Below are 103,794 nucleotides of genomic sequence, written 5' to 3'. Positions count from 1 at the left end.
AGACCCAGGTTCAGTTCCACCCTCAGCCACCAAAACTCACTGGGCCCTCTTCTCTCAGCTCAGCCTACCTCACAGAGCTGTTGCTGACATTAACCTTAAACTGCTGTGGACCATGTTGTTGGTAGGATGGCGTTTATCCTATTCGCCTGGAACAGAGACTGATACCCTCCTGAAAGAGCTTTTAAGAGAGATATTTTCCATGGAGGTATCTTAACAGGTGGAGCAAGTGATCTCTTGCTCTGTCAGGCTGTATCACTACCAGTTTCTTAAAAAACCGTAGTGACCTATCAATTCCCCCCCCCCCCGCCACCAAGTCTTTCTCCTAATGAGGCTTTAGTGGTCTTTTCTGGATATTAGCTGTAACCAAGCCTAATTCTGAGAGCCAGTTTGGTATCGTGGTTAAAGCACCAGCCTAGAAACCATGAGTTTGTGAGTTCTAGTCCCACCTCAGACACAAAGCCAGCTGCGTGACCTTGGGCCAGTCACTCTCAGTCCTAGAAAGCAGGCAAGGACAAGCCACTTCTGAAAATGCTGCCAAGAAAACTGCAGGGACTTTTCTAGGCAGTTGCCAGAAGTCAACACTGACTGGAAGGTACCAAAAAAAAAAAAAAAAAAGCCTTATTTTAGTAGTCCGATATAGTGATAATGTTTTAACTAGTGGTGATTGTAAACCTTATTCATACTTTATGTGTTGTAGGCTTTACTGTTGTTTAATAAATGCTTTTTTATTGTCATCCACTAGGGAAGTTTTTGCCCTAAAAAAAAAAAGTTGTAGAATTATTTTAAATAAGAAAATAGTAGAAGTTGAATTCCTGCTGTTCTTAAAACAGTTGGAGATATGTAGAAAGACAGTAGAAACCAGTGATATTTACCAGTCAGAGATGAAAATTGCTTCAGAACAGTCTAGCTCAGTGTTTTTCAAACATGGCAACTCTGGGAGTTGAAGTCTGCACAATTAACATTGCCAAGTTTGAAAAACACTGAGCTAGCTGAATGGAAATGCAGGATTCGGAGGGGGGGGGGGGAGTTTCCCAGCTATCCTAGAGTTTCAACCAGGAAGGTTCAAGGTCACTGTTAGCCTACCACACAGGATTGTTGTGGGGAAAAATTGGAGGAAAGTCTGCTGTGTATGCTGCCTTGAGCTCCTGAAGGAAAGGTGGGGTATAAATCAGCAAACAAACAAATATTTATGATATGCATATTCTGCCCCTCCCTGCCACCCCAGCTCCATAACAAGTCCTATTACCTTACCTCTGAACCAAACACAATGAGTGATTTGGAACAGAACAGAAATATTTAATTCTGGTATTATCACTTGGGACAAAAAGGCTACTGTTTCTTTGGGGGGGGGGGTCCTTTCTTTACAGAGAGAAGGCACCAGATGCTGGGAGACAGGAATGTTAGCAGAGGCCAGATTTTGCACAGCATAGAGTTGTCTTACGGTAGGCGGCTGCCTTTAGGCATCTTGAGGGAGGCTGCCCTTTCATTAGCAGCGAACCCAGGTTCAATTGCCAATCCGGTCAGCTTTCGTACAGGGGATGGGGGCGTGTCTGCTATCTTGCCATTCATCTCAAGCAGAAAAATGCCTTGGCTGGATTGTGGATTTGTCATTAAGGTTGGAACTATGCTTCAGAATGGACCCAATTAGATGGCAAGAATGATTTATTCTGAATTATTTAATTCCAGGCATCAGTTCAGCTCTAGCAGAAAATCTCAAGTTGCATTCACTCTAATCAGACTAAAATTGGCCCTTGGTCTTCCCTCTTTTGCAGGAATGTTAGAAACAATGCATGGACCTGATTCAGCAAAGTACAGCAATCAAGCACATGTTTTAATGGGCCTTTCTATTAATAGTCCCATTGTATATAGTGTTTTAAATCTGGCACATGCTTCAGAACTTTTTTGACCTGGTGCCTGTTTATTGTCTAAAATGTCCTAAAAATTAAGAAACTTCCCAAATAATTCAGAAAATGAGTTTTCATTATCCAAAAGACAGGATAATGCCCTAAATCATCACCTTCTTAAATAGTATGAAAGCAAAAAGCCCCTAATTTTCTGCCAAAAAAGACATGTTGTCTTTACTTAAACAAAAATAAACTAAAAAACATCCTCTTGAGAAATGTCCCACTTTTTAATATTTTCTTTCCGTTCTTTTTTCATAACAGGAAAAGGATTGCTGTTCCTTTGTTGAATTTGAAATACCACCAGCTTTATCCCCCTTTTTATAATTTTAACAGCAAAATACTACATGCCAAGGCATATGCTAGGAAGTTTCTGTTTATTTAAAACACATTTATAAGCAAGTAAACACAAACAATTGTTTCTCGTACCCAAATAAGCCCCTCTTATGGTAAAAGATTTGTTAAGCATTCTGTCATAACTTCACATCATCATTTCAAAGATTTCCCTTGCTTGAGCCATCCACCTCTAACTTCTGAGTAATCTTCATTTTCATAATTGTAAACGATTTAACATTCCTCTTTATTTATAAGACATTTTTAGGTAATGAAAATACTTCCATTGCCTACTGGGAAAAACACACTCAAGTGCACCCAGTTCTTTTGAAGAAAGTGCAGCACCTATTTCAACTGGGAGCTGGCACACTTTATAACGTCTGTGGAACTGAGTATGTGTCAAGGCCTTTCCTGCAGCTAAGATGCAGGTTTCATATACTTCCATTATTAATTAGTGAAATTTCATTGATCTAGAATCAAACCAACACAATTTTGATTGCTATGAACATTTGGCTATCTCTGATGATACTGTTTAACCTGAGTTTGGGATGAGGCTCCATCAGTTCCCAGAACTGCTTTGCTGAGCAAGACGAAAAATGAATCCGTATTCTAATAGATAATGAAAATTAAGGGTGAATCTCCTAACATGCCAGTTCACTCAAGGTGCTTTTCAGGGGAGGGAGTGGGTTGCAAATTTCTGTTCCCCAAAATACTGATATAAGAATATTAGATTAAAATAGTTTGATAAATGAGTATTGAATACTCTTCAACTAGATTTTCAAGTGTCCTTTAATATCAGTTTCTTTCCCATTCTTTAGGAAAGAAACTTCTGGTTTTAAAGTTAGGAAAACTCCTAAAACATATAACTTGATTTCCACATGAGGCATCTGCTTCACTACTGTGGGAAACAGAATGCTGGAATGAATAGTGAATTCTGGACTTTTCTTACGCTTCTTATCCCAGAAAGGTCTATTAGTTGGCTTCACAGCCGAGTCCATGTTGGTTGTTTTTGCTTCCTTCTATATCTAAGAGCAGAATAATACAATTGTGATCAAGATCTAAACTTTTTTTCTGTGCTCACAGCAGCCTTCCTTAATCTGATGTGCTCCAGATGTGCTGGACTATGAACTTTCAGAATGTCCACTTAAAACTCTTATTAGCTGAAAATTTGGGGAACCATAGTCCTATGCATTTGGAAGGCACCAAGTTGGACAAGGAGGATGAGGGCTATGCATCAAATCTTATTTCCAGCATATTGTAGCTAAACAAATAAAGCGGTGTTAAACATCCTCTGAATATTTGAAGGTCATGCTTTAGATTAATGAAATTTTACTGAATGGGGTGGTCTTATTTCCTACCATTTTGAAACAGGGAGAGTAAGGCAAAAGAAAATTCAATATCCTGGTTAACAACCAGCCTTCAGTTGCTACAAAAAGAATCTCAGAATCTTATATAGAAAGACCTTAAGTTTTTAAAATATTTTATATGTCACCTATCATAGCAGTGGGAGAGGTAGAGTAGGAGAAAACATGATTCTTATGTCTTGCATCATAATCTGCTTTGTCTCAAATGCTAAACACATCCCTGTGTTCCCAAGTTTGTTTGTCACCTATCTCTGCTTATTTTTATTGAAGGAAATGACTGGGACAGCAAATGTTAGGATATGACATTTTAAATCTATTTGTACCTCACTTTTCAGAAAGCAGAGTCCCTAAAAACATATATTGGAGAATGCTGAAGTACTGAAAAGAGTTGATTTTATTTAAAGTATAGTTATCCAGAATCTGTCAAGGTCCCAGACATGTCATCTATATGTAAAAATTGCTAAGTGGTTAATACAGAAATATCTCCTTATTTACTTTTTGCTTTTCTCAATAAAAGTCATTTGGAGTCTGGAAAGATGGAATAATGCTTGTGTGCCTCAATAAGCTCCTCTTCTATTTTTTAAAAGATAATGAAGTATCTTTCTCACTGGAGATTTAAGTCATGTTGGTCAAGACAAACTTAGGAAATCTGCTCATTGCTACTTGACACTTCTTCAGTGCACACTGTTTGGAACTTTCCTTGACACTTGTTTGGAAGCCCTATCCGATACTAAATGGGATGGAGAAAAATATTGTTCTTGCTGCAGCTAAAGTGGCACCATACATTCAATACGCTTCTTCTTGGCTCCTTCTTGCCTGTATTTCAAATTTCCTTAAATACTTCATAGTTGGGAATATAGAATTGCATCGTGGACATTATCCAGTTTCCTTCCAGCCCACAAAATAATGAAGTAATCCAGAATGTTGGTTCAGAATGTCTGGTGCAGATTTATCCTTGAAGGCAGCCATCCTCTTCCACCATTTCTTCTCCTTGCTGTCACTTCAAGGGCTGTGAAGTTGACTAACTCAAGAAAGAGTGCTTTTTCCATAGTAACCCCATATCAAGGCTTAAAGACCTATTCTCTGAAGCCTTGCCCTGCATGGTGTTGTCAAGTTAGATTGTATTATATGGGGGAGAAGTAACTGCATGTATTCATTTGTTTTATTAATATTTTGTGTGTTCATTGCATCATGATCAGTATGCTACCTTGGGAGTTTTATTTCTTAAAGGTGATCTAGCAGTATTGAAAATAAATATATAAAATGTGAATACAAGGCCCCATGTCTTGTTCAGCCTCCCTTCTCCAGCATTAATGATTTCTTATCATTCTATTTACTGTATCCCCATTTGCCTTGGCAAACAAAGGCACACATACTAGCATAAGAATGTAGACATTTCAAAACAAGTAGGTCCTCTTTCCTTAGCTTGTTGACTCTCTATGGTCACTAAAACACACTGAAGTTAACAGAACAGTTCCTTTATTGCACAGTGAATTGTGTGGTACCTTTGTGACTGTGTGCAGGTATCTTACAGAACACCACATGTTACAGATGTGTGTGTTAGAGACAGAGAAGCCAGCTGCAGCTTTCTTACATCAAGTCCAAATGGTGAGATCAGTGGGTGCATACTTGTCACATGTGACAGAGTACATATGGTCTTCAGAAGTGGCAGTGGTGAAGGAAAATCACTGTATGCATTATGGGTCAAATCTTTACTTTCCACCCACATCTCCATTTGAAAAGAAAATGCTATGAATGACTCCTCTTTTACCAAAAGTACTTTTTGAATGAGTCAGTTTGCAAACTGTGAATTAATAAAGCTGTTTGTAATAGAATCACACCTTGAAATGGATTTTAAAAGACCATTTAAAAGAACATTTTAAAGGCCAGGGTTCTAAGATTTGAAAAAGTGAGAAATAATTTAATTATTTAATATAATTCGGCATATCTGAGCAGACATATTCTTCACTGAATCAGCCCCAGACTTCAGAGAAGGTGCGAATGCACATATCTACAACTACACAGAGAAGCAAGGCGAAACTTACAGGCTTTTCTTTGATGCCAAAGTTATTTTTCAGCTTCTTTGCCACCTCCAGTGCAGTAAAAATAATCTGTTATTTCCCAGGTTGGGGGAGGGGAGCCAGAAGAAGACGAAGTTCACTTCTATTAATGTTTGGTTTGGTTGGCTAACCTTCAATACTCTCTCTTACTCTCTCAGACAAGTTTTTGTGAAATGCCCTGTTGCACCTTGCATGAATGGCATTTGCTGGCACCTGATAACCTGATATCAACAATGTATATTAATAAAGCAAAAAGGGGCAGTGCATATTAATAAAGCAAAAAGGGGCAGTTCATTAAGAAGATTGAATACATTTTTGTAATGTACATGATTCCCCTGTCAATATCACATAGTTAATCGGTTACTGCACTGCATCGTGGTCATTTTTTCCCCTCACTACCCAGTCAAATAGCTTTTGGGGTTATGCAAGGTCAGCAGCCCATTCCCAGATATATTTTTATAAAAACAGTACAAGTCTGACACGCACTTGGTTGGCTATTTATAGGGAGACAGAGAACTGGGCCAAGTTTAACAACACCTGGAGTACAGGCCAATTCCACATTCTCATATTTCAGCATGGTTGCTGATAACAGAGCAGATTCAAAGGAAGCCTTTGCCAAATCCTTCATAAGCTCCATGACCTAGGATCAAGCTATACCATCTTAAGAAGATCCCTACTTTCCTGAGGCTCAAAGCCAGTGCTCAGTTCCTCTAGCCTATAAGATCCAATCAGATGCCACTGGGAAACCCACAAAGCAACATCTTTTTCCTTCTACGTCTGCCTCAAGTTATTTCTACTATGTGCTTTCCCTACTCTAACTTGCCTTTCAACCAGCTCCCTCCCCTCATCTAGCAGTCTGTATTTGCTCATAGTGAATTTGGGCCCTCCACTTGTTTGGAAGAGGGAAAGACAGCAAGAACTGCAAGATGTGTGTGTGCGCACTACTTTGTAGTAGTCCCAAGGCCAACTGTATAACATGTGATATCCTCTTCTCCTTACACATTCAGAGACTGTAAGTGGGGATCTTATGCACGAAGTTCTTCAAACCAGAAGCAAAGTTAAAAAAAAAAAAAAAAAAAGCAATAGCCTGGAAGGAGGAATGAGCAGGACAGAACATGTAATTCTCACAGAGGATGTTGAGTGGTGTTTACATATTACTGTGTTTTTAAAAGTTTTCTTGCCCAAGCTGCCTAGTTGCCCCAATGACAGCAACCATTTTTTGAACAAAGAAACAGATAATGACTGTTTTTATTCACCTCCTCCCCATCACTGAGGGCTTTTTGGGGGGGCAGGGAGGGATTTTGTTGTTATTCCAGTCACTTGAGATAAAAGACCACCTCTTACCTACTAGGTAAAGTTCTTAGCCACTCTGCTATTTTAGCACTGATTATAAAGGGAAAGTAAAAGTGATTAGTGTAAAATGACTGGCAAGAAATGAAGAAATTATTTTTTTTCCTTTTAAAGCTGGTTGTTGTGCCTGCATATATATGCATTTTGATACTTTAAGTAACAATATATAAATTTAACTTTATTTTGTGTGTGGTTCTGCATACATACAACATGTGTATATGTACACCCACAAAATAAGTAACGTTAAATGACCCACCCACAAGCAATTGTGGGAGGTGCATAGCAACAGGGGAATTGTGTAATAGGAGGATGTGGTAGCTTGCATTTCAGACTGAATACCTTACAACCTATTACTGCAGTATCTCAGTCTGGATGTGTTTTTCTTAACTTTAGACTTAAACTGCCAGAAATGGCTTAAACAATAAGTGCAGATGTACCCTTTACTTGCAGCAAATATAATTTCATATCAAATTCTGTCCAAAAGATATTAACACCTTCATATTTTAAAAAAGAAATCAATTCCTTACCAAATGCCACACCTACAGCATTTACAGTTTTCATACAAATTGCTCATCAAATAATAAGTGGCTCTGCGTGTGTGTACATGTATGAATGTTTAATCATCTCAAATCTGTAAATTCTCCCTTTGCACAACATCCATTGAACTTTTGGGCAGTGTCTATTATCCCAGACTGCAAATGTAATCTGATTTCTTCTCAGAAGAGTAAAGTGCCCTGTCTCCTTTCCTTTTTTAAAATGGAATTCAAAGGAGCACCATTTTACCTAAAATTAGGCTTCAACCACTTGGCAAATTTCATCCCATTTTGCTGAAGTATCAGAAAGTAGAACAATTTGCGGGTTTCCTGTGCTAGTTAGTGGGAGGCATCATTCTCCTGTTGGATTCATTCCATGTCTATTTTGACTACTTTCTGAGGTGATGTATTGAGTCTGATCAAATTTTATGATCAGTGGGCACATCTCTCTTCCATTTACACCCACATAAGTAAAGGGTGAATGCAACATATTTACTTACAGGCGTAGGTTCATTTATCATAAAAGTGTCCTCCTCATGGAGCCAGGATTGACTGTAGAAAATATATGCAGATCAAGGCAAGCCCAGGTTTACCTCTACAAAATAAGTGTTCCTTAAGAGCTCCCAGGATGTTTCTTTCCTGTATTATGTACGGTGTCCCTAAGGTAGTTTACCATCAGAGGTCATCTACCCAAATATTTTGACCACACAGAAGGTTAATGTTCTTGAAAATGCAGATATTTTACAGCTTCTAGCAGTTCTCTTTGCCCCAGTCTTTCCATTGCATTGGCATTTGGAAAAATTTCATAATCATGTGGTCTCTTGGAAAAATAATCTGACTAAATTTCTTGATAAATGACAAGTACTATAGGAATTGTTCTTGGAAAATCGCCCCCAGTTGACTTTCTGCTTTAAACACCCGCCCATAGAGAAACAAAAAGATCATTAGTCCCGACACTGGAATGTACAGGATGCAATAAATGAAAAAAAAATCCTCACAAAATGACAAAGAGGGAACCAATGTATCACTCGTCATAAATCCTAAGCTATACTTTATGTGGAGACCTTGAGGAGGCTGTCCCGGGACCTGATAGGGATCATGTTTGTTTAATGAAAATAAGTACATCTGCAAATATAAGCCAAAAATGGTTATTGATCGCTATTTGTTTACGTATGTGAAAAAACAAAATAGAAAGAAAATCAGAATCCATTCAAAAATGACATCCATTCAGAAGTTGCTTAATCAGCAAAGGTTTGCATATTTGATAGCAGATGCATAGAATAATGATAGAACCACCCAGAAAAAAAACCCCCACAGAATTTATACAAATCCAAATGCTGGTCAGTGACCATAAAGATATTTCTCACCAAATTTGTCATGTAATAAGAAAATGCTGTGGGGGCATCTGTGCTATGGATCAAATCCATAATCAAATAAATAGATCCTTAGATTGATTCTTAAAAACAATCACTATATCAAAAGGCAGCAAACAAAGTTTGAAACTCTCAGGTGTACTTCATCAGGCTGATGGTTAAATTATTAAATAAAGTGTCATGGGGTAGGTGGATAAGGAGCTGAGAGGCAACAAAATTGGTCCAAGAGTTCATTTAGTTGCAACCTTAAAATACAATAGTGTACCATAGAACAACCTGGATGGCACCAGATTGGAAATGCTGCATTAGGCTCTTCTAGAAGCCATGCTGGTTTCATTTTGCACCTAAGATTATAGGTGCACCCAAGGCTGATCCCTAGTTTTTTTGAAAATATAAATGGTACCAGTTAAAATTTCATTTAACTATGGAATTTTCAGACAAAGACATTGTACCATCAGCTGAGTAAGATAACACCTTCACTGATCCCACAGAGCCATCAATGTGCATATGCAGCCACAGCATGATTTTTCACAAATGCTGACTTTTCCTACAAAAGGGAAAACCCATTTTGCAACAGCAAAAATCTTGGTGGAGGAGAAGCAATCCATACCATTACATGCCTGGGGAATTATTGGAGGGGATGTCAGGTACCTGCTGCTTCCCAACTGTAATTCCACATGGATGTCCTGCTTCCTGTCTGTGCAAGAAATGAAAAACATGATGGCCACTGTGATGAGCTCAGAAATAGAGAATGGTACCCCTTTAATTTTTTTGGTTCTACATGGGGAAAGCTGTTTGCCCTTTGGCAAGAAGTTGAGAGTCGAAGCCAAGGCACCATGTTGCTTCCAGGTGATCAAGTATAGAGAATTTGGCTACAATCTAATGTGGATTTTAATTCCTTTTGGGCCAACTAAAATTCATAGAAGAAAATTTGGCCATTTATCAGCATACAAATGAAGTTTTAATGATTTAGACAACCTGTGTTGACTCCCAGAATTATTCTCCCACAATAAGCTAAGTTGGCTAGCAGAACTCAATAGGTTGACCTAGATGCTGTAACTAATAATTGACAAATTGGTTTGGATCACTGATTGAAAAATTTCCCACATTCCATGGGTAGATTTCTGTCACAAAGTGATGATAGAAATATGGTGCAATATAGCAATGCAATACATAATGCAATAATTACTCCTCCTGTTAGTTGACAAGTTACCAAAAATCTCTAGAATAGCCATCACATTTCTTGCAGCTGCGCTGCTGTCTTATATCTAGCTGTTGAGTAATCTTGGTAGCTTCAATACTTTTTGTGTAAGTTTCTGGCTTTACTGCTTTGTTCTCTACAGTTGTTTTTCCTTTCTTTGATATGCCTTTTTTGGGCTCTGACAAACAAAAAACAAATAAATAAGCAATAATACGGGTTAAGCTAGATGCCTGTAATGAGCAGTAGGAATAACCTTGAGGAACAGGAGAAGACCCACAACCAAGGCAATGGTCAGATAAAAGAAATCCGAGTCTGGGGCAGAAATATAATTTGAGAAAGCGTCTCAAACTTGATTCTCCCTAGTTCTCACGAAGGTGGAGGGAGAGAGGGGAGGAGTGCATTCAGACTTGCTTGATTCTGTTACTGTAACCTTACAATAAAAGTAGTATTAGCATTCATAACTTTGCTTTCCTAGGCTGGTCTACCTCGAAGGGCTGCCAATGCCTGGAATTAGCTGCATATTTAAAATAAAGTTAAATGAATTTTATAAATATATAAAATGATATATCCAGTACTTAAGGTACTACAGGTAGAGAATGACAAAATGCATGAAAACTCAGAAATCATGTAAATATTAGGAATATCTATCAGTTCAGGGAGCAGATATTTACTTAAATTGTGTTTGGAGTCTGATTCAGAATCTATCATTGGCAATCTGCAAAATTAAACAACAGCCTTCGCTCTGCATTCCCTTTAATCTGGTAGGCTACAATTGTTGAGCAGTTGCAAAGTATAGTACAGTTTCACAAATCTAATAAAAAGTTTACTGTTTGCATTGCTTATAATTATGTCCTTTTTTTTCCAGGGAAATGTCAGGTCCACTGAAACATAGGACTAGTCAATGTAATTTAGACTCCAGCCCCAAATACCCATGCAGATAATCTCAAGAGTGTTTACTCTGCATAGCAGAAATTCAAGGAAAGATGCATTGTTGAGTCTTTGCTATCTTGTGCTATTGTTAAATAAGGTAGTGCTCTTACAATCAAGGATAGAAAATAACTGGACAACCGACTACACTGCTCGGTAATTAATGATTTATTATTTGTACAACAGGCATGCATAAAACAGAGTTTGGAAAAGAGAAAATGGTTGAAGAAGGCATAACAAAGTTGTCTGCTGTGTCTTATAACTCCATAGCCAAAGCAAAGAGAAGATGCTTACATATGACCAACTTAGTTGTTCTTTATCCTCTGATACTAAAAAAAACCCCAAGAACAGCTTCCCAACTCTATGCATTACTTTTACTTGCTGCTAAAAAATGAGTTTGCTATTCTGTGGGGTTTCTGTTACAACTCCCCAGCAAATTCTGCCCCTCCCACAGACCGATACCTTGACTATTCGTTGATAGACCCTTCCCCAAATTTCAAACTCTGCCAAATGAACCAAGGTGGCAAGATCTCTTTGGCCAAACTCCCTGCCCTCAGCTTTATTGGGGCAGGAAGACCTTGCTCATGACTGAACTGCTGCTCAGAGTACTATCACACTAATGAAATACTGCTTTTCTTGACAGCCATTAATTTAACATGTCACCAAATTCACAATACTCCTGTCCTAGAATAGGAATAAACAAGAGAAGGGCATATACCTATAGCAACTTGTACCATACCAGTTTTAAAATTTGGAAGAACTGTATTGTTCATTTGGTAATGTTTCGAGGAGTGTTAACTTCTCGGTTAACCTTGGTTAAGGTTCGTAGAGGACAAAGAGACTTAAAATTGGTGTTAGTAGGATTCTTGTATTTCTTTCTCAATGTTTTTTGTTGCTAGGTTAATGGAGTTGGTACAGAGTATTCTGTGGATTGAATTCAAAATTAAAAATATTTTTGGTATAACACATCCTTAGCATTCACACACAATCCACCCCCCCCCAAGGTATGTTATTCCCAGCACACAGCTAGCCATATGCATATGGTTATTTTGGGATCCTGCCACATCACAGTTTGTCCCATACACAAAGCATGCCCAATGTGTGCTCACTCTGTCTCTTTCTCTCCCTCCTTGTGTGCTGCCTCAATCACCAAAATAACTCTAGGCAGCTTACATATTAGGGTTAAAAACTGTGAATAAAAACAATCAGAACAGCAAAAACCAAGAACAAAAATACATACAACACATCAGGGAAGGATAGCTAGCTCAAGCATATTCTCCACAAACTAAATACATCATCGGGGCAGATCACTACACCTTACCCAGGCCCTGCTGAAAGATCCAGGTTTTTGCAGCTGTATTGGGGCCATATGGGCCTCAGCAGAAGAATTGGGGCCATATGGGCTTCAGCCCAGAAGAATTGGGGCCATATGGGCCTCACATGCAACTCTTACTCCAGCTGCATGTCTAAAACCCATTTACGGTAGCATCTTTTTGTTGCGTCTGGAGCTAGCTGAGGGTGCTTTCAGCCAATCATAGTTTATCTAGAGCCAGCCAGGAGGTGAGTGCATAGACCAGCAAAACAACCTATCAGAGATTACCAGCAATAAACACTCCCTCTCCACTCTCTGGGTATACAATTCCCTCTGTTTCCAGCAGACCATGAGTTCATAAGTAGCAAAAAGAGGGGTGGGGGGAAGTTTAAGGTACGTCCTCACAGCAGTGTTAATGTGCATTCCTCCTGTCCTTCAATTGGAAATGAATTATATTGACATGATCTGTGCTATCCTCATGGCGAATGTTACTAGGCCTCAGAAACGAGGCTGGAGAGTAGTAGTATCCTTACAAACATAAGGCAGGACAATTTCAGAGCAGTGATTAGTAGATGCCTGACCTTCCTTTCTCCTCCCATCCAGCATCACTTGCCATCAAGAAAAGCAACCACTATTTGCATCTCCATAAGGTATGGTGGGGTAGGGTTGAGGGACATATTGGAGCTCCCTCTTTCATCATCCTGTGCCCATCCTATGTCTTCCAAGCATTCCAGCAAAGTTTTTTTTTACAACTCTGTTCATCTTCTGAGAGATTGATATTCCCATCTCAAATCATTCTCCCCCCCCACCCCAAAAAGAAAAATTCCCAGCCAACACGTCAGTTGATCAAAGTACAGTAATCAGGCATGAAAACAAAGCTTAAGAGTAATCTTCTTTAAAAAGTGTGAGTCTTGGGGGGATTCTTTTTCTATGGGAATATTGGTAAACTCTTCCTTAACCTGCTTTAACCTCACTGCCTTCTGGATTAGGAAGAGGCCTGAAAGAGTTTGCTCTCTCACATACCTACATGCTCATAGAAAGCCACAGCACAGTGGTGGCAAAAGAATGATTCTTCTTGTACTCTCCCTGCAATGCCTCTGTGCTATTTTTTAATGTATTTCTAAGATTTCTATAGCACTTCAATCCAGTAGGGCTCTAAGCAGTATATAAAATAAATAAACAGTAATAATACAATAAACAATAGTCAGTTAAGGACATCACCACAACTTACAAAGCGATTTAATCTTGAAAGCCCTTCCAGAAGAGCCAAGTATTGACCGATCTCTAAGAGGCCATGAAAATAGGAGTCCCTCTCATCTCAGGGAGCAAGCTCTTTGGGGGTCCCATTGGGGGTCCCATTGAGAATGCCCATCTCCACCCCCTCTCCTGCCCCACCTCTTAGCTGACAGGGACCTTCAGCTGGCTGCCCAAATTGGTCCAGTTCTCAGATTCCCAGCCCCTGAGCCATGTAGGGCTTTAGAGGTAATCACCAGCACTTTGAATGGAAGTCCCAACTTGTAACAGCTCTGTAGCAGGTGATGTTATATGAAAAGATTGGGATTGTCTAACAAGCACATGGGTGGCTACATTTTGCACCAGATGAAGGACAGAACAGTAGAGCAAATTACAGTCATCCAGAGAGGAGGTGACAATCTGCACTGCTTCCTGTTTTAAATAAGGTGAGTGTGGTCATTACCTGTGGGAGGGCTTATCTTCTGTAATTTCTGCCCATCCATTAAATTCTGTCAGAATGGGTGTGCCTCAGATCCCTTCCATTAACCAATGTCATCTAATGGGACCTCAGAAGTGTTCCTTCTCTGTCTGGTGGCTGCCTTCTAAAATGGCACCCCTTGCCCTGCCCCAGAGATCTGTATGCCTCCCACCCTGATGACATTCTGGAAGGCACCAAAAATCTGGTTATTTTCCCAGGCCTTGGGGCAGAGTGGTGATGAATCCCTGTAAGATTTAGTTTTGTTTTGTACGGCTTTTCTTTTTTCTGCAACCATATCTCTTTCCTCTTTCCTCTTATTCTAGCCTTTTTGTAGTATAAGGCACCCAGGGTCGTTTAACAATAAATGAATAAACCCACATGTGGATCCATTCCATTCTACTCCTTTGCATTTCATTTTCTTCTTTATAGCCCCTGAGAACTGCATACACCCTTTTTGTCAATTCGAAAGACTGCCACTTTTCTCTTTATGCACCTTTTAATAGCCATCACTTGTTTCACAGTAACCCTGCCTTCCTGCCTGTCACATTTTTCAAAGTAGAGATAGGATTCAGACAGGTTCTTTCTAAAGTTTATTTCTGTGGCAAATCATTTTTGGTTAGCCAAAGAGCCTCTTTTCTCTCCCACCACCCCATTTCCATGTGTGTGTGTGTGTGTGTGCATGTGCATATGTGTCACAGCTTCCCCCCATATGCATACAGAACAACACACAGTGTCACAGCACATAAAAGCAGTTAGTGGACTCATATTCTGGTGTAAAAAAAAAAAAAGAATAAACCAGATAGCTGGTCTTGCTGGTGGCCCGAGGCAAAATGATCCCAACTGAAGGGGGAAGGGGTGGACCCACAGCAGGCTTATGTGGCAACTGGAGCTGAGGTAATCCCAGCCCCTGACTGTACCACTGCAAGCACAGCCACCGAGGCAGACATCCCCATTTGGAGTAGAGGAAGGGAGCCTTTATTTAATTTCTTTTTGCTCTGGCAGGTGGGATGTGAGTTCTTAGGCCAAATATTTCAAGCGTCCATTTCCCCTTGCTCTTAGTCCATGAATTTGCCCTCACATATTTGTGTGTATTTGCCTTTGGTTTGCAAAACACAACTCAAGGCTTATCTCTAGGCTCGGCTGGGAGAAACAAGCTGGATTTGGCAGGAGTGATGGGCAGTCTGTCTGGTCAGAAAACAGAGGGCCCCTGAAAGGACATCGTTTCAGCTGTGGAAGAACTGAAAAGGGGATGCCAAAGACTTTATTTTACAAGGGCAGCGATGAGGCATCATGCTTAAGATTTTACCATGTGATGTTGGTAACATCTTTGCAGCCAAAGATGTTGAGTCAATCAAGGCAAGGTAGAGTATTAAGCTGTTGTCAATGGTGGGAAATTCTTCATGTCAGGAAGAGCTCATAATCTTTGGATTTGTTTGTTCGTTTAAAAACAACAACACAGTGATGTAAGAAATTATGTGAAATGTGATGTTGCTTCTCTATGATGTTTCAAAGCACAGGAATGTTAGCTTAGACCTCAGAGTGAACACTGCTGTTGATTACTCAGTGTTTAAGACAACAAAGGCATTATTAGCAACAGAATAATTTGAAACATCTGTCCCAAGAAAGCTATTTGTAACTTTGTTTAATTGTCACAGGAGATTTTGGGCTGCAAAAGGTGTGTGTATATGTGTATACAGATCAGATGATTTCTGGAATGAATATGTGAAGTTTCTCTGAGAAAGCAGAGATGATTATACTCCGGATGAATTTAACTCAAATATACAGGAGTATTTACTCAAGGGTTAAGATTATGATATGCCTGCACACATAGAGAGATGCAATGGCCACCATGTTTTTAATTTTCCTGCAAGTAGAGATGACTCTGTTTCATTTGAAATGTAGGATTGTAGCCTTACAATACAATCAAGAGATTGTAGAGCTTACTCTCAAGTAAACATTAATAGCATTTCAGCCTTCATTCAGTCAGCTTTCCAATATTGCTTCACATTGTTCCTTATTACTTTACAATATAATTATTGCTCCAGTATCTCATAACCATTACCTACATGTCTTCAAAATAGTATCATTTTGCTGTTTAGTGTATGGTATCAAATCAAATCAAATCAAAGTTTATTGATTAGCCCTAAGGCCTGATCAAACTAACAGTTAAACACTAAATATTAATAAAACTCTACAAAAGTAATATAACAAACAGATTAAATAAAACATGAATAAAAATAGAATAAATAAGTATAACTAGGTATACATATAAGTGAAAATACAAATCATATTTCCATGTCACCCCAGCAGTTCACTCCGATCGACCCCACATATGTAGATCTCAAGCATAGTATATGGTATCATTTGTCTATTAAAAATTATGTAGCAGATTCAGCCTGGGCAACCTTTCTGATGTTGAATTTATAATATTTATAAATATTTTATAGAGCCTGGAACAATTTGTAACCATTGTGCGAATTAGTTTCTGCTCTAGCTTCAACACTGGATAGGTTTATAGTTCTGTTTTTTTCTGCTGAATGTAGAGCTGAGAACTATATGTGGAAGATTTGGGTCCAAACTTCTCAGCAACTTTCCCCTGTTGAATACATAGACATCCCTGAACTGAGGTTTAGCCAAACCAGGTTATACTGAGAGCAGATGGGACAACCAATCAAGGGTAAAAATGATTATTTTCCAGGACTTGTCTTTATATTGGGACTTGTAGTTAGAATTGATTGTTAGATTGGCTAGATTGGGTTATCTGCTTCTGATGATGCACTCTGACCACCCTCACAACTGTTCTAGCAATTTGTTTGTTCAAAGTATTGTCCACTGTTTTTTATTTAAAAAATCCCAAACAACTGTATAAGAATTATAAAATCATAAAAGCACAAGATGGAAACTAATAGAAACAACCTATATAATATAAAGACAAATATTAAGGGCTGCTAAGTTGCTTTACCATATCTCATGATGGTTTCTGAGAGTTTGGCATTGAGACCTTATCAAACCGAATGTATTTGGAATGCTCATTTGACCAAGTCGCTCCACTAGGTGGAGGAGATGATGAGTCAGTGCTGGGGGCAAAAAGCAATATGGAGCAAAATGGCCATATGAATTTTGCACCACTGCAGGATTAGATCTGGATCTGATTGTTCTCATATCATCTGAGTTGACTTATTTCTGATTCCACTTGGGTTTATTGGAAACTACAGCAAAGACAGTGTTTTATTTTATTTTATTTTATTTTATTTTATTTTATTTTATTTTATTTTATTTAACTGTTGTAGCTCTGCAGCTCTTGTGGGTGCTCCTTGATGGGAATTCTTGTCTCACTCTGTATCTGGATGCTGGGCTAATGCTGTCTTGTTCCACTTACATAGAGAACTAGAGTCCTGTTATTAGAACTTATTTATTTGCATATACATTGTTTAGAACTTATCTTCTGGCCCCCCAATCCAACCACTAAACAAAACTTATAACCGTAGTCATACCAACTGGGAAAAGCACTCTGCTCCAAAACTGCTGACTTCTATCTTCACAAGTCACAAGGTTTTTTAATGAAAAGTGGAATGGTGCCTTGATGACCGGGAAGCCTTTGGGGGATTTCAATGTTTTGGTTACAATTTTTTTGTTTTACAATAAAATTTCCTTGTTGCAGCTTTTTTTTATGGCAGTCTCCCAGATGTTTTGGCAAAGAACCAGACAAATGCATGCAAATAGATGTACCAAAAATGTGAAGAAGGGACCAACAATTAATTTTATTTCCTTTTGCATGGAGTGCAGGTGAGGAGATTTTTGTTATGCAATAACTGGTGGTAACTTAGGGGTCAGGACATTGATCAGATGTTATTCTTTGCACTGTCCTCTTAGTCAGCTGGAAGAAAAGAGTATCAGCACTGATTGGCTCATGGTGTTCTCCATATTTCAAGATCAGTGTAGATCTGCAAATAGTGAAGAGGATTATGGATCAGGTTGAAAATGCTTTGAAGGGATTGGGATGGAAGAATAGAAACTTTGATGGTGTGGAAGTACACTCTATTTAATTGGAGCACTCTGTTAATGTGCCATTTGTTTTTACCTTGAGGCTGCTAAATACATATAGTAGTATTTTCTTATTTGTTTTATATGGATTTCTTTTTCTGCCATCTGTGCATCTTGCCACATAGCTAGAATTGGATTTACAGTGATGTACTTGGCTAAAACATAAATTAGTTGATTTCAAATGGGTACTCTTTGCTCAAATAACAGATTATTCATTTTCCCCTATTATGAAAGTTCTTCAAGATGCCAAAAATATCATGCTACAATAAATCAAGCACAACATGACTGCAAATTGTTGCTTCTGTGTAAGTCTCCTTTATATAACCACAGGAGAAATAACTTGGCAATCTTATAAATAAGCCCAGATTCCAAAGACTTCATCATAATAATCTACCCTTATGCCAGTACAAATTTTGGCCTAAAATAGATTCAGCTCCTGCCAACCTGTATACTTGTGTGACTCATGTCATATTTACATGTTTGTTCCATGTATTAATGGCAAAATTGACTCTTGGGTCCTCTTTTCAGAATTTATTGTGATTATGTATCTTTCCTATATGATTATCCCTGTATAGCAAAAATGTTGTGTAGAGGAAAGCCAGACTCCCCACGATAATTTTAGTTTCCTCTTTGTGCCTTCAGTATGATATTATTGCCATGTTGATGTCAATGCCACTGCAGACATCAACAGATTTGCTAAGACCTGACTTCAGAACTGATGTATTTATTGAATTCTGATTATCTTTTTCCTTGGACAGGGGAATAATAATTAGGCATTAATGAAGATGTAAGTTGTGAGTACTGTTTTATTATCATTTATAGTGATGCAGTGTTATCTCTGTAACAGTCATTTGTGCTCTTATTCTGCATTTGCCACTCCAATATTTTGGTTAGATGACTAATCGCACACAAGGAAGTCAAACAGGAGCACCAGCCCAGTAACTGCTCTTATGTTTTGGTATGCTCCCCAGGATTTTAGAGAGTTGCAATCTTTTGTAAATACTAATACAAAAGGATGCTTTGGAGGATGTACGGTGTGTGAAATCAAATGTGTCTTTTCCCAGGTATTCACAGGAACTGCAGAGGACAGCTGTGTGAACCTACAAGAAGACACAGTTGCTTTAATGAGCTACAGAGATGTTCCTGCCAGCTCTTATTGTTTTTGAGGCCGTCATCAGGCCAAATGTATAGCAGTCCTGCACAAGCCAGCCTGAAGGGAGTCATGAAATATTACTTATACATCCATTGTACATTAAATATAAGTTTCATGAGTTTCTCTCAATCTGCCATCCTCCTGATGTGCTTTCATGGGTGTCCACAGAGGATGGGGGTGGGGAGAACAAGTGACAAAAAGTGCATTGTGACATCACAAAGCGAGCCCTGTGATTTAAGTACTAGGGTTATTTACATCAGGATACAATAATGAAAGGCTGGGGATTTGCAGTATAGTGTTGCAACACATTTCTTTGTTTTTTCACCTTCACAGTTTGTAGTGGATGCCTATGTCTGTACTTTACTGTAATTTCAATCCTTTACAGCTGTGGCCATCTAAACAATATCAAGTTGGGGAGGGATACTATACATAAACAAGACAAGTATCGGTATTTTACCACTTTTGTTGCTCCAAGCATATAGAAGAATTTTTATTACTAGTCACTGGAATCTTACATTCTCTTCTCTTTCAAAAAGGACAATGTCTGACAGAGGGAAGACTTGTCTGTCATTGTTGCCAGAGTCTAAGTGACTTTAGGGACCAACTCCAGAGAGACTTTTGCCTCAGGCTAGAGGCATGAGGAGAACTCTGGCTTCTGCCATGTTGACACAGGTTTCTCCAACCTGGTGGCCTCCAGATGCTATGGACCTCAATTTCTATCACTCATGTCAGTCTGTCAAGAGTTTATGGTGGCTGTAGAAAGTTTTGATTAATTTTGCTATTGTTTTAATGTGTTATAGGCTACCTCAGAAATCAATAGGCGAAACAAAGAACAAGATCTTAAAGTCAAGGGGCTTCCAGAAAGCATCTTCAGAGAAATAGCACACAGGAGAGAGGATCTTTCAGCCAAAGTTTTTAGACTGAATGTCTAAATAAATTTGCCTCACAGATGGAACTCTTTCTGGTGTGTCTTGATCTTGTCTTCCATTTGAACCATTCTGTATTTCTTCCTACTTCTATCCTTGCTGTGACTACAAAGAAGAAGAAAAATATTTAAAGAGAAAAAATAAACTGACATTGAGGTTCACAATGCCTTCATTGCGTCAGGCGGCATACATACAGTATTTGATAAATGAATAAATATTGTTAGAGTTGTTGTTTAAATGCAGCTGATTCTGAGTGTTACATTTTGCACCAGTACAAATTTTCTCATTTGAATGTAAGTAATACAATTTTATATATGTTTTATATATGTTTGTTCAAAAGTAAGTCTCACTGAGTTCAGAAGTTCAATGAGTTGTTTTCATAGTTAAATGAATATAGGACTGCAGGCCTAGGAAGTGAAAGGCAGAAGAACAAAATGATCAACACATTTCATTGCTTTGAGATGTTCTACACTATTTTCCTACAAATTGTCTCACAGAAAGATAAAAAGATTAGAGTTCTTCAATTGCATTTCTTATAAATTTGGTACACTGTTTAGCTCATTAGATCAGTAGCTGCTGAATTTCATTCTCCAGACAAGGTCCATTTTTTCCTGTAAGATTCTAGTTATCCCTAGCTTGTGTTACAGCATATTAACAGTATATGCTGTTGTTTCACCACAAGGAGCACAAGTCAGTACTAAAATGAGAACTCTTTTGATTAGGTTTGGATTTTTGAAGATTATTCAGAATTGGGAATAGATAATCCATGCCTGAGAATCCTCCTCAACTGGTGTTTGGGGCAGAAGTGTTCTATTCACTGAAGTCATGAATGCATGACAGTTTTGGGCCAAGGACAGCGTTTGGCCTTTGGATAATGTACCAGGGAGGCTAAAAAAATTCAAGATAATGGCTTGGATCATCATGGTCATGGCTACGATCCTGAGTTTTTTACCCCCCATCCCCACCCCAAATACTTCCAAAGCCAAGGTTAAAAGAATTACCAAGATGAAATGGAAATAAAATGATTATTCATTACACATTTCATAGTATTCCCTTTCAGTCAAATTTAGAAGGAATGCTTAAGGCCATATCCTTCTGGGAACTCTGTGCCACCTGAAGGCATCAGCTTGCACTTCTCTGACCTGAGGTGCAGCTAGAAAAGAATGAGAAGCAAAATAACCTGTCCCCAGGCAAAAGCAACAGTAAAAAGTACCCCCGTTGCCCACTCTGTTTTGTTTTCTGCCTCAGTGGCATCTCTTAATGGAAAGTCTGTCAAACTATCCAATCAAAGCAGAAATTAGACCCATAATAATGCTGGTTATAGTTCATTCTAACTAATCCCAAAATTAGTTTAGGTTCAAATTCCTTTCCAGACTCTGATACCAACAGAAGGTATGCTTCTTTTCCTTTCTGCTCTCTGTTCATTCTTGGTTTCATCCTGACCTTAATTCCTGAAATCCTCAGGGGATATATTAAAATGATATAAAAACCATGTATGGTAAATAATGTTATTAAAACATACTGTTCTTTACAGCTTTTTGTAATTTTCTCCTTTTATTACAACAGGAGGTCATAATGTCCCCAGGATTTCTTAGGAATGAAGGACTCTGTGCACTGGAGAGACATTGTTGAGTTTCAGCCTACCAGGGAGATTGACTAGACTAGACTAGACAGTTGTCTGGTTTCAAAATGCTTTTGAAACATTTCAAATATCTCGGAGGTATTCACTGGTCTCGATAGAGATGGTCCACTGCTGACCTATTCTACCCTTTTCAATTGTCCTCACCAAGGAGTGGGATGCTTTAAGGGGAAAGGACGTGGGTGCATCATAAGATCCAGTTAGCGATGCATCTCAAATAGCTCCAAATAGCTTGTTTCCAAAAGTAAACATGAGTGTGGAAGTGGAAAACATGTGAGCTTATGCAAGGTACCCTCTTATTTTTATTAATCTTTGTAATCCCTTCTCTGCCTTCATGGCACTCCCTGTAATATTCTAGAGATCCTACCTTACAGGCAGGCAGGTGGGCAGGAAGAATATAAGTCAGTATAAAAATATAATAACATGGAAAATAGGGCTCCAAACATTCAGATAGCCAGTTCTGATACAGATTACTCTTGATAAAGTTGAATTACAGTCCTGTGATCTTTGTTATTTCAGAAGCCACACCAGAAAACATTTTTACATGTCCTTTAAAACATAAAGGAATGTTAATACATTTTGAGGTTTGGTGCCTCAAATTACAGCATTCCATCTGGTTAAGTGTGGGGAAAAAAGGGAGATTCCAGTCCACAAGAACATTTTTCTTTTTCTTTATTTTGGGTGGATATAAACAGTATTAGAAGATGAGGCAGCATTACTTGAATGGTGATAGGAACAATATTAATAATCAAGGCTACTTAAGATTTAAGTCTTGATAGCTGAACATCCTAATAGCCAAAAATTCATTACAAATAAGCTTTAGTAGTGAGGGTTGCATCTGTATAGCAAAAAAATATGCTGTTTTGACTGATTTGTACCTTGGGATTCGTTCCTTTCCTTGGTGTGTTACTGAAATGGGAAACAAATCATCTGGGCATTATGCAAAACAAAGCACCCCCCCCCCCCCCCCATTTGAGATGTTGTCAAAGTTCAAGATTACCTGGCTCTGAGAACAAATTTGCGAAGTTAGGAATCTTTGAATCTTTGACACTATTCCAAATGGACTATCGTTTCCCTAAATTGTTCCCACTGTGCTTGGAAATAAAACATTCTTTTGGTTTAACCCTTTTTTTTCTTTCTGAAAATAAAGTCAGCAGATACCAAGCACTGTTTGGACAAAGCTAAACAACCCCCCTCAAATTGGTGGCTTTTATGCTCCAGGGAATTATGGGCAAACTCTGAAAAGCTGTGTGGCCTTGGCAAATTCTGATGAAATACAGGAAAGCTTGCAAAAGCCAGTACTGTCTATAGCAGCAGTCCCCAATATTTCCCTATTCCATGTCATTAAGGTCTAGCTATTGAGAATTATCATATACAGTAAGATAAGGATTAGCAATATGGTGCCTGTGGGCATTGTTGCACGTATGACAAAGTCCTAAATGGAGTTGGCAAAATGCCCAGCTGAACAGGGTTTAGGGATTTGAACTGGAAGAATCTACCTGAATTCCTTTGTAGCACAGAATTCCTTATAAATCTATTTCAGCAATTGAACTTGAAGGTTACACTCCAGTCCATTAATTGTAACCTTTCTAGACTGTGTTTGCCAGATTGAAAGCAAATTGGTACATAATGCTATCTTTGTTAGCGGGTCCCAGATAATTCAACAAACTTTCACATGAAGCCTGCTGTGGTTTCCGTCCATATCTGTAAGACAAACATATACTGTACATCACGTAAGATGCAATACATTTTTAACTGGATCAGTGGTACTGAAATGTATGGGAAACTGCTGTAATTAAAAATTATGATGACAAAAAATGGCTGTTAAAAAAACCCTACAATAAAACATTAACTCATTCTAAGTTATATATCTTATATTAATATTTCTTAGCTATATTAATCTATACTAATAGATTACCTTCATCTGTACAAATGTTGTAAATAGAAATATGGAATATGGAAATTTAAATGTTTGTATTTCTCCTTAAGCTTATGTGTCTGTGAATGGGTATGTGTATTTGTATTACACCTTCTATTTTCTACTCTTTTAAAAATTTTGCTTTTCTCCCTGATTTATTTGTATTAACTCCATAGATGATGATGATATTTTTATCCCACCTTTTTTATATATAACTCAAGGTGGCGAGCATACCTAATTCTCCTGCTTCCTATTTTCCCCACAACAACAGCCCTCTGAGGTGGGTTAGGCCGAGTGAGAGCAACTAGCTCAAAGCCACTTATTGGCTTTCATGCCCGAGGGAGGCCTAGAACTCACCATCTCCTGATTTCTAGGCTGGCATCTTAACCACTACACCAAACTCTTTTAAGTTTTATAGTGATATTTTGTTTCTTCCATAAGAACATAAATAAGAACAACCAATTAAAAAGCAAAAGAAACAAGAAAAACCCTGATGAAATAGATATACCAACATTTATTTTTTTAATGTTGAAAACTTGCAAAGTTATGAATGCTACTGAGATTTAAAATATTCATTCCTGAAATCTTGCAACATTTTGAATGAGAATACGAACATCTTGCATGATTTGGTGATCTCATGAGATTTTAGCCTTTATTTATTTATTTGGGAGCCCGTGCTAAGGAATATCTGTAGTATCCTGGAGGATCATGAGTGTTTTCCACAACAAACATTAGGAACTCTTGTGCAAAGCCAGGCTGGTCCTGCTATGGGAAGGACTACAACTTCTGTCATACCAAGGAATTTCTAGGTTGCGTATTGGGAATCTGAGATATAATGAGGACACTCTCACAAAACAGAAAGGCAAAATGGAAAAAGGCCATTTAACACAACTTAGGAAGTGCTTCCAGAAAAAGGTCTCTGTGTGTGCAGAGTTACAGAGATGATCTTGAAGAAACTAGATAGAGGCAATGCTTGGAAAAACATGCATTAAGCCTGGGAAACAGAGCTGAGAAAGAGCTCAGACTAACTCCTTCCTAATTCACTAGAGCAGTTTTTCTCAACCTTGGCAGCTTGAAGATGTGTGGACTTCAACTTCCAGAACTCCTTAGCCAGCGATGCTGAGTCCACACATCTTCAAGTTGCCAAGGTTGAGAAACACTCCACTAGAGTGTAAATGGGAGGGAAAACTCAGTCAGGCTTTTAAGATTCTGTTATTCTAGCCTGTATCGATAAAGTAGAGTTCCCTCCCTGTTTCCTGACCTGGCTTACCTCCAAGGGCCAACCCCATCAAATGCATTGGGCCATGGGACCATCTTTCCTCTTTAATGGAGGAAATAAAAGATGGTGGCAAAACATGGAATCACCATCTGTAATAGTTTGTGTTTGCCAAAAACAGAGGCTGGTAGCATCCTGGAAGATCAAGACTACATTCTAGGGCAGAGATGCCCAGTTGAAGGCCCAGGGCTATGGGTGGCCCCTGAGAACTCAAAAAGTTGATACTGAATGTGACAGGAGGAGGACATTATTTACTGCATGATGCGGAAGAATTCGGGCTGAGCATGCTTCAGAAGCGATTGGAAGGAATGCTTGGGATCTCACAAGCACAGCCTCCCTCTGTTACTCATCAAGGAGCCCCTCTTTCTCCAAGCTTCTGCAAGGAAGGTACAGCTGCTTTAAGCCATCAGTTTGCTACAGTTAAAGCAACTCTTCAAGCAGCCACAGCCTTTTTCTTCCAGGTTCCAGCAGGGGAGCAGAGCCAAGGCTTAGGGGTTAGAGCAGAGAGGTGCTGGGCTTGGGGGAGCTCTGTGGCACTTCTACCAAATCATTTTGAAATATATGCAGTCCTATGCACTAGATTAATTGCACTAGATGCATTAGATGCACTGGATCAATCAAATAAAGACAAAATCGCATCAGTCCTAGAGTTTACTCTGCCCCTACCCATTACTTGGAGTTTGGCATAGTGGTGAAGGTGCTGGCCTAGAAACCAGCAGAGGCTGAGTCCTAGGCCTCCCTCAGGCATGAGGGAGGCCTAGGACTCGCTCTCAGCCCAACTCCCCTCACAGGGTTGTTATTGTGGGGAAAATAGGAGGAAGAAGGCGTATGAGGTATGCCCCCCACCTTAAGTTAGCTGGGAGGCCTTCAGAATAATTAGAGCCCCATATTATCTAAACAGGCTTTTAGATGAATGGAGTCTCATTTGATTTCCCCTCAGCAGCTCCTGCTTCCTTTCCCTTAAGTACATGGCTGTTTGGCTTGTACACATCTTTTTTTTTTAAATGTTTCAGGAAATATTTCCACAGCAAAATGCAACCTCATTTGTTATATTTAAGGCTGCATTTTTGTTAAGCCTGTTTGGCAGGCTTCCTTTGTTCTTTCTGGCAGGCAATGGCCAGCTGAGATTTAGCACTAACAAACTGAGGATACGCTGACACAACAGAACGGGTTTAATCATTTTTGCTGCACGAAGGACAAGATACTCCAGAACATTGCCAGCTCTTCCCATTGCAAGAGCCAATGGGGCTGCCGCTTCACCTTCCCTCCCCTGTCTCTGGAGAATGCTCTTTTTTTTCCTCGAAATTTCCACTGAGCTCAAGAGATCTCTTGGGTAACCATGTTCTGTGAAATGAGCCATAGATGTTCAGCATTGCCACACAGGGGTATGAAAAATGGTCCATTGGCATGAAAGCAGGATCTTTAAATCCTCAAAGCAGACCCCAACTCCGCATGTATTTGTATACCTCCTCATTCTTTCAGATGTCTGTAATCTAACTAACTCTCCATTAAAAGAAGGCAACTTTACATTATCCCAGATGAACATAAGTGCAATGCAACAAGTAAATAATACAGTGTTAAATTTGGGGGCACCAATATTTATCTAACTATCTCATCTTTCCTCTGAGGAAACCAAGGTTGCATGCATGATTGTCGCTTCTCCCTGTCCTTGTATCTATGCTGGGAGGAGGCTGAGTTGAGAGAGGGTACCTGATCCTAGGTCATCCTGATCCTACCTGATCCTACCTGATCCTGATCCTAGTGATAGATGGAGGATTGGAAAGCAAGATTTTTCTGGGCTAATCTGACATCTTCTGTATTTGGGATGGAGATGGAGTTTAGCCTTTCAAATGCTTTACTGATATAGATTACTTAGAAAGCATTATCTGACCATAAGAGAGAAAATACATGTTCGCATGGCCAGGACTACTGTACATATCTGGGCTGCAGAAATCAGAGCAACCACTAGATGGCAACAATGAGCTACAGTTCTCTGTATTTCTTTGTTTCCAGCTAGTGGTCATCTGAAAGTTTGCAGTCCAGGTATTGTTGTAAATTGTAGTCTTTAATAAAATTACTATAAAAAAACAAAAATTTGCAGCCCAGGTCTGGTAATCCTAATATACTCAGTGATTTCTGGTTTGTCATGTTCACACCCATTGCCTCCCTCCTGCTGGCAACTGTAGTTGTCATGTTTTGATGCTGTCAGCCAGCGACTTCTGCCCAATACTGAGAAACAGAGCCAACTCAAGCCATATCTTCCTTTCAGTTTCTTTTCCTCTTAGCAAGGGGGGAAGTTGCCAGCAAGCAATACACAAAACCTCAGACAAGCCAGTAGTCACCATTTGTGAGTGACTACTGGCTTGTGGGCTAGGGTGGAGGCAGTGGTGTCTACTTGGGGGGATGTCAAAACAGCAAGTAGATGATTGTGGCATTGCAATCCACACGCAAATGAAGAGATGGGGCATTAATTGTAATGCTGCAACCAAAATGTTGCTTCTTGACCTCCTCCCCTCACATGGACACTGCTGTATGGAGGAGCTAGCTAGACCTTTGGGGAAAAGCCAGGTTAGGAAGAGTTACCCAGGGGCAGAGAGGATCTTATATTCTCATGTAGAGCTATCATATCTTGAATGCAAAAATCCAGACACCTACTAGATGGCAGCTGAGGGATGTAGATAAGTCAAGTTCTCTGGTGGTTATCTGGAGTTTTGCAGCCCTGATATGGTGTTAAATTCTGACATTACAGTCCTATGGAACCCTTTCCTGGAGTAAATTGTTAAGCTTGATACCATTACACTATATCTTACACATGTTGTCCCAAATTCCATGTTAGTTGGGCTCAGAACATCACATCAACCCATCCCACTTAGTCAGGCACAGAGGGCATGTTGCGGACCCCATCAGTGAGAGAATGTTGGCTGCTGCGGCTCTGGAGGAGAGCTTTCTCTGCCGTTGCTTTGGAATATTCTCTCCCCAGGGATGTGGCAGGGCTCTACCCTCCTGGATTTCCAGAAAGGATTAAAGACCTGGCTCTGCCAGCTTGTGTGGGGTGACAACAATCTTACCCAATCCTGGGGGTGGCTGGTGCCTTGATGATGCTGCTTGAGTGACTGCCAATTTTAACATCTATCCTTGGATCTATTTATTCTCTATTTATTTAAGATTATTGTATATTGTAATTTTAATTGATTTTAACTGCTTTGTAAACTGCCCAGAGTTGTTTCAATGAGATGGGTGGTGATAAATTTGATAGATAGATAGATAGATAGATAGATAGATAGATAGATAGATAGATAATTACACTACTAAAATTAGCAGCAAAACACTGGCTTTTGATGGCTTTTTTTCCTTTTTCCTTCTTAGATATATGAACAAAACAAGGTCTCTTGGGCTTCTGCTAGACCTAGGACTTAGGTGCCCTGCCTAGTGCTCCTGTCATAAAATGAACAGGCTGCTATTTCTGGAGGGCAGCAATAGATGAGCTCATCTTCTATTAATCACCACTTACCATCAAAGCAACTTCAAGGCACATTTTTCTGCTCCACTTCTGAAGTACAGTTTCCTATATAACGTTGCCTCAAGTACTCCTGTGCATTTCAGTTAGTTGTAGGCTAATCTCAAAAATTAATTGGTTATTTTGTGGAGGAAGGAATGCTTCTTCAACTAAATCAGTGCTTACTATGCTCTCTAATACTATTTAAACCTGTATTTACCATAAGTGGTAAATAGCACAGTGGCTACAATTCTTGCCATGTAAACAGAAGGATGGTGGTTTGAAACCCAAGAGAAATTGGTTTTTATTCTTAAATTACTATGTTTTTTTAAAAAAAAATATTAAATTACTATTCCTCCTTTCTTGACCTTCCTATTTTTCTCATTCATTCATTCATTCATTCATCCATCCATTCATTCATTTAGAAAAAACTACTCTAGTGGTTCACAATTCTACCATTTCTCCAGGCACCTTGGGTGGAAGGGCTTTAGTCTCCATGACTAAATAGCAATGAACTATTGGCATGGCCACTGTGCTATTACAGCACTCATGGAAAGGATAGGTCTAAAAGATTTTAGAAAGAAACAGGGCAGTAAGAAAGGACCTTTTCAAAAAGCTGCTTGTTGTACCTGTGTGTATGCCAATTCGATACTCTCATTTTGTATATATAATTTCAATTTCACTTTTTGTCTCTCTCTCTCTCCCCTTCCCTCCCTCCCTCCCTCTCCTTCTTGTTCCAAACCTACGATTTAAAGTCTTACATTGCTATTCTGTACCTGGAATAAAATCCCCCCCACCCCCCATTTGTTACTGAATTGCCAGTGTGTAAAATCTGTAAAACTTTGGTGTCTAATACCTGGGTGAGGTCTGTTGCAGTTGTGACAAATTCTAATTTGGACAGCATCATTTGAAACATACAAGTAGACATTAAGGCAGAACATGTCCCAGAGAAGAGGGGAATAAACCTCAACCTAATTGTGTAAAGAAATAGACCCACCATGATTGTATGGAAAGCCTGTCTTAATTCTGGAGCACCTAATACTTTTTTACATATTAAGATATACCTAGTACTTTAGCAGGATCAGCTGATGTCATAATTAAATGGAGGCGAAATGATCACAGACAGGTGATCCCGGGCTAGGTGGCATTCCTGTATTACCTCCAGCTGTCAGCTTATCCAGGCAGCATTACAGCTTGGGCTGGCAGCAATCTGTGCAGGCCCAACAGTAAAACAGGAGTATGATCTGACTGGCACCAGCTTTACAGTGTGTGCACAATCCATCTGGTTAATTCAGGCACTTGGCTTGCCAAGCAGAGTGAAGACCTGTCTGCTAACAGGACCCCTGACAGAGTGTTCATGGAGGCGGGTGGTGTTCATACAAATGCATTTATTATTTTAAGGGGTCACCACACTAGACCCTGGAAACCCTGGAAGAATCCATTGTTAAATATATCATGGCTTAGCACAATGCATGAACTCAGCTTTTATATTTGCATGTGTTGTGGATTTTTAAGTATTTGAATAGCTTTCTCAGTTGTCAATTATTGATAAAATATACTATGGTAGCAATGTATATCTTTTTCCTGGTGATAGTTCCCTTTCTTCCTCTAGGAGGAAGGGCTATATATAGTCAACGGTCTTATCTTGCATTAGCTTTTTATAGTTTTGGGAGGATTTCACAACTTGTGGTTTATTCAACAAACCAGAGTTGGCATAGAATCCCGAATGGTCAGGCAACAAATCCTTTGTATAGTTATCCAGTCTTTCCTCTTGATAAGAGGCATAGACCAGTAAGTCTCTGTACAGAAAGTTTGACAGGGCTTCCACTGAAGATTCAAGTGATGTACAGTTTTTATGGAAGGCGAAACAGACCTTATGAGTTGTCAAATAAAGGTCCATTCAGCTGCCAAACTTTATTGGGTTTGAAAAAATGCTGGTGCATAAGTGTAAAATGAAGCATTCTATGTCTCCAGTTTTAACTCACAGACAAAGGAGGGGAAATCAAGATGTAAGGTAAGCAAGTCCAGTAGTGGTAGGCAAATGGCTTTAAAATGTGGACTATTTCAATACTGTGTTAATAATCAATGGACAATCATCAACCACTCTCTGCTCAGGCAGAAAAATTTCCAGCACCAGATGGACCGAGGTTTTATTAAAAGACTTCATTTAAGTCTCCACCCATAATTAAATGGTTCAAAGTAAGTGAAATTAAATGTTGTAGACAATCATAAATGTCACTGAGGATTCTAACTCTGGACACAGAGCCTCACAAATCTACTGCACTGTGATTCGTGCAGGTATGTTCTTTCGTTCTGAGAAAATTCAAATGCAAATAAAGCCTTTTCCAAAATAAATTGGGTTTGAAACACATTACAGCCTCCTGAAAAGTCTCTTCTGAGAGCTGAGGGTCCCTCATGATTATGATGCAGTGTGATGTGAGAGTGGAGGCTAACACTGAAAGGCAACAGCATCTTCCATGCTTCCATCTCAACCTATATAGCTGGTGCAACCTAATGTAAAGGATAACGTCTCTTGTCCCAATCTCTGTTCACATGAAATCTTTGGAAATACCTCAAGATTGTTGGTGAATTTGGTGAATCCTGTTTTAGAGAGGATTTTGAAGAAAGACAGTCCTCCTGTTTGGCCCCAAAGGTTTATGGTTTGTTCATACTGAAACATATGTCATATTTTATGTGGAAGATGGGAAGAGCTGTAGCAGAATTCCAAGGCTTGCACTTCAATGAGATTGGATTGGATACTAGCCAGACTTGCTTAGAGGAGACTTTATTTACTGAGTTCATATGTGTTGAGTTCACCCAAAGAACCATGGTATGTCAAAACCTTTATTAGGACCTCGAAGCAGAAATTTCAAACTACAATGGGTAAGTTCCCAGAGATGTAAAGTCAAAACTATGCAAACCTCATTATGGCTTATCATGATGCCTTTGAAATCAGTGGGACAATCAATGATGAAGTTAATCTTACTGATTTATATATCTCTAATCCGTGGAACACTAGCTGCTAAAGAGCAACGTATATCAAAAGCAGTTGATATAGCCTCTTTATCAGATACTTTGCAGGATTAACTACCTTTGGCCTGAAACAAAAAAAGGATCAAAAATACCCTTTTTTATTTTTACATTTGACTTTGCTCTGCATCTTATGTTTGCACATCCACCTGGCGACTCCCTTGCGGTGCTTTCCTTTTTCCTTGAAGCAGAAAGGCCACATCTGCACGTATCTCCTGAACTCTTTTCCAGTCCGACTCAACTTCAGATCTTGTCGCTAAACCCTGGGAATCGTGATAGGCATAAAGAAGTATTGGATGCTTTGCGTTGCTTCCTTGTGCAAAACTCAGTTGTGGTGGAACAGAATTCCCAGTTCATTATGTTGGCTTTGCACATATTCAGGGGTGTCCACGGGGTACAGTAAAAAAAAGGTCAAGATGGCAGCCACGATGGTGTGATCGAAGCAGAGCTGCCATCTTGACTCTTTTCACCATGTCCTGCAGACACCCCTGCATATATTTATCTGCTTTGATGGTCCTGCTTCCATGAAAAGCAACAACAAATTTTGAAAAAAATTAAAACGATAGAGCTTCATTTAGGGGCAGAGGATGTAGAGAGGAATGAAGACCATAACCAGAAAAAGGAGGCTGTGCATCAGGGGGTTAATTTGAATACCACAAAAAAAGCAGTAAAACCTTAGTTATTCAGCACTGGGGAGGGAATGTCATTTCCCTTTCCACTTCAGGTAGCAAAATAAATTCATATGCTTGGCAATTAGTTCATCTGTCAAATGATTGTTCAACTTTTCCTGCTATCCAAAACATAGGCAAGTGGGACTTTTAAAGCAAATCAGTTCAGAATGTGCTTATATTTCTTTTCCTTTTTTTTTTCCTCCCACCATCTTTTTATTGCCTCCATTCCTGCTTTTGTTTGAATGTCTGCTGTTAGCTGTGCTGGAATGGGCACAGATGTCTTAAAGCCTTAATACCACAGGAGTTGTATGATTCCCCAGACAGTTAAGTCCAAAATGTTGGAAATTCTTAATCCTGAGGGAAAGTCTCACTTCTTTTCATAGCACGTTCAGCCCATTTTCAGAAAAAACTGAAAATAACAACAGAAGCTTCTATTCTGTCTTGTGTACTGCCACCCACCTCATTTGTTTAGAGCAGAGTTTCTCAACCTTGGAAACTTTAAGATGTGTGGACTTCAACTCCCAGAATTCTCCAGCCAGTGCTGCCTGGGGAATTCTGGGAGATGAAGTCCACACATCTTAAAGTTGCCAAGGTTGAGAAACACTGGTTTAGAGTATTGCTTGAGGAGTATATCATGCAGATCAAGATTGGAAAACATGCAGCCTTCCAGATATTGCTGAATTACAACTCCCATCATCTTTCACCATTAGCTATGCTCCTGAGTGTTGTCAGCTGTAGTTCAGCAACTTCTGAAAGGCCCCATATTTCACTGTTTTTACTGTAGGGGAATTATGAAGAGAACAATGTCTAAGTGAAATGGTTATGTCATGCTTTTGTAAATCAATAAGGTACATTATATTTATATATATGAAATTCTGGAAAGTAATTAATACAATACTCACCTGAGTAGTCTGAGAGCAAGTCTATTCTCAGCAACCTTTGTTGTTTTAGCTGTTGTGCATTTGCATAGTTTAATATAACAATGTAAAATATTTATACATATGCCCTTCACATAGGACCATAAAAAGAATATACTTACATTTGTGATGATATCTGCATCACATACATTGACTTTATGCTTTTATGGCATTTGGTTTTCAAAAAATAATTCAAGTTGTCAAATTCTATAGTAATAGTCCAACAGGGGCTTCTCATCAAATGTTATGGAATAGGAAGTGTGGACCAGAGGTGGGAATGTATAATCCAATCATTGCTGTTTCACTACCAAATCCCTCTCAACAATTTCTATTTTATAATGCCTGAAGAGAGATTTCTCAACCCTCACCAATAGGGATTTTCCAGATGTGTTGAACTTAAGCTCCTACAACATGTAGCCAGCATGGTCTTCAATACATTTGGAAAGTACAAGGGTGGTGAAGGGTGGTTCCTGTTATCACAAGTGTGCTCTCTACAGGAAAGGTTCAGTCACAATTTATCACCTTTTTTTAGTGTCCTAGAAGTGAATAGTTCAATGAATGGCACTTTTACAGAAAAGCAATTTACTGTTCTCTAAAAACAACCAAAAAGGTTATATATTATACATGAGACAACCTTTGAAAACAAATTGTTAAAAGAATTTCATAGTTGTGAAGTGAGAGATACTCTGGGCTATATTCAGCCCTTTTCAATTTTGATTAACTTCCTTAGCTTTTTTATGTCAACAAATTTAGTTCATTACCATTAACAGATTCAAGTTGTTATCAGCAGTGATTAATAGATCCAGTAATATGAATTGTATTTACTACAAATCATAGATTTGGGAAATTCTAGAATGTTTTGGATGTGCTATATTTGTGAAATTAAAGATTGCCTTCCTTTCTGAAACATGCTACTGTATTTTTAGGAATCTGACAACTAGACATTTATTGTAAACAAGCTATACCCCATTAATAGTCAACAAACACAACTGGTATCTTCAGTGGTCTGTGACATCCCTAGAAACAAGCAAGGAAGCATAGAAACAGTTTTTATGTCAGAAGTTAAAGGCAGGTTTAAGGCAATATATGAACTATTATATTATTATTAATATATTACATTACTTTTCAAATGAGGGGGGAAGATGCTACCCATTCAGAATCCTGCCACCTTTACATAATAGTTATTCTAGAAAAACAAGGCAAATACAAATTGGAAAAATAACTCCCCTTACTGTTTTACAACATATACCTGCTAAGATTCATAGAAAAGAAAAGAAAAGAAAAGAAAAGAGAGGAGAGGAGAGGAGAGGAGAGGAGAGGAGAGGAGAGGAGAGGAGAGGAGAGGAGAGGAGAGGAGAGGAGAAGGGGGAAGGGAAGGGAAGGGAAGGGAAGGGAAGGGAAGGGAAGGGAAGGGAAGGGAAGGGAAGGGAAGGGAAGGGGAAACACACACACACACACACACAGTTTAGTTAATTTCAAGTTACCAAATGTTTTGGGTTATAGTCATATTTTCAAAAGCAGTCAGTGATTTATGATTTGGAACATTTTCACCAAAGCCCTTGAGGTTCTGAAAATAACACAGCCTACATAAATTGACATGAGCAAGCTTTTTTTTAATAAATAAAATCCCATAGAAACAGAATATATTTAAACTCAAACCAAAATTATGATTATAATTCACATGAGAAAATACTAGGAGTTTAGAAAAAGGTTTTGTTTCCTGAAGTGGCTGAATGGTCTAATTAAGTACAGAGCCCACGGTGAAAATCTTTTTTCCTATTTCAAACTTTGATACATGCTGAAAATGTTATATATTCTTGTAACTCATTCATAATTCTGCTTAATACTTTTAAACAGATAAATGCCTGGTTTCTTAAAGACCATATTTTGCAAGAAAGTTAAAAGCAATTTTAATATGAAAAATGTAGTATGATGTCTAAGCTATAACATAAATTGTATTTACCATTTTGTGTTTTCAATTTTCCTCAAGCTGTTAGCACCAGTTGAAATCAAAATCTAAAATATGTAGATTTCTTTATTTTCAATAAGGAAATTAAAAATGGCATTTTATTTGAGGCACATTGGATTGCTACCCTATCTTGATCTAGAACCCCTCTTCAAATTCTTAAATATTGTGTTTCCCACTTGTAAATCAATCATAGAAAGCAGAGGCAAGGAATAGCTAGAAATCAATGTCATCAAATCTGCTTTGCAGATATTCTAGAATCCCAGTTATCTGACTACTGTTTGCCAAGTACTGAACACACATTTCCATACTAGAACATCCTGCCAGACCCAACTCATCAGAATGCAATCAGCATTCAGCCAATTCTAGTCAGCAACATGTCACAAAGTTGCAAGATTCAAAAACCTGCTTTAAGTTCAAGCTTTGTATCTTGATTAAATATACAATGTATAAACCACGGGGAATTCGGGTGTAATGAATAACTCTGCTCTTCAGTTTTGATAATGAATGCAGTTCACATTTGAGTTGCTTTAAATATGCAACCATATTAGTTTGATTCCCCCAATGCACACTTGCCCATTGTTCTGAGTTTATTCCATATCCCCTGGTATGCTTTTGTAATGTGCAGGGAGCAAACCATAAGTTTACATTTATAAAACTGTCAGTCTGATCCCTGGCAGTAGCAATGCGAGAGCAGCCAATGGAGGGAACCACAACTGTGTTCAAGGCAGAGAATAGCAAGTTCAACCCTCTTTAGAAACGTGGCTGCTGACAGGCTAACTGGGCTCCCCGTGGCCTGTAATGATGCTTCCTTGTTGTTTCCAGTTGCTTTCCTTAGAGGGTTTTTGAGAGCAGATTTGGAGATCCACTGTGGATCAAAGACCTGATTAAGACTTTTTGTCTATTCACAGTTTATGGCAAGGACAGGCAACTTCCATCATGTCAGGAGTTGCTCAGCTACAGCTCCTAGCATCCCTCACCATTGGCCAGATGGGCTTGGGAGACTGGAAGCTGTAGTTCAGCAATATCTGGACTACCACCTGTTATCTACCTCTGATTTAATTGACTCCCACTATGGACAATTTCCCTGAGCCACAGTATTCATTTCACAGTGATCAGTGCTTTGTCTGCATTGGTGTTATGTTGAGGCCATTCACACCATTCTAAAACTTCAGCATTAGCAGCATGTTTACTCAGGGGGAGGGAGGGGGAAATGGTGCTTCCTACACTACAATTTTAGCTCGGCTCCCAAACTCCCAGGATAGTGCTTTTTACCAAAAGCAGGATGGATGCTTGATCTGTCTGAACAGTGATACCAGTAGGCTTTCCAAAGTCATTAAACACTTCCAGTGAAGAACAATTTCCTTTCTCTCCCAGTCAGAAGTTGATAAATGCTATCTTGTTCCAACTTGCTACCCTGTAAATACTAATCCAAACAGCAGTCTCATAAAAATCTGCCCTGTTGCTTTGCAACGTTCGGCTTGCTTGAGGGCAATCACATGAGGGATCTCGCTGCCAGCTTTGCCAAGATCAAAAGAGCCTGCTGCTGCTGCTGCCGCCGCTGCCACCACCACCACCACACACAGGGAGTGTTTCGCATCTCAGGGGCACATCAGATTTTCCGGTCCTGTGCCAAGCTACCACTAGAGGCAGCAGAGAGAAAACAAGAGAGCTGTGCAGCTCACACTTGAAATAAGCATACGACATAAATGAACTATAAAACAGCATAAAGCTTATTTTGCATTACGTATCCTGAGCACCCTGAAATGTACATGTATTATTTAATATAAATGTAAATCATAAATAATCATTCTTCCGGCAGTCTCTTTCAAGCCCAGCTAAATGTCAGGAATGTTTTGAAAAACCTGCAAATTGGACCCTTTCTTTTTAAATTGGACCCTTTTGCACCTTTCTGAAAAAAAATATTTAAAAGTTAGACATAGATAATTGGGGCACTGTAGAGTAATGCAGTGACCTGTATAATTGTTGTTGATTCATCACTACATCAAGTATTCAGAAAACTTCCCTTGAGGGGGGAATTACTCTTGTTTGTTGTGAAGCTGAACTGTACTCTTACTCCAATGTCAATGTTATTTTTAAATCAGGTTGAAAAAGCAGTGCTATTTTATCAAATAAGTCAGGAAAAAAGAATCTGGAAAATACTGCCAACATTTTGATGATACAGACATTTTAATATTAAAAGCAAATTGTAAATGTGTCTTTATAAACAATATGCATAAAATAGATCTATAATAGTAAAGCTCTGTCTCTTTAAATGTTTTTCTTTCACAGTAATTTCTTAGGTATGTAATATTTTCCCTCTTAAAGAAATAGTGCAATTTGATGAACGTACTTATGTTAATGAATTAGAAATTTGATGACCCTTAATACAAATCCTTGTAAATTTCTTGTAGGAGTGGATGAAGGCTCATATCTGTCTCCGTCTTCTTTATAATTTGCAACAGCTGCACATGTTCTGTTACAATCTGTCTGAGGTCTGTCATTTTCTGCAACAATTTGGCAAACAGCTGTGATGATTCCGGGTGATTCAGCTTTAACTGGAGTTCTAATGATTGCAGCAAACTGTCTTGAATATCTTCAATAGGCTTCACATTCAATAGTCCAGGGCGATCTAGAAGTGAATAAAACCATTTGTTTTAAAATCTGTACAGCTACAACCTCTCCACAGGTTTATCTGAGTCACAGAGGCATCTGCAGCAATTCCAGCGCACCACCGTGGAAACTAGCCTGTAAGCGCCATCTGACCTGGAATGATCCTAAGCGTTGACCTCCACAAAAAGTCTGCTTTTTAGGGTCAGAGATGTTTTCTGGTCTGAGTTCAGAGAAATGATTTTCCCTTCACACACAATTTTCACTGCACCTCTGTTTCATTATATTTTGTTTCTTGCCATTTGTTTATGATTTTTGTTTAGTATGAAGCTGTTGGCAACATTCAATCAGCTACCTCTCTACCAAAACCACCACAATAGTTTGATGATATTTCTTGGGTTAGTTCCTTCACTTCTCCCTGCTCTACAGCCTTACATCCTGAAAAAAAAAATACTGAAACCCAACTACAGCTTAATTGAACTCCCGTCTTCGTGTTGAACTTTCGGACACATGGAGAAACACTAGAATTCCCTCAGCAAAAGGGCTGAAAATACAGCCAAATGTTGCTAATGATTGTGCACAATGTTCCTATTTTGACAACATCGGCAAGTGACTGTTGCTGCCTCTCTTGCTAATATATAATCTCTTAAACTCACTTGGCAATGTGAAACCGCATCTTAATAACCAGAATCCACTGGATTCATGCTGCAAGGCAAAAGTTAATAAGTAAAACAATTGCTAAGTCATTCAAGTAAGTGGACAAGCTGGGTGTCATCTTGCTGGGGATGAGGGCAATGGGTTCAGGCTCAGATGTCTGGACAGCCTTCACTAATCTAGCGCCCTCCAGACCCGCTGTAGGAAAGCTTCCATGGACCCCACTCAGAATGCTCATGGGGACAATGATGATGATGATGCAAGTCACACAGCACCAGCAGGAGGAGGCTGATCTATTGTTGTCTAGGATTTACAGCCTCAGGACAGGAGGGAACTGAGGGAAAAGAGCAAATGACACCCCCACATGACTTGAAAACATATCACAAAGTTCCTGCATCATCAAAGAATAAAGGGAAGAAGACTGAAATCAGCAAATGATAACTTTTGGAGTAATGTAAACCTTGTGATGCCTAACAAATAACCCGATGTCATTTCCCAGGTTTGGATTACTGACACCAGATTTCTCATGGTGGCCATTCCTGCAGCCTTTACAGAACAATTCTTAAACCTGGGAGTGTAACTCCCTTGATCAGTTAAGCCTGCAGCTCAAACTCCAAATTGACTGCTGTTAAGTTATTTAAGCAAAGCTGTTTAATTACATTGCCCGGTTTAAGTTCGCTGTTTTGTCACTGGAATATGATTTTATTCAAGGTCATAGGAATCATATGGCTTAAGTGAAGGAAGTTAAAGCAAAAGCAGACAAAAGCAAGAAATCAACACTGTGTCTGTTTAAAGGAGTTCATGTAGGCTGAACTAGTTCTTGTAAGGATTTACAATCTGATTGTATAAATCACAAAATGACTTATTTACCCTAGGTGGCAAAAAAGAGGCAGCATTCCACATAAACTGGAACTGATATACTTGATAGTTCCTTCATAACTTGTGTTTTTACATTATAATTAACACTGACTAACCAGACTTAATATATAGGAAATTTTATAGCCCCCCCCCCAATATGCAAGCATTTTCCTTGAATGTTTTATTTTTCTCAGAAATCACAAAGTTATTGTTACCAATGCAGAATTCTAAACCCAATCAATATGTTACTTACCAGAAAAAAGTAAGCAATAATAATATTCTACTTTAAATAAAATGAGGAAGGAATAACACTGGAGTATGAAAAAAGGCACACAGAAAAGCTGTGTCAAAAGGAACAGACATACTGTATACAAAGCTGGACTTATATTATTTTAAGAGTTGTATCCTATGATGTCTTTCTGCCAGCAAAATAGATTCTGCAGTCAGAATAGACTTCCCCCTCTTTTCTCCTTCCAGTTCCAAATTTGCTCAAGAAGGTTGGAAGAGGACAACAGATTTTTTTTTTTTCAGGAAAAAGAGGAGAAGAGAAAGGGAAGACAAAATCCGCTCATGTGATATTGCACAAACAGAAGTCTACTCATGTGACACTCAAGGTCATTTATTCAAAGTATTTCCAGATCTGTCTGTTATGTATGGAGGATATGTCTGTAAACATTTTAGTGATGTGGCAATTATTAATATTTTTAAAAAATGTTACTGGTCCAGCTTTGGGGAGATTACATAGATTTTAATAGCATTTTGCTGCATATCCTAAAATATCTGGATATGACTCACTGTGCAGAAACATTTTTATTTCCTGGATTTATCAAGAGGTCCAGATGTCCCCTTTGATTTGAGGCCCTTACCTATTTTCTCACAGCTTTGCTTGTTTATTGTTGAGATAAACCTGATAAGGAGGGAAAGCCAGAAAACCTACATAATGCTTTCTGACTAGCATCTCCAAGAGTCCTCCCTCTTGAAGTACCTCCAGATTAAGGCCAAGATTATGATGTTCAAGCATTATTTTTCTGAAATCATGAAGCATAGTTTGAATTTGAATAGTTATAGTAGGACACTTCAATGCATTTAAACAGTGTTCCTCAACCTCAACAGCTTTAAGATGTGTGGACTTCAACTTACAGAAGCTGGCTGGGGAATTCTAGGAGTTGAAGTCCACACATCTTAAAGTTGGCGAGGTTGAGGAACACTGCATTTAAAGATAAATTCCAGATAGACTTTAGGACTAAGTCCTAACATAGGGTGGCAACATGTGCCCATGTCCCCAAATAGTTGGGGATTCTCATTTTAGGAAATGTTAAACAGAAGTGAGAAAAGATGAACTTCCATAGTTCCTTTAGTTTAAATAGTTAACTACAGGTGAATATTATGAATACTGGCATTGTAGTATCAATAATATCAAAGTTATTTCTGAAAGGTTGACAATTATGTAAAATGTAAAGCTGAAACAATGTTCCCAAACATGACCATGTTTAGAGATAGGCTTTTACCCAGTGTGGAAGTCTCTTTCATTCTTCAATACTCTCAAAAAGAACCATACTTTCTGTTAATCATTCACTTATGAAACGTTCATAACAATGATTTTATGTTCTATGTACACTTGCAAAATTCCTATGTATTCCTTATCTCTTAAGAGCAATTGCTACTGAAACTCATTTAGAACAAGAATAGGCATTTGGCTGGGAACTCTTATCATAATGTCAGTGTGACTCAGCAGTTGCGTGCCTGATTTTAATGAGTACAGCACAAATCAGGTTTTAAATCCAAAGAAACTAGCATTGGCTGCACATATCGTAAAGTTATCAAAAAAACAAAAACAAAACTTAAATGTCTCAAAATCCTTGGCTGGTATGTCTTTTTTAATGAGAGTTTGTCTTTTTCAATTTGTAAGCAGCAATTCATACACTGATAAAATAAAACAGTTCAAGCCCAGAAAAAAATTGTATTTTTAACTAGACTGGATCCAATAGAAGCCTTTAGCAGATAGTTCTTTTCTAGAGGAGACTGTTGATATAGTGTGGGAATCCTCCGGTGGACAGGGGGAAGCAGTCATTTCTGATCCCCATTCTCCTACCCTAAATTATTTCATCCCCACTTTACCTCAAAATTCCCACAGCAGCAGGAAAGATTGTGATGAAGCTTCAGTGAAATGAAATTGGCAAGGATTATCTCATACCTCTTGCCTCACATGGAGGAGCATTTGGGAAAGAATTCTGGTAGGAGAATAAAAGCTGGATCAAACACATGGTAGTGAAGAAAAGTATGACTTAAAACTATAGTCTTCAAAACCACTTATTCTCAGATTGTACGTTTGTCAATGTTTTACATTATTCAAGGCACAGTGCACTTATTACTTGAAAACTTTAATGTGTACAACTTCAGGCATAATTATTGGGGATACGTAATACACTGAATGTGCTTTATGTAGGACTGCCCCTGAAGATGATTTAGAAGACCAGAAAGACTGCAGAATGCATTGTCCATCTTGTGGAGGCTTTGTTTTGGGGCATTCTGTAGGTAAATACATATTAAATCTCTTTGAAAATTCTATTTACAATTGGTCTGATTATAAATTTGTTTCCAAGTTCATTGAAGATGCTGTTTTAAGCATTAAATATCTATACAAAAAGTGGACATTGAAGAAGCAAGATAGGAAGAGTACTGATGTTTTTGAACTTTGGTGTTGGAAAAGACCCCTGAGAATACCATGGACATCCAAGAAAACAAACCGATGGATCATCGAACAAATCAACCCAGAGTTCTCACTCAAGGCACAAATGACCAGGCTCAAACTACTCTACTTTGGACATGTTTTGTGAAGACCTAACTCTCTGGAGAAGGCTCTAATACTGGAAAAGGTGGAAGGAAAGAAAAGAGGATGATCAGCAGCAAGGTGGATGGACTCAGTTACAGTGGTGATGGGGGCGTCACTGGAAGACCTGAAGAACCAGGTTAGGGACAGATCATCATGGAGAAATTCTGTCTATGTGATTGCTAACAGCTGACAATTACCTGAGGGCATGTAATCAATCAATCAATCAATCAATCAATCAATCAATCCAAAAAGACTCCAAATATTTCAGGGAAAATCTCTCATGTGATCCTGCAAGAATCTTATAGGCAATAAATGACACCTTGAGAAAAATGTCAACTAGCAGGTTCAGTCCAGTTTGCAAAAACCAGTTGGTAAATTGTCCCACAAGTTACAGCTACACCAAAACCTCACAGGGATCAAGAAAAGCTTGGAACATCTCTGACAAGGATTGGACTTTGCATGCCCAGGCAAAGCTAGACTCCTGGTAGGGCTCTAGGCTTTCTAGGCAGACAGAAGAATGGGGAAGAATGTGAATTTATATCTTAGCTCTAATTGCATTGAACATATGAAGATTTAAGCACCTAATGAAGAACTTCTATTTATTCCTTTTTAGCAGAACTCAATGTGTACAATTGTGGTTTATGGAGAATTTTCCCTTGTTTTTTTAACTGTACACATACGCACATATATATTGTCTCTGGACACAAAAATGTGTTATATTTAATCAGTTTGAAGCAAAAGTGTGTGACCATCAGGTTTAGAAATGCAGCTGATGCCTCTTAACTAGTGCAGCCTTTAAAACTGTTTTAATTAACTGTATACCACATTAGCAATATTAAACGGAGGGTGGGTTGCAATTAGATAAGAATAAAAATTCTCTTCTTTTGTTATAACAAGGATAGACTTTCTTAATTTAGAAACTCCTAACATTGATTTTTATCATATTGATTGCATTTGCTAATTATTTGTTATTGATTTGTTTTTAATAATAGTTAAAATTGATATATTATCTTTAAGTGTACAGGTAGTCCTTGACTTATAACCATTCATTTAATGACCGTTCAAAGTTACAATGGCACTGAAAAAAATGACTTACAACTGGTCCTCACACTTACAACCGTCACAGCGTCCCCGCAGTCACGTGATCAAAATTCAGGTGCTTGGCAACCAGCATACATTTATCATGGTTGCAGTATCCCTGGGTCATGTGATCGCCATTTGCGACCTTCCCAGGGGGTTTCTGACAAGTAAAATCAATGGGGGAAGCTGGATTTGCTTAATGACTGCATGATTTGTTTAACAACTGCAGTGATTGGCTTAAAGATATGGCAAAAAAGGTTGTAAAATCAGGTGTGTCTCATTTAATGACTGCATCACTTAGTGACATAAGTTCCAATACCAATTGTGGTCATAAGTCAAGGACTACCTGTAGTACTAATGTAATGTTACTTTGAAAATTCTTATTCAATTTTATATAACCCATAAATCTTTTATTTTTTAATTTTTCCTTCCTTCCTTCCTTCCTTCCTTCCTTCCTTCCTTCCTTCCTTCCTTCCTTCCTTCCTTCCTTCCTGCCTGCCTGCCTGCCTGCCTGCCTGCCTGCCTGCCTGCCTGCCTCCCTCTTTCTTTTTTCTTTTCTTTTCTTGGTTGCATATCTAAGTATCTGTTAAAATAAAAATGTAAAAAAAGAAGTATTCATATTTGAACCATCCATCCTTGAGAGGTATACCATGTTTTTTCCCGCCTCTATGTCTTCAGAGTTCTGAGTAAAGCAACCAGGAGTACATTTTCTAACCTTTTATTATCAAGAAGTGCCATCCAACTCAAAGGAAATTCTTGAGATTTTTTTTTCCTGACAATCTTGCATTCCAAGACACTGTACTTCTCAAGGCTTTCAATTTAACTTTAGTTAAATTATATTATTTAGAGTAGATTCTTGAATTTGTGATGTCAAGGTGAAGGGAAGGAGAAAGAATTTTAGTGGTTCATGCCACTGCAAATTCTGAGCACTCCTGTCTTACTGGAGCTGTGATTCATTATGTTTTTTTTTAAAATCTTTCTTGAAATAACACAGCTTTTTATTCTTTCCAATCTAATGGAAAGTTGGAAAGAAAATATGTAAAAGGGCTCAGTGCTTTGTCTGCCCCTCAGCACCATAATGCTCTGAAAACTGAACAGAAGGGGACCAAAGTTGGTGTGCTGGAAGAAGCTCTCAAAAGAAAAATCAAGTTTGAAAATGAGCAGGATCAGGCAAAGAAGAAAAATTCCCAATGCATCTCTGGCAGAGAGGCCAGTGAGTAGTGCTCAGTGTTCCATTTTAAGCACTCTGCCCTGCTGGTCACACACAGCCCACTCTGTGTTTCCCACTGCGTGTATTTCAAAAAAAAACTCAGAGTGAATTCCATATAACAGTGTTGTCCAAACTTGGCCACTTTAAGATGAGTGGACTTCAACTCCCAGAATTCCCCAGCCAGCCATGCTGGCTAGGGAATTCTGGGAGTTGAAGTCCACTCATCTTAAAGTGGCCAAGTTTGGACAACACTGCCATATAATCTAGTTACAAAGATAAGATAATTAGGTTTTTTCAATATAACTTCCATTCTCTTTCCTGATTTATTATTTTATTCTTAACATTTTGCAATAAACACTTGACATTTCGTTGCAATGGTTATCAATCTAAGAGGGAGAAATTTTGTCATCTGCTGACGCAGTATCTTTAATTATTAGAATGAAATTAAAATTATTAAATAAAAGAAAAAGGAAGGTAATCCCTAGAATCTTAGGTGCTTTGAAATAACAGGTTCTCCCCCAAAGTATTAACTCTGATATTCAAATATAATTTTGAAGGGAAGAATTACCCAAATTTTAAAGATTAAATAACCCAATTGCTAACTATTATTCCCAAATTAACAAGCATACTGGTAGATAAATCAGGCTCAGAATATTCAGAAGGAATTTGGGTTGAACATTATATACCTGGGAGCCAGTGTTTCAAATGACTGACATTGCGTCATTTGATAAAATAGAAAACAAAACAATCCTGAAGTTGTACAGTTTGCAGTCAAATGTTTCAGATTTTCAGTTAGAAATGGTGGAGCTTAGTAGTTAGTGTCTCATCTGTAAACTTAGGAGAACTGTAAACCTGGGAAAATTTCCTAAATCTTTCAACTGATACTCTAAAAGGTAATTCTGGACTTGACAAAATCTGCAAAAACTATACTAGGTACCTCACTTGCCTTTATTCACTTATCCCAACATATTTCCTAAGTAAAGGCATTCTCACAGTGTATACTCTTGCTAAATGAAATTTTAGTTTCTAAACTAACAACATATCTCAGTGCTGCAGTTCCAAGTGAAAAGTGCCGAATAATAATTAAACTCCTTTAATCCTGACACTTGTTGAATCATGCAAAATGCCAAATATGGTTGAGAGAAAGAGGCAGCCAGAGAGGTGGAATTATGCAGTGTGGGTGGTAGTGGGGGTTCTGGTTCTGAATAAGGAGAACATAGCAGTGCATATGGTGACAAGCAGCAGCAACTCAGCTCAGTAGGGCCACACTGGGTATGCAAAGGATAGCAAATAAACACACCGATCCACTTGGCACTTGCTTGCATACAGGTGATCCCAGGTTCAGTCCCAAAACTACTGCTGCAGACTCGGACAAACAGCTATTGATCAGAACCAACAATATTGGGTTCCACAGTTTGTTCTGGTACCAGGTAGTTTCCTGGCTTTCCTTAGGTTTGTGATTGAATTGTCAGGGCTGCCCAGAGGCAGCTGTCTGAGGGGAATCAGGAGAGAAGTGACAAAACCAGTTTGCCAGGACCAAAGAACAAGACCTGAAGGACAAACCAGAACTGAGATGCAAGCAGAAGTTCAGATTAAAGGTCAATCAAAGGGTACAGAAACAAACCAGGGCTCCAGAAGATCTGGTTGGTAAAGCAAGAATTAACTCAAGAAGCCCTCTTGTATCTTCTCCAAGGGGATCCAATGACCATCATGAGTGGAGTCAGTCCAGAGCCTAAAGTGACTCAACTGGCTAATCAGACGCTGTAATGTGCAAGCACCAGATGTGGAGCAGCTGCACACAGATCCAGAATTTGAGACTTTGAGAACTCCTGGGACTCCTGACAGCAAATCTACCATATACTTTCTGGAGGATATTTAAAATCTTTCATGAAGGGCAATTCTGCATTTCATTTGTATTTCTCTTCCAAACCATATGCATTTAGTAGGATGAGAAAGATTGTCTCAAGAATATTTGTCCTATCAGGATCATCACACACTCATATGTAAATTGGGCTTTAGGAGACAAGAGCTTACCCATAATATAGTATTATAGTTTTCAAATCAGAACTGCCCAATTTATGATTCAGCTGAGAGCAGCTCAGGAACCATTTATAACTGTATGCCAGGGATTCAGTCAAACTTCCTATTTTAATGTTCTGACTGGGAAGGAATGGTATCTTGAAGACCAAACTACATGGCTGGTGTGCTAAGCTTGGGTTATTTTGGGGCTCACAAGTCATGCACCCCTGGGTTAAAGTCCTTTGCAAATCAAGGAGAACTACGTAACTTTCTCACACTTACCTCCACTGAGAATAATGACAGCTATAAATATTGCCAGGTCACTGTCGTCTAATTCCAGTGCGTTGAATTTGACAGCAAACTCAAACTTTGGCTCCATAAAGTCACAGAAAGGTTTCCGTAGACTCTTTAGGAACTCCCGAGTCATGAATCCTTGTCCGTTGGATATGAGAACACCATCTTTATTCATCATGGAGGCTAGGAGCGTATAGATGATCTCATGCACTCCATATTTCAGGAGAGTTACTTGGTCATTCAGATCTAAACTCACAAAACCTGGAATGCTTTTGGCAAATTCAGTGATTTCCTGAACAGCTTCCACCGAGCGAAACTGGCAGCGCTGGAAGATACGTATGGCCACCTCTTTGTTTTGCTCTTGCATGGGGGTCAAATGTTTACACTTGATCTGGTCTTCTCCCATCATTAAGGAATTCATGTCATAAATGACAAATGGCTAAAAAAGAAAGATACAGTTGATTATCAGGATTCTTGCTACACAAAACACAGTGAGAGTTACAGTCCCAAACTATCTGAAAAACAGGTTGGAGAAGGCTGACTGAAGTGTATGAATGTGAAGAACTCTGGCTTACAATAGCTCTCCCTGCCTTCAAGGACATATTTTGAAGAAAATCATTTTGTTTTGGTAGATAAAGACCTATTTTTTTCCTCAAGGTAGACTGCTAAGAAGCAGCAATCATTTAACAACCAGTAACATATCTGCTTTATTATTTTGGAAACTTATTATACCAACCAAATACTGCACATTAAAATTAGGCTCCTACATTATATCACTAAGTCTAGCTGTACTTTTACAGCTTTCTGAATTTCCCTACCAAAGATTTGAAATGGACAATAAAACTCATGGAAAATGTATGGCATGGGATTGGGAATTTTTTCAGCTGATCCCCCCCCCCCTCCACATTTACTGAATGTTCTTAATGCCAGTGCTGCAACATAACACTGTCATCCTCAACGACAAAGAAGAGAAGCTGACAGAGAAAAGCTTACTCATACCATAGTTCTAAAAGTCATCAAGCAACAAGGAAGATAAGCCATTACTCCCATATAAAGTGCAGAAGGTAATAGCATTATGCAGCAAGTCCATTTATTTCATTGAATTTATTCCTAAATCAATAATTTTATGATTAGCCATTAATCCTTTATAAAAAAAACAGGTAAACAATTGTGCTTGATGAAGTGCCACGAGATATATATTTTGTTCTAGAAGGCTGTTTCACAAGACCATTGTGATCACTTCATAAAGAGCTGTTTACTCAGAATATATTTTAAAGTCATCACAATGAACAATGTAGCTACATGGTTGAAAAGTCGAAGGTACTGGGGCATTATTAGCATCAACTGGACTTTGAAGTAACTGTTCTTAAAATCAAGGGAATGTCAGAAGTGGAATGTATTATATACTGTGGAAGGCAGAGGGTCTGATTTCTACTTTTCTTCCTTACTCACTGCAACGCCCTTAAAAATGGCAAGGTTGAGGAGCTCCCCTGCTACAGAGGATAGGAAGATTGTCAGAATTAAATCAGCCATCCTGCACAAACATTAGAATAAAGGCACCACATGATACAATTCAAGGAGTTCACTTAGTATTTGTTTATGCCAATTATTCTTGATTATAAATGGCAATTAGTGTTGTTCTTCCAGCAGATAACATATCATTTCTATTCACTGTTCTCTTTGTATTATATTAATACAAATGTTAGAGGTCTACTTGAATACAAGAGGCTCAGTCTACTTATGGTATAGCTACAGAATAAATGTTGGACAAATATATTTCACAAGACTCAAGAAAAGAGCCAGTTTGGTCTAGTGGTTAAGGTTTTGGACTAGAAACCAGGACACCTTGAATTCTAGTACTCCCTTAGGCATAAAAGCCAGCTGGTGACGATGGGCCAGTCTGTCAGCCCAACTTACCTCACAGAGTTATTGTGGGGGAAAATAGGAAGAGATTATGTATTCCACAATGAGTTATGCAAAATAAGAAAGGGACATTATTATTACTATTATTACTATTACTATTATTATTCCATTAATGATTTGATTCAAGGCTATTCTGGCTCCACAATGAAATGCTTGGGCTAGGGAGATCCATCATTGTGATATTATAATCCTAGTATTGCAGAAGATACCAACTGGTGGAAGCTGGAGAGGCCAAAATGGATTCCCGGTCACTTAACAGAGTATTTTGCAATGGCCAGTGAGTGCTGTATGTTTCAGAAAAACTTCTGTTACATAATTATTTTAAACTGTACAAACTATTCAAGCATTACCAATCATTTACATGATGAAGATGTGCCTACCCACAATTCTGAGAAGGAACATAGTTGAAAACTGTGTCCATAGTAAACATGTTGATGTTTGGGAGCCCAAAGTCCATCACAGTACACATAATAAAATTGTTTTACACATTATTTACTGAATGAGCACATCTATTCTGATTCTGGTACTCTTTAAATATAAGGCCAAGATAGAAGAATTTTACATGGGGTTTTCATTTCTAGTTTTATCCTGGTAACTCTATCCTGACAGTAGGAATTTAAACGTGGAGAGGTGAACAACATCACAAGAGTGCACACAAAAGTACCAGTTTAGATGTAATTCTCAGCACATCAGACTAGTGGTGGGAAAGCCCTGTTTCGAAGAGTTTCCAGTCTCAGATTTTCTTTTTTCAGGGAATAAGCAGAGAATTGCTGCCTATTATAATGCTTACCTTGAGCTCACATATTTTAAAATGTTATTTAATGTACATCAAAATATGACATTTTGTATGCAACCATAAAAAATATCTGATTATTGTTTATGCAGGATTACAAATGGAAAGGCAATCAGTAAACTGTGTTCTACTTTTGAAGGGCCCTCTTACATCCTTGTTCCTCCCATTTCATACATTCTTCATATCAGCAGTTCCATAAGCCATAGTTTCACATAGCCACCGTGGGTAATTGCAGACCAGATCTCAGTAAAGGGTACTGCATATCAGCAGATTTGGGTAAGTGGTTTTGTTTGAAGGAGGGCTTTTGGAGTGTGTGTGTGCGCGTGTGTGTTTATGTATGTGTATACTGTACTTATGTGCAAAATGGCAGATGGTTTTTGCCCATGTGTAAAGTCTATTTTTTTTTAAAAACGCTCCAGCTCCCATCCCTTAAGTATTGCCATTTAGTGGTACCAAGGAAGTGTGACTTTTCCATGGCAGTCCCTGCCCTGTGGAATACCCTTCCCCCTGGGATCTGGCAGGCCCCCACCCTTTTAGCCTTCCAGAAAGCTGCAAAGGGCTGGCTTTCCCCCCAGGTGCTGGGATAGAGTAAGGTTGGAGCCCAAGGACTGTAAGGAGTGAAGGGTTGGAGATGGTGGGTCAGGTGCCTGGTTTTCTTGGTTTTATGGTTTGTTTTTCTTATTTTTGTGAGCTACCCAGAGTTGTGTTTTACAAGATGGGTGGCCATGTAAGGCTAACGAATAAACAAATAACCCTGGTTTCATTATCCACGGTTGTTAGACTGGAATGGGACCTCTGCAAATAACAGGGGCAACCTCTACACATACAGTCCACCAAGTTTGAAGACAGCATATCTATAAATCACACAGAGATCCAGTAAAACTATTTGGAAGTAGCAGTCCAATCCTTTTCTCATCACCAGTTGTGGGCAGTGTGAACATTTTCATGTCTTACAGAGTAGGATAGTATATATTTGGTTATGTACACCCAAATGCTGAACATCTTGTGAGGAGTGCCCCATTTTTTATTTCAGAGGTGCATTTTGCAGAGTAGCACACAAGAAGAGACCAATTTATGTATTTTGTGGGTATGTTAATTGCATCTTCTCCTTCTTCAGAAAAACAGACTAAGATTTCTTTCAGTGCAGAGGCTGGGCTGATGGGAGGTCAGCACCAACTCCATAAGTTTTATGGAGCTTCTTGGGATCTTGAGAAGCCAAGCCAATTAAATATCAATTCAACTCCTGTTCCAGAGGAAATGCTCCAAAGACAATTTGGCAGTGCTTCCTTGGGAGCTGCACAGCAGGCAGTGCCTTACTGGCAAGAACTCCTGCCTTGTTCTGCTTTCTGGAACTTCCCCCTTCACTTAGGTGTTTAAGGCATCCTTGCCCCTTCCTGCTAACCCCTATCCTCCACCACTGACCAGCTCAGGGAGGAGAGGGAAGGGCACCTGTGGGATGCTGTGAAAATGCAGCCTATGGTTGACAGGAACATGCAGAGCTGGTGGCCATCTGAATGGTGAGGCTGAAGGATGAACTAGTATCTATATCACAAGTCAGAAAAGATGCCATTAAGTACAAGAGGCCACCTGCAAGGTCATCACATGGCATCAAGGAAGTACAAGGGTTCTTTCTGATCAAGGGAATCTTACTCAAATGAGAATAAAAAGAAAAATAAATTTGCTCAGATCTAATGCAAGCAGGCAATAAAGGATGTAAACAAGGATTTTCATGAGCATATAACTAATAAAAAAACTAAGACTAATAGTTAAACAGGTAGAGTCTAAAGAAGTAAAGTAAATACTGGAAACAAGTACTGAATTCTAGACATTTGTTGACAATTGAAAATAAACAGATTACTGGGACTAGATGGGTTAGTTTTTAAACAACAAAGATGTGAATTTGCTGTTCTTCTGACACAGGGTTTCTCAACCTTGACAACTTTAAGATGTGTGGATTTCAACTCCCAGAATTCCCCAACCAGCATTCTGGTTGGGGTATTCTGGGAGTTGAAATCCACACATTTGCTGTCAAGTTGAGAAATCCTAGCAAAAGGATGTGACAAGTCCTTGAATTACCCTTTATAGCAGGGAACTGAAAATGTCCAGTCTAATGCCAAGAAAGGGATCGGACTGTAGCCCAACGTGGCTGAGAGAGGCTGCTTTCAGGGATAGCTCCATTGGATAATGTAGGAGATAACCTACGGAAAAAGGGGTGACCGTAAAGGAAGACAAGTCCAGAAAAGTTGTGCTGACCTTCACATACTTGTACAGGATTCAAATATTTTATTAGATTTTTTTTCAAATAATGTTTACTTATTCTATCTAAACCATTTCCTGTGTTTCGGCTTTGGTTTGAAATATGTTATGTACCAAATACATTTTTTTAAAAATACAGCTCCATTAGAAGGGTAAACCCTTTGCCCAAAGAAGAAAACAGCAACTAGATGGAACTTACTGATTGGTCCGTTGTCTTTCCTGTCAAGATTGCCCTTGCCTTGGCTTTGGTCAGCGGGAAAGACTTTATGTATGAATCATACAGCAGCTTGGCCAGGGCTCGCAGATCAGCAGACTCAGGGTTCAGCTGGTCGATGTCACTTGAAATCTCTGCCAAGAGTTTCTCCTTCTCAGCTTGTGGCATTCGCCCAAACCTAATAGCTGAAAGGAAAAGGGCAATAGTAATAAACTGCACCCAACTGATCTCCATTCTATTGTAATTGCATTTTTTTTCCTCCACCATCTTTTACAACTTTACAGGATGGATTTCTTTTATGGGGAAAGGGCATTGAAAAGAATGGAAAAAGAACAACAACAACAACAATCAGCTCATAAAATGTACCAACAGTGAAGAGGCAGTGAGGGCATCCTAGTTTGGTGGCTCTAGACTGCTTGTTTGGTTGGCTTATTTGCGAACATAAGGCTAGTTCAAGAGAACTTGGTGACATTTTGATGGAAATCAGACCACCAATGTCCAGCTCATTATAGTGGCATGGCCTACGTGACCCAAACTGTAATATAAATATGATAAATAAATAGATAAATACAATAAAAAATATTGTTACATCAGAGGCATCGTTTTCTGTCACTCCAACATAGCTTTATGCTATGAGACAGAACCCCACCCTCCATTATAGTCTCCAATATATCCTGCTATAAAGCAGAATTAAAATAACCTATCTCATTTCAGATTTCTTCACCTATTAGCAGAGGAGAAAGAAAACTAGCATACTGATAGAGAGCAGAAGTATAAAGTATAAATTTAGTTACTTTCCTAGAAACATCCCTGTCTACTACTTTTTTCAATAGATATCATGAACAATTGCTTACTTATGTTTGTTTTGGATTCTAACTGCAATATAATATTTCCTCTCTGTGGAAAAGCAGTACCTGTGTTTGGTCAGCTGTGTGTTACCATCACTAGTGAAAAATCATTATTAAATCACCTCCTTTTTTGTCTTTGAGAAAAATGATTTTCCACAAATCCTAATACTTCCCATATTGTATAAAGACTCTGCATATGAATAAAGCGAGTACCTACATAAGCTAATCTTCTATTGGAGGAATTGCTTTAGGTATTGTGTGTGTTCAGAGCTTTGGATAATATGGGGTAAAAAACCCAAAACCTATCTTTTACATATAGGGTTATTTTTGTTTTCTATGCTGAAGGCATAAATACTTTGAAGGGACAAATAATTTACTCTGGTAGAATTTCACTGATTTCAAAGGAACGTTTCTAGATTATATCCAGAAATAAATGTATTGACATATAATCATTATGACTCAATTAAAAATTATCTGTGTCTTTGTGTTCATATGTCTGTTTGTCTGTCTCTATATAATACCCTGTAATCAATTTTTCTGTAAAGAACTGAAATTATTCTATCGTGAAAAAGATAAAAGTGATTCAGTTTCATGAATGATTCATTCATTCATTCATTCATTAGCTGAACTATTATAGACCCAAAAGATACCAAAATCAGTGGAAAAATATTTTCAATGTATAGATAATGGATTAAAAATGTTTGTTTTAATAATATTAATATTAAAATATAATTTTAGGAGGAATAACAAGAGAGTCTAGTCATTGATAATGCCAATACTGAAAGATTTTACAGGACACTTAGAATTGGAACATGGAACATGAGAAGCATGAACAAAGGAAAGCTGAAATTGTCAAAGCACAAATAAATATATACTAAACTGGATGTTTTAGGAATAAGTGATCTTAAGTGGAGCGGAATCAACTACTTTAAATCAGATGATTACATGATATACTATTTGAGGCATGAGTCCATACAAAGGAATGAAGTAGTAATGGCATTCAAAACGGACACTGGTAAGTATATGCTTAGTTCTAACCCAATAAATTATACCATCCTATTTATCAGAATAGTTCAGTAAACAACAAATGTTATACAAGTGTATGCATCTATATGTATGCAATGGGGAAAACAATGAAGATGACAAAGAAGAGAAAATGGTAGATAGGCTCAAGAATAAAGATGGAAAGTGTGCTGGAAGAGCAAAGAGGATATTAATCCTAAAGAGGAAGGCAACAACAAATTTAGTACACATTATTACATACTAACATGAAAGCCAGTTTGGTGTAGTGGTTATGGTGCTAGCCTAGAAACCAGGAGACAGTGAGTTCTAGACCTCCCTTGGGCATGAAAGCCGGCTGGGTGACTTTGGGCCAGTCACTCTCTCTCAGGCCACTTCATCTCACAGGGTGGTTGTTGTGGGGAAAATAGGAGGGAGGAGAATTAGGTATTTTTGCTGCCTTGAGTTATATATAAAAAAGCAGGATAAAAATCTAACAACAACAGGTTCTTCAAAGAATGCATGAATCAGGGCTTCCACGGTGATCCTTTGTGCAGAGAATCCACAAATGCATACATTTTGTAATGAAATCATTCTGACAACATCTGGTCCATGTATTTAGGGGCTGGGGCAACAGATCCAAACTGTCCACTTTTAAAAATGCATGTAGTAGAGGGGAAGTGATTTATCCAATTGAGAGATATTGGTAATGTATGAATTAGGATGAAATGGATTATTCTTTGCAAGATCAAGGAGTTCTCTGCTTCCTATGGAGGGAGACAGTATTATTTATAATCTTCATTTGTACAGCATGTTTCCATGGATGCCAAGCTTTATAGCCCTTAATATGTTACACTGCCATATTTACCTACAATAAACTCACAGCAAAGCACACAGTACCTTTAACAATCTGAGAATTTCCTAGTTTAGTGCTATAAGCCATAAATTCTGGAGGTCAACAAAAGCTGAACCTCCAAAACATGTGATTTTCTTCTGCATTTGTAGACAGCAAGTATATAAATTGGAAAAGGAATTGCCTAAAATAGCTGATGGAACTTTGCAATAATCCAAACTCTAGTTTTTTCCTTTTAATGTGTAAAACAAGGTGGTTCTGTAGGGCCAGTTTAAGGAGTTTAGTGGTCTAATGCAATACTAGGTTTGGAACTCACCCACAGTCCTAGATTCATATTACAGGTGGATTCTTGCTAAATGAGATTTGAAAAAATTACGTATCCAAAATAAAACACTAACAGCACCTGAACTAAATATATATCTGGAAGAAACACACCATTCGCTAATGGGTAGAACAACTTCCTCAAACCTCCTGTCAGCCCAATCTATTCAGTGGCTAATACAGAGGTATTTTAATCTATGGGTGTCCTTGTCTCTTCCAAAACTCCAACAATCTGAGGAGAACACAAGGTGGAGCAATGGAGGAAGGCAGCCATAGGTTATTTGTTTTTCCATCCCTGCACACCCATACTGTAGTCTATTTCAGCCTGTCACCTTGCTTAAGGGGAGTCCATTTTGTTAAGGCCCAAAACAGGTACGATCCCCTTAAGCAGATGCTGTTGTGTGTGTATGCATGCATGCATAAATAAGAGCAGATTGGCCATGACGTCATTGAAAATGGTCTACACTTTCTCTAAAATGAGTGTAAAAATATTTTTGTCAGTAAACAGTAGTCTCAATCTTATGAAATTTCAGAAGGGCCTTGAACTGTTTTAGTGGGAGGTAGTCTGATCTTTAAGCTTTAATAACTATCTTTTGCTAAATATATGTGTTTGTGAGAACTACTTCTCCCATTGATAAAAGGGTTGAGAGTTATCAACACAGGAAATGCCAACTGTCCCATCCTCACAAAAGAGACAGCCTTTCTTTCCTACATCAACAAAGCAGGAGAAAACAGACAAGAGTTTTGCTGCTTAACTGCCTATATATACTGTAGGTGTCTTATCTAAAGCAGAGTACTTGCTTGAATTCCTGCATTATAGCTGTAACTTTCTTTCTAATAAATTCTAATACAAATACAGATAGTCCCCAGTTTAAGAATGAGTTTTGTTCCCAAGGTCTGTCCTTAAGTCGAATTTGTATGTAAGCCGGAACAGTATTATTGTATAATACTGTACAAGTTGTACTGTGTAATGAACTTGAACTATTGTGTATTTTACTCGAATTTTGCTATAATAGGCTCCATTCTTAACTATGGGTCATCCTTAAACTGGGTGTTCTTAACCCAGGGATTACCTGTACTATTAATTAGAGCTCTTAGATTCTTGTTCCTTAAATTAACTGTTTCCAGTCAAGACTGTGAGGAGGGAAGTTTGACAGTGTTTGATAGTAGTCTTCTTCAATTTCACTTCAGCTGCCTTTAGCCACCTTGGTTGGAGATTAATTGGAAATGAAATCCAATCCATCTGAGGGAAACAAGGTTAAGCAAGGCTACGCTAACTTAATTCACAAAAATATTGAGGATGGAACTTTTATCTTTCATGGTGTGGAATCTGATACCTCAAAAAGCTCAAGTCACTGGATAAAGTTGTATATTAGAGCCCCATGTCTTTTAGCTCTGCCCTGAGAAATCCCATACAGTTTATCACTATTCTACCATAATAGATAATATATACTGTTCAGGATGGGCTTGACTAACGAAGTGTGTGTGTCCATATGAGGTTCTACAAAAATATTTTCACAGCAATATTTCTGCCTTTAAAATAACATCAGATTTGAGAAAATACTTCTCATAACAATTTATTTGTTGGTAATAAAAAACAAGTTAACATTTTCTTCTGGCGTCAGGAAACTAAATTTTATACTGAGAAAATAAAAACCACAGAGAAGATATTTTCCCAGTAATGTTTGTAATTCTTTAGTTTTTGAATTACATAAGACTCTGTTATGACATTCTATTCCTGTTTTTGCTTGGCTTTGCCAGGAGAGAGAACAGAATCTTCACTAGAATTCATTCTCTCAAGAATTATAACGTTAAGTATTTTCTCATAAATTTATAGCATGAACTTAAATGGTCTTTTAAATTGTCCTGTACAATACATTCATCTCCTAAATCTATCAAGCTCAGCCTTTCAAACCATGTCAGGGCCAAACTATGTGTTATACTCAAATACATTCTTTTAAAAGTCAATGGGTACTCCTCTAAGGAAATGTAAGGGGAGATATGCAGCCCAGAAGAACTAGGCAAGATTTTATATCTGAGGAAGAATTTTTTTCTGGCAAATAGACCACTGAATATGTCAGAAATATGAGCAAGAACAAAGGAGAAACAGTTCTTTGCTGAATTTTTGCTCATTAAGAATTGCAAGTATAAAAGCTGACTTTGGGGAACGTAAAATGTTATCTGGGAAAAAAAAAAAGGGAAATGTACCCGTTCAGTCTTTTCTGACAATTTGCAGCGATGCTATTCCTCCATGCTTTTTTTTTTTTTACATCACTTTCTCTTCTCTCCCTACTGACTGGAATCATTTAATGAGTGTACTAATATCACAATGCTTTATAGTAAATCAAATCTGGCTTTGTTGCACTGCCAATGAGGATACATGACACAACATTAACCTCACTTGGCAGGAGAAATACCTCTCTACATTGTCAAGGCTTCCATCACAAAAGATAGCAATAGAAATAGCAATAGCAGTAGCAGTAGCAGTAGCAGTAGCAGTAGCAGTAGCAGTAGCAATAGCAATAGCAATAGTAATAGCAATAGCAGACTACAGAATGTTTTCTGATCTGTAATACTTACTATTAGGACAGGCAATGTACTATCCTATCACACTCTCAGAAGACAGCAGGTGTTCTAGTTGTAGCAAATAAAAGCCTTTGTGAAAAGTACTCTCCATGATTCACAAGGCCAAATGCGTGAGATGGTTCAAACCTGGACCCCATAATTTTGGGACTACTTGCCAAAGCATGTTATAACAAGTAGTTTCAGCTTAGAGCCATGTAAGCAATCCATAATTCTCCTCTCCTAGAAAATCAGGGGACACCAGAGGGCTTTTCCGATGCTACCAATTAATATAAAGCTATCAGATGTTCTGACTTTCCTCAGACTGGGTAAAATGTAACTTTCTTCCACTGAGAATGGGACCAACCATAAGCCCCATGAAACTGTAGAACTTAAGTGGGCATTGGGATGCTGAGCCAAATAGCTGTTCACTCAGCTCCAGTTCAAGCAGAAATGCTGTGAAGATAACTTAGCTGCATTTCCTCTGGAGTTGTAGTGGTTTCCCAATGGCAAGAATTCTGGCCTTGGCCTGTCTTCTGACATTATGGATTTCACCGTTCCCTCCTGCAACCAAGGCACCCAGGCAGGGCTGCCATCTCCCCTGCACAATCGTAGTCATTTCTATTGTTTTCTGCACTCTTTCACTGGCCAGGTAAAAGCTAGGCACTTCACTAATAATTATGCATGTGAAAGATAGAGGGACAAACCTTTTCATGTCACCTTAGTTAAAATGGATGTAGTACATTGCCCCAGGCTTAACATGGAAGTGAAATAAGTTCCATCAAGTAAAGAAAGAGAAGTCTGATGCTGGAAGTGATAATGTCATTACGCTGAATGATATACTTAGCATATGATGGAAAACAACAGATGAGTCAGAAACAAAAAGGGCCTTGAGACATGTAGGCAGAAAAGCCAGTGATTATATAGTCTCAATTAATAAAATGGTATGCAAATAACCAAATAGGCCAAGGCTAACGCATATAATGAGATGTAGCAATGGAAGAGGAAATAAAAGGGGCAGGGAAGTAGAATAAGCAACCTGAAGCTTTTCAAGCCACACATTGACCAAGAAGATGTTTGGAATAACCTAGATAAAGCCTATGCTTCAATGGGATATTTACATTTTATTGTGGACCTTATTTTTCCAAAAGAATAGGAAGAAATACACGCTCAGGGCTGACCTAGGAGAAAATAACCCTAACCCTAACAATCAAGAAATATATTACAGTATTGGGCAATATTGTCTAGGAGTTTTATTTTGTACCAAATGGTTATATGATCTCTTCATATGTTTTTGATAATGTTATATTCCACATATTGCACTGATACCAGAAGGAGGTGATTTATTTCTAAAGTATGGCTAGGATACTAAGATGCATAGTGTGATACAGGAGAATGGAAAATAATTTAGGGAAAACTAACAGCGGTAGTTAATGGGAGTACAAAGATAGATAACTATTGTGTACAACAGACACAGCAAACAAAATACCAGCTAACATCTTGCTGATAATTGCAGATCTCTTCCAGCTGTTCTGCTGGGTGAACATGCTTCTTCATTCCTGCAAGATCATTCTGCTTGAGCTATTATGTAAACCAACACTCCAAGGATATACTTCTCTGTCAGGACTAGAGGAGCCTTTGCTCACACACTGGAGCCCTATGCTTGAGGTTTTAACAGAATATTTATGCATGACTGGGAAGGATTACCATGGTTTCTAGCCTTATCAGTTGCCTCTGACCCTATTAAACATCTTTCTATGTGCATTTAATTGGTGCTGTGCCTACTTGCCAAACTCCATGGCATGTAAGCCTGGACCTTGCAATGCATTCCCAGTATTTTCAGGGGGGTATTCAACTGATGTTTTTGAACACCATATTGGATTTGGGGTCGGCAAGATGGGATATGCAGGCACTAGGATCCATGGATCCTCCAAATTATATTAAAAAAATATTTTTTAAAACATTAGTCTAACTCTTTTAGCATTTCATGGGATAATGGGAGTGAGATAATGGGAGTGAGGTTACTAAAACATTTGAGGTTTATTTCATAAATTTTCAGGCAACTGTTAAAGAACAGTTATGCGTGCAGGTTGCCTAGGGTGTCATAGGACATTCTATATAAAAAGCTGCTGATCCGTGTTATAAACTCTATGCATTCAAAATGCACAGAGCCTCATGACTGCGGAACTGGAGAAAGCCTTCACAGTCAATGGATGCAATCCACTTCCCTGATACTCCACCACCAGTAAATTAACCAGAAATTAAGATGCTCACCATTATGCGACATTCCAACGGCAAGACACTTCTGGAATCGGCAATATTGACATTTATTTCTACTTTTTTTATGAATGCGACAGTTGAGATCACATCGATCATAGATTAATTTTAAACGGATTGTTCTGCGAAAGAAACCCTTCAATAAAAATAATACAAAAAATATATATATATTAGCTATAAGTAATTGCCCACTATATCAGATTAAATTTGAAAGATAACCATGTATCTATTTTTGGCCAGAAATATTTTCATTTAATGTGAATTTGACCACAATCTGTAAGATTTTATGAAATCTGTTTGCTCAGTGTTCATTCAGAACAGAGCAATATGGTGTGTGTGTTTTTTTTAAAAAAAATTGCATTAACTTAAAAGGAACTCTTCTTAATTCCAGTGGAATTTACTTTATGGTAAGTTCATTGTAGCTTGGTTAAAACATCTACAAGAGTTAAGTATACTAAATAGAGAATTTGTGCATGCACATGTATGGAATAATTTTCTATCTTCTTATTTATAATTCTGCAAAAATATTATTTTAAGTACTAACTTAATAAATTATTGTATTAAATTCTAGCTAGTGGGAAAGTGATTTGTTTGTTTAATAAAAGAGGCTTTTTTATAAATTGAAAGGAAGTTGACACGACAAAATGTTAAGGCCGAACATGCTTTGGGGGTCTATAGTGGCATATCCCAAAGAGTTGTATTTATCTCACAGGCTTGGAGTACATGAGAAACATTCTCTTATTTTGGCTTACTTCCTGTTTGAAATATATTTGTCTTGTTAGAACATTACACTTCAGCTTTCAACTGCCCCTTCATTTAGTCTGAGATAGCAAGCAAATAAAAACTGAACATTTACCAATATAGCTGCTTTCTTCCAACAATTCTAAAGATTTGATTTAAAAACAGAGTTAGCTCATAAAGTAGGCTTTTAGAAATGTATGTTCCTTACTGTCATTTGCCAGTTAGTTAAAAGAGATAAGAAAATTTCTAGTTGAAACTAACTCAGAACAGATGATGTTTTATGCTCTATTAATACAAAATAATGAGAAGTAGCATGTCTATTAGAAAAGAAATAAACTAGAAGTATGTGGCCTTCCTGAAGTTGCTGAACTGGAATTGTTATCTTTGACTATTGATATGATGGTGAGGGCTGACAGGATTTTAAATGATAAACCAATATTTTTAAAAAGAATCATGCATTGATATAACTACCTACCTTGCAGCCTTCACATGCATGCACTCCATAATGAAACCCAGAAGCTTTGTCCCCACACACTCTGCATTCAATAGCCATGAGAGAACTAGAGGCTTCTTCATGAGGTTTACTGTACATCTGAAGTTTTTCTGAGAAATATGGTGGAGATGGAGGTTCCACTTTGATTGCATCTGAATAAGAGGAAGATTTCAAAAGAAGAATTAACTAGCCCCCTGATTATTGCCAATTATCTTTAATTAGCATTATCAATCTGAATGGATTCAAAATTCAGAATTTTAAAAAAATATGTAAAAGCTAGATATACTTAATTACTGGAGACAAAGATTGGGAGTCTGAATTATTAACTAGCATTGCTTGATAGCTATCTCAGGTATAAACTCCCAAAAGACCTTAAACAATTCATTGACCAGATTGTGGTCTGATTCTCATGAATGAGCTTTAGGCCTCCCCACCCTCCTATATCCCCCAGCACAAACAGCCTTCCTTTTCTCTCTTCCTCAAATGCATTCTGAGTCCATTTTCCATTTTATACTTCTTGATTTATCGTATGCCATTCTAGTGGAAGAAACCAAAGTAAAACATTGGTTGCCACAAATTATATTATGTTTCTAAAATGTAATTTGAAATCCAATTCAAAACACAGTTTCAGCTATAGCAAACATAGTACAGTATGTCCAGCTTGCAAACTGGGGCAGATGGGTAGCATATTAAACAAACAAACAAACAAACAAACAATAATTTCTGTGAAGCAACTACTGAGAAAGCTGGTGTCCAGGGGAAGGATGCGCAAGTTAAGATTTGCCACATATCTTGCTGATACTTCTCAGGCTAGCCCCCTTTACTGCAACATGGGAACTGTATCTTTTAGAATTTCTATACACTTAACATATGTATAGGGTCTTTCAAAATGAATCATTACATCTGTACAATTGGTACAGATTGCTACAAAAATTGCTATGAAATAATCGTCCAGCATGATAAACATATTGGTGTCAAGTTAAGCATCTCATACATGCCACAGTTCATAAAACCAAGTGTGGCGTTGGCTGAAGCTGGGCTTTCAAAAGGAGGATGCCATTAAGCTGCTGGTTTGGGGTGCTATTTAAATTCCAAGCCATTATGCCTCCAAATTCCAGACTTCATATTAGAGATTGATGCATGTAATACTTTAGAATAGGAAGACTGTGTTGCAGCAGTCATATCCTTCTTTAAAGGCTGTGCTCTGAGTGAGAAAAAACCCTACAGTTCTACAACTGTGAAGCAGAAACCAGATTGCTTGGTTCCCCAATACTGCCTCATATATTACACAGATTTGTTACACAATCTTTGCTTTGGTGCACATTAATTCCAAGAACAAAAAGTATTTGTTGTATGGTAAACCATAAAAGGTAAAAAAAAGAATTATAAATCTAATGCTGCTTCTTAGAGTATCTTTCAGCAGGCGGTACTAAATTATTTTCCTGTGAATTCTAAGCAGATAATGTCAGATCTTCTAGATTTCATCTTCTGACTTGCCAGAATTGAATCTGTCCACCCAGTGCAGGCATTTAGAGAAGGCCTGCTGAGGACAGCACTCCCTCCATTAGAGATATGTGGGTGACAGGCTTTGTGGCAGCTCCATGAACATTTGCCCATGGCCCCTACCTTGTTAGCCTTTCCCAAAACAACTAAATGAGTTGCTGTTTCAGGAGGCTTCAGCCCCAATTGATTAAGGAACAGTGGCTCCCTTACGTATTGACTTAAAAGACTTGTACTCTTGATTCTCTAACTTTGATTTTCACGTCCCACTCCAATCCCAAAGGAGTGTGGATGGGGTGCAAATACAAAAATCAAAGTTAGAGAATCAAGAGTACAAGTCTTTTAAGTCAATAACTTTGATTTTTCATTTAGAAGACATAACTTAGGATATATATTGATTGCTAAAATGTTTTTTTGGCAGGTCCTACAGGCCTTAAATTCAGTTTGCTGATATGCCATGGCAAACAACACCACAACACGAATTTACAATATGGTGTAAATTATCAACCCCCAATCAATCAATCAATCAATCAATCAATCAATCAATCAATCAATGGTCTTCTATCATGGAAGAATACATACTCCTCTGTATCCCAGATTGTATAAAGCAAGGTTTTTCAAACTGTGTTCACTTGATGGGATTTTGTGACAGGCTTAAGGAAAAAAGAAGTTCACTTGAATGCAGCCAATTTTCTATCATTTGAGCTTTGCCTCCTGATCAGGGGTCCTGGGAATTTTTTTTTTAACCTACAGGTTTCACAACCTGAAAAAGTCTGAAAACCCCTGGTCTAAAGCTGTTCACTAGTTAATTTATAAGCGATAGTGTTTGATTTCAACTAAAGCTGAAAATAAAAAATCTGGAATGCTCCTCCAAGGACTAAAACAATCAAGCCATAAAAAGCTTACATACTTTGACAATCTTGAAATTTCACATCATATTTGTAGTCAAGGGCTATCTGGTCAGTTCTTGCAAGAGGAAGGTCCTCATAATGTGGAGAAGAAAGGCTGGAAAAATCAACGGTGGTGAAGGGCTTTATGTCAAATGCATGGGAGTGTTCATCCATTGTAGAAAGATCGACTGGGCTAATACCAAAGCTTATGGGCCAAAACGGCATTTCGGTATCAACCATTGTAAAGCCTGAAATTAAAAAGAAAGAGGAAAAAGAGTGAGATTCAGTATTTACAAAATAAAGTTCCATCACTACAATTAAATTTACATCCTGAAAAATGATGAACAGAGCCACAAACCTTCAAAAACTTTGGATTGACACAAAAATCTTCTTTAAAGATTTTTTAAAGCAACGGATACCTATATCAATGTTTGCAAATCTTTTGATTTTTAGTGAAGTTCTTTTTTATTTATGGAGTGGTATGTTATATTTTTTCACTGGGGGAAGGGGATTAAATAAATCTAGGGAGGGAATAAATAATCAGCAAAACAAGAGGCATAATGTACCAAGAAGTTTACCACCACTAGTATGGTAAAATTAATTTTAGTGGGAATTGTGCGGGAGAACTTCCTGTAGGTTACATTCAATGTGGATATTACTTAGTTGCCTTTTTGAAAGTCACACTTTCTGAGCTAGAAAACCATCCCCTAAAATGAGGTACAATTATGGCTGATTGCTGATTGAGGGTGTATACTTTCTGTATGTTCAGAAACCTTTTTGAATGTCACTTAAATTCATTCTCCTACAAAAGCATTATTGCTGCTGTCACTCTACAAAATATGGTCCCCTTGATCTTTGCCTGAGATCCCCAATAAAAGATCAAGTAGAAAAAAGTGTGATAAGATGGTGATAGGTAGTTGTGCCAAGACAGCCATGGGGAACTGGATCCGGTTATTAGTTGGACAAACCACAAAGAAATCCCAGGGCTGTAGAGTAGACTAGAAAGGAGAAAATCCAACGTCTGGTCCCCAAGTCTGGAACTGTAAAATACTCATATTTGAAGTAGGATCAGACTAGATCTTATTAATAATCCTGAAAAGTAAGAATACACACTCCATATACCAATTTGAAAACAGGAGAGACAGAAGCAGGAAAGCAATGCCTTTCCAAGGCCACAAGTAAACACATACTTTTTGGCCATATATAATACCAGCTTTAAAGTAGGCAACTGCTTAATTAGAACACCAAAGATATGATATGATATATGATCATCATATCATATCATATATCATATCATATCATTATATCAAGATTAGAACTACACACACACACACACGCCTACATACAAACATAGAAAGCCGACTGTGTTTGCCTTGATATTTCATTTGAACTTGGAATTCTAGCATGCATGGACTTTACACCTTTATGTAATAAAAACTTGTTTGGCTCTGTTTACTTTGAACCAGCTAGTACTACCCTGCCTTCCTGCCCAAAAATGGTTTTTAAAATAGCAGCAATGCTCTATCAACTGTAATATCATTAGACTCAGGAGGAGAGGCTTGTGTCAACGTTTAACTTCCTCGGTGACATATGCAAACATCTCATTGGCCCTGGGTGTCCCAACTCTGGCAGCAGATGTACCCTGTGACCTGGGTGAGTCTGGACATGCCTTAAAGCTTGCAATCCTTAGCATGCTTCTTTGGAAATCCCCCCTCCCCCCAGCTCCATCAGTACTTTCTTCTGAGCAAACAACTTTCTCAGCAGGGTAGAAAAATCCTTTTCTAAAAAGTGATTTCAATACTTTCAGTTGAAGAAAAATATTAAAACTACTGTTGATGCATATATCATAAACATGGGGAAAAAAAGTCTGAAAAGCTGAGGGACATCTCAGCTCTCTCTCAGTCACTCTCCCTAGCCCAACCTACTTTTACTCACAGGGTTGTGGTGGGGAAAAATGGGAAGAGGGAGTATTAAGTATGCTTCCTGGAGCTCCTGAGGAAAGGGGGGATATAAATATGCCACCTACAGTACATACATCATACTTCACCAAAATGGTATCTCAGATCCAGTGATTTAACCAAGGATCCCTAGAAACTGGGAAATTGTGCTATTGTGTCTTTGGGCTGTCAGTGTTCTGCAGTGCAATTTCCCAGGGCTCCGCAAAAAAGGGATTTGAGGGCTCCAGATGGTCAATGGACCATGGATTGCCAACTCCCAGTTTAAGCAAAAGCCTCAGTATGGTGTCAGCTTTAATTTGTGAATAGAAGAAGGCAGGGGAAGAGGGTTAGGGTCACCCTGTCATTTTTGCAACACACCAAATCTACATTCATTTTTACTGCTCCTGGGAAGCCATGCATCAAAGGTAAAGACTCCTAATGACCACAGAGCCGTCTCTGTAAGGAGCCACCATACATGATCAATAATCTATGGTTTTGAGTCTGATATTCCTTCACTATCAGGATGCATGAAAAGAGCAAGTTTTGCAGAAAGTCATTACAAACAACTGAATTTATATAAAAGCCAGGGGTGCTAAAAGTGACTGGTGTGGTCTCTTCAGTTTGCAGGGAATGCTGCATGTGGCACGGCTATGACCAAAAATGGCAGCCTAGTCTACACTTCCTTTATCTTACTGAAAAGCGTTATAAGAAAGCTCAGATGACCAAAGACATGACAGGCAAAAGTTAACGTTAATGTCAAAGCTCATCTGGTGGCAGTTATGGTATATGGAGGATTGTGACTTTGAATGTAATATCCATAAATGGCAAAGAGCATGAATTAATGAATGATCTGAATGAAGGTATTCAGTGCTTGTGGTGTGGAACTAACTCTCCAGGAAACTCAGGAAACTGAGGGGGGAGGCTTAATTATGAATGGAACAGCTAAAATGTATGTCAGAAAGTATGTACTGGTGTCATCTAGGTTGCTATGTATGCAAATAAATGTAGAAATCCGTAGTTTGGCGATAACTGTATGTGACACTCACTGAATGGTGATAATGAAAGAACCAGAGATGAGTTCTAAGGAAAAAAATGCATTATTTTGAATGAAGGCAACCCAGGCAGAAAACTGCTAGGTGGATATGTGAGAATAAGGAAAGATCATTCAGAAAAAGTGACTGGGTCATTCAGAGAATCCAAGAATGAATAAGAATGGTGATTGTTGGTAAGTATCTGTTTAGAAAAAGGCCTGTTTCAAATATATAGTTTAAGGATAAGTCTATTCATATGTACACATGGCAGTGGAATGAATATATTTTTAAAAGCGTGATTCATTTGACTGATTATGATGAAAGAAAAAAATGGACATATAAGAAGAGGAAAGAAGTGAAAGGAACAAGAATAAAAGTAGAAGAGTAGGAAGAGAATGTACATATCCTGTATTAGTGGTTAAGGCACCAGGTTAGGCAACCGGGAGACTGGGAGTTCTAGTCCCACCTTAGGCGCAAAAAACAAACAAATAAAAAAACGATTAACCTCCCAACATAATATGGACATAAGGAAAGAAGATGTAGAAACTGGAACAGAGTGAGCAGAGTGAAAAGAATGATTTTACACTGTGGTACAGAAGTGTGTGGAGCTATATGAAAGACCAGTACAAATAAGGATGCTCAATGGAACTGTTGCAGTGAAAGAGGCTCTGGATAAAGGACTGCATATTAGAGCATAACTATTGCAAAAAATGAGGTTAAGACAGAGAAGACGACAGTTGCAAGCAACGTAGCCTAAAGAGAAAAAGAAACTGCTGAAAATAGATGAAAAGGAAGTCATAAATGCTGTGAGAATGTTGAAAAATGGAAAGCCTACAAACTGATATAAACCAGTTTTAGGTATGTTTCTTTTTCTCATCTCATGCCTATAATTCCTTTGGCTTATGATTTCTTACTCATCTGTGGTCTATATAATGTTGCTTATCCCAGAAAGGAAGAACACAATCAATCAATATGCATGAATTTATATATGAATTTACCAACTGCTGCAATTGTATTGAGACTATAAACCTTGCTACTATGTTAATAAAGCTAAGCCAAATATTAATGAGATTTGCTCTTGTGCCAAGAATTTATTTAATATACAGTGGGCTTTGCCATCCATTAAAAAAAACCTATTTATTTATTTAATATTTATTTATTTAATATTTATTTATTTAATATTTATTTATTTATTTAATATTTATTTATTTAATATTTATTTATTTATTTAGTATTCCTTCAGTTATCATATATTAGAGACAGGCAACTGGAGAGCCCATTACCCAGCTGATCCCAAGAGCAATAATTTACTCAGGCACTTTTTAAACTATCCCCCCAGCCACTATCTCCCAAGCTGCATCACAGTGGCTGGATTCAGGCATGGTGCTAAGCTACAACTCGTCTTGCTCGGGTTTGGTTTGACAGGATCGATGAGGTCATCTGTTGTGATTTATTAACCATGTTTTATGGCTTAGGATTGGGTGAACCAGCCCACTCTGCCTGATTCAAAAACAAACCATGGCTTTGCACAAAGTCTGAATCCAGACAGAGAAAGAACCCTTTACCTGTGATCCCCCTCTCTTCCAATCTAGGCAGCTGCATCAGAACTGGTCTTGGTACAACCCAAGAGGCAGGCAGATGATTGTAGAAGGACATGCCAAAGCCTCTGCTGCTCTTTTTCACACAGAGGAAGATAGGGTTAAATAGTTATTTGCCTATAGTTTTGCATCACAGGGAGAACTGACTGTATGGAGTCAACCTTGCAGATCCTCTAACGCTTGATCAGTTCAAAAAGGACTACTGTTTAAAGTAAGTGCACCTAGAATTTTAGGCTTAATGTTTCCTCAGATCACAGTGTGAAAACTAAGAATTATCTATGATGGAAGTAAGCATTATTGGAACACCATGCCCTCTTTGACACGTTTTGGGGAAATTGGTAAGAGAATTTTCCCTGATATCTTCTGAATAAGCTGTTTCAGTTTACATTTCCAAAGTATTTCAGATTGAAGAAATAATCTTTCTTTAAAAACAACGCTGTACTGAAGAAACTGTATTCCTATCTTTTCAGTTCGTCTGGTTTATTTTGTCTGTAATACTCTCTAGTCTGTATGAAAGGCGTTATGGAGACATTTATCAATTTTTTTCAGAAATAAAATCTACTAACTGTGACTAGAAGAGGAAAATGTTGTTGGAGTTTATGTTACAGAAGTGTTCATGTTATGTAGGAGAATCCCACACAAGAATAAGAAACATCTTTTTGTATCTGTGATATGTGCAGCTTTAAAAAAAAACTCGTGTAGTATTATGGGTAGATGATAGTGCCCTCTAAGATTGGCATAATGCAAAGGTGATCCTGTACGCTATTGGAAAGAGAAAGAAGAAAAAATAAAGCAAAACACCGTCATTCCACTGCCATTTTAAAATTTTGATACTTGCACTAGTAATGATCCCACCTCCCCAAAATTAGCCATGCACAGAAAGTATGGGTATGCAAACCATTTCAAATGAAAATTGTTCCATTTTGAGTTTGAAACAATTTTTCTAATTTGAAACAAATGCTTTGAATTGAGCTGTTTCAAACACTTTGGAAGTGTTTGGATTCCGAAAGAAGCTTTTTTGAGCTTAAAACACTTTCAAAACAATTGAAGTAGCTTGTTTCGAGCACAAAACAACTGTTCCACACTGGAAAAAAACCCTGTTTCTAACCTGAAATGAGGCATTTCAAATTCAGAACTTTTCCCACCATTGAAGGGAAGCATCAGCAATTTACAGTGATAGCTGGGAATATGCAAATGACACCCTCCTAACCAGCAGATTCACATCTCAGTTGGGTTCCTAAGCCTTCAGCTTATTCTTTCCCGTTCCCCGCTCAACTTCAATGAAAAGGAAATGGGCATGCAGATCCCAAAGTTTCCACAAGAGATTTTAACTCAGTTGCAGTTCCACACACTCACTGTTAATTAAACTATGCTCAGCACTTATGAATTGGTATCCATGGGAGGGAACAAGTTTCATTTCTTCATTCTTTTTACTTCCAAGAAATAGAGAAAGGGCAATGAAAAGGGCAGCACTGTGCATTGCTAGCAGCATAGGGGGAACAGAATATAGGAGATGGGTCTCCAGTACCCTCCTGAGAAAGTGCACATGGGACTGGGCAAGGGTTGGCCACAAATGTGGACACTTCCATACTGTCCTGTTTCAGTTCTGCAGCCCTCAGAAACAATCTGTAGATTATTATTTGCTTCACCTTGAAATGCTGAGGACAAGGAATAAAAATCCCTGTCTGTATTCCCCAAGATGATGCAGATCCACAGGGCTACCACAACAAAAGACTTCATCTTCACTCCACACTAAAGAAAGAGAACCAACAACTGGAGGCTGGTGCTTTGCCCAGCTGCTCCTTGTCAATTTCACCCATGCTCCTTTTAGCTAGAGGGAGAAGCTAGCATTTCCCTTACAAGAACTGAAGCTAAGGAGGAGAGAGGAAGGTGGAGACAATAGTTCCCTCCAATGGGGAAATGGAGCCATGGGGTCTCAGAAGAAACAACCAACCACCTCACTTTGCAATGGTTTCAACTGCTCCGTAGCTGAGCTGGAAATAAATTAGTTTGTGGGATCAAAGGGCTCTGGAACATCTTTCAAACTCATTTAAAATGCTTGCGCCAAAGTGCCCCGTGTTTCGGACACAGGAACAAAGCTCCCCAGGTAAGTTCATAAAAAGACACAGCCTCAGCAGATACATGATTGCAGGCCAGAACTTTGCTTATAATCTCCCAAGCCTGGTATCAAGAAAAATATGATAAACAATCCCCTGGGATTTTTCTATATTCTGTCTATGGCAAACTTCTTGAAACTTGTGTTCTCCAGATGTGTGGTCCTACCACTCCTTAATTCTCTGGCAGGGTGGCCAAATTAAAAAAACCAGCTGGGAATTAAGGGAACTGTATTGTATATCTGGTGGGCATTAGTCTGAGAAATGTTATGCTATGGCAATAAATAATAAATAGGCTAACAACATTTTTGTTCAGAGTTTACCCCATACAATGAAGATGCTTCCTTCTGTTAACCTGATTGGCCTGTTGCCCTGCATTCTAGTCATAGTTTCTTTTCTCCAAACAAAACACTGTCCCTAGACCTAGGAACATGGGGCAGCCACATCCCTAATTTCACACTGGTTACACAAAACCAAGAAAGGAAAAATACACAAAAAGAAATTCTGAGACAATTAAGCGAAAATAAACACTAGAATTCTTGGGAATATAATTCTACAGATATATATTCTGATTTAAATTATGACACGAGAACACCACATATATATCTAACCCTTCCTACAAGTCTTCCCCAACCAGATGCAACTAAGGGAGTTACAGAACTCTGGAGAGTGCTAGGCTGGGGAAGATGCCACAGATCTAAGAGTGGTGGAATAAGGAGGATTCTATCAGAGGGGATGGGGGGCGGGGGGGATTGATCAATTATTTGGCCTTTCAAAAGACCACATATGGATTCAAGTGATGTGCCATGGACTACACTCCACACAACAGTTAGTGGTGCTAGGCCAAACCCTAGTATTAATTACATTTTAAAAATGAAATTTATATTAGGTTTGATTAATTGGGCTGTGTGGTGCTTTCAATTCGAGGAGAAAAAGGTGTCCTGGATTATGCATAGGTTCTCACATAGCACCTGTCGGCAGTTTCTTGAAACAAATGCATCTTTAGCTGTGGAAGGTAGCCAAGAGATCCCAGGAAAAGATATGTTTAGTTTAAGGAGTTTCTGGCAGTTACTACATGTATAACTGCTCCAAAGCACCTTTTCCTCTTCAAATCCAAACTGCTACACAGCCATGAAAGTTAACGCAGTAACACTTCAGGGTAGGCATCTGCAGCAAACAAAGATTGTGTCAAGATGACAACAGTACTCAGTGATATCATGACACAAGCCTGCCCACAGGTGCTTTCATCCAGACATCTGATACAAAGAAGTGACAGTTGTTCAACCATGATGCATACTTTGCCACTTGTCCCCCTGTATGGATGCCTACACCTTTCAGTCAAGTATGCCACCATTTTCATCTTTTATCTTATTAGAAATTACAATTTGGCAACAATTTTTGGAAGTCTTTGGGAGCCATACCCAAGGGCTGCAGGTAGTCCTAGGGCCTTAGGTTGTATACCTTCTCCTAACACACTGCATGCTCTGAGTACTTCTGGGTATTCATTTTTTCCCCCTTAATACTATTTCAGCAGATTGCAAGACAATTCCCTTTCACAGCTATTCTGTAGTGGTACAGTAAAATCAGCAGAGGGAGCACAATGTTACTCAAAACTTACCTGACCCATTCAATTACACAGGAAAAGGAGGTGTGTTTTTTTTTTTTGGTAAAAATTTATTGAAGTTCAAAGAGCAGGTAAAATCAAACGGTAGCATTTTGCAGTAGTTTCTGGAGTAGTTTTTCCCCTAAGTATAATAAGATTTAGGAAACATCACTCATTTGAGTATGGCTTTGCAGACTCCCATTAGGTGAAAACACTGATTGACACTACTTGCATTAGTAAGCAGTTAGAGAATTCCACTACACTGTGTAACCCTAGATTCACAGACTTCTCATTACCAAAATATAATCTGGTATCACTTCTTGACCAATTTCCCTAGCAATTTTGCATTACCATTAGCTCATAACTGTAAAGATATCTTGGACTGTAAGCAATTGTTTCCAATTTGTACAAAAAACCTGAAGTCCGCAAGGGCAGTGGAAGGCCTTGCACAGAGCTTGGGAGGCGTTTAGCTTGATTGATCACCACCAGTCAGTACCAAGAAGACCTCTGCTCAGTGATTAGAAAAGGAGCATATCTCAAGGACAGAGCATTAGTTTTGCATTGAAAAAAGACATTTACGCTAAAAGTAGGTCTGGAACAACACTGAAATACCCCAAACTAAGTGCATGCCGTTCAGATGACAGCATTTTGTTTTCCTGTTTTTAAAAAAGCTCACAGTCCTCTTAAAAAAAAGTGGAAAACTTGGCCAAAATTTACAAAATATAATGACAGACAAAATTTGCCAGTCAGGCCATTCAAGTTCTAACAGGTATTTCCTCCAAAGCCAACACATTTCTTTAGTTTTGAAATACTTCATTTTTTCCCCATTCTTTACAGTCAACATGGAAAGCTGCTTCCAGCCAAGGTTGTTACATATGTAAATGCTTTAATAGGAAACAGATGTAAGAAAAATATAATTTTGACCCTCTGAGTTAAATTACCATGTAAATGCAATCTTCTGAATCCAAAATAATGTAGTATAGAAATTAAGAAAGTACAAGATAGAATTAAACGAAAGCCCTTTTTTTGGCTAGGGGAATATACTTAAATACAGATCTGAAAATAAACTGTTTTTTATTTCTTAACCTCACATTTATATTCTTGTTAAACACACATACACACACACACACACACACACATTTCCACCTTCTTCCAGGAAACTGAGAGTAGTATTATCCATGGAGATATTTTACCTCTTTATGTATGCAAACATTTTAAAGATAAATTAGGCTGATTTGTAAAGTTTACTCAGTAAGTTTCACTGGTATAAATCATCCTTTGCCAGCTTCGATTCCTTTCTGATATGTGGACTTCAGAATTCTCTGAAAGTATTCTAAATTAATCAGCTTTCAGCATGTTTGGATACACACTGGATGGTAGTCAGATATCTTGCTACCACTCACCTAAATATAGTGAATTCTCAAGACACAAAACTCTAATACTTATAGTTTAGCAGGTGGAATCATAATCTGATTTTAAAAAACAATAATCCTGCTGCCAAAGGCTACTTACAGTCATCCTCTTTTCAGAAATAGAGCTGGGAAAATTTGTGATTTAATCGTATGTACTTGAAAGTGAACTAGTATCTAGAGATGAATAAGCTTGTGAAACAACTTTTCCAAATTTGTTCTAAATAGTTTAATAGAAATTTCAGCATGTTAATTTGAGAGTAAGTTTCAGTGAATTCTTACAGTGGCATTGCTAGTCTTAGATTCCTACCTCATCCACCCAAAAATACAACATGGGACAACTTTGAAACATAGCACTGGCTTTTGAACAAGTAACGTTCAAGTTTTTCCAAGTCAGTATTATTTATTTCACCATGAAGATAACCTGTATCAGCTATTTTTATGTGAAACATCTCTAATATACTATCATTTCAAAGTTCCTTTCCACCAGATTTCTTTTCTATTTTTCTTCCTATGATTTCTTTTTGTATTGTTCCTACTTTTTAAACTACAAGTTGCCCAGCGTCATCAGGAGTTGGGCAGCTTCTAAATTGTTTAAATAAACAACGAATAAAACAGTGTAAGAGCTATGGTAAAGTAATTTCAAGTATGTTCATGTAGTACTGCTACTATAAATCTCTATTCTCTTTAAATATTTAAACCTCTCTTCTATTTAAATATTCTATTTCAATACTGATACTACAGCAAATATTAAAAATGGCCTATCCAATGTTTAAGCCTGTAAATTGAAAACATATGCTGCTACATAATTATTTCTATAATCAGAGATTATATTCTGTTCTTTTATATTCTATTTTGTTCTTTTTTCATCATCACATTTTTAAAAAACGCATCATGGTTCAAAATGGCTAGAAAAGGATAAGTATCCTTTGGGGCTGGGTCAGATTCTGACTCCCCTTTAAGTGACTGCCTTCCAAACATCTTGCCTTCCAACATGGGAAATTTGAGATCTACAAGTGATTCACTGAGAGGGGAAACCTTTTGTGATCCTGTGTATGGGAGAGAATATGTGACAGAATATGAGTGTTATTCTGAACTTATTTAACCAGAATGTGTTAAATAACACACACACACACACCTGCACAGACATTGATGTAATTCACATTTTTTTCCTTGGCCCCACACATTTTTTAATCCCAGCATGTCTTTAAACCTAATTGTAGCAGTTGGGTGAAATAGTCACCCACACCTTCTGTAATTAGTACAGCACAGACATAAGCTTTAGGTCACAGTAACTTATTTGTAAAAGAAAAAAAAAATCCCTTGTTAACTCCTAGTCAGTCCTTACTGGAAAAGACTTAAAGGGTTTAAATTACACTGTAAATTATTTCATTATCCCAAATTGTATTAGGAAATGTGACTTGTTCATGGTCAAATTAAATGGACTTCCACATAAAGAAGTGATGGTGGAAAGGAAACCCTTTAATAACCCTAAAATGTGGCAGATTTTATTTATTTTTGTACAAGGACAGAGCAGTAGCCCATAGGACTTTATTTTGGGATGAATTTGGTGTATTGGTAGTCCGATGGATCATCAGGTATAGTATACGTTTATATAGGGCTATTCTAGTTTTCAGCAGATATTGGTTTGGAATCCGAAAATAGATTCCAGTGGAAGGGCAGATTGATCCTCCCCAAATATTAGCCCAATGAAGATAATCTTATCCTCTTATTTGCTGGATTAAGAAAACAATGTACATGTAAATTTTCTTAAAGAAATGAAGAATCTGAAAACAGATCTTCCATAGCCCTTGAATTCTCCTCCCTCTTAATGCACTGGCTTGAAGTGGATATCCACTTGTGTCTTTAGCTCTTAAGGATGGGACTATTGGTTGCCATTTGTTACTAAAGTCACCGCATTGATCAGACTATTGTATCCAGCCCTAGGCACAATGTTCTAGGAAGGACGTAAACAAAATGGAATACGTTCAGAGAAGAGCAATCAAGAGGGGCCTATGAAGAATGTTGGGAGGCAATGGCTATGTTTAGCCTGGAGAAGAGAAAAATGCGATGAGACAGGGTAGCTATCTTAAAGTATCTGAAAGATAGGACACGGTTGTTCCAGAACAGAGGACAAGAAACATGGGTTTAAATCATAAGGAAGTAGGCACTGGGTGGACATCAGAATAATGCTGTAACAGTAAGAGCTCTTAGAAGTGGACATGCTTTTGCTGGAGGTGTTTAAAAGAGGCTGGACAGCCATCTTTCAGACATGCTGCAGTGGTGGATTCTTGTATTGGGCAGGGGGTTGGTTACTAGATGATCTCCAGCTTTTATGTTCCAAAACAAAAAATAATATTCATTTATGGAACTGTAAACATGACATTTTTCATGTTTACAGTTTCTTCCTGTTAATATCTATTATCTCACAAAATGGAAACTTTTTTCTCTACTGAATTAAGAATAATACATAACTATTAATTATATAATGATGTAATATATTGGGTAATAATCATGCCTATGCTTCAGTGGTAACAAAAAACTTATTATAGTTCTTATATCATTAGGAATATCTCAGGATATTTGGAAATGTTTCCATTTATGACCAAATGGCTTTTCTAGAACTCAGTAAAACATATTTGCCACTAGATCGGAACCAGGCAATATCAGATCTCTGATTATTATGAAAATAGAAGTTCATGTATTCAAATATGTTACATACACAGTTTAGATAGTATGTTACGCAAAATCAAAATGTGACATGTGAATAGGCTAGGGACAAGTTGGCATATGGGGATGTCCGACCCCTACAACAGGCAATACTAAACCTTCAAAGCAACAATAAAATAATTAAAAATGATAGAAATTTGATAAGAATTTCAGGATTTGTGAGAGCTCTAGTGAGAATTTTACAGTTTTCCAATGTCTATATGTACATCCTAGCCATCCATATGTGAAACTGAATAATGGCATCCGGGTCCAAACAAAGTGTCCAGTTTATAAATCTCCAGAAGGTATTGGTTGAAGTATCTATACCACCTGCAGATAAAACAAGTGACTTTGACAAACATTGATCTTGCTTGTCAGAAGCCAGCAGTGAAGGTCGCAAATGGTGATCCCATGACTGCAGATGCTGTGGCCGTTGTAATTGTTAGCTGGTTGCCAAATGCCTGAATTGCGAACACATAACCATGGGGATGCTGTGATGGTCACAACTACAAGGACTGGTCGTAAGTCTCCTCGTTCAGTGCCATCATAACTTCGAACAGTCACTGAACAAGTGGTTGTTAAACAAGGACTACCTGTATGTTCATGGTTAACAGGCTTCTAATAGCACTTGCAATCATAGCCCATTTATATACTACAAACATATGGCACTAAAGCAGTTTGCAGAACAGATATTATAAATACAATAACCAGAATTATAATACATTCTGGAATAACACCAGTAATTCATCTACAACTCTTATTTAAAACATCTAAAAAGTTTACATGAGATAAAACACACTTAACAATATCCAGCACCAACAATATTAATACTAAGCAACTCATTCTAGAGCTTGCATTACAACACTGTCTGATACAAAGCAGCAAAAAAGGAACAGATAAGACTAAATAACTACAACAGAAACAACTCCTTTCTTCATTCACACTCTCATCTTCATAGCAATTCCTTTCTTCACTTTTTAAAGAGGCACCCAGCAGGAATAAAAAGCAAGAGGGAGTAAATCACTCTCTTCTTGGGTAGATATGCTAAGGTTGAGAAATGTATGGATGATATACTGGTGTATGCCTGCTGTCTAGACCACAGTCACCAAACCCTGAAGCTCAACACTGCCCAACAATCTATGGATGCTCCAGTGCTGCTAAACTAGAACCCTTGTCTCCTAACGTTTTTCACCTTTGTTACCTGGAGCTGCTGATATCTTCAGTAATATTGGAAAGCCTCAAGTTTTCCACCCTTAAAAGTTGGCCCCAATATATTTCTACATGTCCAAAGTAATCCCCAGGCTGATAGCAGTAGACCCAATAACTCTCCACAAAGCTAGTTTTCTAGGCCCTGCTAGAGGTGAAACAAGGCACATGGAAATGTTTGTATCACTTTATGTGCAACACTTCCCATGTGACTTTCTCTTACTGCCTGGACGGGAAACACCATCCCTGATTGATGTGTCATCTTTCTATCACCAGACTTGTTTTTGTACAGATATATGTAGGGAATGTGAACAATTTGTCTGCATAATACTTACAGTAGCAATACATATGTGGGAGTCTACTTAACAAATCTTTATTCTCCTACTTGCGTTATTTCAAAAAAATATAATCTATCAACTTTTTGTTGACAAGCCTAGCTTTCTTCAGCCAACCACACTTTTGAATTGAAGAAATCACATCTAAAGAATGCCAACTTGTATTAACATGCATCTGTCTATAACTCTGCATTTATTGTTTCAAGCAGCATAATGTGTGTACACTTGTGTGTGTAATTCAACTACTTCCACTCAGATTTTTTTCTTCAGTACAGTGAATCTGAACTGCAATCATCTTTCTCTTGTGCCACTGAATGGAAACAAAAAAGAGACATAAGGTATGTTGGTATAGGTAAGATTAATAAGGTTATTATGGAATGTGTGTATGGACTACAGTTCATTTCATCAGAAGCATGACACACTATAATTAATGGACAAATCTAAATGCACACAAGTGTAAAGATTAAAAACAAACACAAAGAATGCTCAGCTGGAAACTGTGTATTTCATATGATTAAAATGAGAGCAAACCAACAGCTGACAAATGGTGCTTGCTGAGGATTTATCTGAGGCAAAGCTCATTTTGCTTGCAAATTATTTGTTTTGATCTGTCATTCTGATATTATTTATTACATTTTTATCCTGCCCCTCGTCAAAAAGAGGGTAATTTGTAATTTGTACCTAAGGATGGAGCTGGGGAGTTGACTGTCCGTGACAGATTGTACCTTTTTCATGTAAAAAATGTAAGACATGTGAACCTCATTCTATTAGAAGTTATTTAAATCTGTATGCCAGACACTCAAAATTAAATATTTCATATAGACAGACAGAATATTGATTATTTGGTAATTAATTTTTGTGAGGATTATATAATAAAGCAATTTGAAGATTTCAGCATATGAATCAAGCAGGATGTAAATGCGTAAGCAAAAGTTAAAATTTCTACTGTCAAGATCCTGAGTCATCTCTTTGATCAGACTTCTCAAACAAGGCAGAAGTCAATGTGTCTTCTTTAAAAAGCCAAAAGGAGGAAGTCTATGATGCTGTTTTTATTTAGCATGCTGACATACAAGATATGTTTTATAAGACTAGGATCAGTAATTTAGATGGAATAAGATTTTAGCATAAGTAATAGCACTTTGTGTACTTTATAGTCATACAATGCCCCAGGTATTTGAAAAACATTTGAATGTGCACCCTGTAAGCTATATCATGGTTTGTTCATAATTACATTTTACACGCCTAAATTTAGAGCCGGCTGACCAGAATTGTAAAGGGTCTGACAATCCAATTTTATAATAATAGGTTGTGTGTAACTACTCTGGAGAAGAAAAGATTAATGAGAGACATAATAACAATCTTAAATATATGGAGCTGCTATGCAGGAGTAGATGCATCTTATATTATGGTTATGCATTGAGACAGAACTGGATCAAATGGCATCCAGAGTTTCTCCCAACTCTATGATTTTATGTTGTGGGTTTGCGGATCTCAGAAATGTCTTTCTCCACCCAGTTTGTGAACTGATAAGCTGCACAACAAGTGCAGTTCCAGTGAACAACTGAGGTACTTGTTATCAGGCACTACAGGTTATCCTAGTGTCACATATCACTGCTGCAAACAACTCAGGTTAACTGCTTCTGTATTATACATTAGATCTCTTCTTTCACTACATAAATTTAATTTGTATTGCTATTCTAAACTTGAACTGAAAAGCTTCTAAAGCCTCAACTCCTGTAGTTAAACGTTTCATAGTATTTGTTAACGTTCTGAAATATTTCAACATTATTTTGCACGTAAACCACTACAGAATTACATTCATTTCAACGTACAGGTATGGAATTTTTGAGCTAGATCTTTGTGATCTCTATAATCTAAGGGCAATGAAAAATATAAGGTTGATGCATCTTTTAAGGAAGGCGTTTGTAAGGAATTGGGACACTCTCACTGTGACTTTTTGTTACTTCTGCAACATGCCAGTTGCTGCTACCAGAAAAGATCATGTGGTTTTAGTGGGTTGCATTACATAACTGGAGAGTGACTATACATTTTATTATTTGAAAGTATTAGATTCTAAAATTACATCTCTTTGATCACCATGTGGCACTTCAGCGAAAAAAATCTTACTGGAGGACTGAAAACACAGAAGCAAGCTCACTTTTAAAAGGACAGAGCAATGAGCTCCAATGCATGTAGACAGTAAAAGAAAATCAGGGCTAATACTCTTTTTGCATTCTTTCCATATACAAATTTCCAACTGGAACCATTTTTATATCCAAGATGGGTCCTTAGAGGCAACATCATTCCACATCCTGCCCTTCCTGTCCTGTGAAGTAAGGCAAATGCAAGCATTCTTACATTATTTCCAAGAAGCAAACTGTTTTCAACCATGGTCATCCTTTTTTGGAATGTCAGTTTGGGATATAAACAGGAAGTTTAGATGGATGGATGGATGGATGGATGGATGGATGGATGGATGGATGGATAGATCTTTTAAAACCTAACTTGGAATCTGTTATGTAGACAATGAAACTTATGCCCAGAGAAACTGACATGGAATTGCAGCCTTAAATGACATCTTATGAACATTATAAATTCTCAGGAAAGAAACTGAATCTTAACATTCTGAATAAATTACTATTTATGCACAAACATAGAACACTTATGTATTATTTAGTATAATTTATTTCAGTTTTAATAATAATATTGGTATTAAATAAAAATGTGGAGGAAATGAGAGCCAGATGTGGGGAAATGAGGGATTAGATGCTTAAGGAATAATTAACAGTACAGTCACAGATAAGGAAAACAGTATGCTTCAGTCTAGTTATTGAAAACACAGTTCAGATATTTTAAAAAGCTTCCTTGCTTTTTGGCACATCTAGACGACTGGCTCATCACTTTATAATCTGCAATGAAGGTACAGCAGCAATTAACCTCCGGCATGACCTACAACTTCAAGTGATAAAAATAGCATACTTTCAATTTTGATTATTGAGATTAGACCAGAAAGAAAGTCATATGAATTTATAGACTAATAAATTGCATGCTATATTGTGAAGACATAACCTAATCTTTGTTGAAATTGGAAATTAAATAGAATGACAATGGCACTACTCCCAAAGAGTACACATTGCATAAAATGATGTATTACATAAAAATGTATGTCCAGTTTTATTTTATTATTGTGTAACTGTTGTTCGAAGAAAAAAGACCCAATTCCCATGGGTATGAGGTTCCCTTCAGAATTCACTGTGTTTCTTATGTATCAATTCATAATAATTAACTAATTACATTTTAATTTAATCTGTATCTCTGAAATCTGAAAGTAACAAATACCTAACAAAATATCCACTTAAAAGTAATAATTTCTATAATCATAAGTTTGATCCCTTGTGAACGTTTATAATATTGAAATAGAACTTTCATTCAGCCAATGTGATCAATAAATCAATGAAAAAATTAATGTACTACTTTACTAGATATAAGTAGCTATGTTTCTTAATCATGATCAAACAATTTACAGAGGAATGCAAGTGGAAAAAGTCATTTCCACATCAGGGGAAAAAAGCAAGTGGGAAGGGATGAGTTTGCTTATTTCATGAGCACATGAAGACAGCATGATATGTATTGGAAAGAAATTGCAAAACTGTATGTGGTGGGCATAGAGAGACACCACAAAGCATGAACAGAAACCTTGACAATGAGCTCACTACAACTAATTTTAGCAGCCTGAGCTTACGGTTTAACAAATTTCTTCAAGCATGGCTGATTATGGTTTAATAAGTAGCACAGAGAACTAGTGTAGCATAGTGTAGCATAGTACTTAAGGGACCATGGGACAGGAAATAAATTAGGCAACCTTCTTTTTCCATCTGCAATATGGGGATAATACCACTGAGCAACTTTACAGGTTGCTTTAAGAATATAGTCCTTATGTGATGCATGTGCGCACATACATTAATTACATTAAATTATTAAACTTACTATTTTATTACTTCCAAGACTAAGCTATAAGTATATAGTAAGAATACAGTGTGGAGACAGATGCCATTCTAGCTGACTAGCAAACAAAAACTAGAGAAGAATACTGCTGGTAATACCTTTCTGTTCCTCCTAGGAGCTTACCATATTATTTAAGCTCAATATAGTCCTACGATGTAGATTAGGCTAAAACAGCTTCTTTATCAAACAGTTTCACATCTGATGGACAAACTAGGTTCTAATGGAATGAATAAATGCAGCTTTTTTAATTATTAAAATATGAGGTGGAAGGGGAGGTGATTTTTATCTGGAGGGTGTCTATGTTTAAATTTTCCTTTTCCAGACACAATGAAAATGTCCCCACAGATAAGAGGAACAAGTGCCACTGATTTTAGCAGAAATGTTCAATCTGAGAACAGCCCATATAAATTATTCTTCTGTATCTGTAGCCTCTCTGAATGTGTGATACACTGACAGTTCCAGGACTGATTGATTAACTAATTAATAACTTCCTTATTTTTCCACAAAGGAAAAACAAGAAAATGTCCACTCCATTCCTATCAATGCTAGAATCCTCTTGTTGTGAACACCTTTGGTTCCTGTTCCCATAAATAAAACATGTTTCTCCTTGACTTTACACCAAATCTTGACGCAAGTCACCAGGAGCTTTGGCCAACAGCACTATCACAAGAGGAAAGATACTTTAAAGGCAAATGGGAAATGCAAATGTCAATCCAAGAACAAAATTGACCCATTATGTACCGTCTGCTTGTATTCTAGCCTACTACTGTAATTCTGCTTCAACGCAGATAAACTTTCCCTGGCAGCATCCCAGTAACCTATTACTGGAAAGCTGTCAGTGCAGTAGTCCTGCAGCATCATTCTCAAACTCCCTGGGAATTTAGATTGTCCTAGTTATTAGGATATGACCTTTCCCTCAGATTTTTTAAGAACTTTATTTTAAGACCAAGCTAGCATAAAATTTCTCCATTGGGAGTAGCTGAGCTTCCTTCACAGATAAGGAAAACAGCAGTGACAAAATTCTGGAAAAAGTAGTTCCATATATTTCTGCAATACATCAACACTGAAGTCTTGATAGGTATCTAAAGAATGGATCCCAAGGGATCAAGAGGAAAGTCATATGATGCACTGAAAAAAGAAAGCAGAAATGTACTAAGGCATTTTTTGAACTCTTCTTCTCTAGTCATAGGATGGTGACACAAGTTTTAGTTTTATTATTTTGTTAATAAAATCAAGAGCCTCAATTTCAATAAAGTAAATTCTATTTAGGTTCCATGGAAGTAAATGGGACAATGTTAGCTGTAACTCATTTCAACGGGATGTGACTATGACTTTCTTTGAAAACAGCCTAAATCCAAAACCCCATTCACAGAATTAGAGTTCTAATTATTTTTCTTTCCTCACAGCACTAACAGTACTATTATAATTTTATTTGTGCTGTCCTATCCTAATTTTATTACAGAATCATCTCTCATAAGAGTTTCTCTCTTAACTAAGACTTAAAAATAACACTTTTCTAAGTAAAACTTTCCTCATAATTGCAGATAAGCAGCAATAAATTAATAGTATTTCTGATGAAGATGATCCAGAATATTCTCTCTTTCTACCTACTGGAAGCTGCTCATTGCAGAAAACAGGGATCAGCTGCAAAAGATACACTTGGATGGTTATAAGATGCTTTTGCTATTCACTTATTCTGATTAGATGTGTTTTGTGAACTAAACACTGCCATTTGCTTTTAAGCACATACACAGTTGCAGAGAGGGAGCAGTAAAGAACTGCATGACATGCAAATCAATAATTTCTCTTCAGAGTAGGTGCACCTGGGAGATGCGTTCATTCAAAGCAGTGAGCTTCTCCTACCCTACAGCCATGTTCCAGTTGATCATATTTATTTATCCCAGGCAAGAAAAGTATTTTCTTTCATGGCATCATATAGATAAATAAAATGACTTAGTCCAGTGAACTGTGAGCTGCGTGCTCTTCTTCTGCTGTGACTGTCAGTATCTGTAGCATGAGTGTAAGACCAACACTGGCTTGAGTGGGCTCATGGTGGTTCCTCATAGACTAACGTAAACATCGCAACAGTCCATTCCTCAATTACAGGGCTCAGCCTCGCCTCACTGAATTGTATGATAGTCTAGTTTCCTGCATGGCTGCCACCTTACATACAGCTGGGAATATGTTCCTGAATCCAGCTGGCCTTTTTCTCAGTAGGCACAAAGTATAGGATTACACTACAAATGAATGGAAATGTTGCTAATTTATTATTGTGAGATAACAGGCTAAACATTTTAGGAGATAACTTCTGTTACCGAACTTTAGGTTAATTCATAGGAAATGTTAACCTGTTTTAAATAAATAAGGCTGCATCCATATTAAATAATGCCACCTGAGAAGAACAAAGGACCTAGGCAATACATGCATATAATTGGATGCAATTTATCTGAAATGTTCTTTGTATCCTCTGCCTCATTAGCACTAATTACTTCTGAGGCCTACAGAAGCAAAACACTGCTAATGCACAATCAAATGCTTCTCTAAAGGAAAAATCAATTGATTTCATTTACTATAGTTAAAGCTAGGTTTCATATCAGCAGGTAGGTTTGAAAAATGATTGAGCCCAAGCTGTATCTGCATTTCCATTGCAGTGGCATTCAGTTTCAGCAGAGGTGCCCAGTGCAGCCGCTAAGAGTTTATTCACGGAAGGTAGGACTGAACTTTGCAGCGTATGAATACATACAGAATTTGATAAAGGCATTTGTGTCCCATTAATTTACAGATCTGTGATTTGCTGCTCTCAACACACCTATAATTGAATTCCTTGGTCATAAAATCACGGGGATCAAACAGGTTCAGATAGGCCTTATCTAGCCTTCTTTTCTCTTGACTTACTTCTTATGTAACTGTTCTTCTTTTTACAGATTCATTTGTTTTAGTTATAAATTAACTCTAGTACTGACTCTCCCATAGACTAAATACTACAGCATTTTTAAAAGAGAATCCTGTGTAAAAGAATTCAGAACTTTCTGTCCCTAGTTTAGAGCAGATTTTAAATTATTTCTAGTACATGAAATTTCTAGTACATTAAAAACCACCACTAGTAACTACATCTAGTCTCAGACGCATTTAGGTGTTTCCCAAGATATATAGTTCAAATTAATAAACAAAAATAATGCATTTTTATTAATGGAATAACATTGCAAAAGGTGAAGCACACACTTTAGTTGGATTACTCAGTGCAAAATATTCATTGACCTTAGAAATGTACTAGTTTTACCTAGGATTGCAGAGTCCTGTTCTAGCTAATAGGGCACATTCAAAGCAGCTCTTTTTCAATCATGTCCTTTTACATGTCCATGGGAGTGGTTAGAAACCTGCTTCTGCCTCTACACATGTACACATACATCACCACTTCACTTCAGTACTGCTTCTGGCCTGTCCCCACACACACGAGGACAGCTGGCAGAAGCTCCTGAAGCAGCTACACAAACCTGGAAAAAGACACACTGCTTTAACTATTAAGGAAGAGGTACTTCATACACACACTCACACATTTTGAAGCATTTCTCTCAAAGGAGTTGCACAACCTTGTCTTGTCTGTTATTCCTATAAGCCAGACATTCCCAAAAGACCTCTATGATACTGGACACATGGCATTCAAGAGGGAATTTTTCCCTTTCACTTGATGCTCTTCAAAATGTCAGATATAAGCAGAAGTATGTCAGCACAAAAAATCCAATCCTGATCTATTCATTAATGAAATCTGACTGTGACTGACTTGGAAAGGAAACTTGAAGTTGTTGTGGACAGCTTGATTAAAATGTTAACCCAATGTTCAACTGCTATGAACAAAACGTTTTAGGAAGGGAACTAAAATAGAACTGTTGATAAAATAAAACAAATCTGTTGTAAGACCGCAGTTGAATTATGTATTATCATGTTAAAAAAGATATTACAGAGTTTTAAAAGTGGTAAAAGGGGTCATTTAAAATCATTAGAATTATGAGGAAAGGTTACAGCAACTGGGGATCTTTAGTTTGAGTCGAGAGAGATAATCAGGGAGACAAGATAGAGATACAAACTCATGCATGGCACAGATGACACAGAGAAATAGAGGTTTCCTCCCTCTCACAATCAAGCAGTTAACAGCAGCTGATTTGGATGGTTTGAAAAAGGGGCCTGAACAGGTTCATATGATCAGGTCATTAATATCTATTAATATCAGTGGATGTTTACTACCTTCTGCAGACTTTCTATATGGATTGCTGGGAAGTGACTCTGCAAGAGGACTATCATTCTCCAGTTTGGGCTTCCCAAATGCATCCAGTTGGCCATGGAATGCTAAACTAGAACACCCCCGATTGATTCAGCATAGTTCCCATGTCACCCGTGGCCTTCTTGAGAGCAATGCAGCAGCCTGTGTGTAGGGCACATTTCCACAAGAGCTGAAGGCTAAATTTTGGCACAGCAATGCTGTTTAGTAACATTGTGAAGATTTAAGAAATACTCAGACACATGACAGAAGGAGCAGAATGGGACTTGCAGGTTGATGTCATTTTTTAATTTGTTTATGAGTAAAAGCAGTAGCACTTTACTTCTTTACTGATTGCATTTGGAACAGTCACAGTCCAGAGAAGCACGTCTAGAAGCATACCTTTCTTCACGTTTCAGCTCCTATCATGGACATTTGCATGATTTTTACATGTGGGAAACTGAAATATAGGATGTGATTGTTATAATATGGAAAGCTAAAATACTGCTCTTTGCTTTTCTCTTGGATATTTTTTGGCTATGCCTCCTTTAACAACAATTTCACATGACCTTTAACTTGCTTGATCCTGAGTCAGTCAAGTCTGTTTAGCTCGTAATGTCTATACTGACTGGCAGCAGCTCTTCGAGGTTTCAAATGAGAATCTTTCTCACTCTTCCTAGAAAGATCAAGGATTAAACCTAAGACTTTCTGCATAGAAACAAGAGGTTCTGTCCCAGCACCACAATCTTCCTTTAGTCTTGGAAACACAATAAGCATATTGTAAAGAGAAACTAAGAGAAAAAAGTTTATCCAAAGGGAGCCAGGAGCATCACAGCGAGTTTTCTAAGGAAAAGCAACCACATTCCAGTAATTGAGCATTGATTTGTTTAGTTAAAACAAACCTTCCAAATAACTGTGGAAATTTAAGGTTTAATTTTAGTACATTGGAAATATTATTTTTGCATTTACAATTTATTTTTATACTTAAAATAAATGGAGGAACTCTTTGGGACAGTAATTGGGACAATAAATATAAATTATTATTATTTAACTAACATGTTCCTCAGACTGAAAAAGTCAGAAAACCTGTGCTGTGGAGAGTAGCAGTAGAATTGATGGGAAATGTTTTCTTCAGTGGAGATGTGGAGAAATACTTGCCCAAAGCTTTGGAACTTATTTTACTTCCATAAAATTGCCCAGTTAGCTTAGGGTTTATAGTTTGAATTTATACTATAAAATTGTTCTTGGAATTCCATAGCATAAAGGTGAGGAAGCTGGTTGCACACTGGATAAAATACAGCCTGATAGCTAGATACGAGGTCTACCATTTCTAATAGTACTGATGACTGAAGAGACTATGCAGCAGGTCTATCAAGATATATTGGCCCAACCTTATAATGCTGGTAGATCTCCCATTTCTTTTTCAATAGATAACTCTGGGATCTAAACATCTTTCTACCTGTAGCTAAAATCATCCAGGGAACATAACCCAAGAGACTGTTCAAGTTCTAAAAACTAGTATGGTATCTGTCATGGTTCAGATAAGGAAAACAAATGGATATTTAAAGTATATTTTATAGAAGTACCCCTGATCAATTAAAAAGTACATCAAGAAACTGCTGGTTGCCTTGTCTGCTATTTTGGAGGAAAAGGTAAACAAAAGGTAAATCTAACAAATAAACAAACCTTCCTTGGCTTCCTTCAACCATGTAATGCTACTTGGTCTAGTTTGCAACCAATCCCCTAGGCTAGAGATTAGATCTTCTTTAAAAATGAAAGTTAGGGATTTGGGCACTATTGCTCACTGATAGATGATGAAACTGCCCCCTCCCCAATCCATTATGGCCACTCTCCAGCCCTATCCAGTTCATCACCTCATCTCAAAGTTGCTATTAATATAAATTGGTGAGTGCATATTTGCAAATCTGAATTGGATTATATCCACCTCCCTCTCCCCACATAGACTGATCCAAGCTGGAAAGCAGAAGCTGCAACTTTTTCCAATAGAAAATGGCTGTTATATGAACAAATGGTTATTATCAACTTAGGCAGAAGCAGCAGGTTATTTGTCATTAAGAAAGATAAAATGTTAAATAAAACTTTAAGTTTGTTTTTTACTTATATCCTGTATCCTTGTTACCCATGATGCCTAATTATGTTATTAGTCTGAAATCTAAACTGGACCATCCATAAAGAATAAAGTGATTATAAACCCTCAGGAAAATTGTTGATATTCAAAATATCACCATTTGCATGTTCAAAAAGTGCAGAAAATAGGTGGAAAAAGAGACCTGTACTCATGAACAGAACTAACAGAAAAGTGACTGAGGATGACATCTGCGTAGCAGCACAATAATCAAAAGTAACCAAATACATCCCCTTGATCATTAACCATACTAGATACAGTTAATGGGAGCTATCATTCAACAGCTCCAGTCACAGCTTCTCCACTTCTGTGTTAAGAATCAGGAATAAGCCCGAGTCATTCTGCAGATGTTTTCAGATAAGTAGTCATTTTAGTTAGTTGCAGCAAAAACAACAGAGTCTTGTAGTGACCAATTTATTATGGCATAAACTGTTATTCTTTAAGGTCCTATGAGACTTTCTGTTGTTTTTATTCTGTCGTAGTTCAGATGATTTCAGCATAACTTCACTAGTGTATGTGGTCTAGGGATTATATTGCAAATTATCTCATACTGCAAGTCAGTACACGGCTTAACATTTCCCTTATTTAATCTGAGTCCTCTGAAATGTTTTGTCTGCCCTTGTAACAGATTGTATCAGGGCCAGTGAATGTTTGGGTTTATGTAGTACACAGCATAAATTATCAAAAGAAAGAAAGGAAAAAAGGAATAGGTACAAACATCTACAGATTTCTCCAACTTGTAAACCTTGCTTGAGAACTGTTACAAATAAGCACTAGTAGATTCACAATACAATCCAGTGCTGAAAATCCTAATTTTGTCTTCTTCAGCTAAACCTTGATTGGAGAATGTTGATGCCACTTTTTGGCAGAACAGATTGGAGAACTGTGATGCCACTTTTTAATGAAAAGTCTCTGAACTGATACTGATAGTCACATATCAGTTCAATAGAAGTATGTGTAGTTTTTTTGCCCAGACACATAGTATGTTCCCATCTCTTTTACTGTACTGTGAGTAAACGAGGAAAACTTCAGCTAATCATAGTTCTACATTGTGTTCAGACTAGAAATCTATGACAAATCCCTAGCTTTCATTTTAAAAAAAAGATCTAATCTCTAGCCTAGGGGATTGGTTGCAAACTAGACTGAATAGTATTACAAGGTTGAAGGAAGCCAACGAAGGTTTGTTTGTTTGTTAGATTTACATTTTATCTTTTCTTCCAAAATAACAGACAATAGCAGACAATTTTAACACATTTTGAACAAGGATATTAAACCAATTTCAAGACATTGTTTAGATGTCCTAGCTTGTTCTAAACATGGTAACCAAAGTTTTCCGTGTAACAGAGAATTATGGAAGACTTCTTAATTTGATGTTGCTTTCACAAGTGAGGAAACTGCAAAAAATGCAATGCCAAAACATTTTTCTATCATATCAACCTGTATCCTTACAGATTAATATGGTAGAAAATACCATATTAACGATACCGTTAAATTAATTTTCTTTGCTCTCCTGTGAACCCTTCTTCTAGCAATTTTCAGTTTCTGCTTCTACTGTACATTTTATCAGAAAATTAGCCCCAGATCCCAGAAACCCTAACTTATCCTTAATTTGTTTTGCAAAAACAATTTATATTAAATGTCTTGAACATCACCTTATCCCAATGTTCCAGAACAAAATACTATAAATATTCCAAAATACAGTGAACATAGGACATTATTGGTAAAGTCCTCAAAGCCACCCTGTGCATTTTTTCCTATATAAAGAACACTTTCTTTTTTGAAAAGCTACATTTTATTTTTTTATTTATCAATCAAACAAAGATAATGCATTTGAAATGACTTCTTAAGCTTTTATTTGAACTTTGGCCTAGCCAAAGTGAACATCCTGTCAGTCAAAAGTGAATGGAAAGATATGCACATGACTTTCACAACCACATTACATCACACCAAAGTTGAAATAGGGCATGATGCATAGGGTGAGCTGTTTGATGTGACTTTGGTGATATTAGAGAAACTGCCTCCATAGACAAAATAAGAAAACAGAAATAAATGGTCAGAAGTAACATTTCCATTAAGGCTCATTCCAGTAATGTAAATTTAAACTATGTCACATAAGACAGTTTACTACTCTAACACAACAACCTCAGATGCTGGATTCCATCATTCTTGGTAACCAAGCCATTTGCTTTGTTGGCTGGAGATGATACCGCCCATCCCATCATATCTGGAGGGCACCAGAGCTGCTTTAAAGTACGCCATATAGAAAACTAGTAGCCAAAAGATCACATGATTTAGTTCAGAGATGAATTAATTCTAACACATCTTAAAAAGTATAAAAGGATTCAAGTGTGTTGATTATAACCTTTCAGATATTCTACATGAGGCTGCCCTTGAAGAGTATCTGGAAGCTTCAGCTGGTGCAGAAAGCAATGGGGTGGGCACTTATGTGTGCCCTTAGAGGGACACACGCTACACCTGGGCTCCGTGAACTGCACTGGTGACCAGTTTGCTTCCAGGTTCAATTCAAGGTGCTGGTTTTAACTTTAAAGCCCTACACGGCATGGGGCTGGGTCATTTGGGAGACAGCCTTTTCCTGATTACATCTACCTGTCCCATCAGGTCCAGCAGTTTCATCTGATGGGACCTAGGAGGTGAGCCTTTTCTGCCATGGCACCAACCCTCTGGAACATCATCCCTTTCGAGGTGAGGTTAGCCCCAACTCTTATTGCCTTCCAGAAAGTGCTCAAAACATGGTTTTTTGTCAGATCTCAAGCCTGAGATCTCCTGGTAATAGGGACCCTGCACATTGGCTACATTTTATGTAATATTTTCCCCCTCACGGTCTTGTTTTATTGATGTTTATTGTTTTAATTGTTTTTAACGGTTTTTAGTTTTTGGTTTTATTGTACACTGCCCAGAGTCACTTTGTGTGAGACAGGCAGCCATATAAATTTGGCAAATAAATAAAATTCTTCATTTTTTTAACATTTTTTTTCAGGCTCAGCCATTCAAGTCTAAAATTTAACATACACAGCCCAGATTCAGAGAAAGCTAGTTGTCCTTAAATGCCACTGAAAAAACTGGGGAATTAGCCCCAATTAACTGAAATGTTATTCATTGTAATAAGACTTCAACTCCACTAGTTCTCTCAGTTCCCAAGTATAAGTAATTAGAATAATAAATATTAACAAATCAATGTTGTCCTTCCTTAAAACTCCTGGTGGGGGTAATCAGTCCCTGCCCTTTGGGTAGTAAAACCTGTTTTTCTGACCATTACTGCTTAATGATCAGCAAATTCCCAAACCCTATAATTAACATTTTTCTTTGCATATTAGCTTGTTTGAAGTAACAAATAACACATCGACATTAAAACTGGGCCATCTTTTCCTTAATGTAGTTACAGCAAATACCCACAAAAAATGTTTGAGGTGATAATTTAAATAAAACTCATATGGAATACTAAGAAACGATAAAATACAAATTATGTCCAAAAAGAAAAGAATAATGTTCCTGTCAAGATGCTAAAGGAGGCTTTTGCCTACTGAATTCTCCTTCCTAAAGGGATTATTTTTACTGCTGTTTCAGTTGAAAAAACTCTGAAGTTTGCAGCCCTCCCCCCTTTTTGCAGCTTCGTTATCTTGAAAAAGCCTAGTATTTGTAAGCAGAGCAGCTCACCATCATGTTCAATTTCAGTTAAAAGCATCAGAGGTAAGAACATCACTAGAACATTAGAGATATGTGTCAGATGAAAGAACTAATTAACTGACTCCATTAACTTTTTCCTGATGTTCTTCTTCCACTATTTCTATTTAGTACATCTTAAAGATTAATCTAAAGCATTTATATTAAAGTACTTTTACTCAAAAATAAATCCCACTTACATACATTTTATATGCTTTTCTCCTGATTGGAATTCCAGCCTTCAAGGCAGTTTATATTTTCAGCAGAATCAAAAGATACAATCTAAGAAATGTGTTATCATTACAAATAGAGAGATGTGCATTTGGAATTACGCATGTCTGTATGCTTTCCTATTATTAAAAAATAATACAAATCCAACCGCCTACTACATGCCTACAATACTAAAGTATGTTGACATTTTTTTAATGATTAAATGATTTTAAAGATTAAAAAAAGGAAGAATGTCCAACTTGTACATGATTCTATTTACAAGATAAAATGAAATAGCTGAAAAAAAAGTTTTTATCATGTTTAAACCTGGCCTTGCTTCCTGGAAAAAGAGTTGCTCAAGTATATGTTTTATAACTAAAACATATAAGAGTAACTGAATATTTTCTTGTTTAACAGGAATAAAGATCAAGAGGAATCTATAGCATTTTCCAGGCATGGGAAAAGAAAAAAGAATCCTGATTCCTCAGGCTATTTGTTATCATAATTGCTTAGTTGTAAAATGGCATGAGGAAATATATTTTTACTATCTTCAGCAGCTAAGAGTATATTCAACAGCTCTGAGGTTGCAGGCTGCAACTGGATGACCAACAGATGCTGCAAATGCATTATTATATGTTAATTATGCTGCAAATGCATTATTATATGTTAATTATGCTCTTTTAAACTTAAGCTAGGAATACCGTAAGCCACAAGATGCCCCTGGCCACCAGTTCCATCGTAGTCTTGACGCATTGGGCATCAATCCATCAGTCTATTTCACTTTAATGTTTTTAGAGCCTTTTAATTAAAAGCAAGTAAATGAGATGTTGGCATGTTTTCAAGAAAAGCATTATTGTGGTTGTGGTAGGTGAGGGTGAATGAAAGGGAACAATCTTGTCAGCTCTGCCTTCCGGAAAACAGGGGTTTCATGATTGGCCATATCCACTGCTGGCAGCCATTTTGTACAGACAGAAGCCTCCTCATGCCTACTCTTATGTGAGGGTGCCCACAGCACTCTTAAAATCCCAAGTGTGTCCACTAGTCAAAACGTTTCCTTGTCATAAACTGTGTTCATGCCTCAAATTCCATATTCAAAGAACTTTCAAATGATGGATAGTGACATTCCTCACTAAACACTTTCATATTAAATAAATATGGAAATAACTTCTTAATGTAACCTTACCTCTAACTTTCGTTCTGTACATTGACTTGTGAAGATATCATCTTAAAAAGTAGCCTGAAGTTTTAGTTTAAAAATATATGTTGTGAAGCTTGATATGCATAAGATATTGGGGGAAAGCAATGGACTGTATCTACAGTGACCATATTTTCTTGGAAAAAATATTTATAAAAATAAATAAATCTGAAAAAGGGGCAAATCTGAAAGAGGTTCATAAGGATAAAAAAAAATTGTTTATGTTTATAACTTTGCTTTACAAAGGAAAATTCAAGAACAAAACCAAGAAAAACTTTACAAAAACATATATTCTAATAAAAGTGTCTAAAATCAAACGGTATATGTAAATTTCTTTTAAAAACACAATTCAATTTCCATATTTTTCACATGAATGTGAAAGATTGTGCATTAAGTAGTACCATTTATATGATAAAAGTTAAATAACCAAAATAAAGGACAAAAGTGAGTTTTTGAAAACTAAATAAATCTAAAGGGCAGCTTTCTGACAGAAAGGACTGTCCTTTATAATAAAGGACGTATGGTCACTGTAGTTATATCAAGGTTTTTTCAAACCTGGCAACTTTAAGATGTGTGGACTTCAACTCCCAGAATTCTGGCTGGGGAATTCTGGGAGTTGAAGTCCACATATCTTAAAGTTGCCAGGTTTGAAAAACATTGGATTGTATGAAGTGGGTAAAACTGCAGGCCACAAGAAGTATTTGTTATCTACAAAAATATTTTAAAATGTAGATTATACTGGAAAACTATGTGGCCTCTGGTGATTTCTAGGAAAATCCAATCACACTTCTTTAGAATTCTATCACTACAAAACAAATTAGAAAAGACAAAAAGTTGCAAGATTCTTTCTCTCAATACTGTTTTAAGCGAAGCACAATCATAGCAAGTTGAAATTTGGACAGGCGGAGGAAGAAACACTTTTCTCCTCCTTTTAAGTATGTCCGCTCAAATCCTCACATCCCAAGCTGCTTTGAATCCTCTTATGAAGAAAAGAATGTTCTCATTTTTTCCCCCTTTGGGGAAATACTTCAGGCAGACCAAAGGCAAGGAAAGTACCTTTTCTACCTCTCCATCCATGCCTCTTGGAAGTTCTAGATTGCACCGTAATTAAAAATTGAGAACCCTGGTTGCATCCTGAAGCTTGACGTTATGAATCCAGAGTATCCAACATTTGTTATGTGCACACATGGAAAGATGTGGCAGGGTGGGGAAAGGCTCCACCCAATCCTGTACTAGAAAACAACATTACAGCAGACACATAAGTCATCTCTGAGGGCTAGATCAGAAAGTCAGATAAGCTGCAGGCTACAGCTAATTTGAATTCCTATTACGGTATTGTACCCTGAAATTAACACAACTCTCATATCATTGTTGCTATGACTGTAGATGCCAAAGTAAGTTTGATGGGAATGTCTGATTTGAAATATTAAAAAGAAGCGGGTGGCTTTTTCAAAACTTTGATGCACTGCATTAATGAGAGTTTACAGACTCATTCTTTTTCCTACTGAAGCTGAATTCACACCTTCAAGTCACTGACTTGGTAACTGCAGTATCGAGTGATCTGAAACAGCCACCACAGATCAATAATTGCAAACAGATAAATCTGAGACACAATAAGTGAAAGCAGAACAGTGCAAATCATTCCTTCTTTTTTTACTTAGAATTATCTTTTCAATGTTTAAAGAAAGGAAGAAATTCCTTTCCCATTCCTTCCTTCCTTTAAACCCTGATAATGATCAACCAGTAAAGCTGCAGATAGTTGTTGTTGTTTAGTAAGGCGGGATTTTGGGATTCACAGTATTGAATTCATAGACTTTGTTCTGGCTATGCAAATAATATGCTTAGTCATAAGGGAATGAGGTGGCCTTTCTATTTCTGGGGAGCATCACCAGCTACTTTATTCCAACAGTTCAGGAGGAAGATTTTTAATGTAGCTGCCCTGCCCTTTTGTGAACAGTATAACCAATTTGACCTGTGAGGTAAGCAGTTTTTCAAGGTAATTGGCCTGCTAATATCAGCTACACACTCATACATTGTCATGTACAGTCTGCAGTTTGATATAATGTAAGCTTGCTGGCAAAAATGACACATGGACATTTTTAAGGGGAAAAAAAACCCCTGCACTTTCTCAGTAGCGCAAGTGGTTCAAAGTGGTGCAAGCCAAGAAGTGTTAGAAATTTGGCTTAATTAGGAGTCATTAGCATTAACAAAGAGGCAATTACAGTACACCATTTCATTTAGCTTGAGAAGCCCAGCTAATCTAGCATTCTGGTCCCATGTAGCCCAACCAGTTGTTTGTGAGAAGGCATTAAGCAGCATATGAATGCAACTGCTCCCTTCTGCTTATACTCCCTAGCCAATAGTACAGAGAAGCACACTGACAGTAATTTACAGCCATCTTGATTAGTAGCTACTGATAGGGTTACAGAATCTCCTATGACTTTGCCTAGACCTCTTTTCAAGCTGTCCGAATTCATGGCTCTCGCACTTTGTGTTAGTGAATTATATAATTTAACAGTAGACTGTATGAAGAAGCACTTCTTTTGACTGATTATGAATTTTCCACTTTCAGGCTAATTCTAACATTTATGACTCTTTCACCGTACCACGCATAATTGTATGTGTCTTTATGAGATTCCCCTTATTCTTTTCCTCATCCAAAAATGTCTTGTGTTCTGACTTCACTCATTCCAAGTGTGGGTGTACCACAGATTTTTATAAAGGCATTACGATATTGCAGATTTTGAATTTGTCATGATTTCCAGTATCAAAGCAGAGCAAGCACACAGACAGCTTAAGCTTTTATCATATTATCCATAACAACCCCTGTGCTGTATGTACATTATTACTCCTGATGCATACTTTCACATTTGTGGACTCATATAGCTAGCCATCAACTGTTTTTTGGTGGCATACTATTATCTCTAGAAGATCATTAAATTATAATAGCGCATAATCATCTGTAAGTCTGGCAAGCAAAACCTTTAAAACCTAGGCCACAATCTTAAACAAACTTGCCTGGGAGTAACCTAAGTGGGATGTTATGAATTTATTTCTGGTCATATTTATTCTATCATTCTTCTAGGCGCTCAAGGCAGTGCCTTTAACAGACTGCTCATTTTATTTTCACAACAAACCAGTGAAACCGATTGAGCTGATATGTATAGGACTGAACTATATATAACTGCACTGTTAAAGATTTTGAATTGGGACTTTATGGTATTATTTATAATCACTAATGTCAAAATGCCTTTTTTATATACAGTATATGAAAAAGATATTGAGAAGAGGTGTGGAATCTGGCAGATACACTGACAAATCCTATCATTTATATAAGGCATTTCTTGTACTGAAAAGTGCTATGTAAAGAGTAATGAAATTAGTAGATTCTCTATCCCTGTTTAATCTATGGCATCATATTATTGTTTCCATTGATTGTGGAAATAATCAAGCTACAAATGTATTCATCCAAAGAACTATATGCAAAGAACTAAAGTAACGTTTTAGGGATTATGACGACAAGGCACATCCATGCATCAGCTAGACTTTTACTCCAATTTAAAATGTGTAGCTTTAGATTTCAGCTTCTGAAAACCACAGAATGAATGTCCTATACTCCCTACTTCTACAAAGTGTTGCAGTCGTTTAACAGTGTTCCCCCACATACCAGGAAATAAGCTTTCACAAAAAAATTAATTTGTTCTAAAAACCAAAAATCAACATAAATGGTGTACAATGTCATGGAATGGCTATCCATACTGAGACCCAATTTTAAAGGTAAGCTGATAAGCGAGATGTTAACTAAACCCTGGAAAATATACTGAAAATCAACCAACTTCTTTAGCCTAGACCTGAAATCCTGCGCATACTTCTTTGAGACTCACTTCTAAAAAAACATATATAGGACTGAACTGTAAAAAGGTTTGGGATTAGGATGTGGGGAACATACAAAAATAAAATTTAATTCAAGGTACCTGTTTTTGCTGCCCAAACTACATACAACATTTTTTCTGTGCAAAGCTAACCTAGATATAGAGAGAAAAAATCTAAAACAATGCACACTCATGTACAAAATAATTCACAAATGTTTATTTTGCCATTAATAACTGTACTTGCCTTAATTACCTTGTACTTACATTTTTTTTTTATTGCGGACATGTACTTCAAGTTTTTTTAGAATTAAATCTTAAGTTTTGTCAATATGCTAGTTTACATACAAAGCAATAATCATCTCTGGAAATCAAAATATCTTTAAGCAATACATGAAAACGATTACTCCACAGTACTTACTTAATAGAAATGATTTGAAAAGAAGCATCTTAACTGATGGGATAAGAGTCAGAACAAGGGCCACAATAAACTTTTTCACAGGCAACTTTAATACCTACAATTTAAATTGGCTTTTACTTAAAAAGGTCACTGTGTAATAACACCCCCCCCCCATTTTAGTGCCCTCCAGAAACATTGGGATTTCAACTTCCTGGAAGTCCCAATTCAACTGGAGCACACCAGATTGAGGAACTTTAAAGATCTTTAAGATCAAGATAAAAACCTACACAACCTGTAATCGCTGTCTGATGTCCCATTCCCTTTTTCCCTCTTACAGATAGCATTCACTCACAGTACAACACACAGGAAAATGGCTAAGCATAATCTTTTTAGTTTCACAAGTAAAAACTGCCTCTGCAGGTGTTATCAACATTTGACACTTATACTAAAGAGGTGGTTCAAAGTTCATTATGCAAAGAACACAGCTCTACCTGGTATCATCACCTTCTAGTCCCATCCCATCTCAGAACATTACACTGTACATATTTTAAAAGGAATCGGGGTTGAATTCTGAAATACTAGTAATTAATTAGCATGCTCATTACTAAATCTGCTTTTATGATGTCCAGGTATATTTGGTAAATTATTGTAATTTATCAAATATACCTGTGTATGATTTGGGTAGTGGCAGAAATATTTATTTATTTATTTATTTGATTTCAAGCTACCACTGAGAACAATTGTTTTTTTACCTGTGGATGTCCACACTCCATAAAACAGCTTCCTCAACTTATCACCAAAATGCTCCCTGAAGAAGCCAGTCTCCACTGCAGCAGTATTAAATTATGACCTTGTTACCACGTTAGATCATAACTCACACACGTTGCCTCAAAGTTACAACACTAACAGGAACTTGCAGTCTCTAGTGTTTAATGCCCTAGGGAGAAATGACAGTGGGAAACTTACAAAACACTCCTGCAGACTTGGGATATGACACCAAGGCATCATATGTATTTCACAATCTATAATCTGTTGTGGAATGATTATACGTGAAAGCCTATTTACACTCCCTGTTATGATTAGGAAGGCAAAGAGAAAAAGTATGATTTATTTAAATTATCAGCCACTTTGGATTAGCAAGTAAGTGTAACTCCCTGCCCATCACTTGTCTTCATTCATCAGGTCCCATCTTGACTACAGGTGCTTCGAGGTTTCCTACTATCAGAACACCCACAGTGGGCAATTTACCTAGGAAAAGCTAGGGGGGTCTCATAGGGAGTGCAACAAGCCCTATGAAATTACTTCAGCAAACCCAGAAGGCACCTATTAATGCCCATTCCTACCCACTGTGTATTATCAGGAACTCAGATGTAACCCCAGTGACTATCAACTTCTCCTTCCTCAAGATATATTACTCAGGCCTGATGCAAAGCAGACTGCACAATCATGCCTAAAGGGGCCAGGAAAAGTTTATCCCCTTTTTCCTAAAGACTTTCAAGCCAATATACATTAAAAAATCTGTATATCACAAAAACCCTTTGCAACCCGTGTCTGCATTCAGGCCTACTGGATTCCTTTCACCTGGGCAGAATTTTCCTCTTCTAGGGTCCAACTCCCCTGACTGACATATCCATTAACTATGAGTTAATAAGTTGTTGCGCGTGTGCTCACGCGGGCATGGATTTCGCACAGACGCCTTTCCTTCTCCTCTCCCCACCGGCCCCGGAGTGTAAGTCCTGTCTTTCCACAGATTTCGCGTAGGGTGACCCCATCCGACAAGATTTCAGCTTCTTCTCCCGATCACTCTCTCTCACAGCCCCCACTCTGGAGAGGAACCTTAGGAGGAAACCCAGCGCCCTCGACTCCGCTAGGGAAGGAGACCTGCTCTTGCCTAGCGTGGCCCCAGCGGTCCGCCCCCCGAAACAAAGTTTCTTCTGCCCTTTTGCGGCTCCGGCTCCGCTGCCCGATCTCTCTCCGCTCCCAGCGCACCCCCCGCAGCCTCCCCGCTCCCGCTGGACCCAGACACGTGCCTCCGCGGACCGAGTTCGCTGAACGCCTCCTAGAGTTGCAGCGAATGGCAGCCGCTACTCGGGCGAGCGGGCAGGCACTCTGGCCACGCAGCCCTGACTCTCCCCCGTCCCGACGCGCCGCAAGAAGCTTCCGCTGCCTCTTTCGCTCACGCACTGACCTGACGCTGTCAACGCAGCAGCAGCAGCAACGCTCCGCGTCTAGTGGCACGGGCTCCCCCGCCCGGCCCGTCCTATGGGCAGGCGCCGCCCCTCGGTCCCGCGGCTCCGCGTTCCCGCCCTCCAGCCAGCCCCCGTGCCCCACCCACCCGGGAGCGCCTCGAGCGCAGCGGCGGAGCCCGCCGGAGCCGCTTTCTGCCTGCCCGCTGGCCCAAGTCCGAACCCGGGCGCAGGAGAGGGGCCGGAGGGGCAGGAGCAGTCGAGCCGGGCGCTGGGAGGGTGCGCGGGCTGGGGCTTCTGTTCTCCAGCCCGCTGGGTGCGCCAGGCGATTAACGACCGGAGGAGTCTCTTTTTTTTTCCAGAAAGGTGGATCCACGCGCCGGCCAAGAACCCGGGAGGAAATGCGCGCAGTTTGAATACAGTCCCGCCAAAGGATATAAAGCGCGTGGGGTGGCGCCACCGCTGGTCTTAGGTTTTGCGGGGGCTCAACATGGAGCCTTCAGGGACCCAGCCCGCGTCTCGCTTTCCCACGCGCAGGTTTCCCCACGGACCAGTTTTCCAATGGACAATCTTGCTCTCTGCCCCCATAAGCGTCAGGGTCACTTTTAGGGTAGTCCCAGGTAACCTGCCCCCCTTTTTTTCTACGGTGGGCTTTGGACATCAGATTCGTCTTGTTTTCCTCTCAATAGGAAATGAAAAAAGAACGTAGGAAATGCAACGTGTATTTACTTTTCCTTCCTCTGTATTGTACTATTTTTATTTCCTTGCCCTTTTGCTGTTTTCCAATCCATCATGCTGCTGGTCACTCTCACTCTCTCAAAACTTGCAACTTTCCCACATTGAGGGTTTGGACACAGAAATGAGAGATTTGGCAACTTTGGAGCAGTCAGCTGTTTGGGGTTTTGTTACTAGTGGTGTTTTGCTTTTGGTTTTGCAACTTTATATGCAGGTTTGAAGCATTTAGAAATGACGCTTGCAGCTTTTGCTGTCCAAGTCTCTGCTGCCCTGTAATGGATTTCTGTAGCCCAGATAGGGTAGCCTCTTCATGGTTTTAAGGCCCTTCCAATGTCGGTAGGTGAGACTGACCCAGGTGGACTCCCAGGAGGCAACTTGGATTTCAGTGCTGCTGCGAGGGTCAACATCTAATTGCAGCTGTGGCTTGATCAAGGATATTGCGGATTACGAGGAATCGCTGCAACTATTGTGGTACAGATACTGTATTAGATCTGGTTAGTTCTTTGTAGTCCATCCGAAAACACCAGGGTGTAGGAGGCGTAACTTGGAAGTAATATATGTATATACAGCTATACGCATATATACACCTACTTGCCTCCATGGATGGAGTGGGGATATCTATCTATCTATCTCCTGGAAAAAGGCAGTAGCAAATCACAGTAGTACTGTTGCCACACAAACTATAGACTGATAAAGCCAGCAGGACTTGAATTTCACTTGAAGGAAACTTTAACTGCTAAGGAAATAAAAATGGGATTCTTAAACCTGTCTGAAACAGCAAGGCTAATATAACTTATCTCTGGTTGTGAAGGTATACTTAGAGTATCCTTAAATGAGACACAATAATTGTCTGTAGTCAGATATGTTTCTTCGGAAAGTATTTCTAATACCATGATAGATTAGTTTCTTTGTTTAAAATGTAATGGCTTTGTTCCAGCTCAAATTAACCGGGTCTGGCAGCCCAGTTGTTTGCAAGCCACTCAATCCTACTGGCTTTGTGGACTTGTTCATCAGCAGTTACGTTACAATTTTGGCCAGAGGAGTTCTAAGTAAATATGGAGAGGATTGTTGTTTAAATCCATTTAAAATCAGTTGAATTAAATTAATCAGCAATATCAGACATTTTGTTCTGTTGGTTTCAATGGGTGATTAACAGCAAAAGCCTGCTTTTACTGGGAAGTAACTTCCAATGAGGGTTACTCCCAGATAAGGGTACCTTGAATTACAGCCTTAGTCAAAATCACCTTTCCCTATTTTGTTATGAAGAAAAGTTGCAGTGTTCTCAGTTGGCTAGTGAGTAATGAATAAAATACAGGACTGCATTGTTTAGATTAATTGGTTGAAAAACTTATAAAAATATGCTCCCAGTGAATTTATGCAAGGGCTTTTTTTGTGGACTGCCTCTCTGAAAATCTCTCCTTTTACATTCATTTCTGTAAGAAATTCTTACATAAGAAATTCTTTGAAATTCTTATGAATTCTTACATAATTTCTAAGGCAATATTTTCTATGGCATGTCTAAACTGGTTAAAAACAAATAAAATGCATCTTTTTTCTTTTTGCTTCATAACGATGATTGGTTTTATAGAAATGTATGTAAATGAGAGCCAGCGTAGCATAATGGTTGAAGGGAGTGATGACATGGGGGTTCTCGTCCACGCACAACCATAGAAACTCCCTTGGTGACTCATACTCTCTCAGTCTGACCTACCTCATAAGCTACCTGTTGGGAAAAATAGGAGGAGGGAGCATCAGGCATGCTGCCTTTTGCTGTTGAATGAAAGGTGGAATATAAAAATTATTATATTCCATCCATCCATTTCATATTATTTTTATATTCCACCTTTCATTCAACAGTTCAAGGCAGCATGGATGGAATATAATAGTTAAGGAATTGCTTCAAAATCATGATGAGTTGACTAAGATTTCTTCATTAGCTGGCAGGAATGCAAGTAAAATAATTGTACAAAGTTTGGAAATGTGTAGAAAATGTGCCCTGACATGGACCAAAAAGGTCCATTATTTGAAGATCTTTTTCTAAACCTCAAGCTTGTTAAAATCCAAATGTTCCTGTGATGCAATTTCATGAATCATTTATTTATGTATATATAATTTAAAGTATTATTTTTCTTTTCTGGAGAGAGTGAAAAAATGGATAGATTGAGATTAGCACTTGTCCTGTCAAACCCTAAGATTAGCACATCAAATCTGGGTAAAATTGTAATTGCTATATACAGTAATAGTGATAACTGATTCCATTGTTTTTACTTGGATCATGTTTACCTACTTTAATGGGACTTGCTGCCAAGTAAGTTACAGATTTACAGTGCAATCTTATAGATGCAAATGTGGAAGTAAGCCCCTTTGTGTCAAATGGCTGATTGATTGATTGATTGAAATCTCTTTATCATAAAGATTGTCATTAACAAGGGAACCAGGAAGAAAATTGATTTTCTTTCTTAACCAGGTAAAGGCTTTTAAAAATCAATTTCAGTGTTCTGTATCTTACATCTTAGCTAAACAAACATGAATTTATAAACATACTAATATTTTTAAGAAAAATAAATAAATTTGATCTATATAAAAACAGCCTTATGCCAATAGAAAATAAATTTAATTTCACATTTACTCCCATAATTCTTGAGAGTGAATAGATATTCTGAAAATTGATTATTGTATTAAAATATACTACCAATAAATTATGATAGGCAATGAATTAATATCACATAATTTAAAGACCACAAAAGTAATACTCATTGAATTAAATGGAACATACACCTAGGTAAATACCTTTGCAACCTTTCTTGCATTTAGTAAAGATTTTCACTTGATGTAATAATAAAATACCCTTGATGTTTATATTTGATGGCATTGTAACTAGTTCAAGTGAAATCCTATGCAGACTGGTCTTTTAAAAGACCCATTAAGTTCAGTGGGATTTTCTTCCAATGCTCTAACCACATACCTTGGAATGCATAGGATTGGACAGGAATCCATTTTATCTTTGGAAATCAACTCTGCATAGCATAATCTAGCAGAGTTACACTAAGCAGCACCATCTTTCCAAAGCCGGGGTGGGGTCTGGGGGGCTTATGGGAGGTCACTTAGGAGGCACATTTCTTTATCATTTTCCTAGTTATTTAAAGTAACTATTTGTTGAATTCTATTTATTCATGCAGCAAAGAAATCATAAGTGGGCTCAGTTAAGGGGCTCAACTGGAATTTTAGAAAACAGCAACATGAAACAATAAAATGAACAGAGCATAGAGGAATATACATTTTAAAAGTCATGTTTTTGTTTTTTGCCTTTTTTTCCCCCATTTTCCAGCAACTCATACTTAGGGTAGGACTGGCTGGAAGCACTGGCACTTGACAGGTGAGCCCTCTTCCTCCCTGGAGGGAGGGGGCCCCTGAGGACATGCCAGGATGGGAAGCAGGGTGCAGTTTTCTTTGTGGTCTGCTGCTCCCTTTGCTCCCCCTCCCCCCAGCAAAATAGCAGACAGTTCCGTGGATCAGCTGAGGAGGAGGAGTGATTTCTCACATTCCCTGCCAGCTTCCCACAAGCAAAGTGAATGGGGAAGCTGGCAGGAAGTTGGAAGTTGCTCCCACTCCCAATGCTTTTTTGCCCGCCCATGGTCATTCTGTTTTTCTCTTATGTAAGGAAGTATCTCCAGAAGGGTGACCCAGTGGGTCACGGGTTGCCTAGTTCTGAGTGACAGCGGCCATGTAATCTTTCTCCCTCAGTGGGTATAACCAGTATTTGAGCCTAAACTGATAACTATGTCATAGCTACAACCTAGCAATCCAGGAGCAAAGAGAGTTTTTAGGTCAGACTTTTCTA

General features: G+C 38.0%; 1 protein-coding gene across 4 annotated transcripts; it reads right to left on the bottom strand.

The window, feature by feature from the left end:
- Positions 1–34,727: 34,727 nt before the first annotated feature.
- Positions 34,728–99,322, bottom strand: PPARG (peroxisome proliferator activated receptor gamma). 4 transcript variants are annotated; one of them, XM_088134117.1, is made up of 7 exons: positions 99,221–99,322; positions 63,350–63,577; positions 60,922–61,091; positions 59,703–59,841; positions 51,831–52,030; positions 46,648–47,098; positions 34,728–37,733 (listed from the first exon to the last, which is right to left on the bottom strand). In XM_088134117.1, exons 2-7 carry the CDS (start codon positions 63,567–63,569, stop codon positions 37,486–37,488), a joined length of 1,428 nt encoding a protein of 475 aa, XP_087990243.1. In that variant the 5' UTR covers positions 63,570–63,577; positions 99,221–99,322; the 3' UTR covers positions 34,728–37,485. The 4 variants fall into 4 exon arrangements, with proteins under 4 accessions (XP_087990243.1, XP_025020767.1, XP_007425635.1 ...); XM_025164999.2 differs by lacking the exon at positions 99,221–99,322 and adding an exon at positions 99,063–99,214; XM_007425573.4 differs by lacking the exon at positions 99,221–99,322 and adding an exon at positions 97,785–99,040.
- Positions 99,323–103,794: the final 4,472 nt, after the last annotated feature.

The sequence above is a fragment of the Python bivittatus genome, unplaced genomic scaffold (genome assembly GCF_059951505.1).
Source record: "Python bivittatus isolate LINGU-HERP-01145 unplaced genomic scaffold, Pbiv_v1 ctg000080_np1212, whole genome shotgun sequence".
Classification (NCBI taxonomy): Eukaryota; Metazoa; Chordata; class Lepidosauria; order Squamata; family Pythonidae; genus Python; species Python bivittatus.
This window is presented reverse-complemented; position numbering and strand designations above follow the sequence as displayed.

Excerpts from the sequence above, each read along its gene's own strand:
- PPARG (XM_088134117.1), bottom strand. The coding sequence starts at position 63,569 with ATGGTTGATACCGAAATGCCGTTTTGGCCCATAAGCTTTGGTATTAGC. Across the intron at positions 59,842-60,921 it reads ATGCATGTGAAGGCTGCAAG|GGTTTCTTTCGCAGAACAAT; the intron begins GTAGGTAGTTAT and ends TTTTTATTGAAG. Across the intron at positions 37,734-46,647 it reads TGTCATTATTCTCAGTGGAG|ATCGCCCTGGACTATTGAAT; the intron begins GTAAGTGTGAGA and ends ATTCACTTCTAG.